General features: G+C 39.6%; 2 protein-coding genes across 8 annotated transcripts; one reads left to right on the top strand and one right to left on the bottom strand.

Annotated features, from left to right (window-relative positions):
- The first annotated feature begins 1,807 nt into the window (after window positions 1-1,807).
- On the top strand, window positions 1,808-20,762 carry KIAA1191 (KIAA1191 ortholog). Of its 4 annotated transcripts, XM_036884692.2 has the most exons (9): window positions 7,822-8,026; window positions 9,058-9,171; window positions 9,420-9,504; window positions 11,752-11,930; window positions 14,551-14,677; window positions 16,767-16,891; window positions 18,810-18,916; window positions 19,109-19,251; window positions 19,360-20,762. In XM_036884692.2, exons 3-9 carry the CDS (start codon window positions 9,477-9,479, stop codon window positions 19,566-19,568), a joined length of 918 nt encoding a protein of 305 aa, XP_036740587.2. In that variant the 5' UTR covers window positions 7,822-8,026; window positions 9,058-9,171; window positions 9,420-9,476; the 3' UTR covers window positions 19,569-20,762. The 4 variants fall into 4 exon arrangements, with proteins under 4 accessions (XP_057347958.1, XP_036740587.2, XP_036740589.2 ...); XM_057491975.1 differs by lacking the exons at window positions 7,822-8,026; window positions 9,420-9,504 and adding an exon at window positions 1,808-1,921; XM_036884694.2 differs by lacking the exon at window positions 9,420-9,504.
- Window positions 20,763-21,152: 390 nt separating this feature from the next.
- Window positions 21,153-103,554, bottom strand: SIMC1 (SUMO interacting motifs containing 1). 4 transcript variants are annotated; one of them, XM_057491949.1, is made up of 12 exons: window positions 103,279-103,554; window positions 96,874-96,948; window positions 86,042-87,451; window positions 76,230-76,462; window positions 75,389-75,458; window positions 66,925-67,079; window positions 62,191-62,343; window positions 60,265-60,393; window positions 34,183-34,339; window positions 33,952-34,036; window positions 23,044-23,078; window positions 21,473-21,664 (listed from the first exon to the last, which is right to left on the bottom strand). In XM_057491949.1, the coding sequence occupies exons 1-12, from the start codon at window positions 103,405-103,407 to the stop codon at window positions 21,644-21,646; spliced, it is 2,652 nt and encodes an 883-aa protein (XP_057347932.1). In that variant the 5' UTR covers window positions 103,408-103,554; the 3' UTR covers window positions 21,473-21,643. The 4 variants fall into 4 exon arrangements, with proteins under 4 accessions (XP_057347929.1, XP_036740582.2, XP_057347937.1 ...); XM_057491946.1 differs by lacking the exon at window positions 23,044-23,078 and having other exon boundaries at window positions 21,153-21,664; XM_036884687.2 differs by lacking the exons at window positions 23,044-23,078; window positions 96,874-96,948 and having other exon boundaries at window positions 21,153-21,664.
- Window positions 103,555-123,292: the final 19,738 nt, after the last annotated feature.

Raw genomic sequence — 123,292 nt, 5'->3', positions numbered from 1 at the left:
ATCCCATGATGGGGCCCCACCCTCATGACTTCATCTAAACTTAATTACTCCCAAAGCTCCCATCTCCAAATATGATATTGTGGGGAGAGCCTCTACATATGAATTTTGGAGGGTATATAACCAGTGAATAACAGCTGATTAATAAAAATACTTCCTCTCCCAAAGCTTAGAACTAAGGAAGTAAGACAAAGTAGATAGTCAAATGGAGAAAAAATTGTCATCTTTGTTGTCAATTGGAGAAAGTGGCTTAGATGTGGAGCCGAAATAGAGTGGCTAATACTTTCCCCTGAAACAGACTGCTTACCAGGTCAGTGACACAACAAATCAAGCAAGGACAGGAGTAGTATTAAGAATAATAACAGCCAGTAGAGACATAGGCACTAAACAGTCAGAAATGGGTATATACTGAAATCAGAACAGAAACTGTCCAGTGGAGCACCTGCTGAACTTACAGGGCCAGGCCCCTCTCCAGGAGACGGACAGCAACCCACCCTCTCTGCAGATGGGCAGAGCCAGGAGGAGAGCCCAGATGCAGCTGGGTTAGCATGCTCACTGCCTTCTCCCAAATTCTCCATTCAAAGGCATCACTGCTCCGGGGAGAGGTGAATGAATCTTGGGGAGAGAGCCTAAGAGTATGAATCCAATCCTGTGTTTCAAACTGTGATTACAGACCATTAGTGAATTGGGAAATCAATTTATTGGGTAGCAACTATGTTTTTTTACTGTAAAAATGAAGATAACAGCATTTCGTGGAACTTACTTTAAATGTGTGTGTGTGTGTGTCCCTGATTGAGGATTCCACTGGTTATATCATGTACTATGCTGTCCAGAGGTAGCCAGCCTGACAACACTGGCTCAACCTTTTGCTTTTCAGTTATTTATACTTGATGCTTTTTAGGAAAATTTCTCAACTTGATTTTCATATTTGCTTACTTGGTCTTTGGCTATATCCACACTCCTATTCACCCCAGCTTTTGGGGTTTTTATTTCATCTGCAACATTTTTCATATCTGGTTCTATAGTTGGTTCTTTATGATTTCTTGTTCCCCCTTCCTATATCCAAAATTCTCCCTTTCCTCTTTTGGAATGTTATTTTAATGTTTATTCTCAGTTCCTGTCCTGCCTTCTTCATTAACTCTGCTATGTCTGGATAAGGTCGTCCTGTAAGTTGTCTTTTCTTGTTGGGTGTGTGTCCTTCGGCATCCCTTATCTGTCCCTGTGAGCTCCTATTTCCTTGGGGCCAGAACTGAGTGCCTGGGGAAGGGAACAAAGCCCAAGTGTAGCTTGTTTTTCTGGTGAGTTGTGAAGAAGACCGGTGTACAGTCTACACCCTCTGGTTTGCACTGTCCTGAGCAGACAACTGCATCCCTGGGGAATTTCCATACATCCTTCTCTGTTCAGGTGAGACTCTTACTAGAAGCTGCCACCCACAGTTGCCATAACCTAGTGCCTTTGGTACAGGGAGGGGAAGAGGAGTGGTGGAAGAGAGGCTGCTAAGGTGAAGGCCAGTTCACTGCCTAGTAGTTTGTTACTGACTCCCCAACCTGGAGGCTCTAAGCCACCTCCACCAAGCCAATGTCTTCTCAGCCTTTGGTAATGGTGTGACCACAGTGATGGCCAAGGTCTGCCCAGGGCAAGGTGGGGAAGAGGAAAGAGTACATCTATTTGAAACTCTAAAGGGGCCTATTCCCATCTTGGAGCTCTGTCCTCTCTTGCGCGGGGCTGTTATCCACACCCAAGGCCAGCCCTCTTCTGGTAGCCATAGGGCTAGTCTCTCAGCTCTGCCAATGTCCCTTTGACTCTCAGGTGTCCCCTGACTTGCGCTGGCTTGTGCTACCTGCCATCTTGTCAGCTTACCTGCACCTCTTACAAGAGAAAACTGAAGCTTGGAGAGAGGAAGTGACTTCTCCAAGATCACAGAGTAAATAAATGATGTAGCCATTGTTTGAACTAGGTTTGTGTGATTTCAAAAATCACTCTTTTAATATCCTGGATATCCCTGTATAGATGCTGGAATCTAGGTCCACTCATTTTATCAGATTTTTCTTCTGAAAAGGAATTTAAACTCAAGAGATTGGGCCTAAAGTCTCATCTGAGTCCTCAGTTGGATATTAGGATATTTCAATTTCACAGAAATAGATAAGCTCTTGAGTTGTTCACCATTTTAATTAATTTACTCTTAATGTTTCTGAATTTTAAAATTATTAAATATTTCAGACATGTTCAGGTACCCATGTATTGACCTCCAAGACTTGATAGTTAACATTTTGCCATATTTTCTTCTTTTTTATTAAAAATAATCTCAAACATAACTAAAATGCTACTCCTACTTCCAGAGGAAACCATTATCCTGAAGTTGATGTGTATTATTTATGTTTTTATGTTTTCATTACGTATGTATTGTTAAAAAACAAAATTCACCCAAGTCAGTTTGAAGATCTAATTGGCTTGTGATTCATGAGTCGGGCAGCATCCCACCTAGCAGGTAGAGAGATGCTCTAAGGAATTGTAAAAAATGGAAGGTTTTTATAGGGGCGGAGGAGTTACTAGCAAAAGAAAAGGGATTGCTTCAGGCAGATCAGTTTCTCTCAGGGGGATGTGGAGGGAGCCTTATAGTACAGATCATCCCATTTTCTGTTAGGGCAGATGGAGAGGCTCCTGTGACAGATTATTTTACTGATGGTGCTGACCAGAAAATTCCTGACTGACTGCATTTCTGGGGAAGGTCGAAACTGTAATTGGGTTTAAGTATTAGGCCCTGGTTTGGTGGCTTGGCCTACCAGAAGTGACACCATGTTGGACCTGTGTGTTTCTTTCTAACAATAACGATTTACATACATGGTAACATAACCATTATTATCTAAAATCTACCATGATGTTTTTGAGATTTACCCAGTGGATATGTGAAGATCTAGTTCATTCATTTCTTCTGTGGTGTAGTATTCCATTGCATGAATATATCATAGTTTACATTTTAATTCTTCTGTTGTTGAAATTGTTGGGCTGACTACATGTTTTTGCTCTTACAAACAGTGATGCAATGAAGGTTCTTCTACGTGTCTCTTGAGCACATTTGTGAGAGCTTTTCTAAGGTATATCCTGAGGAGTAGAATTGATGAGTGCAATTTGTGCATCTTTAACCTGACTCGCTATTGCTGAATTGCTCTCCAAAGTGGTTGCCCTAATTGATAATCCATTCTAGGAAATGCTGAGTCCCTATTTCCCCATATCCTTACCAACATTATCAAACTTGAAATATTTTGCAAGTCTGATGGAAATGAACTTAACATCTCTTTGTTTTCATTTGTATTTTTCCCATTTGGGGTGAGGCTGAGCACTTAAAAAATTATTATATGTATTTTTTATTACCAAATGTTCATCACAGTGGTTCAACAGTCCTCCCTCCCCCTACTCCCCTGCCCCTGCCCACTCCCCTCCCTCTTGGTAACCGCTAGTTACTTCTCAGTGTCTATGAGTTTAATGCTGTTTTGTCCCTTCTGTTTTACTTTGTTTTTATATTCCACAAACAAGTGAAATCATATGATATTTTTCTTTCTCTGCCTGGCTTATTTCACTGAGCATAATATGCTCTGGATCCATCCATGTTGTTGCAAATGCAGGATTTCTTTTTTTATGGCTGAATAATATTCCATTGTATATATGTACCACATCTTTATCCATTCATCTATTGATGGACACTTAGTTTGCTTCCATATCTTGGCTATTCACTTAGTTTGCTTCCATATCTTGGCTATTGCAAGCAGTGTGGCGATAAACATAGGGGTGCATATATCTTTTTGAATCAGGGATTTTGTTTTCTTTGAGTAAATTCCTAGGAGTGGAATTACTGGGTTGAGGCTGAGCACCATTTTGTGTATTTATTTACCATTCAGTTTTCTTCTTCTGTGATTGTCTTTTCATATCCTTTGCCCATTTGTTTAATTAGCAATGTGGGTAAGTATCAGTTTATTGCCTGTCTTCTCTGTTAGAAAGTAGGTGCCATGAGGGCAGGGATTGTATTGGTGCCATACCTCCAGCACCCAGCACAATTCCTGTCCCTTAAACATGCACCAGTCCTTGAAGAGCGGTGGCTGACTGCATCTACTATATGCTGGCACTACTGTTCTTTCTGTCGCCTCCCCGCTTCCTGTGGGAAATGCCCATCATGAGATTCCTAGGGATGCTGACATTAATGTAATCATGCCCTCATGCATACAGATAATTGGTTAGGGTGGGAAAGAGTACTGGTCCAAGCCAGGCTAGGCCTTGTTTGGGGTTTTCAAACTGGGTTTGATAAACAGAGCCAGTCTCCTCTCCATGGAAGGAAAGTTTGAGAGCTTTCAGCAGTCCTGTTCCGTACACACAGAGAGAGTGAAAAGATGAGAAGGAGAAAATTTGAGCCTCTGGTTTCAGGTACTCAAGAGGGATTCTGTGAGTCAAGCTGATGAAGCTGAGTTTCTCTCCTTTCAACTAATGAGTTCTAACTAAACCACCTTCCATTTGGGTTTTTCCCAATTATTTTCTTTTAAGAAATTCAAACCTATAGGAAAAAACTTAGGTATAGTTTAATGAACACTGTAAATCCATCTAGATTCACCAACCCTGAACATTTTGCCTTACCGATTCATCTTTCTTTCTTCATAAGTATATTCAGTTACACACACACACACACACACACACACACACACACACACAAATTCTTTGAGGATTGGTTGCAGACATCATGGCATTTTAGTCTCAGATATCAGAAGGCATCTCCCAAAAGAAGCAGCTCCTACCTAACCACAGTACCAATATAACACAGGAATTTTAATGCAGATGTAGTTTCCTCAGTTGCCCCAATAATACCCTTTATAGCTGATTTGACAGAAATCCAATGATTCAATTAAGTACCATAATGTTGTGTTTAGTTGTTATAATGTTTTGGTACACTTTAAACAGAACAGTTTTAGTCTTTTTTGTGGGGAAGGGGTTCTTTAATGACATTGACATTTTGAAAAAGTCTGGGCCAATCATTTGGGACAGCCCCATAATATGGATTTGTCTGATTGTCTCCTTATAATTAGGTTTGTGTTAAATAATTTTGGCAGGGATGTTACTTGAGGTCATGTTCTAAGGACATCACACCAGGGGTACATAAATATTTGCTTGTTCATGTACTGATGATGCTAATGTGTCACTTGGTTGAGGTGGTGTCCACCAGATTGCTTCATAATGATACCCTTTCTGATTAATAAGTAGTCTACGAGGTGATACTTGGAGACTGCATGAATAGTTTCTTCCCCAACAATTGCCATCTGATGATAATTCTTATTTGGATTGTATTTGGGTTCTTAACATTAAGATCAGTTTGGGGCACTGCTTCTGTAGCCTCATTAGGAGTATAAGACTTTTGTAAAGTTCCTAGAAATGGGTGAATACCCAGGAGGTTTCCTCCTTTCCCCTAATCTCACTTCATGACTGCCTCCAGGAATACTTACTGTCCTCAGCTCCTAGTTGGGAACCATTGTTATGTGCAAAGAACTAGTCTTATAGTCAGCAAGATCCAAACAGGGCATGGCATAGTGGTATTGCAAGACCCAGGCTCAATGGACCCACTGCTTATGAGGTCTATGACCTTTATCATGTCACATAACCTCCCTTAATCTGTTTCTTCAATTGTCAAATGAGGATAATGATTGTGGTAGACATTGTTGGTGGCCTATCCAACAAGTTTTTCTTGCTAACAGAACCCCAGTTTTATTTATTTGGCATGTGCCAAGCCCCTGGGTAGTGTCATAATTTAAAACTAAGCTAATTCGAGCTTCCAGTTCCCCTGGGCCAATGTGGCCCAGGATGTAGGTAGATGACTACCAGCCTTCTAGGAAATATTTTTCTCCCTCCCTGCACAGAGTGCTGTCTTGTGAGGAAGCTATGCTTTGTGAGCTGGGGCAGCTATAGTGCAGACATGAAGTACAAGCCTGCAGTGAAGCCCAACTTGCTGAGAGAGGGCAGAGTGGGGGAAGGAAAGAAACTGGGACCTCGAGGGCATAATATGGAGCCTCCAAAGCACTCCCAGGTCTACTTTCCTCCAAACTCTTTGGTAAGAAAACACTGAATTCCTTAGGCCATGATTAGTTGAGTTTTTCTCTTGCAGCCAAATGCATTCTGTTACAATGATCCTTATGATTGTAGCAGTGTTTGTAAGAGTGAGGCAGGTGTTAGATAGGGAGATAGAGCTCAAGGCCCTGGTAAGGTAAAGTCAGGGTCAAGGCTTCCCAGTAAACAAGAAGCCTCATTGTGGACATCTGGGAAAATTCAGCCTGAGAGAAAAGGGAGTTTTTCTTTTCCTTTGATCCTAGCTCGGCCATAGCAATAGGCTTTAGTAACAACTCCTAGCCACTTGGGTGGTTTATTCCGTTTTTGTGTTTATAGACCCTAGACACTGCAGCTCTGACAGTGTCTTCTCTTGGACACCCTCCTGATAAGCAGGAGCTTTTCTTTCTTCTTTCACTCTTATTAAATTTTGCTGGTTGCTCCATATTCTTGTCTGCTGGCTTCATTCTTCATCTCCTGCAAGACATGATCCTCTGAAAAACAGCTTCTCAGCCTGTGCTCTGTGTAGGCACTCAGGAGATGTCAACTTCCTCCCCTACTTTGACTCTTGATCCTGCCCACTCTACTGAACCCCAAACCGGGGTAAATCGAACAAGCTCCTCTCTGTTCCTGCTTCCAGTTTGTTGAACTACACTCCATGAGACACAACTAGGCAGATTGGCACAACCATTTAGTCATGGTGACCAACCTTAACTGGGTCCTCCACACTTTCTAGTCAGTTCTACTCCTCCACCCTCTGAAGTGGTCATTTCAAATCTTCATGCTCCTCTCTATTCACCACCCCCAGCTCACCTCCTCCTCTCTGATCACAGACAGAAGACAGCCTCATCTCTTACTTCACAGAGGGTAACAAAATTATGGCATATCTTAAAAGTTCCAAATTAACACTTTAAACAAACACACACACATACAAATCACACTGTAATAGTAATTGTGCTATGTGTAAACTAATTATATAATTTATAAAAAGACTAATTCACAGCATATTCAAGCACAGTGGGCTGGGCTGGTAATGCCTTCAAGTTTAAAGCTGCACGAGTAAGACTCTCAGGCCTGCCAGTAGGCCTGGCAAATGTCAGATGCTGAAGTCTAAATGTAAGATGCAACTCCAACCCCTCACAGCACTCCTGAGATGAGCCTTCGTGGCAAGCTTTGACATGGGGTAGAAACGTTGGTGGATTTTTTTTTCAACTTTTACTTCCTAAATTCTGTTGCTTTGTCATATTTGTAAGCCCCTTATGGAAAGACGTCTTCCATCAGAATGTGACATTTGAGCTGGTACCTGTCCACGTTTCATTTTCCTTAGTGTAAAAGGCAAAGATACAAGAAGGGCTACCTTACTGTAGGGCAGGCAGGGGTGGTTTGCTCCCCTTGGTTCTGCGGCTAGTATGAACCCTGACTAGGCCAGCTGTTCTTGCAAGAGGGTCCCTGCTCACTTCACTGCTTATTAGTTAAGTGACTTATCATCTCTCTGAACCGCAACTTCACCTCGTGAAACGGGTTTCAGGGTGCCACTTTACTGTGCCATCTCCCCTCGGCCTGTCACGGACCCAGGCACAGAGTTGCGGTAATGGGTGACTTTTTCCTCCGGGAGCGGGCGGATTCCTCACTCGGAGTTGTGGTCCCCGCAATACTCAGTGGGGCCGAGCTCGAGGGGCCTTCCGGATCGTGGACTACAACTCCCAGAATCCCTGAGCCTCCCAGGCCAAGTCTCGCGAAGGTGACGCGGCCTCGGGAGGATTTACGGGGAGGCTGCAGCCTGTACTTCCCCGTCCGTCCCCGGACCTTCAGTGTCGCTGCGGGCATAACGGGGCTCACGCCATGGCTTGGCTCCCGACTGCGCCACAGTCTCTCGGGAGACGTGGGTCCTCTGAGCCTCGTTAGTGTCGGAGCTCCGGCCGCAGGCAGCTTCGCGGCGGCGGAAGAACAGGTAGCCAGACGCGCTGGACCTCGCCTTCCGTGGAGCTGCATCCTCCGCCCATCCGGAGGGGCGCGCCCCTGCCCTTTCACCGAGGCGCTGGCCCGGGGCCTCTCTTCCCTCTCCCCATACCTAGGCTGAGAGCTCGGCCGGACCGCCCCTGACTTCTGCCCCTTCACCACATGGGGGTCCCCAGGTGGGGCTCCTATTTGTGATGCCCTTGCAGCCAGCCCTGTCTGGGGTCCTTGCCTCTACCTCGTCGGACCGGCCTAACCTGGGACCCCCCGACTCCTGGCCCTCCCCTCTCAGGCTTCCGCCTTGCCCTGCTGTTGGCTTGTGCCAGGTCCCGGCCTTTATCTCAGTCTAAACAGTCTTGCGGGGTGAGACAGGGGGTAGGGTTAGACTTGGGCTTTCAGATCCTAGTGGCATTGTTCTGTGTCTAGTGAAGGAGGTGCTCTTTGGGGGAGGCGGGAAGGGAGGGGAAAGGGAAGGGAAAGTGGAAGGGGATGTATCTGGGTCGGACCGGGAGGATGGCTGAACTCTGGTTTCTGCCGTGCTCTTTAATAAAGAACTAATTTCCACTGAGCACCAGGATAGAGGGGCACTGTAGCAATTTGAAAAGCAAATAACTTGGCTTTCTTGGGGCTTTAACTCCCTTGTAAAATGGAGGGGAAACTACCTGCCTTCCAGGTGGTCCACTTTCCTGTGGACCTTGGGCAAATCCCTTATCTTCTGAATTTTAGTTCCCTTCAAATTGGGGATAAAAGAATGCCTGCTTTGCAGGGTTGCTGTAAGGATGAACACATCGTGTTGTATAAAACCCTTATAAATATTAGTCAGTGTTAGCAACAAAGAATGAGTTTACCCACTATTGAAACCTTGTCCCTTGCTGTGGGTTGAGATCTTTGGACCCTGAACCCTAACTTAGAAATGAATATAATCCCTCTTGCAAAGTTGTGTGGGGAATGCATGAATGTGCAGGGAGGTATTGGCAGCCTCAGAAGGGCTGTACCAATGCTGGTTGGTTTGGTTCTTGTTCTTAGACCCTCTGGAATGGACGGACTCTTTCAGAGCAACTTTGCTAACTGGCAGCAGCTGAACAATGTTCCTCGGTAATACCAGTCTTGTCAGCGTGATCATCACATCATTTCACTCTGGTAAGGTGACCTTTTCACCATGCATAGTGTCTGTCATATCACAGGTGTTGTGAGACCTTAGACTTTATCCTTTTTTACCTCTTTGGTATGTTTGTCACTCATTGGCTCTTTCATGTGTGTTTCAACCTTGTAAACAAACCATAAAGCTCTGTGTTTTATGAGCATAAAACTCTGCCTGTTGGAAGAACAGCATTGGAGCTATTCATTGGTGTTCACTGTAAGAAAATGCCCTTTGTTATCTTTATTAGGTGGCAGGGACTCAGCTCCGAATTCTATATAGAAAACACCTGGATCCCAGTCTTTCAATGGCTTCGAGACCACCAGAAGTGCCTGGTAAACTTAATTCTTTTTGATAAAGTCCTGTTTTGCCCTTAATGTTTAAGCTAGGCAGAAACCACTTTTTTGAACCATATATTAATGTTTGCTTATTGCCACCAGGTGAATATTCAGACTTAATAGATTGGTATCATTTATATATTATCTTATTAACCACCCAGCCAGGGTATGAACCAAAGACCTAACTTGAAAGAGAGCAGTCATTTCACTTATGGGTATGACAAATTTGTCACTTTTCCTACAAGTATCAAGTAAGAATTCAGAACAAGTTGTGTAGCTTGTAGTATGTACCCAAATAATTATAATTATCAAACTTTTTTGAGGGGTAGAAGGTGGGTATAATGGATGTTCTAGGCAAAAAGGCACTAGCCTGATTAAAGGCAAATTGAACTTAGTCATGAAAATTCTCATGGCCACAAGTAACTTCTGGGGTACTGAAGTCACTGGTCTCTCCTAGCACTGTTTAGCGGATCAAATCTGAATCACTAAAATTTTGATTCTAGTAGAGAGAGAATACCTATTTCTCAAGTTGCTGTGAAGATTAAGCATAAAATATTTGAAAATGTGAGTTAAAAGTTAAGTGATGAATATACATCAATCTACTGCCCAGAAAATTTTTGGTTTCACTTTTTAGGAACATATTAGCTAGTACATATTAGCTAACTTTATTATTATGTTCAGGAAGGCTGTTGTGAGGGGTCTTCAAGGTGGTTTTGAAGTTGCTTCCAAATTAAGTAGGTCACTAGGAGTCTCCCCCATGTCTCCCAATGTGGCTCCACCTCTGCTCTCTCACATCATCAACTCATGTTTTAGTTTGTCTTTCATTGTTGTGATTATCAGAAACTCCCTGTAACCAGCGTGCCATAGGGGTGCACTCATTAGGTCTCTGTAGTTGGGGAGCAAGGAGTGTTGGCTGTTGAGTGGGAGCACTTAGATCTGTGTTCCAGCCCCAATCCCACATTTGCCAGTTGGGTGTTGCTTAAGATCTATGCCTCAGTTTCCTGAGCTCGAAAACGGGAAGAACCGTCTGCTTAATGAGGATTAGTAAGATGAAGAATGTAAGTACCGACAAGGAAAGGAACTTGGTAATTATTATTTGCTTGGGTGTTTGTTTAATTGAGATAATTCACATACCATAAACTCCACCCATTTAAAGTGGACAACTTACTCGTTTTTAGTATATTCACAAGGTTGTGTGACTGTCACCACTATTCCAGAAAATTTTCGTCATGCTGAAAAGAAAATCTTGTACCCATTAGCAGTCATTCATCATTACCCTCCTATCCCCCCAGTATCTGGCAACCATTAATCCTCTATTTCTATGGATTTGCTAGTAATAATTAATACTAATGGCAGCTACTTAGTCCTTTCTGTTTAACTGAACAAACGAAGTGTCTTTGCTGGTTTCGGACTTAACTGCCACAATAAGTGTGATTATATAATTTTAAGCAACAGGAAAGTGCCACACCAAAGGCAAGATTTGTCATTATTTCTGCTGTGCAAGGATTAATGAATGAACAAGATGAACTCTGCTTCCTAGTCAGGCAGAGCTGAGAGTGCCCTTGAAGCAGGGTGCCCGTGTCACCGCGGGACCTCCTGCCAGTCAGTCCCAGTGGGCAGGACGGCAGCGTCTGCTGGCAGTGTTTTGGGAGCAGATGTCAACAATTTCTGTAATGGAAATGGCTCTGCTGTTTCAATCATGAAGAACACTTGAAACCGGAGAGGGTGCTGGACAGCCTATTGTTTTCAGTGTTTCTAGCAATAGCACTCTTCTTTTGGGAGCGAAGGAGGGCGGAGGATTTGCAGTTGAGCTCCAGCTGGCTACTTTCTGTACATACCTGGGCTCCTTCACCTCTGGCCTTAGTGTCCTTATCTATAAAACGGGAATAAGAACTTCATATCCTCAGTATTGCATGACTTGAGAGCTTGGACTTGCCGTGGGGGTGGCTTCTGTGGCATAAAGAACACAGGCTTAGAAACCAGATAGGTTTGGATTTTGACTCCAAACTGCACTTTGAAGTTGTATGACCCTGCTCAGATGAATTTCAGTTGAACTTTGATTTCCTAATCCATAAAAATGGATTAGGGCTGCTGAGGGGGTTAAGTGGAGGATGGAAGTGTCACAGCTGTTCTTGCTCTGTCCCAGAATAAGAGTGTTTCAGAGCTTTCCTGCCTACAGAGTAATTTAAAGCTACTAGTATGTTCAGCTTCTGAACGCATCCTGACAGGTGTCTCTGTTCTTAGCTCTTGAGCCTAGTGGGCCTCTAGGCAAGATGTCCCTGCCCATCGGGATGTACCGTCGGGCATTCAGCTATGATGATGCCCTCGAGGACCCTACGCCCATGACTCCTCCTCCATCGGACATGGGCAGCATCCCCTGGAAGCCAGTGATTCCAGAGCGCAAGTATCAGCACCTCGCTAAGGTATCTGATTCTGCTGACTGCTTCTGGCAAGCCCAGCCCCTTTGTTCTCCTTCTTCAGCTCCAGAAGTCTTCAGTGGCTCCCAGTACCCAGAGAATTGGGCAGCCACCAATCCTGGTGTCTTTTCTGTGCCTCAGTGGAGTTGGTGGGCCTTTCTTTCTAATTTTCTCCTGTCTAATATCATACCCGATATCCCCTGCAGCATTAAATCCTTAGTCTGGCTCTGCAAGATCCAGGTCCTGTTGGCTGCTACCCAGCACCTGCCACCATTCCCACCCCCAGTCTAACCACACAAGTTACCTAAGATTTCCTGTACTTAATAGGGTATTTTAGGCCTCTGACTCTGCTTCACACTGCTTGATAGCCTGGAATGCATACAGTCTCCATTCTGTTCTCCCACCTACTCCTCCCAGTCCATCTGCCTGACAGATGTTACCCATTAAGTGTTTTAGCTCAACCATCTCCTCTGTGAGGATTTTCCTTCAACTTCCCAAGATGATCTCCTCTTGCTTTGAGTTCTCCACTGTACCATGGACCCCTGTCATAATTCCTGCATCATTTTACCACTTTCTGTTAGCTTCTTGAGGGCAGGAACCATGTCCAATTTTGTACCGTATCTGCAGTATCTAGCAGGGGACCTGGTATAAGGTATATTTGAAAAAAACGTTCATTGAGCGATTGGGGGAAATTGGCTCTTTCCTGAACACATGCTACGCTTTCCCTCCTGCCTCAGATGCCGCTGCCATCCCGTGTAAGAGCTGCCTTCTTCCTAAGGCCCTACCTCTCCCCTTCCCTCTCCCTCCCTGACACTCACACCCCTTATCACACCTTGACCTGCTCTTGCAGCCCTCTTGTGCAGTTGGGCTTCATATATTCTCACATGCTTGTGTGGACATGGTACTGAAGCCTGTGCTTTCTGACTGCAGCGATCGTGTGCCTCTCACCTCTGACTCTCCAACCGCCAAGAATGCAAGCAGGGTTGTACCGCTGCCTGCATAAACTAGGCCTGCCAAGTTCACATGAGGCCATTTAATCTGTGGCTACAGTTTCACTGAACTTTGAGCTGTGACAGCTCAGGGCCTGACAGGAAGTGCATAGTAAGCATCTACTTAAACAGACTGCCTACAAATCACCTACTGGTCTATGTACACCAGTGACCTTGGGCGTATCATGTCACCCTTGAGCTTTTATTTCATGGAGGTCTTGTGGGAATTAAATAAAAGAGGATTAAAAGGCTGACACACAGTAGGTGTGTAGCTGATATTATGACTTCTGGCTCCCAGCTTAACTTTTACTTGGTAGAGTTCTGTTCGAAATTTCCTTTCTAATGAGTACTGCCCCCGCCCCTACCGCCCCGCTGCCCCCCGCCTCCAACAGCTCCCCCATCAAGCTCTCAGAACAAGGAGCTCCTTTCTACATGTGTGCCCTGCAGCTCTGGGGGAAATGCCCTAAATCCGTTATCTGCTGAAATCTGACCCCATCAGTTGTTGAGGAGAAAGCATTTTGTGTGACCAGTACTGGCAGTATTGGGGACAAGACACGGGCAGCCTGCCTGCGATGCCAAGGCAGTGGACTCAGGGACTAGAGGGGAATGTCAGCATGGCTTCTGACAGTGCTTCCAGGGCTTGCTTCACCAGCAAAGGATGGGCTTCCAGGTGGCTGTTGTGCCCCAGCTGGGACAGTGGACAATTTGGAACAGCTGCTCTCAGAGGAAAGCTCCACTTGAGTCATTACACATATTCTTTCCTTTGTCCTTACAACCATCTTCCAAGTAAGGAAGCGGAAGTTCCAGTTTTCCTCGAGTAAAGTCGCAGCTGAAAAGCATAAATGCTGTTTGTAACAGGGATGCAGCGTGGCAGTACTTCCTGCGCTCCTCTCCTTTCTGTCCCGTTCCTTTGCAGGGGCAGAGAGCAAAGAAGCACAGGTCCCTCCTCCCTGCTGGTGCTGAGCATGGCATCAGGGGCTTAGGTTACAGAAGGTGCCGTGGCATGCTCTCAGCTCTCTTTAACAAATCTCTAACAAGTGGAGATTGTTTGGTTTGTTTTAAAAGACCATTCCTTGACCTTTAGAGCAGTGGTCATCAAGGTGTGGTCCTGGGGACTCAGCTTCAATATCACCTGCGAATTGGTTTGGAACGTAGATGCTCGAGCGGTACTCCAGCCCCATGAGTCTGCTCTGGGGTGGGGCCCCGCAACCTGTTGAACGAGCCCTCCAGGGGATTCTGAGGCTCGGCAAAGTGTGCGAATCACTCAGTGAGTGCAGAGGTTAAGCAGAAGCCAGCACAGTGCCCAGTAACGGTCAGTGCTTAGTAGTAGGTGTTTCTTCTGTATTCTTAGTGGGGCAATAGTATAGGAGATTGGGTGGACGTAGGCTGGGCCGGTTATAGCCCTCAGAGCTTGAATTTAGGCTTTTCCATTTCTGTAAATGCAAGCTATTCACATAATGTCTTTATGTGTTGTCCCTGTGGATAACACATATGCAGTCGGGTAGAGATGACCAGCCCCCCTTCCAATATTTCCTTACTTATCAGATTAAAGACATTTCAGTAACCTCCCCACAGGAGTAAGTTTAGGTGTGTGACTCCCTGCCCTGCTCAAGTGCCTCCTTACCTCTCCTGAACAGGTGGAGGAAGGAGAGGCCAGTGACTCCTCCCCTGCCATGACCCTGTCATCGGCCATTGACAGTTCGGACAAGGCCCCTGTGGTGAAGGCTAAAGCCACCCGTGTCATCATGAATTCTCTGATTACAAGTAAGCACTCTCTGCCCTCAGAATAGAAAGGCGTGGGGAACAATTTAGTCTTCCTCCACCCGAGCTGCGGGGAGTCTGCAGACTGCCCTCGCATGGCTGGTCCTAACCGAGCCTGGCAGGAGGCACCAGTGCTGATGCTCCATTCAGGTGGAAGATTTGCCAGATGTTGAGCCTCTCAGTTGATTTAGGTGCACTCCTGTTGCTTTGTTGGTACAGTTTCATTTTCCCGTATCCATTAGTGTGGCCTTGGGCAAGTTACTTAACTGTGGAAACTGTTCCCCTCTTGTGAATTGGGGCCTCTGGTTGGCAGGTTGAGGGGAGGCTTAGCTGGTGCTGGGCCCAGTAGCTGGGTGCTGCTGCTCTTACTGTCACAAGCCCTGCTGGAGAAGGTGGTGCACTGAGGCATCTTCCTCCTGCCCTGCACTTAAAAAAAAAAAAAAGGAAACAGCTCAAAGTTGTTCCTCTTCTTGGACCTTGAGGCATGTTTGGTGCCTCAGGCATGTTTAGTCTTCAGAATGTGTGCATTCTGGTCCTAATAAGACCGGAAACAAGAGCTTGCATTAAAAAAAAAATCTTGCAACAGATTAACTCTACTTGTTGGTTCTGGAGGGCCCTTCTAGTTGCTGTGGGAGGTTAACAGTTATTAGCTACACAGCTCTGCTTGTCAGCAGTAGCCTCTGTCCAGGGCAGGGCATATAGAGGTTCTCTTGGGCTGGTTCAGTTTTGAACCAGGTGTTCTTTATGACATCATCTTTATGACATCATTATGAAGCCCCTCTTTATCTGCTGCGGGAGGGCATCATTTTGTCTTGGGCAGTTCCTGGAGAATTCACCCATGAACCAAAAGTTCCAAACTCTTACTTGGACTTTATCTTATTCACACATAAAGGTACCATTTGAGTCAGCAACTACTACTTGTATTTTGCAAGCTTGAGAGTGTGTTGTGGCGTATTGGAAAGCTCAGTCATTGTTCTTTTCTTCTAGCGCAGTGTGATTTCTCTATTGAAAACACCATTTGCCAACAGTGCAAACATTGTAACTCCTCAATATACTACTGTCTTCACATACTTATTTGGCTTTGTTACTTCCACATACATGCATGTTTTTATGTAATTGTAGATAGACATACCATTTGATTTTTTCAATTAATAGTGCCATAAGCTTGATGTTGCTATAGTCTTAAAAAAATAGCTGCATTTAAAATATGGTATATGGTAAATCATTAAATCCTTTCCTTCTTAGATTTTCAGAAAATATCTTTATGCATTTAGTGTTTTTTTTTTTTTAATCCCTTTGCTTCTATTTCTGATGGAAATAACATAGTTCCTTAGAAGACAAATGATGATGTCATAAAGAACACCTGGTGTCTGGAGTTTGGGTCTAAGGTGTCACATTCCTGTACATAGGGGTATGTTATGTGATATATGTACAGGTTAAGCAAAAATTAAACTGCCAGTCATTCCACTGATTTGAAATAATGACTGATTATGAGATAATCAGGTCAGACTGCCTTAACACTGAGTCAAGTCTATCTGCTCTGTGAGGCACCGTGATAGGCAGTTCTACACCAGAAAAATGTTGGCTCCGTGGACCTTGACTAATTCAAGGCAAGTTCTCTGTGGTTGGGATTGAGTGGGTACGTTGGTACCAACTAGCCTAAATGTGGCCTGTCTCTCTCTGGTGAAGGTCTGTGTGTGGGTAAAGAGGGTGTTAAGTTTGTCTGAGGAAACTTTATATTTGGAGAACTTGCACTGTTTCTGAGTGTCAGCTGCTTTCTCCATGTTGCATTTCTAAATACAAAGAAAATGTCACAGTGTGCAAATAAGTGGAAGGCAAGGAGTGTTTACCTGGAGGTTATCTGGCTGTCTCTCTAGGAGTAACATGTTCTTTAGCTTGGCGTGAGGGAAGGCTGCCTCCTGGTTAGAGAACTTTGTGTGAGGTCCCGCACCGCTGTCGCCGTGCCTGTCTGGGGAGCTCCTCGGATGGTCACTATTCTCGTCTGGGGAGAATGGCAGATCTCTGTGTTTATCTCCCCCAGTTTGTCACAGGAGAGGGTGAAGGGCATGACCATCATCTCCTGTGTTCCCAGAACAGACGCAGGAGAGCATTCATCGTTTTGAGCAGCAGGCAGGGCTGAGTGATGCTGGCTACACACCCCACAAGGGCCTCACCACTGAGGAGACCAAGTACCTTCGAGTGGCAGAAGCACTCCACGTAAGCTTGTTTCTTAGGAACTTTGGAAAAAAACCCTCATCATTCATAGTTGAGATGCTGCGGTTTAGAAGTTGAGGAGTTAACCAGCTCAGCTAGGTGGGGGCTGTGGAGAGTGGTGGAAAGAGAGTTGGGCAAGCAATTTAGAATTGGTTCAGTGCCACCACTGTCTACTTGAAAGCTCTGGAGCACTTAGTTTCATAGTCTCTGCTTCTCTATCTATAAAGTGGGTCATCTGTCTTGTTTGCTTCTGGTTGGGAGAATCAGATAAGACTTGGCTTACACATGTGATGTGTGTGGGCATGTTATGGGCAACAAAGCCAATAAGGATCACTTTGTGGACTGCATTAGAGTGATCGACTTTGAGGGAGAGAGAATTGGGCAATCTCAATAGAGATAACACTTCAGCTGGAAAGAATATCATGCTCTGTATTGAATTTTTAAAAATTAAAATAAAAGGTTTTATAATGTTTTTTCTCTTTTATTTCTAAAACTGGAGTGAATAAAGAATAATTTTTGCTAAGGTTAATGATGACCAAATAGTTGTATGAAAAAAAAGTTTCAAATGACTTTCAGGGAAGACCACTTGATACCTAATAGTGCTTTATGATTTGTGAAGCACTTGCATTCACTTAATCTTTGTATTAATCCTCAATTAATTTGAGGTAGATATTCTTCATATTTTATAAATGAAGAGACTGAGGTACAAGGTCATATGCCTGACCAGTCATGGTACTTTAACTCAGGTCTCCTGGTGCCCTGTTTCCTGATGGGTGCTTCCCCATATTCTAAAGTTGGCTGGGAATCTGACCTCTCAAGGGGCTCATAAAGAGGATCATGATATGCAGTGTATGAAGGAGGAACGATGTTGCTCTGGTGGCCTGTGGGTAGGGATATAAGACATCGGGGACTGTTTGCATTTTGTAATGAGCATCCCGGATGATTCTTTGTATACTCAGTTTAAAAGCCACTACTGTGGTGGATTGGGGTTGGGCTGGTGTCCAGTTTAAGCTCTCAGACAAGAGAGATGCTTCCAGAAGGGACCTTGTCAGTCTTTGACACTGAAAACTTTTCAGGATAGGTGTCAGTCAGAATTCCAATTGAGCAATTACCCTACATAATGGTAGAATTGACTTTGGCTCATTTTGTCTCTCTTGGCCCCAGGAGTAGAATGTGAGGATGCCTGAAATGCCAGCTTACATAAATTGATAGGTGGAGTGTTTAAGAAAATTCAAAAATGGTCATTTGTTTGGAATGTATCTCCAGTTAAAGATTGACATAGTGGACATGGAGCACAGAGACAGTATGGGAGCCTTGATATAGAGAACTAAGAGGCAGATTTGTCTCTCCTCTTGTAGATGCTAGGCTGTATGCTAGGCTGTATGCTCACAGTGCTGAGGGGCCCAGGGTGACTGGCTGTGGGAGCTCAAAGAGGGAGGCGCAGGCTTCACAGAAGCAGCAATTGGCTGGAGAGGAATAGCATGCCTGAGTCTTGGTTTTGAGAGCCTGGGAGTAGCAGGACTTACACATGGTGGGAGAGCCAGTGAGAGAAGAGTTCAAGGCCCTACTTAAAGGGCAAGAAAGACCTGCGGCTTGAGTTCTGGCTTTTCCACTTACGGCTGGACAAGTGGGTGAAAATTATTTCACTTTTCTTAATGTAAAAGCTCTAGTGTGGTATTTAGTACAGAGATATTTGAGGTACATTGTAGAATATATACATTTTTAAAAAGTTGGAATTCTGTTGTATAGCAAAATTAGGAATCTGTTAAATAATCTAAAATTTTTCCATCTATTAATATTTTACCTTTTGCCTAAAGTTAGACTGTGAACCAAGTCATGTATACCCAAACTTAGCTGTTTGGTAACTATTTTGTATTTGCTCTGATTTTTAAAAAGTTTCTTTTCTTACCCATCTGAACAGAAACTAAAGCTACAAAGTGGAGAGGTAGCCAGAGAAGAGCAGCAGCCGGCCTCAGCCCAATCCACCCCAAGCAGTACACCTCGCTCTTCTCCGAAGCAGAAGTCCAGGTAAGCCTGCCTGTACCCTTGTGAGCAGCAGCAGCATGCTTCAGTGGAAGCCAGTGCTGCCTATAAAATTGGGATTTGAGTCTGTGGTATCAGAGTGAGAAGGGAGAGTTGACAGTTCATGGTCCTTTGGTGTGAGGCACTTCAGAGGGGTAGGGAGAGGGTACATTAGGAAATGTATTCTTTCTCTTCCAGAGGCTGGTTCACTTCTGGTTCTTCCACAGCCTTACCTGGTCCAAATCCTAGCACCATGGATTCTGGAAGTGGGGATAAGGACAAAAACTCAGCAGATAAGTGGAGCCTCTTTGGACCAAGACCCCTCCAGAAGTCTGATTCAGGTAAGGCAGCTCCTTCAAGACAAGAAAGCCATGGGGGAGGCATTTTGTCTTGTGCATTGGGAACTGCCTGCTAATGTCTAAGTCATCTGCTCTCTGGTTTACGTGTAGGGGGTTTTGCCACCCAGACTTACAAAGGAGCCCAGAAGCCTTCTCCAATGGAACTGATGCGTGTCCAAGCCACCCGAATGGCTGAAGATCCAGCAACCTTTAAGCCACCCAAGATGGACATCCCAGCCATAGAAGGGAAGAAACAACCTCCTCGGACCCATAATCTCAAACCTCGTGATCTGAATGTGCTCACACCCACCGGCTTCTAAGAGCTCCTTCCAGTCCAGGGACTCTGGATAGAGGGTGTCTGTGCCCAACTCTCCTTTTGCTGTGGCTCTGACATAGGAAAGAATAAATTTTTTAAAAATTGAGGCAAGAGCTGGAGACATAATTTGTTTTTGAGAACATTAGTGCAAAGCTTGTCCTTATGTGGAAGAAGCCATTTTGTACTGCTTTAATGTAAAGTCAAACGAAATCTCAGCAGTGATGTATGGGGACCTTATCACCACTTTTGTATCACTTACCCTAGACAAGAACTTGGATCACTGCTTACTAGGTGAATAATGTTTGTGTTGTTGCTAAACAGGCTTCTTGATTTCTTGGCCACTGTCAAGCGTGGGCTTGGACGAGTTATGGAATAGGGGTGCACATTGATAAGTTAAGGCAGCTTTGGTTTCGAGTGTGCTCCAGCCTTGTCAGTTAGGAGACCTGAGACTGTTTGAGATCTAGGTACAGTTAAAAGCCAGACTTGGCAGGGATCCCCCTTCCTGACCTGAACCTGAGTCTTCTTGTGTCTCAGTGCACCTGCTGGGTCACTGTCCCGTACAGCTTGTGCTGTAGTGCCTGTCGGGCCAGTGTGTTGGAGGGATGCTTCTCTTTTTTGTGTCACAGAACAAACAGTAGTCTTGCATGTCCTTTGCACTTTAATTCCAGTTTAGTTGAAAACTTTCTGAGGGAGAAAATAGTCTTCTGGTTTGTATATGTAAGTGGATGTTAAACTTTTTTGAAGTAAAGAAGGTGGTGACTACAGTTAGATTATAGTCTTGAGGTTCATGTGAGACTAGTGTCACCCTATTTTGATTTCCTTTTACAGGCCAGGATGTGAAACTGTTTTTTGGGAGTTGGAAGAATTTTAAATTCTAATGAAATCATCTCCCGCTCCCCCAATGATCTTCATACCTTTATAAATACATACCTTACTGTGGAAGGCAACCAGGGAACCTACCTTTTTATTTCTCCTCACTGTGTACATGTTCAGTCATTGTCTGGAACATTGTCTCAAATTCTTGCTGTGTTTTATTTTGGATACTGTCATGTCTACATAAGGAGCTGAGCTGAACTTTCCGTAGAGTCTGTCCATGGAGTCTAAGATGATCAGCATAATTAATTTATTTGTGTCTTGTGTTATGCTTGTATCTCTTACTTAAAACGTTTTGACAATAAAAACACTGCTTTCTCAAGTATGGATAGCTGTTTTTTTTTGGTACTATTAAAGAGTTAATTCCATTCTGTCTACTCACAACTATGGAACCTAAGCATGGTGAGCTTGATATTTTGGAAATCCATTGTCTTTTTATTGTATTCTTTTAACATCAAATTTTTGGTAACAGTCCTTTTCTTAGAGTGGCCACAAGATCAAATTCATAAGCAAATATAACAGTTCTAATATAGGATGTTTATGTTCCACCAGGGAAAAAATTCATGTCTTTCTTTCTCTTTCAAAACAGGTTGTCAGTTCCTTATATGACATAACACTGAAGTCTAGAATTGTTCAGCAGAGAGATCTTTGTTCACATCTTGAATGGAAATGTCAAACACATAGTGCATATTAGTATTACCTGTTTCAAAAAAAGTATAGATAAATAATTTATTAAAAAATATATACACTTATATATTTAAGCCCTATTTGGGAATGGGCTAGGAGAGGATATAAAAAAAAGATATTTACTAATGAATGAGTTAGAAAGTTGTTATAACCTACAGATAAATAAGAGGTTTGGTCCTGTAAGATTTTTAACTACTGTTCCATACTTTCAGAACTTCCGAGTAGTTGGAGATAGAGTTTGGGAGGTATTCTTGGTGTGTCAGTGCTTCAAAGGACCTCAGGGGCTGCTCCAGTTCTTTGGAGAAGGTTCTGCATCAGGGTTCAAGTCTGCAGCATAGAAGAGCAGGAGCTTCAACAAGTGCACTTTGTCTCGGAGTTGTGGGACGAGCGGCTCCCCCAGCATCTGGATCAGGCGGCTGCGAAAGGCCTCGATCTGCTTCTCCACGTCCATCACTGTGATGTCATCTCCTTGCTGGGGCTTGGGCTTAATCCTTTTGATGATTAAGTCTTTGCGATCGATCACTGAACTCCGTAAGTGCTCTGTAAGAGGGAAAAAGTCAGTTGAACTGTTTTGTGTTTTATTCCTTTATGATTTTAAGAAGATTACATGCAATTCTATTAGGGTCTGGGCAAAACCTTGTTGACAGGTTATAGGATACAGGTCATGTGAGTACCAGTGCTAACTTCATTCCCAAAAGGTCCTTTGTTACTGATTTTCTCTGGTCCTCAAGAAATTTTACACATTAAAAAATTTGTATTCCATTTTAGTTTTTACCCTTTTTTGATTTAAACAATGAACATACATTAAACATTGAACGTATCTTTCAAATTAATATAACCACTTGAAAGACATTCATTCATTTTTTAACATCTTCAGGGAGATTTAGTCTAGTTAGGAAAAGTATTGCAAAGAAATCCTGAGCTTTATTTTACACTTTGTTGTGGTTTTGGTTTGTAGTAATTCTGTTTAAAAGAAAGTTTTGGACTTGGTCCGAGATGGTGGCATGGGAGGAACCTGAACTTACCCTCTCCTGTGTACACACTGGATCTATACCTACATACAGAGCAGTTCTTCCTGGAAAAGCTGAGGCTGATGAGCAGTTTCTGCACAAAAGGATATAGAAACCACAGAGAGCAGCGGAGCACTGATGACAGGAACCGCAGTAAGGAGGGGTATCACTGAGGGACATGCTTGCAGGTTCCCACCCCCTGGGGCACCGGAAGAGAACCTACAGTTTAAAGGTGAGCTAGACTGTAAGTGAAGGAAGCCTCTTCACTAACACTAACACATCCACAAACTTGGGGAGGGAACACTCCTGCATTGGAGGTGCTGGTGAGCACCACTGTTAATGTTGCCTCCTACCTTGACAGTGTTGTGGGCAGGGCCCAGGTGTCCCGGCCAGCCTGCTGCCTCAGTGAGCCCGGGGACCCTAGCCCCAGATGTCCCTACAAGATGCTCCCCTGCCCATGCCCGTCTAAGCTCCAGCAGACCCACCAAGGCAGTGCCAGAGTGGTACACAGGGGACACCTCTGTCCTGAGCCCTCTTGGGTTTTAGCTGTCCCGCCAGGGCAGTCCCAGCACAGAGCATCTGGGGGCTACCTGGCCTGTGCCCACTTCAGCTCTAGCCATCCCACCAGGGTAGCTCTGATGCGGAGCACCAGAGACCTCCAGCTTATGCTGGCTATGGTGCCAGGCAGCCAAAGGTGCTAGGCACACACAGTCTCGAGAAGGAATGTTCCTACACAAGACTACTTCAAGACTGGGAGAGGGAGCTGTTCCACCTAATTCCAGACACAGAAAATCAAACAAAATGAGATAGAGAAATATGTTCCAAATGAAAGAGCAAGATAAAACTTTGGAAAAAGAACTAAACAAAATGAAGTTAAGCAATCTACACGATAGATAAAAATAGAAATACCATGTGACTCAGTAATTCCACTTGTGGGTGTTTACCTGAAGAAAACAAACACACTAATTTGAAAAGATACATGCACTCCTATGTTTATTGCAGCATTATTTACAATAGTCAAGATGTGGAAGCAACCCACTGTGCATTGATAGGATGGACAAATGAATAAAGACGTGGTATATATATATACACAATGGAATCTTAGTCATAAAAAAGAATGAAATTTTGCTGTTTGTGACAATGTAGATGGAACTAGAGGATATTATGGTATGTGAAATGAATCAGCCAGAGAAAACCAAATACAATATGATTTCACTTAAATGTGAAATCTGAAAACAAATGAACAAACAAGGCAAATACTCCTAAATACAGAGAACAAACTGGTGATTGTCATAGGGGAGAGATACTGGGGGGGCAAAATAGGTGAAGGGGATCAAGAGGGACAAACTTCCAATTACAAAATAAGTCATGGGGATGAGAGTACAGCATAGGGAATGTAGTCAATAATATTGAAATAACTTTGTATGGTGACAGACGGTAACTACACTTACCATGATGAGCATTTCATAATGCATGCAGTTTTTGGACCACTATGTTGTACACCTGAAACTAATATTTTATGTCAACTATAATTCAATAAAAAAAATTTAAAAAGAAATAAGTCTGTATACATTATATGACAGATCAATCAAATTAATAAACACATTCATGTTTGGAACAAAGGTTCTCACTGTGGAAGAAGAGAGATTCAGTTATGGAATAGAAGGAAAGGAAGAATTCTGTGGGAGTGGAAGTAGAGTTATCAGTATGAACTTGTATTAAAAAATTTTGTAATTTACTAGCTCTGTTGTCGGAAAGGGCCTAGAATCAGACACCCCAGTATCAATCAGCATACTCAGCACTCAGATCTTGTTTTCTAAATACTATTCCCCCAACTAAAGAAACCAGACACTTTTTTTGGAGAGAAGGTGATTCTAGGTCTGTAACAAACAAGGAAATTACAAGGAGAACCTGGAACATCTTTAACAAGAAAGCAAGGGAATACTTAAAAACTCATGTGGAAGAATCTCCAAAACTACTAGAACTAATATCTGAATTCAGCAAAGTTGCAGGATACAAAATTAACACACAGAAATCTGTTTCATTCCTATACACTAACAATGAACTAGCAGAAAGAAAAATCAGGAAAACAATTCCATTCATAATTGCATCAAAAAGAATAAAATACCTACGAATAAACCTAACCAAGGAAGTGAAAGACCTATATTCTGAAAACTACAAGACACTCATGAGAGAAATTAAAGAAGATACCAATAAATGGAAACACATCCCATGCTCATGGATAGGAAGAATTAATATTGTCAAAATGGCCATCCTGCCTAAAGCAACCTACAGATGCAATGCAATCCCTATCAAAATACCAACATCATTCTTCAACTAGAGAAAATCATTCTAAAATTCATATGGAACCACAAAAGACCCCGAATAGCCAAAGCAATCCTGAGAAGGAAGAATAAAGTGGCAGAGGATTATGCTCCCTGATTTCAAGCTCTACTACAAGGCCACAGTAATCAACATAATTTGGTACTGGCACAAGAACAGATCCATGGACCAGTGGAACAGACTAGAGAGCCCAGATATAAACCCAAGCATATATGGTCAATTAAAGGAGCCATGGACATACAATGGGGAAATGACAGCCTCTTCAACAGCTGGTGTTGGCAAAACTGGACAGTACATGCAAGATAATGAAACTGGATTATTGTCTGACCCCATACACAAAAGTAAACTCAAAATGGATCAAAGACCTGAATGTAAGTCATGAAACCATAAAACTCTTAAAAGACATAGGCAAAAATCTCTTGAATATAAACACAAGCAACTTTTTGCTGAATGCATCTCCTCGGGCAAGGGAAACAAAATAAAACATGAACAAATGGGACTACATCATGCTAAAAAGCTTCTGTACAGCAAGGGACACTATCAGCAGAACAAAAAGGCATCCTACAGTAAGGGAGAATATATTTGTAAGTGACATATCTGACAAGGGGTTAACATCCAAAATATATAAAGAACTCATATGCCTCAACACCCAAAAAGCAAATAACCCTATTAAAAAATGGGCAGAGGAGCTGAACAGACAGTTCTCCAAAGAAGAAATTCACATGGCCAACAGGCACATGAAAAGATGCTCCACATCGCTAATTATAAGGGAAATGAAAATTAAAACCACAATGACGTATCACCTCTTGCCAGTTAGGATGGCCAACATAGAAAAGAACAGAAACAACAAATGCTGGCAAGGAAGCAGAGAAAGGGGACCCTCCTACACAGTTGATGGGAATGTAAACTAGGTTCAGCCATTGTGGAAAGCAGTATGGAGGTTCCTCAAAAGACTAAAAATAGAAATATCATTTGACCCAGGAATTCCACGCCTAGGAATTTACCTAAGAATGCAGTTTCCCAGTCTCAAAAAGACATATGCACCCCTATGTTTATCGCAGCACTATTTACAATAGCCAAGAAATGGAAGCAACCTAAATGTCCATCAGTAGATGAAAGGATAAAGAAGATGTGGTACATATACACAATGGAATATTATTCAGCCATAAGAAAACAAATCCTACCATTTGCAACAACATGGATGGAGCTAGAGGGTATTATGCTCAGTGAAATAAGCCAGGCAGAGAGACAAGTGCCAAATGATTTCACTCATCTGTGGAGCATAAGAACAAAGCAAAAACTGAAGGAACAAAACAGCAGCAGACTCACAAAACCCCAGAATGGACTAACAGCTGCCAAAGGGAAAGGGACTGTGGGGTGTGGGTGGGAAGGGAGGGAGTAGGGGATTATGGGGCATTATGGTTATAGCACACATAATGTATTAGGGGGGCACGGGGAAGGCAGTATAGCACAGAGAAGACAAGTAGTGATTCTATAGCATCTTACTACGCTGATGGACAGTGACTATAATGGGGTGTGTTGTGGGGTCTTGATAATGGGAGGAATCTAGTAACCACAATGTTGCTCATGTAATTGTATATTACTGATACCAGAAAAACAAAACAAACCAACAAAAACTGATGTAGACATGTCTAAAGGACAAAAGTCAGTTTCAAGAAGACTCCTGTTGGCCACATTTTGGACGTGATCATAAAAAAATGACAAAAATGGATTAAAACACATTGACTTTCAAAAAGTCTCAAGTTCACAGTATAAAAAAGGAGGGGATGGGAGATGAGATAGGTCCTTTTTTCCAGAAGAAGTCCAGTTAAGAAATGTATAAGAAATGTACAACTAGAAAGTAACCACTTTTCAATCTAACATACTGTCAGTTCAAGTAGGAACCATCAATGGATGCTAAAACCATTGAATGAGAGGCTGAACAGGATATTCACAGTCTCAAAATTTTACTTACTAGCTTAATTACTAATAACAAGGAGAACAATGGAGAAATCTGATAGACACTAGATTAATTAAATGATTAAACTTAACATCATCAATAGTAGGACTAAAGTGACATTATTGCCTCTTGATGTCCTGTACTGGGAAGGAGTGTCCCTCATGTATTCACTCTCCTGTGAACAGGATTTAATATGAAACTAATCACCAGGAAAGGATTAGACAATCCCAATTATGGAAACTTCTACAAAATAACTGGCCTGTACTATTCAAAAATCTCTGTATTATGAAAGACAAGTAAAGGCTGGGAGCTGTGTTTAATTAAAGGAGACCAAAGTGCATAATAACCAAGTATGATGTTTGACTGGAACCTGGCTCAGCACAAAACCAGCTACTTATAAAGGATATTATTGGAACATATTAGAAAATATTCTATTACGTATAAATTTATTGACTGTGATAATGAATAGTTATAATAGGAGATACTATAGGTATGTACAACATCCTTACACTTAGACTGAAGTATTTAAGCATGAAGATTATGAAGGCACAATTTAGGCTCAATAGGTTAGCAAAAAAAAGAAAAAAAAAGTATACATGGATCAATAGATGAACCAAATGTGGTAAAATGTTAACAGCTGGTAAATCAATATCAAGGGTATATGGGTATTCATTGTACTTCTCTTTCAACTTCTCTGTACGTAAAAAAACAGAAAGTATTAGGGAAAGTAAAAAAGTTACAGAGGTATCTTATCCCAAATCCACAGATTAGCCCCCACGGGGTTCTGGAAGCATGCAGAACTGAGGCAAAGGAGTGCAAGATCACGAGGACAAATGGATTGAGAGCGCTGAGGATTTGATGACTCCAGATGTACCAGAGTACACTACAGCATCATTTCCTCAATCTCCTCATTTATAAAATGGGGATAATGACACCTTCATTAACAGGGTTATTAGAAGAACTGAACTACATAGTTTCCAGAAATTTAGGAAACATAGAACAAACTTATTTTTAAGCAATGTTATTAGGTTACATTTTCAAATAATATAAAAACATCTTTTCAGGTAAAGTCCCTCTAAATTTATAGCAATTGGCCTAACTAATCTGAAAAAAAGTACAATAAATACACTAGAGTATCTAAAATGTCTGGACACACAGGAAGCAAAGTTGCCTTGGGATGTCATTGCAAGACGCTTTTAATAATCAACAAAAATTTAAGAGTGAGCACCTCCTGTGTATCTGGAACTGGGCTAGACTCTGGGGATAAGTGGAATTAGAGACTTGGAAACCAGCCCTCAAGAGACTGACTTTCTGGTTGCAGGAAGCTTAACAGCAAATAAGCCAAGAAAAACCATTATAGTTTTGGTGAGAGCCATCAAATAAATAAAGTGGATGCTGTGTTAACAGTGACACTGGGGGAATGAGGGAAGCAGCCCACTCTAGTTGGGAGGGCCTCTTAGCTGGGTCCTGAAGGATGAAAGGTTATCAACTGTGCAAAGGTCTAGGGGAAAAGCAACCCAGGTGGAGAGAACAGCAAATGCCTTGAGGCAGGAAGAACTTGTTTTGAGACTGAGTAAATCTGGGTAGTAAGGGGAAGGCAGTGCTACATCAGACTGGAAGGTAGGCTGGGCCACAGAACAGTGTGGAGTTTGGCCTCTGAGAGCAAAGGGAAGCACATGGAGGGCTTTAAGCAGGTAAATACACTGTTTCACTCTACTACTGGTAGGGAATGTTATGGGGGACACAAGTAGAATTTGATTTTCTTAAACAAGGCATATGCTACTCTGAAGAATACAAAAAGGATTTTGAAAAATGGAAAGATTGATGGAATAGAATGGGACAGGGAACACTTGGAATGGGAGCAAGAAGAATTTGGAGTTTATTAAAATAATACAGGAAATTCACAGAAGCAAATGTTGGCAGCGCCAATCTAAGCACAGTCCAAGGGAGTGGAGAGCTTGGCCAGAAGACTTTAGCCATTCTGGTCCAGTTGACAAGACCTTGGATTTTATGCTTCAGTAAGGATGAGAGTTCTTACATCAGAGGTGGTTGTGATTATTGTGTGAGGTGATTTTCGTAATGAGTTTAGCATAAAGCCTTGCTCAAGATATTTCGATTGGTAGTAGTAGTATTATCAGTTCCTGCTCAATATACTAGGGTTAACTATTAATATTTTATCATCATCACCACCACCACCATCATCAACACTATAGGAATCTCCAACCTAACAGTCACACTGAGCTCTTCATCTTCCTGCAGATCTTTTCCTCCATTATCTCCAGGTCAGTAACGGCAGCACCCTGGACTCAGCCTTTAGACTCAGCCACCCAAGTCTGATCAAAATGATCTTCAAAGTGCTTCTGTTCCAGCCACTGTCTGCCCCATTGTACTACCCACACCTTTGTCACCATTACCCCTTCCCTGACCTCCCTGGTTCTCCACCAAACTATTTGCCACGTATCAGGCAGAGCAACCTTACACAAACCACTTCGATGGCTTCTCTTCATTCTTAGAATCAAGTTGAAATTCCTTAACATGGCCCTTCAGGCCCTATCCCATCTCCTGTTCTAGTCTTGTCTCATGCTGTTCTTCCTTTGCTCACTCCTCTCCAGTCCTACCAGCTTGGTCTGTGTTCCCTGGACTCACTAAGCAACCTCTTCTCTCAAGGGCCTTGGACATGCTGTTTTTTCCTTCTGGAAAATGCTGCCCTGTCAATTTGGCTGGCTAACATCAGTACCTCATATCTCAGCTGAAGTATCACTTCATTAAGGCCTTCCCAGTTCCTTCCAAAAATAGTTTTAAGTCCTCCTATTTTGTGCACTTCTTTCCTTCATAACATTATCCTTATTGTAATTAAATACCACTTGTGTGATTATATGTTTAGTATCAATGTCTTCACTAGACAATAAGCTATATAGACAGGGACTATGTTGGCCTTATTCACTGAAGTTTTCCCAATGAGCCAGGCAGAGAGAAGGCATTCAGTAAATACTGCTTGCCTGGATGAATGCATGAACTGAATCTTGCCTGCATTTGCTTTCCCCCCTCTCAGAAAGGGCTCCTTGTGGGAAGGCTGTGTGTGTGACCCTCCTCGGAATGAACTGGTGTCTCTCCAGGGCATGAAGTAGTGTCTGACTTCTGTGGGCCCCCTGCCTAAGCTGTCTAGCTGAGTAGAATTCAAAGAAAGCATGTATTTTTTGCTCATTTAAATATTACATGTTCAAGTTCCTAGAATTCATAGCTTCAAAATATAAGGTTTTAACTATTCACAACATGGCATAATTTTGTAATTTTGCTGAGGTTCAAACTTGAGTTACATGGACAGGAAACTGGGGTATAAGAGGACTGATTTAGCCAGAGAATGTGAGCTTAACATCTCAGTGGGGCTACTCTGCCCTCTACGGAAACATTTACAAAATGTGGGAGTTCAGCATGTAGTTCTCACCAAGATCAGGGGTCTGTACAAAAGTAATTAACAAAGGGTTAGAAATTCCTTTGAATCTCACCTTCTAACCTAATCCAGTGATTTCATAGGGAAGTAATTCCTTCCAGTGTGTTTTCATTGTGCACAGACTTTGACAACAGATCTAACTTTGAATCCTGACTCTGCATTTACTTTTCTATCAGCCTTTGTTTTCCCATCTGTAAAAGGGGGATGACACCTTCACAAAGTTATTGGATATATAAACCAGCGTATGTGGATTTATCTGTCTGCCTTCCTCTTTTCCTCCATGCTAAGAGGTTCTCCTAAACAAAGGACAAGATTGGGTTCCCTAACCTGTTCCTTTCATCCCCAACCCTTGGAGCTGGACAATTCAGGTTGACTGCAAAATGCCCTCAATAATGTCCTCAGACTAGCTGAAGGGGGCAGAGATGACTAAGGAGCCCTCACAGTAAAATTCCTACTGACAAGGGCAGTGACCGTTCCAGGGTACCATCCAGCTGTGCTCTTTGTAGGATACTGTTCTCAAAATACTGCATTGAAATACTTCTTTCCTTCTTAACTCTTGGTCTCCAAAGAAGGTGGAGTGGATGTAGAAGATATAATAGCCTTGGAACACACCCCATTTATTCTGGGTCAATATACACTGATTTGAGGCCTCCCTCTCCTTTATTTCAAGCATAAGAATATTCTGTAGTAAAAGTGGATCCCATATCCATCTTAAGTCACTATTGATCAGAACCTAGGTGTATCCCTGGGAAGCAAAACAGAATGAACAAGAAGTGTTAAAGGTGGACTTTAAACAAAACCAAGCTGCTTTAATATTAAACTTTCTGTTGGGTCTCCAAAAGAAACCATTACATAACTTCAGTGAGGCTAAGTACACATGGAGTTTGCCTCTGGGGCTCTGTTCCGAGAAGGATATGTACCTTTCTTTGAGGGTACTAAAACATGCACAAGCTACACAAACACAAATACCATTACCTTGACAATGCACTCTCACATTTTAGTTACAAGAGCCTGACACAGAGAAGACCCTGTAGCCTGCTCCTGGCTAGACAAATGGGTAGACTGAGATTCAACTAACGTTGACTGAAGACTTCCTGCTTTCTTCTCATACCCATTAACAGTCAGTTTTGGCAAAGTATATATCACCATCCCCATTCTAAACAAGGAAGAAATTGAGGTCTAGGGTTAGCTAAAGTTAGCTGCCCAACACAGAGTACATGGTGGAGTTAGGATTTAAACCCAGATCTTCTGTCTTAAATTCAGTGCTTTCACCACAACTGCTTCCTCAGTTCCAAGCCATAGAGGGTGTTAAGGCTATCTTACCTTCCCAAGTGCCATTATTGAGCCAACATGAATCTTAACATGAATGTGGCAGGCAAATTTTAAATATACGCCTTTCCACTTTACTGTTTGAGTGTAAGTTGGACATTGTGCCTCTCAATGCCTCAATACCTCAGTATGAACTTCTTAAAACTGAAGACATATAATTTCATAAGCCAGTATGATTACTGAAAAAAATAGGACATTGCACAAGAATAGACCCATAGACCAATGGAACAGACTAGAGAGCCCTGATATAAAACCACCCATATATGGTCAATTAATATATGATAAAGGAGCCATGGACATACAATGGGGAAATGACAGCCTCTTCAACAGCTGGTGTTGGCAAAACTGGACAGCTACATGCAAGAGAATGAAACTGGATTATCGTTTAAACCCATACACAAAAGTAAACTTGAAGTGGATCAAAGACTTGAATGTAAGTCATGAAACCATAAAACTTAGAAGACAACATAGGCAAACATCTCCTGAATATGAGCATGAGTAACTTCTTCCTGAATGCATCTCCTCGAGCAAGGGAAATAAAAGCAAAAATGAATTCATGGGACTACATCAAACCAAAAAGTTTCTGTACAGCAAAGGACACCATCAACAGAACAAAAAGGCATCAGTATGGGAGAATATATTTGTAAATGACATATCCGACAAGGGGTTAACATCCAAAATATATAAAGAACTTACACACCTCAACACCCAAAAAGCAAATAACCCTATTAAAAAATGGGCAGAGGATATGAAGAGACAGTTCTCCAAAGAAGAAATTCAGATGGCCAACAGACACATGAAAAGGGGCTCCACATCACTAATCAACAGGGAAATGCAAATTAAAACCATAATGAGATATCACCTCACACCAGTAAGGATAGCCAGCATCGAAAAGACCAAGAACAACAAATGCTGGTGAGGATGCAGAGAAAGGGGAACCCTCCTACACTGCTGGTGGGAATGTAAGCTAGTTCAACCATTGTGGAAAGCAATATGGAGGTTCCTCAAAAAACTAAAAATAGAAATACCATTTGACCCGGGAATCCCACTCCTTGGAATTTACCCAAAGAATACAACTTCTCAGATTCAAAAAGACATATGCACCCCTATGTTCATCGCAGCACTGTTTACAACAGCCAAGATATGGAAGCAACCTAAGTGCCCATCAGTAGATGAATGGATAAAGAAGATGTGGTACATATACACAATGGAATACTATTCAGCCATAAGAAGGAAACAAATTCTACCATTTGCAACAACATGGATGGAGTTGGAGGACTTTATGCTCAGTGAAATAAGCCAGGTGGAGAAAGACAAATGGCAAATGATTTCCCTCATTTGTGGAGTATAACAATGAAGCAAAACTGAAGGAACAAAATAGGAGCAGACTCAGAGACTCCAAGAATGAACTAGTGGTTATCAAAGGGGAGGGGTGTGGGAGGGTGGGAGGGGAGGGAGGGAGAAGGGGATTGAGGGGTATTATGTTTAGTACACATGGTGTGGGGATCATGCGGAGAACAGTGTAGCACAGAGAAAGCACATAGTGGATTTGTGGCATCTTGTTGCCCTGATGGACAGTGAGTGCATTGGGGTATGGGTGGGGACTTGATAATATGGGTGAATGTAGTAACCACATTGTTTTTTCATGTGAAACCTTTATAAGAGTGCATATCAATCATACCTTAATAAAAAAAAAAAGGAAAAATAGGACATTTAATATTAATAGAATATTAAATCTATTAAATCAATTTAAATTTCACCAATTGTCCCAATAATATACTTTACAGCTTCTTTATTCCTAGTTTGGGATCCCATCCAGGATCATGTTTTCTATCAAGTATTCATATGCTTTAGTTTCTTTTGAATACAGAACAGTTCCTCAGTGTTTCTTTATTAAGACATTGGTACTTTTGAAGAGTATAGGCCAACAATTATTTTGTACAAGGTCCCTCAATCTGGGTTTGTCTGGTGCTTCCTTGTGATTAGATTTGGGCCATGAATTTTTGGCAAGAACACTACCTAAGTGGTGAGGTATCCTTCTCAGGGTATCCATCAAGAGGAACACCAGTTTTCTCCCCTTTAAAGTTACTATCTTTCCTCTTGTAATTAATAATTATATCAGTGTTCCCAAGGGTCTCATTAATCCTTGTATAATAAAATTATTCTCACTTGAAGCAGCTATTCTATCATTATTCGGGCCAATATTTGCCCCAATTGTTAATTAGTCTAACTCTCCTGGATCTTCCTTGATCACTGGCTTTGCCTGTGACTTGAAAAGATCTACTTTCACTGACTTTAGGGTTTCTTACATCATTTGCAAGATGTACACTTTCACCTTGCCACTTATTTTCTCTGTGTTTGCATTATATTGATGGATGTTTACGATGTCCACAGTCAGTGAGCAATGGATCCAACAAAGGCGTTGCAGTGATGGGCTAGTGTGAGATGCCAGGGCTGCTCAGGTCACTACTGGATACTCTGCATGTCACAATGACTTGCTGACCTATACAACCTAATAACTGTGAGCCCATATCAGCTGTAACAGAAATGTGTGAATTCTTTTATTTCATAGCAGTGATTCCAGTTTCATAGCATTAATTCCTTCTTCCTGACTTACAACCAAGGAACAATGTTTTACTTAAGCTAACAAATTACAATACCCTATGTAACTTTATTCATAATCATGTCCACGTGAGACTCCCATACCATCTTATTGTGAACAAGTGTTCCTTACCTCTTAAAACATGTTGGTAACTGGATAACAGAAACTGCAGATGCTCAACTAGTTCATCCCATGTCTGCCAATGGGTTTTATCTGACTGCAGAGATAGTAAAAACAATTGGTAGTAAATGCCTTCCTCAGTTAAAGGCTTTGTACACTTTTCTTTCAAGTCACTTTTATACAGTGCTCGAAGAGTAGGGGAAAGGTGTTCTAGGACTGGAACTGGGGCAGGGAAAAATGTACCTGACACTTGAGCAGCGATGTGGAATTGTTCAGAAAGTAGAGTGCCTGTGCCAGAGACAAGGGCAGGCGAGTGGGTGTCTCGCAGCTGTGGAGGAATATGATTTCCAACACTTTGCAGCGCAGAAGGTGGCTTTCCATGGTAGTAAAGAACATCTCTCTGTATGGAGAACAGAAAGAGGAAGTTAGCCATCACAACTATTATTTCAAGGAAATAAGTTTCCTTGTATCAACGTAGTTTCCTACATCAATGTAGTAAGATGTTACAGAATCATTAACTGTATTCTCCATGCTGTACTACCATCCCTGTGACCAACTTATATTGTGATTGTGAATTATTGTACCCTTTTATCCCCTTTCCCATCCCCCCATCTAAACCACTCCCCCTTAGTAACCACTTGGTAATACACTTCTCTGTATCTTTGAGTCTACTGCTATTTTGTTCTTTCTGTTTCCTTTTTTATTGATATCATTGATATACAATCTTATGAAGGTTTCACATGAGTAACATTGTGGTTACTACACTCACTGATATTACCGAGTCCCACCCACACACCCGGCCTCAGTCACTGCACATCAGCATAGCAAGATGACACAGAGTCACTACTTGTCTTTTCTGTGCTACACTGTCTTCCCCATGACTCTCGCCCACAATGTGTACCAATCATAATGTCCCTCAATGCCATTATCCCTCCCACCCCACCTGCCCTCCTGTACCCCCTCCACTTTAGTAACTGCTAGTCCCTTCTTGGAGTCTGTGTCTGCTGCTGTTTTGTCCTTCAGGTTTTGCTTTGTTCTTATGCTCCACAGATAAGTGAAATCATTTGGTACTTGTCTTTCTTTGCCTGGCTTATTTCACTGAGCTTAATACCCTCTAGCTCAACCCATGTTGTGGCAAATGGTAGGATTTGTTTTCTTCTAATGGCTGAATAATATTCCATTGTGTATATGTACCACATCTTCTTTATCCATTCATCTACTGATGGACACTTAGGTTGCTTCCATTTCTTGGCTATTGTAAATAGTGCTGCGATAAACATAGGGGTGCATATGTCTTTTGAATCAGGGATCTTGTTTTCTCTGGGTAAATTCCTAGAAGTGGAATTCCTGGGTCAAAAGGTATTTCTATTTTGAGTTTTTTGAGGAACCTCCATATTGCTTTCCACAGTGGTTGAACTAGTTTACATTCCCGCCAGCAGTGTAGGAGGATTCCCCTTTCTCCGCATCCTCACCAGCATTTGTTGTTCCTTGTCTTTTGGATATTGGCCATTCTAACTTGTGTGAGGTGGTATCTCATTTTAATTTTCATCTCCCTGATAATTAGCAATGTGGAGCATCTTTTCATATGCCTGTGGGGCATCTGAATTTCTTCTTTGGAATGCTTATATCCTGTGTCCATTTTTTAATAGGGTTATTTGCTTTTTGGGTGTTGAGGCATGTGAGTTCTTTATATTTTTTGGATGTTAACCCCTTGTTGGATATGTCATTTACAAATATATTCTCCCATACTGTAGGATGCCTTTTTGTTCTGCTGATGGTGTCCTTTGCTGTACAGAAGCTTTTTAGCATGATGTAGTCCCATTTGTTAAATTTTACTTTTGTTTCCCTTTCCTAAGGAGATGTGTTCAGAAAAAAGTCACTCATGTTTATGTTCAAGAGATTTTTGCTATGGTGTCTTCTAAGAGTTTTATGGTTTCATGAATTACATTCAGGTCTTTGATCCATTGAGTTTACTTTTGTGTCAGGGGTTAGACAATAATTCAGTTTCATTCCCTTGCATGTAGTGGTCCAGTTTTGCCAACACCAGCTGTTAAAGAGGCTGTCATTTCCCCATTGTATGTCCATGGCTCCTTTATCGTATATTAATTGACCGTATGTTTGGGTTTACATCTGGATTCTCTATTCTGTTCCATTGATCTATGAGTTTGTTCTTGTGTCAGTACCAACTTGTCTTGATTACTGAGGCTTTGTAGTAGAGCTTGAAGTCAGGGAGAGTAATAATCCCAGCTTTCTTCTTCCTTCCCCGAATTGCTTTGGCTATTCAGGGTCTTTTGTGGTTCCATATGAATTTTAGAACTATTTGCTCTAGCTCTAGAATGCTTTTGGTATTTTGATAGGTATTCTGTTGAATTTATAGATTGTTTCAGGCAGGACGGCCATTTTGACAATACTAATTCTTCCTATCCATGAGCATGAGATGTATTTCCATTTACTGGTGCTTCTTTAATTTCTCTCATGAGTGTCTTACAGTTTTCAGGGTATAGGTCTTCCACCTCCTTAGTTAGGTTTATTTCTAGGTATTTTATTCTTTTTGATGCCATTGTGAATGGAATAGTTTTCCTGATTTCTCTTTCTGCTAGTTCATCATTAGTATTTAGGAATGCAACAGATTTCTGTGTATTGATTTTGTATCCTGCTACTTTGCTCAATTCAGTTATTTGTTCTAGTAGTTTTGAGATAGATTCTTTAGGGTTTTTAATGTACAATATCATGTCATCTGCAAACAGTGACAGTTTAACTTCTTCCTTACTAATATGGATGCCTTTTATTTCTTTGTGTTGTCTGATTGCCATGGCTAGGACCTCCAGAACTATGTTGAATAAAAGTGGGGAGAGTGGACATCTTGTCCTGTTCCCGATCTTAAGGGAAAAGCTTTCAGTTTTTTGCTGTTAAAAATGATGTTTGCTATGGGTTTGTCAAATATGGCTTTTATTATGTTGAGGTACTTGTCCTCTATGCCCATTTTGTGAAGAGTTTTTATCATGAATGGATGCTGAATTTTGTCGAATGCTCTTTCAGCATCTGTGGCTATGAACATGTGGTTTTTGTCCTTCTTTTTGTTGATGTGGTGGATGATATTGATGGATTCTCGAATGTTGTACCATCCTTGCATCCCTGGAAAAATTCCTACTTAATCAAGATGGATGATCTTTTGATGTATTTTTGAATTTGGTTTCCTAATATTTTGTTGAGTATTTTTGCATCTATGTTCATCCAGGGATATTGGTCTGTAATTTAATTTTTTTGTGGTGTCTTTGTCTGCTTTTGGTATTAGAGTAATACTGGTCTTGTAGAATGAGTTTGGGAGTATTCCCTCCTCTTCTACTTTTTGGAAAATTTTAAGGAGGATGGGTATAATACCCATTTGATAAAATTCAGCAGTGAAGGCATCTGGTCTAGGGGTTTTGTTCTTAGGTATTTTTTTTTGGTTACCAATTCAATTTCCTTGCTGGTAATTGGTCTATTCAGATTTTCTATTTCTTCCTGGGTCCACCTTGGAACGTTGTATTTTTCTAGAATGTTGTCCATTTCTTCTAGGTTATCCGATTTCTTTTCTTTTTATGGCTGAATAATATTCCATTGTGCATATGTACAATTTCTTTATCCATTCATCTATTGATGGATACTTAAGTTGCTTCCATATCTTGGCTATTGCAAATAGTGCAATGATAAACATAAGTGTGCATATGTCTTTTCAAATCAGGGTGTTTGTTTTCTTTGGGTAAATTCCTAGGAGTGGAATTCCTGGGTCAAATGGTATTTATATTTTTAGTTTTTTGAGGAACTCCATATTGCTTTCCACTATGGTTGCATCAATTTACATTCCCACCAACAATGTAGAAGGGTTCCCATTTCTCCACATCCTTGTCACATTTGTTATTTCATGTCTTTTGGACAATTAATAAACCTTATATTTCAAGCAGTATTTTCTCATCCAATTTTTATTTCAGGGCCTGCATTTGTCTTGGTTTTATAATCCACAGACAGAAAACTCAGAGATATACAAACAAAAGAAGGTAATTTTAATGTATTGGACATAGTAGGAAATGGAGGTACAATCATCTATAGAAATTAATTAAAAAATTTAAAACAAGTTACAGAGGCAGGCCAACTTCCAGATTCAGTGTTAACAGAGTAACTGTATTAGATTTATCCTCCTGTTATAAACAATATAAAACGGGAAAATATATGAAATAACTATTTTCAGACATTAGACAAACTACTACAAATATTGTTATTCTTGAGAGAAGGGAAATAAAGGTGGTGCAACCCACATTTACCATGTATTTCTTGCTGAAGGTACTTTCTAAGTAAGGTAGAAGAAAATATGGCTCCCAAACAGAAAGCGTGGAGCTTGTTGGGCACAGCAAATAGGGAGTGGAGTTCAGGACAGCTGAGGTACCTGGAATTTGTGTCAGAAAAGAGGGAGCTCAAAAAATGTGTTTAAAGCATCCCTTTGCCACAGAAGTTGAGAAAGAACAGCTACTTGGGGCCTGTAAGTTGAGAGGGGATTCTGGAGATCTCCCAGAGCTGAGAGGCACTGGGCTTTGGGGTCTCAGCTAGAGTGAGGAGATTTCTCTGAACATCTTGGGCATCAGTTGAGATCTGGACTAAGCCTCAAGGCTCTAGCCCTTTAGTAAGGCCTGCTTTAGAACCGCCCTTAGAAATCCTAGAAACAAATCTCAATAGGAGAAAACTAATCTGCCTGCCAGAATAAAACTCAATACTTTTTAAAGGAAGACAGCAAACTTCAGACCCTCAACAACGTATCATTCACAACGTCTAGCACACAATACAAAATTATTAGACAATACTACACCTACGTATCATAATCAAATTGCTGAAAATAAAAAATAATGCAGCCACATTAAAAAGACACATAACATATAAGGGAACAACAGTAAGAAATTCTAATGACTTCTCATTACCAAGCCAGAAGAAAATGGGATAGCTTTAAAGTGAAGAAAAACTATTGTTCACTCTAGAATTTACATCAAGTAGAAACACAATTCATAAATTAAGGTGACATAAAAATATTTCCATATAAACAAAAGCTGAGAGAATTCATTACAAGTAAACCTGCATTACAAATAAAAATCTAAGAAGCAAGTTCTTTGGGTGGAAGAGAAATGACACCAAATGGAACTTGGATCCTCAGTTAGAAAGAATATCAGAAATTGTAACTACGTGGGTCCAATGTGTGTTTTTTCACTAACACCACCAAGCAATTAACTCAATTCTGACAATATCTACCCGAACATAGCATCAGATTCCACAGTTAAGGGCTCTGTCCTATAAGACTATCCTTCCACTCTCATTTCAGATGCCAATTGAAAGTCTAGATTGTCACCTGTGCTTTGGATGACTAGCTAGATTTGGAGGTACCCAGGTCCCCCTCCTCTGGCTTGATTAATTTGTTAGAACAGCTCAGAGAACTAAGAAATATTTTACTTACTAGAACATCAGTTTATTATAAAATAATAACTCAGGAACAGCCAAATGGAAAAGACGTTAGGGCAAGAGATGTGGGAGTGGGTCAGGAGCTTCCATGCTTCCTGGGTGTGTCATTCCCCCGTATAGTCATGTGTTCACCTACCCAGAAACTCTCTGAACTGTCATTTTGGGCTTTTAAGGAGGTTTTATTAGATAACCATGACTGATTAAATAATTGGCTGTTGGTGACTGAACTCAACATCCAGCTCGGATCCCTTCCCTGGAGGTGAGGATGGGGCAAGGGTAAGGAGTTGGGTGGTTGGAACAGGATGGGATCCCCAGCAAAGAGTCTCCTTCCTTAGGAAATCTAAGGGTGGTCCAAAAGTCACCCTATTAACATAATAAAGGAATCCTTAATCTCCTTCATCAGGAAATCCAAGGATTTCAGAAGTTGTGTGCCAGTAATGGGGTCAAGACCAAATATATGTTTCCTATTACAAATAACAATATCACAATGGGTAAAAATAAAACTTCCCTCCAACTCATCTCTTAATTAAAGTAACTAAATGTTTAAAGCAAAAATATGACTCATTCTGGAGTTTATACATATATATAAAAATAAAATGTATGACAAAATACAAAGGATGGGAATAGAGTGGGGTAAATGTAAATACACAGTTGTAAGATTCCTACATTATATATTAAGTGTTAAATCAAGGCAAACTAGTAAGTTAAGGATGCATATTGTAATTCTAAGAGCAACCACTAAAAAAAATTTGCTGAAAAGCAATGATAAAATCCAATGCCCATTCATGATAAAAACTGAGAAAATTAGTAATAGAAGAGAACTTCTTCAACTTAAGAACATTGACAAAAAGCCCTCGCAGCTGGCATTGTAATTAATAGTGACCTGATATTTTAATTAATCAGCAATTAATTAATGGACTGAATGCCCTAGATCATGAACAAAGGCAAAGATGTTTGCTTTCACTACTGCTATTTAATATAGAGCTGGAAGTTCTAGCCAGTGCAGTAATGTAAGAAAAGGAAATAAAAGGCATAAAGATTGGAAAGGAAGAAAGAAAACTGTCCCTAACTGCAGATGACATAATGACACAGGTCTATGTAGTCAATCCCAAGGAGTTTTTGGCACAAAAGTATTATCCAAAACAAACTGATAAGTTGGATTTCATTAACACTTAAAACTTTTGCTCTATGAAAGACCTTGTTAAGAGGATGAAAAGACAAACTAATAATGGGAGAAATTACTTGTAAACCACAGACCTGACAAAGGACTAGTATCTAGACTTACAGAGATGATCAGAACTCAATAATAAAAAAGCAAACAGTCCATTTAGAACATGAAAAAAGAAATTTCAGTAAAAAAGTTATCCAGATGGCAATCAAGCACATGAAAAGATGTTCAAATTCATTAACCATTAGAGAATAAAAATGAAAACCACAACGAGATATCACCACACACCTACAAGAATGGCTAAAATAAAAAAATAGTGACAACATCAAATGCTGGCCAGGCTGCAGAGAAACTGGATCATGTATATATTGTTGGTGGGAATGTAAACTAATATAGCCACTCAAGGAGACAGTCTGGCAGTTTCTTAAATAACTAAACGTTTAACTACCATATGGTGCAAAAATTATATTCCTTGGCACTTATTCCAGATAAAATGAAGATTTTTGTTCATATGAAAATTTATACATGAATGTTTGTAGCAGCTTTATTCATAATAGCCCCAGACTGGAAACAAAACAAGTATCTTTCAATGGGTAAATAGTTAAAACAAATTCATGGCCTGCCCATACCATGGAATACTATTTCAGTAATAAAAGGAAATGAACTATTGATGCACACAACGACCTGAATGAATCTCCAGGAAATTATGCTGAGTGGAAAAGCTAACCCCAAAAGGTTACATACTGTATGATTCCATTTACACAACATTCTTGAAATGACAAAATTATAAAAATGGAGAATAGACTAGTAGTTGCCAGGAGTTAAGAAGGGGTAGGGATGGGAGGGAAGTGGGTATGGCTATAAAAGGGCAACACAGATAACCCCTGTGCTGATGGAAATCTGTATCTTGACTTGTATCAATCTCAATATCATGGTTGTGATATGGCACTACAATTTTGCAGTATGTATCATTGGGGGAAACTGGATAAAGTAGTCTCTGTATAATTCTTCCAACTGTATATTAATCTACAATGATGTAAAAATAAAATTTTAATTAAAAAAAGACTAAAAAGCCATAGGAAAGATAGGATAGAAAAATAGAGAATACCTGATTAATTCAAAAGAAGGTAGGAAAGTAAAAATGAACAAAGGACAAAAGGGACAAATATGAAACAAATAGCAAGATGATAAATGTAAAACCAGCAATTAATTGAATATAAATGAAATAAATAACTCCCATTAAAAGGCAGGGATTCTCAGCTAAAAAAGCAAATCCAATCATATGCTGTTTACAATAAACATACCTTTTTTCCTTGTAACTTTTTGTTAAACTCACAGAAGAGTTGCAAGAATAGTATAAAGAATTCCCAAATACCCCTAATACTTTCATTTAGTTTCCCTGAACATTAAATAAACATCTATTACACCTTCTTTATCCTTCTCTTTCAAATTATTTCTCTGAACTATTTGAGACTAAATTGCAGACACAATACCCCTTTGTCCCTAAATACTTCAGCATGTAATTCCTAAAAACAAGAAAATTCTTAGATAACCACGTAATCATCAAAATGAGGAAATTTCCTTAACATAATACTATTGTATATACATATACATACATACATATATATATATATATATACATATATATATATATATATATATATAATTTTTTTTTCTGCAACAGCATTTTTTTATGAGAAAATAGGTATGATTTTCTTTACAGTTCCAGGCTTCTCAGCAATCTGATTACTCCTGTCACATAATATGTTTGCATCTATTATTTTATTTTCTTATTTTCATAGAAGGTTATTTGTGTAGTCCTTGGTCTATTCTGGGTCTCTTTTCCTTTTATGCACCATATCTATATCTATATCTATATTTTTGGTATCATTAATATACAATCACATGAGCAACATTGCGGTTACTAGATTCCCCCCATTATCAAGTCCCCACCACATACCCCATTACAGTCACTGTCCATCAGCGTAGTAAGATGCTATAGAGTCACTACTTGTCTTCTCTGTACTATACTGCCTTCCTTCCCCATGCCCTCCCCCTACATTATGTGTACTAATCGTAATGGCCCTTATTCCCCTTATCCCTCCCTTCCCACCCATCCTCCCCAGTCCCTTTCCCTTTGGTAACTATTAGTCCATTCTTGAGTTCTGTGGGTCTGCTGCTGTTTTGTTCCTTCAGTTTTTTTTTCTTTGTTCTTCTACTCCACAGATGAGTGCAATTATTTGGTACTTGTCTTCCTCCACCTGGCTTATTTCACTGAGCATAATACCCTCTAGCTCCATCCATGTTGCAAATGATAGAATTTGTTTTCTTCTTATGGCTGAATAATATTCCATTGTGTATATGTACCACATCTTCTTTATCCATTCATCTACTGAAGAACAGACACTTAGATTGCTTCCATTTCTTGGCTATTGTAAATAGTGCTGCGATAAACATAGGGGTGCATATGTCTTTTTGAATCTGGGATCCTGCATTCTTAGGGTAAATTCCTAGGTGTGGAATTACAGGGTCAAATGGTATTTCCATTTTGAGCTTTTTGAGGCACCTCCATACTGCTTTCCACAATGGTTGAACTACTTTACATTCCCACCAGCAGTGTAGGAGGGTTCCTTTTTCTCCACATCCTCACCAACATTTGTTGTTGTTTGTCTTTTGGATGTTAACCATCCTAACTGGTGTGAGGTGCTATCTCACTGTGGTTTTAATTTGGATTAGCTCTGATGATTAGCAATGTGGAGCATCTTTTCATGTGCCTTTTGGCCATCTGAATTTCTTCTTGGAGAAGTGTCTCTTCAGATCCTCTGCCCATTTTTTAATTGGATTATTTGCTTTTAATTTGTTGAGGTGCGTGAGCTCTTTATATATTTTGGATGTCAACCCCTTATCAGATATGTCATTTATGAATATATTCTCCCATATTGTAGGATGCCTTTTTGTTCTACTGATGGTGTCCTTTGCTGTACAGAAGCTTTTTAGTTTGATAACAGTTCCACTTGTTCATTTTTGCTTTTTTCCCTTGCCTGGGGACATATGTCCATGAAGAAGTTGTTCATGTTTATGTTCAAAAGAGTTTTGCCTATGTTTTCTTCTAAGAGTTTTATAGTTTCATGATTTACATTCAGGTCTTTGATCCATTTCGAGTTTACTTTTGTGTATGGAGTTAGACAGTGATCCAGTTTCATTCTCTTACATGTAGCTGTCCAGTTTTGCCAACACCAGTTGTTGAAGAGGCTGTCATTTCCCCATTGTACATCCATGGCTCCTTTATCATATACTAACTGACCATATGTGCTTGGGTTAATATCTGGCCTCTCTATTCTGTTCCACTGGTCTCTATTCTGTTCTTGTGCCAGTACCAAATTGTCTTGATTACTGTGGCTTTGTAGTAGAGCAATACTATTATATTATCCAAAGGCTTTAATCAGATATTTTTCATTGTCCTCATTAATGATGATGTTATGTATAGCAAAAGAAATCCCAGATTACACATTGCATTCAGTTTGTCTGTTTTTCAATGCTCTTTGATCTGGAAGAGCTCCTCAGTTTTGCTTTGCCTTTCACGACATTGACATTTTTGCAAAGTTCAGGTCAGTTGTTTTTTTTTTCATAGAATCTTTCTCATTTGGGATTTGTCTGATATTTTCCCATGATTAGATTGAGGTTATTCACTTTTTTTTTGTCAGGAGTACTGCAAAAATCATGTTTCGTTTTTCTCAGTATATCATATCAAGAGGCACATGATGCCAATTTGTCCATTGGTGGTTTTAACTTTGATTACTTGATTAAGGTAGTATCTCCACTGCAAATTTATTATTTTTCCTTTTATAATTAATGAGTATCTTGTGGGAATATACTTTGAGTTTATGCAAATATCTTGGTATCCCACAGATTTTCACCATTTTAGTGTCCATTCACCCCTGAATTAACTATTATTATGATGATTGCCAAAGGATATTTTTTCTTCCTAATTCATCATTTCTTCTTATATTTATTAGTTGGCTTTAACTATAGGAAGAGGGTCCCTTCTCTTTTTCCTTTGTTCCTAGCAGTAGTAGAATCACAAATTCTTATTTTATTCAATAGTTTATAGTCTTTTACTATCAGTATTTATTTTGATGATCAAATTATCCCAAATTTGATCAGAAGTCCTTTAAGCTGGCTACTGTGTCTTCTGATATGTTCTGAACATTCTTTGAACATTTCCTTATTTTCTGGCAGAAGATATTCCATGCTACCTTGTACTTTTTCCTACCTCAGCTCTGGAATCAGCCATTTCTTCAAGGAACTCTGGTTCCTTTTACTTGAAATTGCTGTTTAGAAACAAAGATCTGAGTACTACTAGGTGTGCTCTTTACTACTAAGGAGCAATTGTTTCTATGCTCTTTTAGTGGGCAGAGATAGGAAAAAGATATATGAACACATACAGACTATAAATGTTTAATATAAACATATATATAAATATGCATATAACACTCTCACACACCTACATCTATTCTGTATATATCTATACATCTATATTTATTAGAAACTGCAAGTTCATACTGATCCCTCCAATTCCAATCCAGTACTATAGGGTTCCTTCTATCCTTTCCCCTTTTCACATGTGTTAACTCTCTTCTCTGACAGTGAGAAACTTGGCTCTCATTGTCCACAATACATTTGCTTAATCCTAGAATATACATTAAAGATAGCTTTTGAATTATTACTCATACTTCTGTGAAAAAGACATTACTAACTAGAGTTCAATATTTACAGTTCATTTTGTCTTTAGCTGGTTAACATTTAGTTCAAAGACTGTGTTTTAAGTTACTTGGACAGATTAGTGGTTGGTAGGGATGGGAGAAGATTGATATATGGTATAAAAGGGTAGCACAAGGGATTTTTGTGGTGATGAAACAGTTCTGTGTATCCTTATTGTGATGGTAATTACCACAATCTAGACATGACAACATTGCATAGGACTACACATAAATGAATGCATAAAATCATTTTTTTTCACTTTTTAAAAATTTTCGTATCATTAATCTACAATTACAGAAAGAACATTATGTTTACTAGGTTTCCCCCTTCACCAAGTCCCCTCCACATACCCCTTCACAGTCACTGTCCATCTGCGTAGTAAGATGCTGTAAAATCACTACTTGTCTTCTCTGTGTTGCGCAGCCCTCCCCGTGCCCCCCCACACTATACATGCTAATCATAGTGCCCCTTCCTTTTCCCCGCCCTTATCCCTCCCTTCCCAACCATTGTCCCCAGTCCCTTTCCCTTTGGTAACTATTAGTCCATTCTTGGGTTCTGTGATTCTGCTGCTGTTTTGTTCCTTCAGTTTTCCTTTGTTCTTATACTCCACATATGAGTGAAATCATTTGGTACTTGTCTTTCTCCACCTGGCTTATTTCAGTGAGCATAATAGCCTCTAGCTCCATCCATGTTGTTGCAAATGGTAGGATCTGTTTTTTTCTTATAGCTGAGTAATATTCCATTGTGTATATGTACCACATCTTCTTTATCAATTCATCTACTGATGAACATTTAGGTTGCTTCCATATCTTGGCTATTGTAAACAGCGCAGCGATAAACATAGGGGTGCATCTGTCTTTTTCAAACTGGAGTGCTGCATTCTTAGGGTAAATTCCTAGAAGTGGAATTCCTGGGTCAAATGGTATTTCTATTTTGAGCATTCTGAGGAACCTCCATACTGCTTTCCACAATGGTTGAACTAGTTTAAATTCCCCCCAGCAGTGTAGGAGGGTTCCCCTTTCTGCACAACCTCGCCAACATTTGTTGTTGTTTGCCTTTTCGATGATGGCAATCCTTACTGGTGTGAGGTGATATCTCATTGTGGTTTTAATTTGCATTTCTCTGATGACTAGTGATGTGGAGCATCTTTTCATGTGCCTGTTGGCCATCAGGAATTCTTCTTTAGAGAACTGTCTATTCAGCTCCTCTGCCCATTTTTTAACTGGATTATTTGCTTTTTGTTTGTTGAGGCGTGTGAGCTCTTTATATATTTTGGATGTCAATCCTTTATCGGATCTGTCATTTATGAATATGTTCTCCCATACTGTAGGATACCTTTTTGTTCTATTGATGGTATCCTTTGCTGTACAGAAGCTTTTTAGCTTGATATAGTCCCACTCGTTCATTTTTGCTTTTGTTTCCCTTGCCCAGGGAGATATGTTCATGAAGAAGTCACTCATGTTTATGTCCATGAGATTTTTGCCTATGTTTTTTTCTAAGAGTTTTATGGTTTCATGACTTACACTCAGGTCTTTGATCCATTTGGAGTTTACTTTTTGTGTATAGAGTTAGACAGTGATCCAGTTTCATTCTCTTACATGTAGCTGTCCAGTTTCGCCAGCACCATCTGTTGAAGAAACTGTCATTTCCCCATTGTATGTCCATGGCTCCTTTACCAAATATTAATTGGCCATATATGTTTGGGTTAATGTCTGGAGTCTCTATTCTGTTCCACTGGTCTGTGGCTCTGTTCTTGTGCCAGTAGCAAACTGTCTTGATTACTGTGGCTTTGTAGTAGAGCTTGAAGTTGGGGAGCGAGATCCCCCCCCACTTTATTCTTCCTTTTCAGGATTGCATTGGGTATTCGGGGTCTTTGACGGTTCCATATGAATTTTTGAACTATTTGTTCCAGTTCATTGAAGAATGCTGTTGGGAATTTGATAGAGATTGCATCGAATCCGTATATTGCTTTGGGCAGGATGGCCATTGTGACGATATTAATTCTTCCTAGCCAGGAACATGGGATGAGTTTCCATTTGTTAATGACCTCTTTAATTTCTCTTAAGAGTGTCTTATAGTTTTCAGGGTATAGGTCTTTCACTTCCTTGGTTAGGTTTATTCCTAGGTATTTTATTCTTTTTGATGCAATTGTGAATGGAATTGTTTTCCTGATTTCTCTTTCTATTAGTTCATTGTTAGTGTATAGGAAAGCCACAGATTTCTGTGTGTTCATTTTGTATCCTGCAACTTTGCTGAATTCCAGAATTAGTTCTAGTAGTTTTGTAGTGGAGTCTTTAGGGTTTTTTATGTACAATATCATGTCATCTGCAAATAGTGACAGTTTGACTTCTTATTTACCAATCTGGATTCCTTGTATTTCATTGTTTTGTCTGATTGCCATGGCTAGCACCTCCAGTACCACCTTGAATAACAGTGGGGAGAGTGGGCATCCCTGTCTTGTTCCCGATCTCAGAGGAAAAGCTTTCAGCCTCTTGCTGTTCAGTATGATGTTAGCTGTGGGTTTATCATATATGGCCTTTATTATGTTGAGGTACTTGCCCTCTATGCCCATTTTGTAGAGAGTTTTTATCATGAATGGATGTTGAATTTTGTCAAATGCTTTTTCAGCATCTATGGAGATGATCATGTGGTTTTTGTCCTTCTTTTTGTTGATGTGGTGGATGATGTTGATGGATTCTTGAATGTTGTACCATCCTTGCATCCCTGGGATGAATCCCACTTGGTCATGGTGTATGATCCTCTTGATGTATTTTTGAATTTGGTTTGCTAATATTTTGTTGAGTATTTTTGCATTTACGTTCATCAGGGATATTGGTCTGTAGTTTTCTTTTTTTGTGGTGTCTTTGCCTGGTTTTGGTATTAGGATGATGTTGGCTTCATAGAATGAGTTTGGGAGTACTCCCTCCTCTTCTATTTTTTGGAAAACTTTAAGGAGAATGGGTATTATGTCTTCTCTGTATGTCTGATAAAATTCCAAGGTAAATCCATCTGGCCTAGGGTTTTTTTTCTTGGGTAGTTTTTTGATTACCACTTCAATTTCTTTGCTGGTAATTGGTTTGTTTAGATTTTGTGTTTCTTCTTTGGTCAGTCTTGGAAGGTTGTATTTTTCTAGGTAGTTGTCCATTTCTTCTAGGTTTTCCAGCTTCTTAGCATATAGGTTTTCATAGTAGTCTCTAATAATTCTTCGTATTTCGGTCGGGTCCGTCGTGATGTTTCCTTACTCGTTTCTGATTCTGTTGATGTGTGTTGATTCTCTTTTTCTCTTAATAAGTCTGGCTAGAGGCTTATCTATTTTGTTTATTTTATCAAAGAACCAGCACTTGGTTTTATTGATTTTTCTATTGTTTTATTCTTCTCAATTTTATTTATTTCTTCTCTCATCTTTATTATGTCCCTCCTTCTGCTGACTTTAGTCATTTGTTCTTCTTTTTCCAATTTTGATAATTGTGATGTTAGACTATTCATTTGGGTTTGTTCTTCCTTCTTTAAGTATGCCTGGATTGCTACATACTTTCCTCTTAAGACTGCTTTCGCTGCGTCCCACAGAAGTTGGGGCTTTGTGTTGTTGTTGTCATTTGTTTCCATATATTGCTGGATCTCCATTTTAATTTGGTCATTGATCCACTGATTATTTAGGAGCATGTTGTTAAGCTTCCATGTGTTTGTGAGCCTTTTTGCTTTCTTTGTACAATTTATTTCTAGTTTTATACCTTTGTGGTCTGAAAAGTTGGTTGGTAGGATTTCAATCTTTCGGAATTTACTGAGGTTCTTTTTGTGGCCTAGAGTGTGGTCTATTCTGGAGAATGTTCCATGTGCACTTGAGAAGAATGTGTATCCTGTTGCTTTTGGATATAGAGTTCTATAGATGTCTATTAGTTCCATCTGTTCTAGTGTGTTGTTCAGTGCCTCTGTGTCCTTACTTATTTTCTGTCTGGTGGATCTCTCCTTTGGGGTGAGTGGTGTGTTAAAGTCTCCCAAAATGAATGCATTGCATTCTATTTCCTCCTTTAATTCTGTTAGTATTTGTTTCACATATATTGGTGCTCCTGTATTGGGTGCATATATGTTTATAATGGTTATATCCTCTTGTTGGACTGAGCCCTTTATCATTATGTAATGTCCTTCTTTATCTCTTGTTACTTTCTTTATTTTGAAGTCTATTTTGTCTGATACTAGTATTGCAACACCTGCTTTTTTCTCTCTGTTGTTTGCATGAAATATCTTTCTCCAACCCTTGACTTTTAATCTGTGCATGTCTTTGGGTTTGAGGTGGGTCTCTTGTAAGCAGCATATAGATGGGTCTTGCTTTTTTATCCATTCTGTTATCAGTGTCTTTTGATTGGTGCATTCAGTCCATTTACATTTAGGGTAATTATTGAAAGATATGTACTTATTGCCATTGCAGGCTTTAGATTTGTGGTTACCAAAGGTTCAAGGTTAGATTGTTTACTACCTTACTGTCTGAACTCACTCGCTTATTGAGCTGTTATAAACACAGTCTGATGATTATTTCTTTCCCTTCTTTTTCCTTTTCCTCCATTCTTCATATGTTGGGTGTTTTGTTCTGTGCTCTTTTTAGGAGTGCTCCCATCTAGAGCAGTCCCTCTAAGATAACCTGTAGAGGTGGTTTGTGGGAGGCAAATTTCCTCAACTTTTGCTTGTCTGGGAATTGTTTAATCCCTCCTTCATATTTAAATGATAATCATGCTGGATACAGTATTCTTGGTTCAAGGCCCTTCTGTTTCATTGCATTAAATATATCATGCCATTCTCTTCTGGCCTGTAAGGTTTCTGTTGACAAGTGTGATGATAGCCTGATGGGTTTTCCTTTGTAGGTGACCTTTTTACTCTCTCTGGCTTCCTTTAATACTCTGTCCCTGTCCTTGATCTCTGCCATTTTAATTATTATGTGTCTTGGTGTTGACCTCTTTGGATCCCGTCTCTCGGGAGTTCTGTGTGCCTCCGTAGGCTGAGCACCTATTTCCTCCCCCAGTTTGGGGAAGTTCTCAGCAATTATTTCTTCAAAGACACTTTCTATCCCTTTTTCTCTCTCTTCTTCTTCTGGTACCCCTATAATGCGGATATTGTTCCTTTTGGGTTGGTCACACAGTTCTCTTAATATTGTTTCATTCCTGGAGATCCTTTTATCTCTCTCTATGTCAGCTTCTATGCATTCCTGTTCTCTGGTTTCAATTCCATCAATGGCCTCTTGCATCTTATCCATTCTGCTTATAAATCCTTCCAGAATTTGTTTTACTTCTGTAATCTCCCTCCAGACATCTGTGATCTCCCTCCGGAATCTGTGATCTCCCTCCGGACTTCATCCTTTAGCTCTTGCATATTTCTCTGCAGCTCTGTCAGCATGTTTATGTTTTTTATTTTGAATTCTTTTTCAGGGAGACTGGTTAGGTCTGCCTCTGCAGATCCTTTCTCAGGTGTAACTATCTTGGACTGGACCAGATTTTTTTGCCTTTTCATGGTGATTGCAGTGGCTGTAGGCAGGTTGCGGGTGTGACAGCTGGGAGAAGAAAGTCCTTTCCTGTTTGTTGGATGCCTTGCCCTTCTCCGCTGCCTGTGACAGCTACCTGCACTCCTGGAGCAGCAACTGGGTTAGTCTCCTAAGCTGCTGTGGGTGGGGTGTCTGTCAGAGCAGCGCGGAGCCCTGCGGGGAGTGGCCGGCATGCCAGGTGCGCTCCTCCATGCTAGCATCGACCCTGCCAGGCAGCTGTGTGGCAGCAGCGGCCTTTGGGTCTGGCCTGGGTGGCTGTGCGTTGGGCTGGGATTCTGGTCGGCTCCTGGGAGTGCACCTGCTTCCTCTGGCTCAGCTGCCAGTGCGCGCGGGGCTTTTCCGCGCAGGCTTCTACTGGGCTCTGGCTTCACTGCCGCCAGTGCACGCGAGCTGTGCCCGGGCTGTTCGGTTGCGCCGCTGCGGGCTAGCCCTGCGGCGCACGTATCTGCTCTCGGTTCCTTCTAGCGCTTCCGCCCCTGGCGCATGCTCCCACTCTCCTGCTACTGGGCCCGTGTGTCGGGGTCTGCACCAGTTGGAGGAACAACTGGCAGGCTGCGTAGTCCTGTGAGGGGCTTCAGAGCTGCACTACCTCCGTTTAGGGCGCCTAAGTTTCCCCAGTATTCCCAGCTGCCAGGACAACTTCGTCCACTATGGGGTCCCTGTCTCTTTAAAACTTGCAGAAAGCACTTGCTTTTCTTTTGTCTCAGGGGCCCTGGTTGTGGGGACCTGCCCACAGGTTTTGCTTTTCCATTTCTCTAATACCCAGCACCCTGTGCAACTTGTGTCTGCATTCCGGGTGCGGATTTCTAGAGCTGGTTGTTTAGCAGTCCTGGGCTTTCAGTCTCTCCCCATTCCGACTCCTTTCTTCCCGCCGGGTTTTGGGGTGGGGGAGTGTTCGGGTCCCACCTGGCCGTGGCTTGTATCTTACCCCCTTCGTGTGATGCTGAGTTCTCGCAGATGTAGATGTATCCTGGCTGTTGTACTGCATCCACTGGTGTCTCTTTTAGGAATAGTTGTATTTATTGTATTTTCATAAATATATATGTTTTGGGGAGGAGATTTCCTCTGAACTACTCATGCCGCCATCTTCCCGTGATCCCCCCATAAAATCATTTTTATGGGTGAAATCTGCTATGTTCTGTGGATTGTACCAATGTCAGTTCCCTGCTTGTGATACTATAGTTATGCAAGATGTAATCACTGGGGAAAAAACAGGGTGTAGGGTTCATAGGACCTCTTTGTATTAGTTTTTGCAGCTTCCTATGAATCTATAATTATTAAAAAAAAAAGGTGAAAAAAAAAGTTACTTGAGCTTGTCCTTCCCTGTCACCCACTTCCGTTATTAATTTAAAGCAAGCTTTCTTCAATGCACTGCTATAAGCTGCAGCCTATGGTACTGAGCTGCTCTTCCTAAACAAAGACCCAGAAGGCTTTTCTATATGTATGTACTTTAACTCCTAGAAATAAGTATACTGTGAATAGGCCTTGTGACCAGCTTCAGAGGAAGATGTAGAACAAGTTGCTTTCATTGCATCAATGGAAGTGTGAGAGTTTGGTATTCACTTAAAGTGTTTTTATTTGCAGACAATATGATTGTGTATGTGGAAAATCCTAAGGAAAGCACAACAAAATTCCTTTGAGAGTAAGTGAATTTGGCAAGGTTGCATGATTTCTATATACTATCAATGAGCAATCAGAAAATATAGGTCACATGGGTTATACATAAGCCAAAACTCATGGAATGATACAAATATAAATTAGTTTATATAATCTAATTGTATGTAAACTATACTAAACTTTAAAGAATTTTTTAAAATGTGGTAAAGGCCATATAAAGTATCTTCTACTATAATTTGGGTGATTGCCAATTTGCCCCTTATGAGAGTTTTTAAATAGACCAAGGTATTATTTAAATTATTTTTGTCTATGTTAAGTCTAAATTTGTTTACAGTTATCCATTCCTTAGATTTCCCATCTCTCACCAGCATCCAGGTTTAAATGAATGAATGGTATGGGAGTTGGACCCAAATGAGATACTCCTGACAAAGTGATAGAGAAAGCCTGTTATTCATATGTGCTTCCTTATCTGACCACTGTAACATACTGCCTCCTTTGAACACTGAATTTGGGATGAAGAAGTCTTAGGTTTAAATTTGGATTCTGAATTTGATAAGCTGTGTAACCTTGGGCTAGTTATTTCATTACTTTGAATATTTTTCTCATTCATTAAGTGGGAATAACATTATAAAGTTTCATGAAAATGACAATGACCTAATAAATTGTAGGGACCTAATAAATATTTGTCTTAGTTTTAGCAGGGGTATGTTAATTAAATCTTTATTACAACATTATTTGATATGACATTTTCTTCTAATAGAGGAATCAGAACTGTCCAAAAATAGTCTTAGATGCCAATTGGGAGCTTAGGGGATGGGGATGAAAAGCAGACATGGAGCTAACGGGGATAATTTCCCCACGGATCACCACTGTACAATGGTTCTTTCACAGTTATTTCCTGTACCACAACTGTTCATAAATCCATATTCATTCATTAATTTTTCTTCCTCTGGATTCTAAAATTACTGGTTCAAAGAAGGAATCATTGGTTATAGGCAAAAACTCTAATTTCTTTAACTCCTCCTAGAAGGATATTTACTAATTAATGCTTAGAGATACTGAATTCCTTATTCTTACTATCTGTAGAATGCTACAAAGTCCAGACCCTACTCATTCTATGTCACTCCTCCATCCTCTAATATTGGACAGGCCTTCAGTGAACATTTATACCAGGCACTATACTATGGTGGAGGGTCAGGGAAGAAGGGTCAGCTGAACCTTGAGGGTTAAGTAAAGTTGCTAGGCAAATACATAAAGTAAGCAAATTTAGACTCCATTTAAATCATCCTGCCTCTTCCCAAGAAATTATGCCTTAGTTGCAAATAGTTAGCTGAGAAGCTTTTTCTTTCTGAAAGTTAGAGAGACAGAACTATTCCTCTATCTTTGTTTTTCCCAATTTAACTACAGTTTGGAGTTTTCTTTTGAAATTCTGTTCCCAGAAGAAAAACAAAAACAAAACTAAGACTCAGAGGGGCTCAAGATGGCAGTGTGAGTAGAAATCTCCTCCCAAAACCATATATATATATTTTAAAATACAACAAATACAATTATTCCTAAAAGACAGACCAGAAGATACAGTACAACAGCCAGGCTACATCTACATCTGCAAGAACTCAGCATCTCACAAAGGGGGTAAAATACAAAGCCATGACCCAGTGAGACCCGAACACTCCCTCCACCCCAGATCACCAGCAGGAGGAAAAGAGTCAGAGTGGGGAGGGAGTGGAAGCACAGGGCTGCTAAATAACCAGCCCTAGTAATCTGCACCGGGAGCAAAGACACACATTGCATAGTGTACTGGATATTAGAGAAACGGAAGGGTAGGGTCCGAGATGGAGACTGTGAGCAGGTCCCACAGCTGGCTCCCGGGGAACAAAAGAAAAGCGGGGGCTTTTTAAAACTCCTAAAGGGACAAGGGATCAACAGCTGAACAAAATTGTCCCAGCACAGAGAGCCCAGCAGGCTAGGAATCTTGAGGAACTTCAGGTCCCCTAGCCCCCTGGTGGGGTAAAGCAGCCCTGAAGCCCCTCACAGTGATAAGCAGCCTGCCATTTGTTCCCCCTGGCTGGCGCTGCAAGTGGACCAGCTGGAGAGTGGCCCCGCCCACAGCAACCACACAGAGTCTCCTCCCAGTGTGCAGCTAACCAGGACACACAGTGGAAGCTGGAGCAAGGTCCAGAAGGCACGAAGGGGCACCGTCCTCACAGGAGAACGCACCCACTGTGGCTGCAACCCCCTGCAGTGCTCTAGGCTAGCCTGAGGGTGGCCCTGCCCACTGCAGCTCAGCAGATTATCCCAGAGGCTGCTCCTGGTGTGCTGGAAGATGGCACAGGCAGCAAAGAAGGGCAAGGTGACCAACAAGCAGGAAGGACTTTGTTCTCCTAGCTGACACATGTGCCACCTGCCTGTGACCACGTCTATCACCATGAAAAGGCAGAAGAATCTGGTCCAGGCAAAAATCACTCAGACAACCCCAGAGAGGGCCTGGTAAGATAGATATAACCAATCTTCCTGAAAAAGAATTAAAAATAAAAGTCATAACCATGCTGATGGATGTGCAGAGAAATATGCAAGAGCTAAGGGATGAAGTCTGGAGGGGAATAACAGAAATGAAACAATTGATAGAAGGTCTTAAGAGCAGACTGGATGAGGTGCAAGAGACTGTTAATGGAATAGAAGTCAGAGAACAGGAATACAGAGTAGCTGAGGCAGAGAGAGATAAAAGGATCTCTAGGAATGAAAGAATATTAAGAGAACTGTGTGACCAATCTAAACGGAACAATATTCACATTATAGGGGTATGGGAAGAAGAAGAAGAGAGAAAAAGGGATAGAAAATGTCTTTGAATAAATAATTGCTGAAAACCTCCCCAAGCGGGGCAAGGAAATAGTCTCTCAGACCATGGAAGCCCACAGATCTCCCAACACAAGAGACCCAAGGAGGACAACACCAATTATATATTTAATATAATAATTAAAATGGCAAAGATCAAAGACAAGGACAGAGTATTAAAGGCAGCCAGAGAGAGAAAAAAGATTACCTACAAAGGAAAACCCATCAGGCTATCATCAGACTTCTCAACAGAAACCTTACAGGCCAGAAGAGAATGGCATGATATATTTAATGCAATGGAACAGAAGGGCCTTGAACCAAGAATACTATATCCAGCACAATTATCATTTAAATATGAAGGAGTGATTAAACAATTTCCAGACAAGCAAAAGTTAAGTGAATTTGCATCCACCAACCATCTCTACAGGGTATTTTAAAGGGACTTCTCTAGATGGAAGCACTCCTAAGGCTAAAGAGATGTCATCAGAGAAAACAAAATCACAGCAAAGAAAGCAGACCAATCAAATACTAACTAAAGGCAAAAAATAAAATCAACAATCCACAAAAACAGTCAAAGGAAACACAGAAGAGTACAGAATAAAACACCTAACACATAAAGAATGGAGGAGGAAAAATAAGAAGGGAGAGAAATAAAGAATCATCAGACTGTGTTTATGATAGCTTAATAAGAGAGTTAAGTTAGATGGTTAGATAGTAAAGAAGCTACCCTTGAACCTTTGGTAACCATGAATGCAAAGCCTATAATGGCAATAAGTACATATCTATAGATAATCACCCTAAATGTAAATGAATTGAATGTACCAATCAAAAGACACAGAGTAACAGAATGGATACAAAAGCAAGACCTTTATGCTGCTTACAAGAGACTCACCTCAAACCCAAAGAAATACACAGACTACAAGTGAAGGGATGGAAAAAGATATTTCATGCAAACAATAGGGAGAAAAAAGCAGGTGTTGCAGTACTTGTATCAGACAAAATAGACTTCGAAACAGAGAAAGTCACAAGAGTCAAAGAAGGACATTACATAATGATAAAGGGGTTAGTCCAACAAGAGGATATAACCATTATAAATATATATGCACCCAACACAGGAGCACTGACATATGTGAAACAAATATTAACAGAATTAAAGGAGGAAATAGAATGCAATGCATTCATTTTAGGAGACTTCAACACACCACTCACTCCAAAGGACAGATCCAACAGACAGAAAATAAGTAAGGACACAGAGGCACTGAACAACACACTAGAACAGATGGACCTAACAGGCATCTACAGAACTCTACACCCAAAAGGAGCAGGATACACATTTTTCTCAGTACATATGGAATATTTTCCAGAATAGACCACATACTAGGCCACAAAAAGAGCCTCAGTAAATTAAAAAAGATTGAATTTCTGCCAACCAACTTCTCAGACCACAAAGTATAAAACTAGAAATAAATTGTACAAAGAAAACAAAAAGGCTCAAAAATACATGGAAGCCTAACAACATGCTCCTAAATAATCAATGGATCAATGACCAAATTAAAACGGAGATCAAACAATATACAGAGACAAATGACAACAAAAGCACAAAGCTCCAACTTCTGTGGGATGCAGAGAAGGCAGTTCTAAGAGGAAAGTAAATAGCAATCCAGGCATATTTAAACAAGGAAGAACAATCCCAAATAAATAGTCTAAAGTCACAATTATTGAAATTGGAAAAAGAAGACCAAATGAGCCCAAAGTCAGCAGAAGGAGGGACATAATAAAGATCAGAGAAGAAATAAATAAAATTGAGAAGAAAAAACAATAGAAAAAAAATGAATGAAACCAAGAGTTGGTTCTTTGAGAAAATAAACAAAATAGATAAACCCTTAGCCAGATTTATTAAGAGAAAAAGAGAATCTACACACATAAACAGAATCAAAAATGAGAAAGGAAAAACAAGACGGACCGCACAGAAATACAAAGAATTATTAGAGAATACTATGAAAATCTATCTGCTAACAAGCTAGAAAACCTAGAAGAAATGGACAACTTCCTAGAAAAATACAACCTTCCAAGACTGACCAAGGAAGAAACACAAAATCCAAACAGACCGATTACCAGCAATGAAATTGAATCGTTAATCAAAAAAATAACAAAGAACAAAACCCCCGGGGCCAGATGGATTTACCGCAGAATTTTATCAGACATATAGAGAAGACATATACCCATTCTCCTTAAAGTTTTCCACAAAAATAAAAGAGGAGGGAATACTTCCAATCTCATTCTATGAGGCCAACATCACTCTAATACCAAAACCAGGCAAAGACACCACAATAAAAGAAAAGTACAGACCAATATCCCTGATGAACACAGATGCAAAAATACTCAACAAAATATTAGCAAACCAAATTCAAATACATATCAAGAGGATCATACACCATGACCAAGTGGGATTCATTCCAGGGATGCAAGGATAGTACAACATTCAAAAATCCATCAACATCATCCACCACATCAACAAAAAGAAGGACAAAAACCACACAATCATCTCCATAGATGCTGAAAAAGCATTCGACAAAATTCAACATCCATTCATGATAAAAACTTAACAAAATGGGTATAGAGGGCAAGTAAGCACCTCAACATAATAAAGGCCATATATGACAAACCCACAGCCAACATCATACTTAACAGTGAGAAGCTGAAAGCTTTTCACCTAAGATCAGGAACAAGACAAGAATGCCCACTCTCCCCACTGCTATTCAACATAGTACTGGAGTTCCTAGCCATGGCAATCAGACAAAACAAAGAAATACAAGGCATACAGATTGGTAAAGAAGAAGTCCAACTGTCACTATTTGCAGATCACATGATATTGTACATAAAACACCTTAAAGACTCCACTCCAAAACTATTAGAACGAATATCGGAATTCAGCAAAGTTGCAGGATACAAAATTAATACAAAGAAATCTGTTGCTTTCCTGTACACTAACGATGAGCTAACAGAAAGAGAAATGAGGAAAACAATTCCATTCACAATTGTATCAAAAAGAATAAAATACCTAGGAATAAACCTAACCAAGGAAGTGAAAGACCTATACCCTGAAAACTATAAGACACTCCTAAAAGAAATTGAAGAGGACACTAACAAATGGAAATTCATCCCATGCTTTTGGCTAGGAAGAATTAATATTGTCAAAATGGCCATCCTGCCTAAAGCAATCTACAGATTCAATGCAATCCCTATCAAAATACCAACAGCATTCTTCAACAAACTGGAACAAATAGTTCTAAAATTCATATAGAACCACAAAAGACCCTGAATAGCCAAAGCAATTCTGAGAAGAAAGAATAAAGTGGGAGGGATCTTGCTTCCCAACTTCAAACTCTACTACAAAGAAACAGTAATCAAGACAATTTGGTACTGCCACATGAACAGAGCCACAGACCAGTGGAACAGAATAGAGAATCCAGATATTAACCCAAACATATACGGTCAATTAATATATGATAAAGGAGCCATGGATATATAATGGGGAAATGACAGCCTCTTCAACAGCTGGTGTTGGCAAAAGTGGACAGCTACATGCAAGAGAATGAAACTGGATTATTGTCTAACCCCATACACTAAAGTAAACTCAAAATGGATCAAAGACCTGAATGTAAGTCATGAAACCATAAAACTCTTAGAAAAAAACATAGCCAAAAATATCTTGGACATACACATGAGGAACTTCTTCATGAACATTTCTCCCCAGGCAAGGGAAACAAAAGCAAAAATGAACAAGTGGGACTATATCAAACTAAAAGGCTTCTGTACAACAAAGGACACCATCAATAGAACAAAAAGACATCCTACAGTATGGGAGAATATATTCATAAACGACAGATCCAATAAAGGGTTGACATACAAAATATATAAGGAGCTCACGTACCTCAACAAACAAAAAGCAAATAATCCAATTAAAAAATGGGCAGAGGATCTGAACAGACACTTCTCCAAAGAAGAAATTCAGATGGCCAACAGGCACATGAAAAGATCGCTAATCATCAGAGAAATGCAAATTAAAAGCACAGTGAGATATCACCTCACACCAGTTAGGATGGCCAACATCCAAAAATCAAACAACAAATGTTGGCAAGCATGCAGAGAAAGGGGAACCTTCCTACACTGCTGGTGGCAATGTAAATTAGTTCACCATTGTGGAAAGCAGTATGGAGGTTCCTCAAAAAACTCAAAACAGAAATACCATTTGACCCATGAATTCCACTTCTAGGAATTTACCCAAAGAATGCAGCACTCCAGTTTGAAAAAGACAGATGCACCCCTATGTTTATCGCAGCACTATTTACAATAGCCGAGAAATGGAAGCAACGTAAGTGTCCATCAGTAGATGAATGGATAAAGAAGATGTGGTACATATATACAATGTTATTCAGCCATAGGAAGAAAACAAATCCTATCATTTGCAACAACATGGATGGAGCTAGAGGGTATTATGCTCAGTGAAATAAGCCAAGTGGAAAAAGACAAGTATCAAATGATTTCACTTATCTGTGGAGTATAAGATCAAAGAAAAAATCTGAAGGAACAAAGCAGCAGCAGACTCACAGAACCCAAGAATGGACTAACAGTTACCAAAGGGAAAGGGACTGGGGAGAATGGGTGGGAAGGGATGGACAAGTGGGACAAAATGACATTACTATTAGCAGACATAAAGTAGGGGGGGCCCAGAGAGGGCTGTACAACACAGAGAAGACAAGTAGTGATTCTATAGCATCTTACTATGCTGATGGACAGTGACTGTAATGGGGTATGTGGTGGGGACTTGATGATGGGGGGAGTCTAGTAACCATAATGTTGCTCATGTAATTGCAGATTAATGATACCAAAATAAAAAACAAAAACAAAAAAACAAACAAAAACTAATACTCACCTTTGACTCCTCTCAGGAATGTCCAGCACAAACCCAAACATCATCTCAGCAATTTTATTGGAGCTGCAGGTGGGGGTCCTGTCCACCTCCACGGCTATGGACAGCATCCTCTGCAGTTGGCACACAACCCTGAGTCCAGAACATAGAGCACATATGAGTGGAATGGTTGGCGGAAAGCCACCTGGATGGCTGAGTGAAGGTCCCTCCCAGTGTACTGAAGGAGCTTGTGAGCACACACTTGGTCAGGGAGAACTGCTCAAGCTGTCAGCATGCTTCTATTTAGCACTTTCACCTACTTGAATCCCTTTGCCAGATCAAACTATCTGGACCTTTCAGAAAAAAGATGAGGTAAAGCTGTGGTTGAGCTGTAAAGCAAGCTGCTTTGAAGCTTAAAAATAGGAACATCTAATTTTAAGGATCTAAAGAAATTTAAGGATAACTTCTCTATTTTACAGATGAATAGTTCTAGAATGAGTAATAATTATTTGACTTTCTTTGACATAGAGAAAATACGTATTTACTACATAGTTTTCTCCTGTTACTAGTTCCTTTACAATTATAGTTACTAAGTTAAATCTCAGAACTTCAACTGGTGGAATGTGACCCTCTTTCCCACAGGCCCAGCTGTGGGAGATAAGCAGGCTCATGTAACAGAAGAAATCTGGGCAACCCTTCAGAAAAGTGAGCCTGGCTTAAAGTCAGGCTTTTCTAACATGAATTATTATTTGTGATGGAAGAAAGGGCTCTATTTGTGGAAAATCTGCAGCAAGTCATATTAATAGATGAACCAGGGGCTCTGGCATCAGATTCTGGCTCTGAATGATGAGTTGTTCAACTTTTGACAAATTACTAAATTGCTCAAAGTCCAATTCTTATCTCTGAAAAGAGGGAATAAAACCACTTCTTTCATAAAGTTGTGAATGCTATGTAAGATATCTGGCAGATAGGCATTCAGTGGTAACTGTTGTTAAGATCATGATAAATTGTTTATTAGTAGGCTCTATTTTTATTTCTACTAATATTTACTTACCCTAAATTACTATTATTATATGAGATTAGCTTCCACTGAAGGACCAGTGTCTGCCTCTCTTTTGGGTCTATATACTAGGGTTTTGTTCCAATCTGCTAAGCAAATGCTTCATTGTTCCAAAATATTTTTCCTTTAGATACAAGATTGTCTCCTAAATTAGTTAGAATTCACAGGCCTTATATGCTAATCAAGTTGGTACAACTATATTACAATATAGCATTGTGAGTTTAGGCACAAATCCTGTATTTGAAATTTCGAGTGTGACTGGCTTTATCATCAATTTGGTTGACAAACAATAGTCAGTTACTTGTGCAAGGGAAGCTCCAGCTCTAAAATCTCGGTGTCTCTCAAAAAATGCCAAGACCATTCTCAGTTCCATAAAAGAAATGCCAGGAAACTCTTTCCGGTGTGTTCTGAGATAATGGGACTTGCCCTGGTCTAACCCATTGCTGTTATAACCTGTTGGAATCTTCAGGTTGAACTGCTATTCTCCCAGGACTGGAGGGAGAGGTGTAGGTCCTTGAGGATTAGAGGCCGCTGGAACACCCACTACCCATGTCTCCTCTTCTTGAACAGCTGAAGAGCTGAGTAGCAATCCTGTATTGTCTCTTGGAATCCAGGAAAGGGAGGACAGTATGTCCTAGCTTTATCTTGTTTCAGCTTTGTGAATTTGTATTTACTTAGTGAAGTCCTATTCATCTGGGGGAAAGTCTGCTTTTATTTTACCTTTGGCATTAGAAATTTAGCCTTTAGTCACACTATGACAGTCTTTAGTAAGAATCAGTCTACGTTATAAAAGCTTGTTAATTGTGGGGAAACTGCTTTTAGGGAACGGTGCTCTTCTCTAAAACAGTATATCCCAACAGTCTCAGGAAAGAACTTCTGCCTGCCCTTACAGCTGATTGGTGTTCTTTGTCAGGTTAGGCTGGGGAGAAGGGAGGTTACTGCTGGTCTTCAAGATTCCTGTTCTTGAAGAGGTCTGACTCCCATTTGGGGACTGTGTTAATCCATCTTCAGTTACTACTCTGACCAACCACTTTATAACATCCCTGCAATGGAAAAAAGATAAAGAAAAAGTTTAAACTTCTGTCTTACTGTGAGGTGCTGAAAACTGCAGCCTAACTTAACCTGGGCTCCTAGACCGCTACGTTTCCCTAAGGCAACAAAGAGGGCACTTAGGCTATTTTCAATATTTAAACATGTCTAAAGGAAACCCCACATGTAATTGTAGTAAGGTTACAAAAGCTAACTGAAATATCAACATTTTTTCTGAGTTACTATTATTGAAAGTTACCACTGAAGTCAAAGAGTATCTGTGGCTTCCTGGCCAGGAACATTCCTTGTGTAGGTGGAAAGTTGGACTGGATGACCACAGAAGTCCTTTTTGGCTTTCTATTATTAGGTGTCATCTATTAATGCTAATGACCAAGGTTTAGAGCAGTAGAGTCATACTTTATAGAGGGTGTAGGCTCTAAAAGTTAGTAAGGTAAAAACATCTCATCTAGGCAAAATTACTTTAATGAGCATTTAGGTAACCCAGGTAAAAATGGTGGACTGAATACACACATCTAATTTTGTTGTCTCCTAAAATCCCACTCATACTAGGGTAAATACTTTTCAAAAAATTCCATAGGGAAGGGAGAAAAGGAGAAGGGACAATAACAGTTAAATTTTGGAAGCTGTAAGGTAAATTAAGTATATTCACAAAATAGAATACTACAGAGTGGTGAGAATGAATAAGCTACAGTGATATGTAACAATATGGGTACAATTCAGTACTCTACCATATTAAATGAAAAAAGCCCAATGGATTACATCCAGCATGATATCCTTTTATATACAGCTACAAAGAACTGCAATAAAAATAAGCAGTAAAACTACATAAAAAGGAAAGGAAATGATGAACATTCAGGGTGTTGATTACTTTGGGCGCAGGAAGGTACAAAAGCAGGTGGTGGGAGATGGATGTGTGGTAAGATGTAGGTAATTGTCAAGGTCCCAGGCTTTGATTTGGGGGGTGGGTTAAGAAATGCTCTTTATAAAATCAAAGAGAATCAATTAAGTAAAGAAGGCAAGTGTGTCATGTTTTAAGGATAATGTTTAATGTAAGTCTTTCACTTTCGCAAAGGACTAGAATTTAACTGACTTTGCAGACTATGAAAGCTGAATCCTAAACCAGAAGTAGACAAGTGCAATCCTATTTAATCCTATATACTAAAAAAGGAAAAAAAAAGGAATCTTCAATAAGCCCGCAAACAGCAGTAGAAGTCTTCTCTGAAGTGAGGTGAAAAGGGAAAAGTTAAAATAAGTAGGATGGCCTGTAAGCTATTTAAGAAAATTTTGGAGCCTTAGATCTTCTCCAACCCTGCAGACTACCAGTGAATTCTGTGGAGATGTGGGGGTCGGTGGACTGGGACACTGAGCATAGGTGGGAGGCAAAGGCATCCAAGCAACACCAGGGCCCTGAGTAAACATGTGCATGCTGAGTGCAAAGGCCCTGGCCATCTTTCCACACCCGTCTTCCAGAGACCTGGCATCCCAGCCTTTATCCTTCAGGTAGGAAACAGGAAGTCTTCTCTGGAAAACCCGTCCAGAGGAAAGACCTGAAGACACTGACACTGCCAAGTCAGTTCCACCCTCCAGGAAGCTCAGAAATGGCAAGTCCTCCCATGCACTCAGAGCTTCCCTCAGCTTTTGAGTTTGTCACCTTTAAAGGTGGATAGACTACCAAAGTTTTCTGGACATCTATGGAAATATTCTAAGATGAGAGATAAAGACCAAAATAGCCCAAACTAATCCTTCCCTCCCTCCAAAAAAGCAATCTGGAGAGAACAGACATTATGCAGAGAATAAGCAAAACAAAAGCTATCAGTGGTATTGTCAAAGATATGAGAAGATGCTGATGGATGGTGACTGTAATGGGGTATGTGGTGGGGACTTGATAATAGGGGGAATCTAGTAACCATAATGTTGTTCATGTAATTGTACATTAATGATAGCAAAAAAAAAAAAAGATATGAGAAGATATGGATCCATGAAAGAAGAAAACAAGAACAGAACACTATTTATTAATTTTAAAAAGGACCATTTAGAGAAAAAGTAAACAAAAGGGATCTTGGAAATTAAAAACTAACAGAAATAAAAACTCTATTTTCTAGGAATGAAGAATGTGTTTCTAGGCTGAAATGGCCCACTAGACGCCCAGCACAATGGATGAATCTTAGACCTACAGCAAGCATACTTGGGAAAAAGATTCTATAAACTCCCAGAGGAAAAAACTAGGGCATATACAAAGAATCAATAATCAAAGTAGTAGTGTATGACTTCTTATCAGCAATTCTGGAAGCTAGAAGAAAATGGATGATTTCCTTCAATGTTCTGTAGAAAAGTTGTTTCTAACCTAAATATCTACACTCAGTTATCAGTCAATGTGTGGGGAGATAATGATGTTTACAGACATACAAGATCTAAAAAATTTTACTTCTCATATTCTTCTCTAAGATGGTATTCCTTTAAAATGAGGGAGTAAACCAAGAAAGAGAAGACACAGAACAAACAAACAAACAAACAAGAGATCCAACACTGGAAACAGATGAAAGGAATTCTCACATTTATAATGAAGAGTAGTAAAGAGGACAATCAGTCCAGGTTGAAGAAGGCCGAAAAGTTCCACCAGATCTTCAGGAAGAAGAAATTGATAAGACCACCCAGTGTTTATAAACATTTTGAGAGGAGATGTAGACCAAAGAGCAGAGAATTTGGGGTTGACTTCCAATATGCACAGAGTACAAGGAAACTAAAAACAAGGCAATTATTAAAGGAAAACAAAGGTATGAGTTAAAGGAAAAGTAATCATAGCTTAGTACTTGGCTCAACTCTGACCAGCCTACATCGTCATAGTAATTGAAACACTGATTACTAATATAAACAAAATTATGATATATACTGGTCTGGGGGCTGGGAAATATGTGTGTGTGCCATGGAGAAGGGAGGGAGGAAAAAGAGCCAACTCCTCATCTTTCATGTGGGAAGCTAATGAAATATATAATAGCTAATAATGGGAAACCAAGAGTTAGGAACACAAGCATGCTCCTTAGCCATGCAAAGGTAAATAGCCAAAGAGTCACTTAGATAACAAAATCCAAAGTTGTTATCCCTGTGGGAAAGGAAAATGCAAGGAAGGGGATCTGGGGACTAGTGTATTTCTTAAATGTTGTAGAAATTGCTTTTGCATGCAGTTAAAGAAGAAAAGAAAATCCCTTAAGAAGGGGTCATATGACTGAATTACCATCTCCCTTTTTTAAAAAGTTATCTTTGAGGTATAATTTACATACAATAAATTTCATACAAGTTTTTATTCGACGAGTTTTGATATATACATAGATATATATATGAATCTGTGTAACCATACCTTTAATCTAATATCCATTGCTTACTGAGTCAAAAACAGCTTGTTTTCCTTCCCTTGAACTGATGATTTTTTTTTCCATTGATAATGCACAAAATGGCCTTGCAATTTGAGGCTACAAGAACCTATTTTTAAACCCAAGAATCACAGTCCATATAGTGAGAGACTCACACCATGCAATGTGGAAATGCAAGTGAGTGACTTGACATTGGATTGAGTGGGTTCATGCCTCCCATCTCCCACTCAGTCCAATGCCTATGTCCTTAAAGCAGAATGGTCAAAGAGCTGCTTTCATTATCTAAATTGTTATTTTCTATTTAAAATTCAACTGTGCTATCTTGTGCTCTTGGTAGATTCTCCACTTAGTAATTTTCTGCCCCTAAAATCGTTAACATTTACACTTTACATAGAATATCACATTTAGGGAAATGGTATAGGCATGCAAACCATGGAGGAAAAAGCTGACTGATGCTCAAAACATAACGAAACTTTTTTATTAAAGGACTTATGATAATCAATATCCCATATTGGCCAGTAAAAGCTATTCTTAACAAAGATGCAAGAACACATGGGAATGTAAATAGGAGTGGAAGAATTTCAGTGATGCTCTGAAAAAAGGGATGTTGGTATAATAGTCTGGTAAGAACTATTTCCAAAAAACCAACGTTTGTAGTTCTAGGAGGAAAATTCTCACTTGAGATCCCCACTGAAGAAATCACATTCCCCCCCCTGGGTAAGGATACGGTAGTTCCTGCTATGAAGCTTCCAGCTCTGGCCCTGAGTCTACCAAAAAAGAGCACATGCCTACCATACTGTGATGCCTTATTTTCAGCCACATGACCTATTACTTTTTGGAAATTAATAGTGACAAGTGGATTTATTTTGAGTTAATTAGGGGGATGGAAGTAAATCTAGGCTTATAAAAGCTATGAAAAGTTTTACACAAGTTAAAGGTTTCCCTCTGGATCTCACAAGGTTGTCTGGACAATTCTGAAATAGACCGAAGAAGTCTGATGGTCTTGTGAGAAAAACCACTCAAGCTATGGTCCTGGCACACAGTTGGTGCGGAGAGTTTCTTTAAGGATTGTCTATAGTTTGAAAAACTGTCCCTGTTATACTACCTAGTGACCATAAAATTCATCTACCTGGTATTCTCCAGCCTTGAGTGGTTGCCCATCTAGGCCCCCACAGCCTGTCATCCCGGGTTCAGATTGCCAGTTACCTGACGTTGTGGGGCTGCTTGTCACAGGACAGCACAGTGCTCGCAATGGATTGCTGCAGGTGCTGTCGTTGCTTCCTCAGGATCTGCTGGAAGTCGTCTTCCAGAGTCTGTACTACGTAACGAAGAAAAAAGGTTCGTCCAGGCAGATTTTGTCCCTGTGGGAGAAAAAACGAGAAGTATTTCTTCTCAATCTCCTGGATGACAGTGAGCATTGGGCTTCCACAAGTACTAAGTCCAAGGGACGGCCATGAGTCAACAAGTGTGTCTGTTGCTGAAAGACAGACTCCTGGGAGAGAGAAAGAAGTCCAGGTCCTTACAAAAGAGGGCAAAATGAGGAAATCTAAGAGCCTGGAGGCTCAGGATTATAGACTTTTTGATTTTAACAGACAGCCTGGCAATTTAGCCTCCTCACTGAACCTGAATATCAGTCTCAGGATAAACTCAAAACTTTGGATATCACAATAGAAAAACAGCAACCGGTTCTTAAATGACTCTGCTGAGCTTCTCGATCAAGCAACCATGATGTCCACATCACTGCTGAACTTCTAGGAACATGAGCTGATGTATATTCTTATTGTTTAAGCAAGTCTCCGTTGGGTCTTCTGTTACTGGTGAAATGATCCTAACTGCAAAGTCCAGCTGATGCAGGTAAAGAACATGGGCTTTAGTAGCACACAGACCTTATTTATTCTTGTCTGTTTTAAAACCAGCTCCATCCTTTATTTAAATAATTTACCCCTTCTAAGTCTCAGGGTCCTTATGATTTATGTGGTCACAATTCTAACCTTACCAAAGCCAGTGTACGTGCCTGTCACATAGCAGGCAGGCATGCACCTTATGTTGGTTTCCCTTTATTCCAGGACCAGGAGATCAAACTTTGGAATGTCAAAGAATGAGGAAGCATCAAATTTGTGGCAACTTGTCAAATACCAGGGTAGGCATATTCTCTGGGAACATCAACTCATGGATCATGGCATGGTTTAGTCATCACAAATAAGAATGATCATTCTAAGCATGTACCATTTTTTCTTTTTGGGGAGGAGGTGGGATGGGATATTTTTGTCTTCCAAATGCATATAACTTTTCTCTAATTTTATTAATTGATACAAATGATTTTTTAAAATCAAGTACTTGCGCTACATTTATGATGAAAGACAGTCTTCCACTGACAACACTCTGCACCTCCACTTATCCCCTCCCGTACCTTAGAAGGACTAAGAAAGTTTAACTTTTTCTTCTAAGGGTTATTGTAAGCATTTAAAAAAAAATGCTTTTATCAGTATTTCTGGATTTGCCAACTTTAGACATTATCTATTGGTTTCTGCTATGCTAGGTAAGGGTTTAACTCACTTATGCCACTTCCCCACCTCTCTTCTTCCTAAATAAGTTTATCTCTATATTTTATCATCTATAGATAGTATCTCTGGACTCCCCATTTTGTAAGATAAGGATAACAGCCCTACTATTCTCAGAGCTCTTATCCCTTTTTATCTTCCAACCTTTATCTTCTATACTTTTCCATTTTCCATCGTCAAGACTAATAAAATTGTCTTCTTTGTTTTGTATATAAATTGATTCTAAACATATAACTAAAGAGCATTTATGAGGAGTATGTTAAAATTATTTACCACATTAGAAATCCATATAGTATACTAAGAAAATCATTCTTTTCTTGTAAAGCTTTTTGATGTTCTTCAAGTTTGTTTTATTACCCTCCCTACCTTGTTTATCATTATCACTTTCTTTTGACTCCTCAGGAATGGTGCTGAATCTTGAAAACACTCTTCTTTCCCAAAAGTTTTTTGTATTTAAAAAACTTTATTGACCAACCATAAAATTCACCTATTTTAAATGTACATTCAATGATTTGTTGTAAGTTTATCAAATTTGGCAATCATCACCATCACCAATATTTTAGAACTTCATTGCTGAAATAAGATCCTTCATATCTATTTACAGTTAATTCCCATTCCCACTCCCAGCCCCAGGCAAACACTCATCTACTTTCTGCCTCTATTGATGTGCTTTTCTGGGTATTTCATATATATGGAATTATACAATATGTGATCTCATATGTATGGTTTCCTTTTATTTAGCTTAATGTCTTTTGAGGTTTTTCATGTCATAGCATGTATCAACAGCTTGTTCCTTTTTATGACTGAATAGTATTCCGGTGTATGGACATAGCACATCTTATTTACCCATTCAACAGGTGATGGACATTTGGGTTGTTTCCACTTTTTGGTTACTATAATGCTGCTATGAACATTCATATGCAAGTCTTTGGTAGACACATGTTTTCATTTCCCTTGGTTAGGCCTCTGGAAGTAGAATTCAGCTGGGTCATATAATAAGTTTATGATTTTTTTTTAAAGAAACTGCCAAACTATTTTCCAAATTGATTGTGCCTGTTACATTCCCACCAAAAATGTATGACTTCCTGTATCTCCACTTTCTTGCCAGCATTTGTTACTGTTCACTTAAAAAAAAAATTTTTAATTGTGGTAAAAAAAAACAACCCATAAAATTTACCATCTTAGCAATTTTTGAGTGTACATTTGGTAGCTTTAAGTATATTCACATAGTTGTGAAGGAGATCTGAACTTTCCCATCTTCTAAAACTGAAACTCTGTACACACTGAACAATAACTCCCCATTTCCTCCTCCTTCCAGCCCTTGGTAACCAACATTTTATTTGCTGTTTCTATGAATCTGATTACTGTAGATTTCTTATGTAAGTCAAACAATGCATTGTCTTTGTGAACTGCTTATTTCACTTAGTATAATGTCTTATGTTACCATCTATGCTGTAGCATGTGAGAGGATTTCTTTCCTATTTAAAGTAGAATTAATATGTGTGTGTGTGTACATTTTATACACACACACACACACACTTTCATTTGCTGATGGACATTTGAATTGTTTCCACCTCTTGGCTATTGTGAATAATGCTGCTATGAACTGGGTGTGCAGATATCTCTTCAAGGCCCTGATACAAATTCTTTTGCACATATGCCCACAGTGGGATTGGTAGATGATATGGAAACTCTATTTTTAATTTTTTGAGGAGCGACCATATAGTTTTCCATAGAGATTGCAACATTTTACAATCCTACTCACAGTGGACAAGGGTTCTAATTTTTCCACTACCTATTTTGTTTAATAACAATTTTTTTATAGTAGCCATCCTGATGATATCTAATCCTGGCTTTGCTTTGCACTTCTCTAATGACTAGTGATGTTGAGCATCGTTTCATCTGCTTGTTGGCCATTTTTATATCATCTCTGGAGAAATGTCTATTCAAGTCCACTGTCCTTTCTAAAACCAGTTTGTTTTTGTTGTGATGGGTTGTAGTTCTTTATATATCCTGGATATTAGTCACTTATCAGATACATGATTTGAAAATATGTTCTCTCATTCCTCAGATTGCCTTTTCACTTGTGATTGTGTACTTTGATTCACAGAAAATCTTACTTTGATATAGTTCCATTTATCTATTTTTGCTTTTTGCCTGTGCCTTTGGTGTCATATCAGAAAAATCAATACCAAATCCAATGTCATGAAGCTTTTCCCCTATGTTTTCTCCTAGGAACTTTATAGTTTTAGGTCTTATGCATAGATCTGTGACCCATTTTGAACTAATTTTTATATATGGTGTTAGGCAAGTGACTAAATTCATCCTTTTGCATGTGGATATCCAGTTTTCCCAATACCATTTGCTGAAGAGACTATCCTTTCCCCATTGAATGGTCGAACAACACTTGACCATATTCACAAAGTTTTACTTCTGGATTCCTATTCTATTAGAAATATGGAATAGAATAGGAATCTAAATGTCTTTATAAAAGCACCACACTGTTTTGATTACTATTGCTTTGTAATATGTTTCAAAATCAGTATGTATGACCACTCCAATTTGTCTTTCTTTTTCAGGACTGTTTTGGCTATCCAGAATCCTTTGAGATTCCATACTAATTTTAGGATGTATTTTTCTTTTCTGAAAAAAATGCTGTTGGAATTTTGATAGGGATTGTGCTGAATTTTTAGACTGCTTTGGGTAGTACAACATCCTGATATTAATTATGCCAATCCATGAACATGAGATGTCTTTCTAGTTATATCTTTAATTTTTTCAGCAATGTTTTATAGTTATCAGTGTATGAGTTTTACACCTTTTTGGTGAGACTTACTCCTAATTTTATTCTTTTTGATGCTATTAATAATGGAATTGTTTTCTTAATTTCCTTTTCAGGTTGTTCATTGCTAGTATTCAGAAATACAACCAATTTTTGTGTGTTGTCTTTTTGTATCATGCAACTTTGCTGAATTTGTTTGTTCTAACAGTTTTTCTGCGTAGAATCTTAACGGTTTTCTAAATAAATATCATGTCATCTGCAAAGAGATACTTTTGTTTCTTCCTTTCCAAATTGAATGCCTTTTATTTCCATTCATTGCCTAATTTTTTTGGCTAGAACCTCCAGCACTATGCTGAATAGAAGAGATGAAAGCATACATACTTGTTCCTGATCTTAGAGGAAAAGCTTTCAGTACTTTACCACTGAGTATGATGTTCACTGTGAGTGTTTCACACAGGGCTTTTAGGAGGTAGTTTCCTTCTACTCTTCAACTGTTGAGGGTTTTCATCATGAAAGTATGTTGAATCTTGTCAAATGCATTTTCTGTATCAATTGAGATGATTATGTGGCTTTTTTCATTCATTCTGCTAATCTGTTGTATCCTATTTTTTTATTTTTTGTATGTCGAACCATCCTTGTATTCTTGAATAAACCTTATTTGCTTATGGTGTATAATCCATGTGATATGTTGAATTTGGTTTGCTGTATTTTGCTGAGGATTTTTACAACAATGATCTATGGTTTTCCTGTAGTGTCTTTGTCTGGCTTTGATATCAGGCTGATACTAGCTCATAGAATGAAGGTACATACTTTGTACGATATCTATCATTCAAAATCTGTTGTGACTTAATTTGTGGCCTAACATATGGTCTATCCTGGCATATGCCCCATGCTAACTGAAAAGAATGTGTATACTGTTGTTGTTGGGTAGGACGTTCTGTATATAACTGTTAGATCTCATTGGTTTATTGTATTGTTTCAGTTCTCTCTTTCCACTTATCTTCTGACTGGTCATTCTATCCATTTTTAAGAGTGAGTACTGAAGTCTCCAACTATTGATACAGAGCTTTCTATTTCTTCCTTCAATTCTGTCAGTTTTTGCTTCATAGTTTGGTGGCCTGTCATTAGGTTATGTAAATGTTATATCTTCTAGAGATACTGGACTTTTTATTGATATATAATGTCCTCCTTAGCTTTTAGTTCCCTTATTTCCTACATTACTGTCTTTTGTCTTTAGTTCATTTTTTATAGCAAAATGTTTAAGTTCCTTTCCCCTTTTCTTTTGTGTATATTCTATAGCTACAGTCTTTGTGGTTACCATGGGGATTATATTTAATATTCTGAAGTTGTAATATTCTAATCTGAATTTATACCAGTTTACTTTCAATAACATACAAAACCCCTGCTCCCTTACAGCTCTGTCCCCATCCCTTTTGGATGTTGATGTTGTAAAACTACATCTACATATATTGTGTGCCCCCAAACAAACTAAGAATTCTTTTAAAAGCATTAATCTTTTAAATTATGTAAAGAAACAAAAATGTTGATTTACAAAGGTAAAACAATACCAGGTCTTGGACTAAGAATTTTAAAAAATATAGTTATTAATGTTATATAGAAAACCAAATGTTACAAACTGCTGTTAGGATAACAGTAACTTTTATAATTGCCATGTATTTACCTTTACTGATATCTTTCTTTCTTCATATAGCTTTAAGTTACTGTGTAGTGTTTCATTTTACTCTGCAGGACTCCTTTCAGCATTTCTTGCTGGACAGGGCTAGTGGTAATGCACTCCCTCAGCTTTTGTTTATCTGGGAATGTCATTATTTCTCCCTAATTTTTGAAGTACAGTTTTTCTGGACATACGAATGTTGGTTGAATTTTATTCTTCAGTGCTTTGAATACATTGGCCTCCAGAGTTTCTGGTAAATCTGCTGATAATCTTATGGAAGATTTTGTATGTGGTATGTCATTTCTCTCCTTCATATTTGAAGGACAGTTTTGCCAAATACAGTATTCTTGGTTGACAATTTTCTTCTTTTCAGAATATATCATTCCATTGCCTTCTGACTTGCAAGGTTTTGCTGAGAACCTGCTAATAATCTTATACAAACTCTCTTGTATGTGGTGAGTCACTTTTTTCATCATGTCCTATATGACAATTTAATGATGCCCTATAGTTCCTCAGGCTCTTTAATTTTCTTAGTTCTCTTTTCTTTTTGCTCCTCTGCCTCAATGATTTCAAATGAGCTTTCTTCAAGTTCATTGATTTTTTCTTCTACTTCAAGTCTGCTGTTGAACGCTTAAGATTTTTTTCAATTCAGTTATAGTATTTTTCAGCTCCAGAATTGTTTCCTTCCTATAGTTTTTTTTGTTTAATATTCTCATTTTGTTCCTGCATCATTTTCCTGCTTCATTTAGTTGTCTATCTTTCAGATAGTTCTATTTTAGCTCCTTGAGCACTTTTAGGGCAGTTTTTAAAACTCCTTGTCAGGAAGTTGAGAGCTCTGTATTTCTTTATGGCCAGTTTCTAGAGCTTTATTTTGTTCCTTTGACTGGGCCACATTTTCCTGTTTCCTTGTATGCCTAGTGTTTACCTGAGATGTAAACATTTGAAAAAATGACCACCTTTCCTAGTCTTTATCCAATGAGTTTGTGCAGGGCAAGACCTTCATCAATCAGCCTGGCTAGAGATCTGGGACCTCTCAGACCTTTTTTGGGGATGTGTTTTCTCTGGGCTTGTGTGTGTGCTTTTATCTGTTTTAATTCCCTAAGTAGCTTGCTCCATTTTTCTCAGGAGCCTTCAGTCTCTTGCTTTCCGGGTACCTGCTTGTGGAACTGTATACCCTCTGCAATTCTAACACGCTGCAGTGTTTACCTTTCTTTTCAGTAGCTTCCAAACTAGGCCACTGTCCCCATCAGTGCTGAGTCAGGCAAAACAGAAACAGTCCTTTGGGCATCCCCCTAATAAGCCAGAACACTGGACTCAAAGTCCAATCTTTTGTTTCCATCCTGCGGATGAAGCTGGAATATGGGAGGTTTCTGCCCAGTTGCACCATGCTATGCCAGGCAGGGGGAGGGGCACAAGCACACAAAATACCAAAGACTTTCCTACTCCTTTCAACAGAGTTCCCTCCTGCTTATGCATTGGTCCAGGTACTGCAGCATCTCAACTGGTCTCCAGAGTTTTCACAAAAGTATTTTGGTTCACATGTATCTCCATGGGGGAATGAGGGCCTGGAGTTTTCTTGTCTAACGTCTTGGTGATGTTTCCTAGTTCATTCTTTCTTAAAATTCGGTTACTTTTTCTCTAATCTGAACTGCTTGCTCTCCAGTCTATTATTTGCTATAATCTTAGGATTTCTCTATTAATCTCCTGAATTACATATCATGTTTCCTGGATATTGTGCCTCCCTCTCTTTTGATTATTCCCCCATTCTTTTGATGCATTCCTTTCAGGTAACCTCCTAGGAAATGGGATATGGGTATATTTTTCCAAGTTCTTGCATGTCTGGAAATATCTTTATTCTACCCTTACATCTGACTAATAGTTTGTCTAATAAAGAGTTCTAAGGTGAAAAATAGTTTGTTTCATTCAAGTGCTTTTGGATAGGCAGACAGAACTGGCAATTAAGTTTAGGGATTCCTAAAGGTCAGAATGCAGAAAACTTTTTCTGGAACATCAACTCTAAACTAGCTGCCTTTGTTTATGACAGATGGTTCACTCAATTTTTTTAGACAATGAATTCTCTGACTTTTTGCCTAAAGGCCAGCTAACCTGGCAACTGAACCTTCTGTTTTCAAGAATGGAAAGGTTGTCAGTTTCATCCACAAATTTTCAACAAATTTAGAGCCCATCTCTGACTTCAACCCTCTTATATATTGTGTTTCTGAGTCTAAAACCTTTCTATTCTAAAGAGAAGATTTCCTCCCTTTTTGGCTGCAGTCCCTTCCACATGGATCCTAGCTTGTGGCTTCCTCTGCCTGGCATCATCAGTTATCACTCTTATATTTTCTTTGGATCTTCTAATATTGGTTCAAATATCTTGTCATTGCCCTTATTTTCACTGCCATGGATTTATAACTTTCTCCATCTAATTACTATTATTTTTAATGGGATCTCAAGAAGGAGAGGGAAAAAATGAATGTATTCTAACTTGAATTGGAAGACAGCACATACGTTTTCAGTAAGAATTTTTTTGTGGGGGTGGGAGTATAAGGAGGGAATAAGGGCAAAGACTTTGCTACCAGATTTGCTGTCACTTTTGTTTCTAGTTAAAACTTCCTCTATAAAAAGATAACACTCTCATAATTGTTACATTACCTCTTCCTCCATGACATAAGCGAGCAGCTTCCAGTCCCACTCTACTGTCTTGGCGTTAGCTGGATGTAGCCTGAAAGTCAAGTGACATCAGTTAGAATTCTGGAGAGTTTAGTGGAAAAAGGGTGGGATCTGAAAAATGATAGAAGCAAGAAGTCTCTTCTTTCCTCAGTGCTCTTGCCCACCCTTTGATATGGTACATCATCTGAGGGTAATGGACCTCATTTTTTTGCTAACCCTTATCCTCTTTTGGGAGGCATTAGCATCCCAGTTCTACCCTGCAGGAATCAACTCTTACTACTCATAGCCTAGCCTGCTGGGTTTACCAGCCAGGACCCTGGGATGAAGCCTCTGATGCATGTTGAGCCACTCATGGTATTTTACCCCTTAGTTCACAGTGATTGGCTCAAAGATGTGCTCATGTTTTATGTTATGCCCATTGAAGCCTGCAACACTCAATTTCAGAACTCTTGTGTGATTATAAAGGAAGTAAATCCTCACTCCCACTGACAGTGTCATAAAAGCTGGGAGCTGAGAAGGCTAGCACATGGAGCCTGAAAACAGAAGTAAAGCAGAGTTGAAAAATGGATCCTGGTAACCATTTTTGAACTGAATTAAATCACATCTCATCCCTAAATTTCTAGTCACATGAATCATTAAATTCTTTTTTACTGGCTGTTAAAGCCAGTTTGGATTGGGTTTCCTGTCACTTGTAGTGTCACTTAGTAACACTAATATACTAAGCCATCCTCTCTAATGGTTAGCTGAATCAAGCTTAGGCAAGAGAAAGCTGTGCCCTGCATTGAGGTTCCCGAGAAGATTCACCAACATCTATAGTTCATACTGTTGAATTTTCATGAGAAGCATGTAGGCCTCCTTTAGGACATCCACGGTCTCAGAGCCACTGAGCAGGATTTTCTGGATGATGTGAGCCACAATCTCTTTGGGTGGGTAATGCTGGGGTGACACAAAGTCCATCAGAAACTGCACAGTCCCCAGGGGAAAGTTTTCTTCAATGGTGTTTGCTACCATTCTTAGTCTTCGATGAGGGATGGGTTCTAATTTTTGACCCTTGCACTGTAGACACAAAAAGAAATAAATTAGGATGGGTTTCTACACTTGTAAAAACAAGAGGTTCTGGAATAGGTTGAAGACAGCAAAGTTTTCATGCATTTAAAATACTCATAATTTTAAAAAAAGAGACTGGAAGGCCTTATCTGAAAAAAATTGTTAATGACAAGGAAAAATGCTTATATTAAAAAATAAGAATTCAACATTCTACATATAATATGATTTCATCTGTGTTAAAATATAGCACAGAAAGGAAAGTACAAGTCGAGAGCTAGCCTACAGTTGATTTGGAGTGAAGATGCTAAGATATTAGGGTTAGTTCTTCTACTATATCAGATACTGAAATAAAGAGATAAAGAAAGACGTTTTAAAAGTTTTACTGTTAGGAGAAGAATCCCATTTTGTTGATTTGTTGTCAACACCAAACATGAAGCTACTTTCCCCCCAACAAAAAAAGTACATGTATAAATACCAGAAAAGAATATGTGAAAAGTGGTTTTATCTGGGTAGTGGAATTATGGATGATTTCTCCTCTATATGTTCTTTGCATATGTATTTTTGTTAAAAATCCAAATTATCAAAAATTTAAAAATGCCTATGTATAAAAAGTCAACTGGGAAGAAAATACACCAAATTATCAACAGTAACAAATGCTAACTGATAGCACCATCAATAATTATTTTTTATATTTTAAAATATATTAAGCAAACTTATTTTTTAAAATTTGATGGTATTAATTTTAAAACACCAACCAAAGATTTGACAACTTATATACAATGGTAAGACAGGGATAACTGGAATTGCCCTTCAGAAAGTCTGGAGGAGAGGAGTCTAGTTAGCTTTCCTTATGTCTCAAATCAGCTGAGGAGAACCCCTGATCTCACTGATAAGACACAAATACTGTAAATGGTATGTAATGAGAATTAAGAGCAAAAAAAGGTAAGAAAAGAACAAAAATCTTCCTTTGGTGACTATTTTACATGTGATGCACTTTATAATATTGAATCTGTATTATTCATTTCTTGTTTACAAATGAGAACATCTATAAACAGATAAAAGTTTATAAATTGTTTTGATACCTGTATCCTTAAGTGGAACACTTACAGAGTTACTTTGATAGGCCCTGAAGGTGGCTTTGTGCTTTATATGTTTACCTTAAGTCAAACAACTATGATATGGGCATTCTGACTTATTTTAGAGCTAAACAAAAAGACATTCAGAGGAGTTATGGTCAATGGCTGGTAAGTGGCAGCTTGGAGACTACCTAACAAGTGCTGGGGGAAAATGACCTGGTGGAGTTCTTATTAAAAGCTCAAAAGAAATCATAGGAAACAGAAAAGATTTACAGATGTTATTCTAGATGGCTAAGTTCTTTAACACAAGAAATAAAGATGAAGAAAAATCACCTTTTTCCAGCCTAACTGCCACCTTATAATCCGAGCTGTATGTACACAGGAAGGGGACGCAGTCTCCCCATTTGCATCTACTGATGGTTTTTGTAGTTGTGCAGCACTACAAAGCACTACAACCTTGACTATGGAAATATAACTCTCTCAGTCCCCCAAGTACTCTTGCTAATGGACTGATATATCACCAACCTGAAGTAAACCCAAGATAAAAACAGAATGAGCTAGTATCTGGGGAGAGTATTCAGAAAGAGAAGATATAAAAACAATTAAAGCAAGAGAAAAAAATTCACTCTAAAAGGCCAAATCAATGTGAATGCCTGAAATATGCTGAGCTGGATCACTGATTGCTCTAAGGAGGAGAATGTACCTTTTGAATTTTTGAACTACTTCAAGCCAGTCTTCTTAATGCTGGGAATGTGGTTATGGATAATGAAAAAATAGTTTCATATTATGGAACTTAGCCATAATTTTTTTCCTTAAACATCTGCTTTAGTTCTCATAGCTCAATGAAGATCAATGGGAAATAGTATTCCCATTAAAATCTTAAAATTGAATTTCCTCCTACACAGTCAGGGAGTAATAAATTTGAAGGCACTGGACTGTTAAGATTATTATTTCTGTGATATGAGAGTGGTAATAAGAGTATAAGGAAGGGGGAGCCAAGATGGCGGCATGAGTAGAGCAGGAGAAATCTCCTCCCAAAACCATATATTTTTTTGAAAATTCAACAAATATTATTATCCCTAAAAGAGAGACCAGAAGATACAGGACAACAGCCAGACTACATCCACACCTGCAAGAACCCAGCGCCTTGCAAAGGGGGTAAGATACAAGCCTTGGACCGGTGGGATCCGAGCGCCCCTCACCCCACCTCCCGGCGGGAGGAAAGGAGTCGGAGCAGGGAGGGAGAGGGAGCCCACGACTGCTAAACATGCAGCCCTAGCCATCCGCACAGGAGTGCAGACACACAGTGTGTGGGGTGCTGGATACTAGGGAAACGGGTCAGTAAAACCTGCAAGCTGGTCCCCGCAGCGGGCCCCTAGGACAAAGAAAAGCAAGTGCTTTTTGAAAGACTTAAAGGGAGAGGGACCCCACAGCTGGAAGAAACATCCCAGGACACTTAGCCAAGCAGCTGGGAATCCCGGGGAACTCCAGGAGCCCTAACCCCCTGGGCGGCAGTGCAGCTCGGAGGCCCCTTACGGGAGATAAACAGCCTTCTGCTTGTTTCCCCTCCGATGCCACTCCACCATAGTGGAGCAGTAGCCTGAGGCCAGACAGGCCTACAGCAGCAGGGCAGCTTCTTTCACAGTGGCTGGGCAAGAATTAGAAACCCCATCTGCGTGCAGCTGCCCAGCACAAGCTGCTAGGGGTCGCTGTTCTCCCAGGAGAGGAAGGCCACAAACCAGCAAGAAGGGACATTCTCCCAGCCGACACATGCACCAGCTTCCCTCAACTACCTCTATCGCCATGAAAAGGCAGAAGAATTTGATACAGACCAGACTAACCCAGACATCCTCCCCTGAGAAGGAATCTGGAGAGATAGACCTAACCAATCTTCCTGAAAAAGAATTCAAAATAAAGGTCATAACCATGCTGACAGAGCTGCAGAGAAATATGCAAGAGCTAAGGGATGACGTCTGGAAGGAGATGACAGAAATGAAACAATCTCTGGAAGGATTTATAAGCAGAATGGATAAGATGCAAGAGGCCATTGATGGAATAGAAACCAGAGAACAGGAACGCATAGAAGCTGACGCAGAGAGAGATAAAAAGATCTCCAGGAATGAAACAATATTAAGAGAACTGTGTGACCAATCCAAAAGGAACAATATCCGCATTATAGGGCTACCAGAAGAAGAAGAGAGAGAAAAAGGGATAGAAAGTGTCTTTGAAGAAATAATTGCTGAGAACTTCTCCAAACTGGGGGAGGAAATAGCCGCTCAGACTACGGAGGCACACAGAACACCTGAGAGAAGGGACCCAACGAGGACAACACCAAGACACATAATAATTAAAATGGCAAAGATCAAGGACAAGGATAGAGTATTAAAGGCAGCCAGAGACAGAAAAAAGGTCACCTACAAAGGAAAACCCATCAGGCTATCATCAGACTTCTCAACAGAAACCTTACAGGCCAGAAGAGAATGGCATGTTATATTTAATGCAATGAAACAGAAGGGCCATGAACGAAGAATACTGTATCCAGCACGATTATCATTTAAATATGAAGGAGGGACTAAACAATTCCCAGACAAGCAAAAGTTGAGGAAATTTGCCTCCCACAAACCATCTCTACAGGGTATTTTAGAGAGACTGCTCTAGATGGGAGCACTCCTAAGGCTAAACAGAAGTCAGCAGAGAAAATAAAATCACAGCAAAGAAAGCAGACCAACCAAATACTAACTAAAGGCAAAAAATAAATTCAACTACCCACAAAAGTAGTTACAGAAAACACAAAAGAGCACAGGAAAAAAAAAACACACAACATATAAAGAATGGAGGAGGAGGAATAAGAAGGAAGAGAAATAAAGAATCACCAGACAGTGAAGCCTGCAATGGCAATAAGTACATATCTTTCAATAATTACCCTAAATGTAAATGGACTGAATGCACCAATCAAAAGACACAGAGTAATAGAATGGATAAAAAAGCAAGACCCATCTATATGCTGCTTACAAGAGACCCACCTCAAACCCAAAGACATGCACAGACTAAAAGTCAACGGATGGAAAAAGATATTCCATGCAAACAACAGGGAGAAAAAAGCAGGTGTTGCAGTACTAGTATCAGACAAAATAGACTTCAAAACAAAGAAAGTAACAAGAGATAAAGAAGGACACTACATAATGATAAAGGGCTCAGTACAACAAGAAGATATAACCATTATAAATTTATATGCACCCAATACAAGAGCACCAGCATATGTGAAACAGATACTAACAGAACTAAAGGAGGAAATAGAATGCAATGCATTCATTTTAGGAGACTTCAACACACCACTCACTCCAAAGGACAGATCCACCAGACAGAAAATAAGGACACAGAGGCACTGAACAACACACTACAAAAGATGGACCTAAAAGACATCTATAGAACTCTACATCCAAAAGCAACAGTATACACATTCTTCTCAAGTGCACATGGAACATTCTCCAGAATAGACCACATTCTAGGCCACAAAAAGAACCTCAGTAAATTCCAAAAGATTGAAATCCTACCAACCAACTTTTCAGACCACAAAGGTATAAAACTAGAAATAAATTGTACAAAGAAAGCAAAAAGGCTCACAAACACATGGAGGCTTAACAACATGCTCCTAAATAATCAATGGATCAATGACCAAATTAAAATGGAGATCCAGCAATATATGGAAACAAATGACAACAACAACACAAAGCCCCAACTTCTGTGGGACACAGCGAAAGCAGGAAAGTATATAGCAATCCAGGCATATTTAAAGAAGGAAGAACAAACCCAAATGAATAGTCTAACATCACAATTATCAAAATTGGAAAAAGAAGAACAAATGAGGCCTAAAGTCAGCAGAAGGAGGGACATAATAAAGATGAGAGAAGAAATAAATAAAATTGAGAAGAATAAAACAATAGAAAAAAATCAATAAAACCAAGTGCTGGTTCTTTGATAAAATAAACAAAATAGATAAGCCTCTAGCCAGACTTATTAAGAGAAAAAGAGAATCAACACACATCAACAGAATCAGAAACGAGTAAGGAAACATCACGACGGACCCGACTGAAATATGAAGAATTATTAGAGACTACTATGAAAACCTATATGCTAAGAAGCTGGAAAACCTAGAAGAAATGGACAACTTCCTAGAAAAATACAACCTTCCAAGACTGACCAAGGAAGAAACACAAAATCTAAACAAACCAATTACCAGCAAAGAAATTGAACTGGTAATCAAAAAACTACCCAAGAAAAAAAACCCTAGGCCAGATGGATTTACCTTGGAATTTTATCAGACATACAGAGAAGACATAACACCCATTCTCCTTAAAGTTTTCCAAAAAATAGAAGAGGAGGGAGTATTCCCAAACTCATTCTATGAAGCCAACATCATCCTAATACCAAAACCAGGCAAAGACACCACAAAAAAAGAAAACTACAGACCAATATCCCTGATGAACGTAAATGCAAAAATACTCAACAAAATATTAGCAAACCTAATTCAAAAATACATCAAAAGGATCATACACCATGACCAAGTGGGATTCATCCCAGGAATGCAAGGATAGTACAACATCCAAAAATCTATCAATATCATCCACCACATAAACAAAAAGGACAAAAACCACATGATCATCTCCACAGATGCTGAAAAAGCATTCAACAAAATTCAACATCCATTCATAATAAAAACTCTCAACAAAACGGGTATTGCTTTGGCTATTCGGGGTCTTTGGTGTTTCCATATGAATTTTTGAACTATTTGTTCTAGTTTGTTGAAGAATGTTGTTGGTAATATGATAGGGATTGCATGAAATCTGTATATTGCAATCAACATACGTACCTCAACATAATAAAGGCCATATATGATAAACCCACAGCCAACATCATACTGAACAGTGAAAAGCTGAAGGCTTTTCCTCTGAGATCTGTAACAAGACTGGGTTGCCCACTCTCCCCACTGTTATTCAACATAGCACCGGAGGTCCTAGCCACGGCAATTAGACGAAACAAAGAAATACAAGGAATCAAAATTGGTAAAGAAGAAGTTAAACTGTCACTATTTGCAGATGACATGATATTGTACATAAAAAACCCTAAAGACTCCACTACAAAACTACTAGAACTGATATCAGAATACAGCAAAATTGCAGGACACAAAATTAACACACAGAAATCTGTGCCTTTCCTATACACTAACAATGAACTAATAGAAAGAGAAATCGGGAAAACAATTCCATTCACAATTGCATCAAAAAGAATAAAATACTTAGGAATAAACCTTACCAAGGAAGTGAAAGACCTATACCCTGAAAACTATAAGACACTCTTAAGAGAAATTAAAAAGGACACTAACAAATGGAAACTCATCCCATGCTCTTGGCTAGGAAGAATTAATATCGTCAAAATGGCCATCCTGCCCAAAGCAATATACAGATTTGATGCAATCCCTATCAAATTACCAGCAACATTCTTCAACGAACTAGAACAAATAGTTCAAAAATTCATATAGAAACACCAAAGACCCCGAATAGCCAAAGCAATCCTGAGAAGGAAGAATAAAGTTGGGGGGGGAAGTCTTGCTCCCCAACGTCAAGCTCTATTACAAAGCCACAGTAATCAAGACAATTTGGTACTGGCACAAGAACAGAGCCACAGACCACTGGAACAGAATAGAGACCCTAGATATTAACCCAAACATATATAGTCAATTAATAAATGATAAAGGAGCCATGGACATACAATGGGGAAATGACAGTCTCTTCAACAGATGGTGCTGGCAAAACTGGACAGCTACATGTAAGAGAATAAAACTGGATCACTGTCTAACCCCATACACAAAAGTAAATTCGAAATGGATCAAAAACCTGAATGTAAGTCATGAAACCATAAAACTCTTAGAAAAAAAACATAGGCAAAAATCTCTTGGACATAAACATGAGCGACTCAACTTCTTCATGAACATATCTCCCCAGGCAAGGGAAACCAAAACAAAAATGAACATATCTCCCCAGGCAAGGGATAAAAAAACAAGTGGGACTATATCAAGCTGAAAAGCTTCTGTACAGGAAAGGACACTATCAATAGAACAAAAAATTACCCTACATTATGGGAGAATATATTCATAAATGCCAGATCCGATAAAGGGTTGACATCCAAAATACATAAAGAGCTCACACACCTCAACAAACAAAAAGTGAACAATCCAATTAAAAAATGGGCAGAGGAGCTGAACAGACAGTTCTCCAAAGAAGAAATTCAGATGGCCAACAGACACATGAAAAGATGCTCCACATTGCTTGTCATCAGAGAAATGCAAATTAAAACCACAATGAGATATCACCTCACACCAGTAAGGATCGCCACCATCCAAAAGACAAACAACAACACATGTTGGCAAGGTTGTGGAGAAAGACGAACCCTCCTACACTGCTGGTGGGAATGTAAATTAGTTCAGGCATTGTGGAGAGTAGTATGGAGGTTCCTCAAGAAGCTCAAAATAGACATACCATTTGACCCAGGAATTCCACTTCTAGGAATTTACCCTAAGAATGCAGCAGCCCAGTTTGAAAAAGACAGATGCACCCCTGTATTTATTACAGTACTATTTACAATAGCCAAGAAATGGAAGCAACCTAAATGTCCATCAGTGAATGAATGGATAAAGAAGATGTGGTACATATACACAATGGAATATTATTCAGCCATAAGAAGAAAACAAATCCTACCATTTGCAACAACATGGATGGAACTAGAGGGTATTATGCTCAGTGAAATAAGCCAGGCGGAGAAAGACAAGTATCAGATGATTTCACTCATATGTGGAGTATAAGAAAGAAAAACTGAAGAAACAAACCAGCAGCAGAATCATAGAACCCAAGAACGGACTAACAGTTACCAAAGTAAAAGGGACTGGGGAGGATGGGTGGGAAGGGAGGGATAAGGGTGGGGAAAAAGAAAGGGGGGATTACAATTAGCATGTATAATTAGCAATGTAGGGGGGCATGGGGAGGGCTGTGCAACACAGTGAAGACAAGGAGTGATTCTACAGCATCTTAGTACGCTGATGGAAAAAAAAAAAGAGTGTAAGGAAGGGAAAGGAATGGGAATTGAAGAAAAGTATTTGATCAAGGCCTGTGATTAGCCAGACACTCCTATAGGTACTTTAGATATATTATCTTATTTAATGATACTAGGAGATATTTTCTTATCTCTTTTTTACAGATAGAAAAGCCTTAGAAAGGTAACGTAACAGACCCCAAATAGCCAAAGCAATCTTGAAAAAGAAGAACAAAGCTGGCAGTGTCACGCTCTCTGATTTCAAACTACATTACAAAGCTATAGTAATCGAAAGAGTAATGGCACACAAATAGACATACAGATCAATGGAACAGAATAGAGAGCCTAGAAATAAACCCATGCTTATGTGGTCAATTAATCTATGGCAAAGGAGGCCAAGGATATACAATGGGGAAAAGAGACTGTATTTTCCTCAATACTTGTGGAGAAACTGGACAGATATGTGCAAAAAATAAAACTGGACTACTGTCTTACATCATACACAAAAACAAACTCAAAATGGATTAAAGACTAAATGTAAGACCTAAAACCATAAAAACTCCTAAAAGAAAACATGGGCAGTATACTCTTGAACATTGGCATTAGCAATTTTTTCTTGTACATGACTCCTACAGCAAGAGAAACAAAAGCAAAAATAACCTAGTCAGACTACATCAACCTAAAAACCCAGTGCATAAGAGTAAGTCTTGAGGTGAGCTTAATGAGTGTTGAGGATGCAATTTCATTAACAAAATGAAAAGGCAATCTGCTAAATGGGAGAATATGTTTGCCAGTGATAGGGTTAATGTTCAAAGTATATAAAGAACTCATAATACTCAACACACACAAAAAATAATCCAATAAAAAAAAATGGGTAGAGGAACTAGATGGACATTTTTCCAAAGACATACAGCTAGCCAACAGACAAAAGAAAAGATGCTCAACATCACTAATCATCAGGGAAATGCAAATCAAAGCCACCATAAGATAGCACCTCACACCAGTCAGAATGCCAAGTATCAAAATGACAAGAAACAACAAATGGTGGCAAGGATGTGGAGAAAAGGGAACCCTTATGCATGGTTGGTGAGAATACAAAATAATGCAGCCATGCTTATCATGGTGAGCAGTTAGTAACATTATATGATTGTTGAATCACATACAATATTGTATGTCAACTGTACTTCAATAAAATTTTTTAATTAAAAAGAAAAGAAAGGTAAAGTGACTTCCGCAAAAAGCGTGGAGCTGAAATTTGAATCCAGGTCTGGCTCTACACTGGATGGTCCCATAAGAGGGGGAAAGATAAAAATGTCAAATTTATACTGGGTCTGTCTTCTCATGCATGAACTTGTTATAGCATACTAACCTTATGCTAGGCCTATACCAAGGACACCTAATCCCTAGGGAAGATATGTTAGCTCACCTCTCTTGTTTCTTTGTCTGGTATTAGTGTCTGGAAGAAAAGGTGATGCACTGGAGGTCGTAAGAAATACTTCAGTCTATGCAGACATGGTCTGTTGTACAACCCACCTTGTGGTGGTTGTGCTTGTACCTGGGCAGGCCCTGGGTTGGCAGGCTCTGGCAGTGATATCTCTTTTCTGGCTGGAGTTTCTGTGACAGAGAGCCAAGGAACTCTCTCTAAGGAAGTTTCAGACTGTGGAGACTGTGGGCTGGGAGGGGACATTGGAGAAGATGGAGCTGAGAAATCCATAGGAGTGTCACAGTTCTTTACATCATTTTGGGGAGAGTCAGGCCTGTCATGTGGTAACTGAGGCAAGTCTCCAGGTGACTGTGGTGAGTCTCTTGGCAAGTGTGGTATGTCTCCAAGTGAACATAGCACATCTCCTGGTAAGTGGGAAGCTTCTCCAGATGAATGTGGCACACTTCCTGGTGACTGTGGAGCGTCTCCTGGCGACTGTGGCCTGCCTCCTAGTGACTGTGGCAGGTCTGCTGGTGACTGTGGCACGTCTTCCAGTGACCGTGGCATGTCTTGCAGGTATGCTACATCTTGTGGATATGCTATGTTTTGAGATGGACCTAGGATATCTTGAGGTGGGCAGAGTAAGTCTTGAGGTGAACTTAATGAGTATTGAGGATGCCATGATGAGTCTTGAGGTGAGTTTGGCATATTCTGCTGGGGGCATGGCACATTCTGAGAATATGGCACATCTTGAGAAGGGCATGGCACTTCTTGAGGCAAGTGAGACAAAGCTTGTAGTTGGCACTGCATGGTTTGTGACGGGCATGACAAGGCTCGTGGCGGGCATGAGGAGGCTCGTGGTGGACATGGTGAGGCTTGCAGTGGGCATGGCAAGGCTTGCAGTAGGCATGGCAGGGCTTGTGGTGGGCAAGGTACATCTTGCTGTGTGCATGGCAAGGGTGCCCTCTGATTGCTGCTGCTACCATTATTGCTTGTTAGGGAGGAGTGAACGTCTGAAGACAGCTGTAGGCTTGCCAAGAAACCAAGGTCACCTTTGAATGTGGTTGAGCTGCAATTTGGCTCTGCTGGATGAACAGAATCTCCACTGATGGACACAGGGAGTTGGGGACCCTCAAACATGTTTTCTTCCAAAAGGTCCAAATCCACAGGATCGCTGTTAATGATTCTCTGTGCTGCAGGCCGAGAGCTTCTGTTCATCACCTCTTTGCTGGAGAGGCTGGCACATGTCTGAGGACTGGTTGGCTCCTTCTGGGAAGGAGCAACAGATTCTAGAGTCAAGTCAAGAGTGGCAATAGGGCTATTTTCGTCCTCAGTTCTTGTCAGGTCAATCACACAGAGTCCATTGCGATCCTTTGTCCTTGGTCTGGCTTCTCTAGTTAAGTCAATGAAGTCCTGTTGAAGGATTGTGAGAGAATAAGAGGTCAAGCAGGAAGTCTCAGCTTTATGTAAGAAGAGCTTACATCTTAGCTTTTAAGGATAAGCATATTTTACCTTTTCACTTCACTGGCAATTTATACATTCTGCATAACATAAACATTAGTTTATTTCCTTTCGTTAAAATTGTGCTACTGTCAAAGCTGTCAATTTCCACACCTTCTTAAATTATCCAAATGCCATATTCAATAATTGAGGGCTTAATGGAAATATTTTTTTATCCAAGGTGGTTAGGGCAGTAGTAAGAAAGATCTCAACCTTAAGTCATAAAGTAAAAAGCAACCTTTGTTTGGAAAAGCAAATACACAGGATAACCTACAAAAGAAGCTAAAGAAGGAAAGCTAATGTAAGAGAATCTACTCTGTGCTGAGAATATATTGAGTGCTTTCACATATCGTTAACTTTCACAATGACCTATCACATACACATTATCATCTCCACATTACAGATGGGGAAACTGGAATTCCGACAGGTTAGGTTATTTACCTGAGGATTATACAGCTAGGTAGCAGAAAAAGACATTCAAATCCAGATCTATTTCCTTTTTTTCCTGTTAGAACCTAGGAATGTGCAATTTTATTCAAGATATAATTAGCCTATAGGCAGATTTGAAGGACAACAGTACAATAAGGGCTATAAAACCAACAGTGTAATTCAGAGCCCTAAATAGATGAATTACTGAAAAACCTGTTAGCTTCATTCCCATTCCTTGGCAAAATGATAAGGCAGTTCACAAGCTTGATGATGCTAAGCAGGGGTACTACAAACAATCTCTGTGCCATGAACCTGGGACAGTATTGCTCTACCCTCCAGTTATCCCTCACCTGGCTGGGTACCATTGCCCCTGCTATGTTAGGTACCAAGTCCTGGGTTAGGAATGCTAGTGCTGCTACCACAGCTACTGTACTAATTCTTTTAATAGATGTGATGGCTACCACTGTCAACAGCACCAAAGCAGGGCACAGGATTCAGAGTGGGTCAAGTGAGAAGTTGGCATGCACCTCATCCTAGAATAGGGATTGCCTGGAAATTTAATGCCTCATTCTTAAGCAGAAGCCATACTGTAACACCGCCTTCGGTGGCTCTCTGCTAGCTGAACTCCACGTAAACACAGAGGGTCTGAACTTAACTCCTCTTCCATTGCTAACTTCTAAAATGCAATGTTACCACATCTCTCCCATTTAAACCCACTATATGAGCTACAAAGGCCAAATGCCTTAATAAGACTCATAAGGTCCTTCATTATAAGACCTGCATTTAGCCTTTCTCTGATTACTTTTTCTTCATATGATCAAATTGTACAGAACTACTACAGATTCCCAAACGTGCCATGCTTTTTCAAGTGTCTTTATGTTTCCTTATGTTCTTTCTTTTGCTTGGAATGACTATTATGCCTTTGGTTGTTTGGAGGCGTCTTGTTTTCCAAGACTCAACACAGGTATCACTGTGTGTGAAATCCTTTCAGATCATTTCTTGTCCCAGATTAATAATTTTCTCCCTCATATCCCCAACTGCATCAGTACAAACCTCCTTCTTTACCCAAAGAATTTAATGTTTTTAATAATATTGACAATGGAAATACATTGTCATTTTCCAATTATTTATTGCTAGTACACAGAAATACTATTGATTTATGTATATTATGCTTGTATCTTCTGACCTTGTTAAATTCACTTACTAGCTCAAGTAACTTTTTGTAGATTCTTTAGGGTTTTCCATATACAGTCATGTTGCAAATAGAGAGTTTTACTTTTTCCTTTCCAATCTGAATGCCTTCTTTTTCTTTTTCTTGCCTATTGCAATGGCTAAGGCATCCAGTATAATCTTCAATGGAAGTATTGAAAGCAACTGTCTCAGACTTTTATCACTAAATATAATGTTATCTGTGGAGTTTTCCTAGATGCCCATATCAGGTTGAGGAAGTTCCTTTCTACCCCTAGAGTTCTGAGAGTTTTAATTAGGAATGGTTGTTAAATTTCGTCAAATGCTTTTTCTATACCTGTTGAACTGTCCTATTTTTTCCTCTGTATTATTACTATCAAAGTTTATATTCATTGATTTTCTAATGTTAAATTACTCCTGGGAAAACTCCACTTAGTTATGATGCATTATTCTTTTTCTATATTGTTGGGTTTAATATGTCAATATTTTATGAAGAATTTTTGCATATTCATGAGGGATATCAGTTCGTAGTTTTGTGCTCTTGTAATTTCTTTTTATACTGGTTTTGCTAACAGAATAAAACTAGTCTCATAAAATGGGGAACTATTCCTTCCTCCTCTATTTAGGTTGTGTTGGATTAGTACTGTATCTTTCGTGAATGACAGAAATCACAGTGAAACTATCTGGGCCTGAAATTTGCTTTGTAGGAAAGTTTTTAATTATTAATTCAATTTCTTTAATAGCTATAGAGCTATTAGTATTTTCTATTTCTTCTTGTATTAGTTTTGTGACTTGAGGAATTTGTCCATTTCATCTAAATTGTGAAATTTATTAGCAAAAAAATGTTCACAAGTCCTTTATTATCTTTTTAATTCTATATTTGGAATTTTATCCCAATTCCCTTCTTTTATTCCCAATATTGGTAACTGTATCTTCTGCATTTTTGTTCCTGATCAGTCTATCTGGAAGTGATAGAAAAAAAAAAGAGTTTATCAATTTTTTTGATACTTTGAAAGAACCAGGTTTTTCTATTTCATTTATTTGTTATTATTATTTTCTTCCTTCTACTTTCTGTAGATTTAAGTTGTCCTTATTTTCTAGTGTCCTAATGTGGACTCTTGGATAATTGATTTTTCAATCTCTTTCTCTTCTAACATTAGGATTCTAACATAAAGCTAAAATGTTCACTGTAAATACTGCTTCAGTTTCATCCCACAATTTTTAATATACAGTCATTTTACTACCATGTAGTTCAAATTTACTTTCATTATGGTCAGAAAACAAACCTTTTGAAATACATTGAGACTTATTTTATGTGCTAACACATGGCCTATTTGTTGAATGTTCCTTATGTACTTGAAAAAAATGTGTATGCTGCACTTATACTTTTATAAATGCCAACTAGGTTATGGCTTTTGATAGTGACTTTCAGATCTTTGATTTCTTCACTTTTTGGGAGATCCAATTGTGCTATCAATTACTGAGAAAGTATATTAAAGTGCCCAACTATGACTGTGACTTTGACTATTTCTCCCTTCAGGTTGAGTTAGTTTTTGCTTCATATACTTGGAAACTCTGTTTATTAGGTGCATATATGCTTTTTAGTCTCCAGCAATCCTTGTATTGATGTCTATTTTTTCCCCTGGATATTAACATAGCCACTCTGAGGTTCTCATGCATACTGTTTGCATGGTATATTTCTATTCTTTTATTCTCCATGTATTTGTGTCCTTGAATTTAAAGTGCATCTCATATATATAGCATATAGTTGTTTTTTATTTTTATTTTTATTTTTGGTCCAGTTTGACATTCTCTGCCTTTTGACTGGTTTTTGGTCCATTTACACGTCAGTGTTCACATCTTTGCTTTGAAATCTACAGTCATGTCATTTGTTTTCTATTTGTCCTATTTGGTCATTATTCCTCTATTCCTCCTTTCCCACCTCCCTTTGAATTAATCACAAATATTTTTTGGCATTCCATTTTAATTTCTCTGTTGGCTTTCTAGCTCTATCTCTTTTTATTATACTTTAAGTGGTTGTTCTTAGCATCACAGTATGTAAATTCAACTTAAGAGAAAATATTAAAAACATAAGATAAAAATATAGGAACCTTATAAAATATTCCATTTATCCTGTGCCCTGTCCTTATTTTTGTTGTCATATATTTATGTTATGAATTCACCAGTGAAGCATACGATTTTTACTTTTGTTATTTTTTCTTTAAGGAATCTAATAGAAGGAAAATTGTTATTTTCCCTTTACATATATAACTACAATTTCTAGTTCTCTTCATTTCTTTGTGTAGATCTAGGTTTCCATTTGGTGTCATTTCCCTTCAGCTAAATTTCTTATAGTGCAGGTCTGCTAGTGACAAATTCTGTTTCTGCTTATCTGAAAATGTTTTTAATTGTCCTTATTTTTGAAGGACAATTTTGCCAAATATAGAATTCTTGGGTAAAGGTTTCCTTCTTCTACCATTTGACTATGTCGGTCCAAAGTCTTTTGGTCTCCACAGTTTCTGTTAAGAAGTCAGCTGTTAATTGAATTGTTATTTCCTGTATGTAACATTATCACTTTTTTCTGGACCATCAAGGAGTGGTTTTCTCTGTGTTCATCTTGAATCTATTGTGCTTCTAGGATCTGTAAGGTTTTTTCCCACAGCTTTGAGAAAATTTCAGTCATTATTTTTTCAATTTTTTTCCTACAACTTACTCCTACCTTTCAAGACTTTACATATATTTTGAATTGCTTGTTATTTCCCTACAGATCCCTGAGGTTTTCAATTTTATTCCATATTTTCCTCCACTCTATTCTTAAAATTGGGTGATTTCTATTGTCCTATTTTGAACTTCAGTTTTTTCCTCCCAATATGCTTTCTTTTCCAATCTGCTGCTTAGTTCAAGTTATTTTAAAATTTCAATTACTGTATTTTTTAACTCCTCAGTGTTTTTTGTTTTGGCTTAAAATAACAGAACTTTACTGTCTCACAGTTCTGAAAGCTAGAAGCCCCAAATCAAGGTGTCAGCAGGACCATGCTCTCTCTGATGGCTGTTGGGGAGAACCCTTCCTTGCCTCTTCTAGTTTCTGGTGTTCACCAGCAATCCTTAGCATTCCTGGGCTTGTAGATGCATCACTCCAAATCTTCTCTCTGTGTGCCTTCACACTGTTTTCCCTCTGTGTGTCAGTTTCTGTATCCAAATTTCCCTGTTTTATGAACTGTATTTTTGTTTTTTAGTTTCCATTTCTCTATTGAGATTTTCTATCTATTCACTCATTGAAGCCATATTTTCTTCAGTTGGACGTATTTATAATAAGCACCTACAAATTGTTTTTGTTAAATCCAACACTCACACTCACTGAGTTTCTATTGACTGTCCTTTTCCTTATGTATGTCACACTTTTGTTTCTTTGCATTTCTAGTAATTTTTGCTTTAAAACTGAGTATTGTAGGTAATACACATAATGATTTGATTGTGTTCTTCTAAAAACTATCTTTCATTGTTGTTCTACTAGATAATCTGCTTGAACTCAGACTGCAAGCTTTATCTCATTTGCACATGCAGGTGCTGATATCTTTATTCTTATGGTTTCTAGCTGTTTTAACCTGACCCCTTGATAGTGGGGTGTGGGGTGGTTCTCCCCTGCACCTGCCTAATTTGGTGTCGGCTACAGATTTGGACAGAGATTATAATATAATCTCTGTGATTATTCTTTCCATGATTTTCTCCTGGGGATTCCTACCTAATTTCTTCCTGCTTTTTCATCCTGTCCTCTGTCCCCTCACATTTCAAATCCATAAAATTTCAGCTTTCTGCCACCCAAGTGGAAGATGGACTGTAGAATGCAGTCAGTTAAAAGAGCAGAAAAGTTACACATACTGCCCCATGCAGCTATCTTTCAAGAGTAAATCTCTCTAGCATCTGCCTGATTTTTCACCGGGCCCTCAGGAGCTTTCAGCAGGTAAGGGAGTTTCAAGATTGGAGTACAGTTCAACGGCACTGCTCAGCCTTGGCGAGTTCACGGCTCTCCTCTTCTATTGTTCCATAGAACTTTGCACATAACCGATGCCACTTTAGTGCATATCACAGAGCATGTGATTATCTTCTCCCCTGTTAGACAATAACTTATTTTTGTATCTGTATCCTTGGTGCCCATATAGCATCTTGGACTCAACAAACTATAAATAATTTAATTTAATAACATGTTGATTCTTCCTTTCATCTCACTGTTCTCTCGTAGTTCTCCTAACTCCTCATTGATTTGCATTTCAATCACATATTACTCTAATTAATCTTTCACAGATATAACAAATTATCTTTCTAATTTTAATAATAATGTGTTAGAGGGAAGAGAAATACAGATAACTAAGGCTCTCCAATATTTGCATCTGCAGAATGAAACTTGGCAATAAGCCCATCAGGCCCTTGTCCTCCCCATTAACCTTATTTTCAGATCTAGATATCTCACAAATCTATAATGTGAATATTATTTACATTTTATATCTAAAAAACCTAAAGCTCAGAAAGCAGAATTATTTTCTTCTGGGTTTCTGGACTTGTTTAAATCAGAAGTCTCAGATATATCTATACCTGCAAGTTGCTGGCCCAAGGCTTATTTCCTGATTTTGGTTCTGGTAATGGGATTTGCTCTTCACTACTCTAGATTCAGCTCATGGTTATTGGTTTCATTTCTCCTTAGAGAATTCTGTTAATTCCTCCCAGTCCAGCAAACAGGAAAAATTAGTTTCATCATGATCCAGTTGGTTTTTTTTGCTAGGAAAGAACCCTTTCAACTGCTGAAGGCAGAAGCTTCTGGTTCAGGCTTCTTTATGATATCCCAGTATTAGTTGTTTATCTTTCCCACTAGGACCTAGTGTCTTAGTGTGGATGATAAATAATATCATTCTATTATTGACCAATATCACTGGTAAATATGAATGCAAATACCCTCTATAAGATATTAACAAATGAATCCCTGTATTAAAAATATAAAGAGTTCCAGTTGTGATCAGAAGGGCTAACTATATACTCTGATCAACCAACTAATAAAAGCTAGGATTGATGTAAATGTAAAAACATGAGAGAAGATATAACAAGGGAAAACCAACCAATAGAAAGCCAGTGTAGCTATAAATCAGACAAAACAGATTTCAATGAAAATAGCATTAGAGATAAAGAAGGCCACTGCATAATAAAATATTTCTTTCATCAAGATGTAACAATTTAAAAACTGTATGTTTGGTAATATAGTCTTCAAAAGCAAAAACAGATAAAAGTATAAAGAGAAAAAGGAATATCCACAGTTATTATGAGAAATTTCTACACATCTTCTGTGGTTGATAGATTATGCAAACAAAAAAATTCTTAAGGATACAAAAGACATTAGCAAGCTTCATCTAAAGGACTCACACAGAATAGTTATTTACAATTACGTAAAATATTTACAAATGTTAACTACATACTAGGAGTCAAAGTACATCTTAGTAAATGTCAAAAGACTGATATCACTCAGACCAAAATACTATTAGGTTAGAAATCAATTGAAAAAAATAAGTAGGAAAATACTCCATGCAACTGCACAGCAAATTAAGAAGTATGACCAAATAATTTAAGAGCAAAGAAGAAATCACAGAAATTAGAAAAATTTTAGAACTGAACAACAAAAATACTAGGTATTACAACATGTGACATGAAGCAAAAGCACTATTTAGAAGAAAATTTAGAGATTTAGACAATTAGAGAAGAAGAATGGAAAAAAATTAATGTGCTAAGCATACATCTTTAGATAATAGAAAAAGAACAGAATAGGCCCAAAGAAAGCAGAGGGAGGAAATAAAATAAATCTAACAATTCAGAAATGAATGAAGTAGAGAACAAATACAGCAAAGTAGAGCAGCAATGTCAAAGTTTTTTCTTTTACAGTCATTATAATTGGCAAACACCTGATAAGAAAATTAAGAAAATGAAAAGAAGGCACAATAACCCATATTAAGAATGAAAAAGGAACAGAGTTATAGATGTTTTTGAGATTAAAAAACATGAGAAGATATTATGAATAACTTTATGTCAAAATGCTTGAGAAATAGATAAATTCTTAGAAAAATTAATCTTAGCAAAACTGACTCAAGAAACATAGGTATATGGGAGATAATATAGGATTTGCTCTATTTTTTCATGTTTGAAATTTTCCATAACGAAAAGATATTTTTAACTTGAAGCCTCAGAATGTGAATGTCTGGCATTTTAGCTTCTTTAGAAGGAAAAAGGTTGTATCGCCAAAGTGGAAATTTTGCAAACACAGTTCTAGGTTCAGATACTAGGATCCCACAAAGAATGACTCTATGTCCACACATTGGTATGTACTAAAACTATAATTACATACTACTCTTTAAATCCAAAATTCACTGGAAGGAACTTGTCCTACAAACATATCCTTATGATCACACAAGAGAGTTCATCACATCATAGTCTGTGATAGCAAAATAATTAAAATCAATAAGGAGCTGATTAAATAAATTATGTTATATTTTATATTAGATTAACATGCAGCTGAGAAACAAATATTCAGTATGTGCTGGGAACCATATTATGTACTGGTAATACCATTGTAAGCAAAACGGACAATAGTCTGAATGAGGTACTAATATTTTTTAAAATGCCTAAGTATATTAAGTGGTTAAAAAATTAGTATGACTCCATTGGGCAAAAAATTAGACATTTATGTATGTTTGTATATACACACAGAGAAAACTTTTGGAACAATACAGAAAAACTGTTATCTTTGGAGAGTGGGAATGGACAGAGATGAGTTCTTTCTGATGCCTGGATTTTTTACTTCTATTTAAAAATTTAAAATATACTTTGTATAATTTAAAATGGGAATATTTTATTTTTCAAATGATAGGATTGCATGCCTTAAAAAACAAAAAACCTAGAGAACCCATTGAAAGGTATAAGGTTTCCTTCTGGAGTGAAGAAAATGTTCTAAAATTAGGTAATGGTGATGGTTAAACAACTCAGGGAAGTTTATGGGTAAATTTATGTATGGTTTGGATACATCTTAATAAAGCTGTTAATGGGGATGGGGATGTGATTTGAAGGCTTATATGGGAGCTGACATTGCTTTCAGATCCAAATTAGTTTGACAACTGGTGTTTTAAATTCAAAATGTACATGAATTTTGCCTTCTATTCTATGACATATGCATATTTTTAGTTCCAAAAACATAGAAAATTAGCCTGGGATAGGTGCCACATTTATCCCTTGGGTCTCCCACCACAGAGATTTTGATGTAACTGTAACATAGAAAGGATTCCTCAGAAAACCAATTGTAGTAATTCTGTTTCTCCTTGAAAGTTACTGAGTACCTACTATGTTCAAGGCATTAAGCTAGTTGCTGCAGATATATGTGTCCAGCAGTGAACTTAAAATATTTGGGGGAAGGGGTTGAGAAAGAGAGTGTGATTTAAAAAAATATTTTTAATATGCGTGATAGGGTTTTAAAAATTAGTTTTTGGATTAAAAAATTCCCAGTGGATCTTTAATAATTTTTTATGTGGTGCATTTAAAAATGGAATTCTATTTTACAACTTGCTTTTTTCTACTTATCCACTTATTTCTAGCATCCTCAGAGGATGTTCCCTTGGAAACCTGGTGAGAGAGTTGCAAGTTCATCCCAGGATGGAAATCTACATATAGAAAAATATGTAAAAGCTTACCATTTGATAAAGGTAATATTTCAAACCACTCGGTAAAAAGGATAGATAATTCAATAAATGATGTTGGAACAATACCTGGAGAGAAAAATATCAGATACCATTTTATTCCTTTTTTGAAACTAATTCCAGGTGGATTAATGAATTAGAAAATATTTATATGATCTTAGGCATGAGGAAAGCCTTTCTAAGCATAACAAGAACAACAAATTATAACAGAAAAGTTACAGAATTGACTACATAAAATTTAAAACTTCTGTAAAGAAAACCAAAAAGTATAACATGTATGACACAGGGGCTGTTTTAGTCTCCTAGTACACACTGACCCAAACTGGCTGACTTAAAACAGAAATTTATCCTCCAGCTTAGAAGTCCAAAATCAAGGTGTCTGCAGGTCTGTGTTCTCTGGAAGGCTCTGGGAGGGGGGAGGCTCTTAGGTGCCTTTCACTCAGCTTCTGTGCGGCCAGCAATCCTCCGTGTTCCTTGATTTGCAGCTGTATAACTCCCGTCTTTGCTTGCATCATCACATGGTGTTCTTCTACCTCCATGTCTTTTCATATGGACACCAGTCATACTGGATTAGGGACCAACCCTACTCTGTATGGCTTCATCTTCACTGATTAAATTTGCAACGACCCTATTTCCAAATAAGATCTGTAGTGGGAGTTAGGAGTTCAACCTATCTTTTTTTGAGGGCCCAATTCAATCCATAGAAAGTCTTTAATATGCAAGTAAAATTTACAAACTAGCAAAAAAACCCCACAACACTGCAACAGAACAAGAATAAGACAATACACAAAGATATATATATACACACACACTCTCTCCATATACACACACATATAGCTCCAATATTTCTTATCTCCATCAACCATGTGCAAGATGTCCAGCTCTGCTACATGCTGAGCATACTCTGTTCTCTTAACCTGATTAGCTGCTCTTTCTCCCTTGCCTTCACTTGGGCTAGGCACCGTGTTGTGCTCTAGGACTAGGTCCTGGATGCTCTTCCTCTTGTAGCTAGATAATCTTATCTGGATGATACCATCTAGATGGATGACTTTACTATAGCCTGTGTGCTAATGACACAAAATTTGAGTCCCTAGTCAGGACTTTTCCCCTGGCCTCCAACCTCAGTACAAACATCATACCTGGCATCTCCAGTTGGCTAACCCACAGACATCTTAAATTTAACACCTTCAAAAGAGACCTCTTGAATTTTTCCTCCAATCCTGTTCCTCCTCACATTTTCTTCATTTCAGTGAATGACACCAATATGCATCCAGTTACTTAGGTCAAAACCAGGGCATCATTTCTTGATTCCTTCCTTTCCCTCATTATCCACAGTCAAGTATCAAGACTTATTTGTTGATTTTACTTCCTAAATATCTACCACATCTCTCCAGTCTCCCAGCCCACACCATGACTGTAGTTTAACCTACGATTCTCTCTGGTCTGGTCTATGATAGCAAAGTCATAGCCTGATCTCTGACTCCACTTTTGTTCCTTGATGGGAGGGTGACTATACTTCTGTTCTGTTTGGGGCAGTTCCAGTTTTCTCCTGCTGCTTGACACCCTGTCCAGTTAGCACTTCCTTTCATTTGCAGAAGGACCCTCATTTGGATGATAAATTATATGTCACCTTCTTTACAATCTTTTCTTCTCAAAGTAGTTAAAGTCACCTTTTAAAATTGTAGATCAGATCATGCATTTCCATGCTTAAAACCCTTCAAAGACTTAAAAATTTTTTTTTAAATTTTGGTATCATTACTCTACAATTACATGAGGAACATTATGTTTACTAGACTCCCCCCATCACCAAGTTTCCCCCACATTCCCCATTGCAGTCATTGTCCATCAGCGTAGTAAGATGTTGTAGAATCACTGCTGGTCTTCTCTGTGTTGTACAGCCTTCCCCATGCTCCCCTCCCACATTATACATGCTAAACATAATGTCCCCTTTCTTCCCCTCCCTTTATCCCTCCCTTCCCACCCATCCTCCCCAGTCCTTTTCCCTTTGGTAACTGTTAGTCCATTCTTGGGTTCTGTTAGTCTGCTGCTGTTTAGCTCCTTCAGTTTTTCCTTTGTTCTTATACTCCACAGATGAGTAAAATCATTTGGTACTTGTCTTTCTCCGCCTGGCTTATTTCACTGAGCATAATACCCTCTAGCTCCATCCATGTTGTTGCAAATGGTAGGATTTGTTTTCTTTTTATGGCTGAATAATATTCCATTGTGTATATGTACGACCTCTTCTTTATCCATTCATTTACTGATGGACACTTAGGTTGCTTTCATTTCTTGGCTACTGTGAATAGTGCTGCGATAAACATAGGGGTGCATTTGTCTTTTTCAAACTGGGCTGCTGCATTCTTAGGGTAAATTCCTAGAAGTGGAATTCCTGGGTCAAATGGTATTTCTATTTTGAGTTTTTTGAGGAACCTCCATATTGCTTTCTACAGTGGTTGAACTAGTTTACATTCCCACCTTCAAAGATTTTTCTACTACATAAGAATAAAATCTAAATTTCTTACTGTGGTCTAGAAGGTCCTATGTAGACTACCCCACATACTTCTCTCTTCCAACTCTGTCCTTCACTCTTTACATTCCAGCTCCACTGGCCTTTGGATTCCTCCAATTAGCCATGCCTATTCCCACTTCCATGCCTTTGTTTTTGCTGTACCTTTAACAGCTAACTTATTTCCCTAGATCTCATAACAAATCTATTCTGTCATTTTGCTCAGATCAAATATTAACTCTTCAGAGAGGCCTTCTCTGAAAACCCAATCTAATGTTCCCGACGTCACCCAGGTTACTCTCTATTATATTGTCCACCAATTTGTTAGTTTGTTTATTCCTTATATTTCCCCACTCGCTGGAAGGTAGGTCTATTGTTACCTTGCTAACCTCTGGTCCTCAGGGTTAGAGCATGTGCTGAATAAGTATATACTGAAAGAATGAATCACAACCAAAGAAAGAAATTAAACCATGACAGCTCACAGAATCTGCAAATCAGCAAAGATTGAAAGAACAAAAATTCCTTATTTTTCTTTCTAACATTCTGTATTACCATCTGACATTTAGTGATTATTTACCATTTGTCTCCCCCAGAGTAAAACGAAATCTCCACACAGGCAGGGACTTTGTTTTGTTCACTTGCTTATACTCTTAGAATCTACTACAATAATGCCTGGCATACAGTAAGTGCTCAGTAAATATTTAATGAATAAACTGACAATACCTAAGAGTGATTAGGTAATGTAGAAAGAGAGTATAATTGATGCACGATTTCCTTAGGAAATCTGGCGATATATATTAAAAACTCTCAGACTGGGGCATACCTTTGACACAGCAATCTAAATTCTAAGAGGAACTTAGACAAACAAATGAACAAGGGTAGAAAGATTATTTATGAGGGAATTTCTCCTTGGGTTGCTTGTAACAGAGAACATTTAGAAACACCAGCATGATATCCATTAATAGGAGATCATAAATATAATTATCAATCAATCAATTATTTAAATATACATTAAAATATTGGTGAAAACATGCATTTATTGGTGATAAAGAGATAAAAAGTATGTGAAGAGAAAAAGGCAAGCTAAAAAATGCAAGACAAGATGTATAGCAAGACTTCATTTTTGTAAAAACATGTATGAGGGAGACACTTGGGTATGTATGAGTGCATACTGGCATTTACAGATAAAAGTTTAGAAAGACATGCTTCAAAATGTTAACATTGATTATCTTTGGGATGGTGAGATTAAGGGCAATTTTAATTTCCTTCTACATACATTTCTAAATGTTTTGTAATTAGGTCAACCAAAATTATCTGAAAATGTTCTGCTTTTCAAAGAGGGAAAAAAAGCAATAAATACTATTAAAAACACAGACACACCTCATCAACTCAATGAAGACTAAAGCCCAAGTTAAGAACTAGTTCAGAAGTGTCAACTACAGTATTGGAGATGGCCTTCTGATTCCTGAATTCAAGCAAAAAATTCTTTCCCCTCAGTCAGTACTTCTAAAAAAGAAAAAAATTATAAAACTTCTTTATTTCATTGCTTGCCAAGTTTGACAAGGTCAGGCCTGGCTGAGAAACAACACAAAGTGTAGCAAAAGCTATCATTTATACTGGGCATTTTCCTTGCACTACCTCATTAAAAGTCTTCTAATGGTCCTGCCCAGATGGTTCTTAATGTTCTCAAGTGCAAAAGTATGAGAGAAGTGACAGAACTTGGCAAAGGTAATGCAGCTGCTGTGTGTGTGTGTGTGTTTTGGGAGTTGGTGGTGAGGTGTTCTGATTTGAATACAGGTCTAGGGCCCTTAGGAAAAGCCAGACAAAGGCTTCAATCTTGCAAGTCTCTTAATGCCTCTGATCTTTTATGTGGTTATCCTCCCACCATTATCTAACTGTAAGAAAGATAAAAGGAGAACAAGCCTGGAGTTTCTAAGATGGAGTAAATCTGGAGAAGCAAGAATTACATTGGGTAGGGTACTACTCTCTGGAACTTGCCCTTCATTTCTCTTCAATTCAAAATGCTCAAGATCAAAATACTTGGTTGGGTGGTCATAGCGGAGGGAGTTGTTTGAGAGTGCACCCATGTATGTGTGTGAAGGGTCACAACAGACTGTGATAAAGATGACACCTGCGCACTTGAAGAAGGAAGTTGGACCAGGATGAGGGCAGACAGACAGCACTTGGGAGAATAGGCAGTGGGTAGAAAGGACAAAGTTAAAGGGATTGAGAGAAGGGGCAACAGAAAACAGGAGGAACAGGAGGAAAGGCAGTTGTGAGTTACTCTGCTGTATTTTTCTCTTCCACCTTTTTTCTCTATATACTCTTTCCCTTCATTGTTTTGGTCACAATTAGGCCTCCAGTGATCCTTCCCATGTGGGTGATTACCAAATATCTCCAGTCCTGACTTTTTTCCAGAGTAGAACTCCACTGAGGTCCACACTGAATGCAGCATCTGCTCTACCCCAAGCCTGCTCCTACTCTTGTACTTGCTCTCACTTAACAAATGTTCATCTGAACCCCAATCTGTCCTCTCTTCCTTCAACCATTCTTTCATCTAATAAAAATTTATTATGGATTGTGTCCCATACTGCCCCAGCACTTAGGTACTTCGACTTACCGAGTTGTTCTACCTTGAAAATCTCATCTTAATTTTTTACTGACATTTAGTGAGAATCTCTCTTGCTTGAACCACAGCAGCATAGCACTCTATGTTAATTGGTTTTGCATGTAATTCATTCTGTGGTGATCATCTAGCACTTAGCCTAATACTGGGGACACAGAAGGGGCTTACAGTGGAGGTTTAGGGGCCATACACCGGTTGGTGGGAAGCTGGGAAGGGGTTGGAGGGGCAGGAGCTAGGAGATTTGTCTTGGAGGAATATTTGCATATGAAAAAGTATTTCCTTTAATTGTACACAGATCTATACACATAACATCATTGTGATAATTCTTTTATTTTGTGGTGTCGCTTTGGGAGGCTGGAAAGTGTGCTGAAAGACTGATGTTCAGGCCTTCTGATAAAGAGCATGCCCATCCACCTCCCACCCCTTGAGTACTCAATAGTCACTTGTTGAATATATCACCTTCTATGAGAAGGACCATGAATACTGTGTTGTCCATTGTATCCCCAAACCCTAGAACCTCTGGTCCGTGGTAGGGATTCAATAATGATTGTGGAGAATTCTAGAAAGGCAGGGGCCATAGCTGTTTTATTCACCATCTCAGGAAGAAGGATAAGGACTAAAGAGACTGAAGGAAAAAGAAATAGTGCAAGATGTTTATCTCCCTATTTCTTTGAGTTTGGTAAATGTTTGCTAAGCTAAATAAATCACCTTCTGTATGACTCCAAAATCGGGCTCCTGCTCGGCTGCCAGGCCCTGGAGCGCGGCCACCATCTGGCCCAGGCCCGGGGCTCCTGTTACGTCCCTGCACACATCTGTACTCACCACAAGCCAAACAATTACCCCTCCGCGTCCCTGTCTGGAGGTCCGGGCCTCCCCCACGACCCCGTCTCCCGGACCTCCAACCCCCACCGTCCTCAAGGCTCCTGAGAAGCCCACCGCCAGGCCTGCGGCCGCCGCCTGCTGTAAGCTCTGGCACCCCCGCACCAGGACCTCGTCCATGTGCTCGGCCGCCGCTCTCCAACCCCAACCCGCTCCGGCTTGAGCGCGGAGCCCGGGAGGCCGGGCTGCCCCGGCCTGGGTCCGCCGCGCCCCTCTGGCGGGAGCAGCCGGGAAGGCTGCAAGGCGGGAAGCGGCTGCAGCTGTGAGGCAACGGGGCCGGGGGCCGCAGAGGTGGCGGGCCGGGCCGGGGGTCGCGAAGAAGGGCGACGCGAGCCCAGGTGGCGTCCGGCCGCCGCGGGGCTCGGCGAGCAGAGGCTCGCTCACTCACCACGGTCCGGCGGGGAAGGGCGCCGGCGGTCCGGGACAGGGCCCGGCGGAGCCTCCGCGCCCGGCCCGAGCGGGTCCCCGCGGAGCTCTCAGAGCCGCTGTCGTCCGAGATCACGATGAAGTCCTCCATGGCTGCGGGCCGCGGCCGAACCAGACCGCGGACGGTCAGCGACGCAGGCGACCGCGGCGGCGACTTCGGTTGTTCCTGCTGAGGCGGCGGAGGCGACACCCGCGGCCATCACCCCGCAGGCCCCGCCCCTTCCCTCCCGAGCCCCGCCCCCGGCCGGGCCGGGCCTGCCCCGCCCCCTCCCGAGCCTCGTCCCCGGCGGCCGGCGGCCGGCGACCTGTGCTTGTCGGTGCGCTCCGTCCTCCGTTCCCGAAGAGGAGAAAAAGAGAAAATCGAGTCGCAGCTGGCTTGACCCAATGCTGGGTGCGGGCATGCGAGACGCTGAGGCTGCGAGGGCGTCCCCAGCTGCTTCCAACGGACTCAACAGTCAAGTGAGGTGTGAACAGGCCTCTGACTGAGCTGGGCTCGACCTGACAGGAGAGGCCTGCCGTGAGGGTGGGGGACCTGGCCTCCCACTGAAGGGGTAGAGGGGACCCCGACTGAGGGTGGGTGACCGGACCGAGTGGTAGGAGAGATTAGGGGAAGAGCAGGCCCCATTTCTTGGTGCACGTGTCTAAGTGTAGATACATTCCTCGCAGTGGAATTACTGGGTTAAAGGCTATGTTTTTGTTGCTGTTTTGCTAAATGATGCCAAATTACTCTTCTAAATTGTACCAATTTGCAGCTTCACCAACAATCTATGTTACTCAGGAATTTAAACTGAGATTTTGTTCAGTTGGTAACAGGATCAGAAACTGAACAATACCCAGAGTGAAGAGGTAGCAGACACCATGAATAATTAGATATTATGAATGAGCAAAGTTATAAAGATGAAAAATACCCAGTAGGGGGAGAAGTGGTAGGCAGCTGGCTGATTGTAAGGCAGGAACATTAAAATCATGATAGGATCTGTGTTATGATAAATGTGAGGTACTGACAAAATCCTGTTGCTCAGGCTCCGGCAACTTGGCGCAATGTATTAACAGATCCAAAGCAAAAATGTGTTTATTGGAAGGGGATTGGTTCATAAAGGAATAGTTATCGGGTGCTATCTAAACAATGCCTAATGCAGTGATTCTAAAACTTAAGTGAGCATGAGAATTACTCAGAAGCCTGGGCCTAGTCCAGAGTTTCTTGTTCAGTAGGCATGGGGGGCGGTCCCCAGGATTTGCACTCCTAACAAGTTCCCACGTGATCCTGATGCTGCTACTCTGGGGGGCCACACACTGAAAACCGCTAGTCTAGATTTCAGATGTTCTGGCTGAATGGCTGAAATTATCCTTGTTGTGAAGGGATTTATTGAGTTCTCTTCACCAAATACCATTAAAAATTTAATTTTTAAGAATTCCCCGCTTCAAAACTGAAGGAACAAGATGGCAGCAGACTCACAGAATCCAAGAATGAACTAGTGGTTACCAAAGGGGAGGGATGGGGGAGGGCGGGTTGGGAGGGAGGAAGAAGGGGACTGAGGGGTATTATGTTTAGTATACATGGTGTGGGGGATCACCGGGAGAACAGTGTATCACAGAGAGGGCACATGGTGGATCTCTGGCAACTTGCTGCACTGATGGACAGTGACTGCATTAGGGTATGGGTGGGGACTTGATAATATGGGTAAATGTAGTAACCAAATTGTTTTTTCATGTGAAATCTTCATAAGAGTGTGTATCAATCACACCTTAATAAAAAAAAAAAAAGAATTCCCCGCTTCTTAAAACTCTGCCAACTCCAGGCTTCTCTGACTCTGAACTGCTCTTACCACTTCTTTTCTGGCTCCTTCACAGATTCCCCTTCTACCCACTCCTTAAATGTTGATGTGCCTCAGAGTTCCGACATAGGCCACCTTCACACACTTCTCCCTGTACAATCTCAATTATTCCCATGGTTTTAATGATAATTTTTACGCTGATGACTTCCATAGGCTTATCTCCAGCCCAGTCCTGTCATCAGAGCTCCAGATGTATGTATTCAAATGTCTATTGAATCTCACTAGTACCTCAAGTTGAATGTCTAAAAATGAAATATGCCCCTGTCTTGCCTGAGGGTTTCAGCCCTGGGCAAGTTCATGTAGATTTAGTGAGACTGAGAAATGACAATGGAACTTCTTGGGGTAAAAGGGTTTATACCTGGCTTTATTCTCATGGCAGTAGGTCAAGCACTAGAATCATGTCTTGATAAGCAGTCCATGGTCTGTAATCTACCTCCATCTCTGCCTCTGTCCAGAGAAGAGCTTTATATATAGTAACTCAGTTAATAATAGCTCATTGTTTACAGGTGTGGAAGCAGTAGCCTAGCAGTAGGCCAATTACATCATCAAATAGTTTAGGTCAGCTGAGGATCCTGGCCATAGAAACTTCCATTTCCCCCAACCCCCCCAAAAAAACCCCAAACTGCTTCTCCTTCTGTTGTTTCCTATATCAGTGAGTGGTGGCACCACCAGCAAGCAATTGCTCAAGTGAGAAATCTGAGCACTGTGCTTGATTTCTACTTTTTTTCCATCAACAAGTCTATTTTACTTCTTAAATATTTGATGCGCCCATTCACTTCTTTTGGCCTTAACTGTTATGATTCTAGGAAAGTTAAGATCACCTCTGGCCCAGTCTACTCTAGTAGCCTCCTATCCAGTCTTACCAAATCTATTCTTTTCCTCTTTCATTCTTTGAAATCAAGCTCTCTTCAGTGGCTCCCTTAGAACACTGTCTTACTCTTCTCAGGCTGCCATAACAAAATACCATAGACCAGTGGTTTAAACAACAGAAATTTATTTGCTCACAGTTCTGGAGGCCGGAAGTCCAAGATCAAGGTGCTGGCCAATTTGGTTCCTGGTGAAGACTCTTTCCTAGAGTTGCAGATTTCTGCCTATATCCTCACATGGCCTTTCTCCAGTGGGCACATGTAGGGAGAGAGAGGAAAAGAGAGAGAGAGACTTCTTCCTCTGCTTATAAAGCCACTAATCCCATTATGAGGGCCCCATCCTCATGTCCTAATTTAACCTTAATTACCTCCTAAAGGCCCTATCTCCAAATACCATCACATTGGGGGTTATAGCTTCAATATATGCATTTTGGGGGAACATAAACATAACACACTATAAACTTCTAAATATAGAGACAATATATATATTTTTGTAGGTGTGGATAAAATGAAGGTTCCTATAGCCAGGATTCTCACCTGGCCCTAGGTGGCTAGCTCACTGCACACATGTGGGCAATACGTTGTTATTGACTCTTTTTAAAGAGCTCTGCGCAGTGCTCTAGGCCACATGGTGGCATGGGTGCAAGGCTGCAGGAGAGCAGAGACAAGACTGGAGGTGGCAGCACTGAGGACAGAGACTGAGGCAGCTGTGTGGGTAGAGAGGCCCAGAGGCAGAGACTGGCTTGCTGCATGAAGACTCACTCTGAGTGGACAGGATTCTAGTGATTGACCTGTCACCATGGGAATAAGGTTGTGTGTAACCCTTTCACCCAAGAATGTTCCATTGTCATTCTTTGGTCTCATTGAATCCATAGTGAACTTGCCCAGGGTTGAAACCCATTGGCAAGACAGTAGGTTATGTAAATAAATGTCATATTTATATAAAGTAAGCATATGATATATTTATATATAGTAAATATATGATTTCACTAAGCAAATTTTACCTTAAAAAAATAGAAAAAATTAAAGTCCATGATATGCATATTGTATTGTTAAGAGGTGAAGTGTATACATATGTCTGCAAGTTATTTTGAAATACAGCAAAAATAAGATGAATAAAAGTATAGATTGAGAAATGGATAAAGCATATAAAACAAAGTGTTACCATTGTCAAATCTGCAGGTAGTTATACGGTGTTCACTTTAAACTTTTGTGTTTATTTGAAAGTTGTTATACTAAGTTGAGAAAAAATTTAAATTATGATTTTACTATGATTTTTTAAATTAAAGTATCATTCATATAGAATCTTATGAAGGTTCCACATGAACAACATTGTGGTTATTAAATTCACCCACATTATGAAGTCCCCCACACACATCCCATTGCAGTCACAGTCCATCAGCATAGTAAGATGCTATAGAGCCACTACTTGTCTTCTCTGTGCTATACTGCCTTCCCTGTGACCGTCCTAAATTATGTGTGCTAATCATAATGCCCCATAATCCACTTCTTCCTCCATGTCCACCCTCCCCTACTCTTTCCCTTTGGTAACCACTAGTCCATTCTTGGAGTCTTTGAGTCTGCCACTGTTTTGTTCCTTGAGTTTTGTTTTGTGGTTATACTCCACAAATGAGTGAAATCATTTGGTACTTGTCTTTTTCCACCTGGCTTATTTCACTGAGCATAATACCCTCTAGCTCCATCCATGTTGTTGCAAATGGTAGGATTTGTTTTCTTCTTATTGCCGAATAATACTCCATTGTGTATATGTACTGCATCTTCTTTATCCATTCATCTACTTATGGACACTTAGGTTGCTTCCATTTCTTGGCTATTGTAAATAGTGCTGCGATAAACAGGGGTGTATATGTCTTTTTGAAACTGGGCTCCTGCATTCTTAGGGTAAATTCCTAGGAGTGGAATTCCTGGGTCAAATGGTATTTCTATTTTTAGTTTTTTGAGGAACCTCAATATTGCTTTCCCCAATGGTTGAACTAATTTACATTCCCAACAGCAGTGTAGGAGGTTTCCCCTTTCTCTGCATCCTCACCAACATTTGTTGTTCCTAGTCTTTTCAATGTTGGCCATTCTAACTGGTGTGAGGTGATATTTTTTTTTTTGAGGTGATAACTTGGTTTTGTTTTGATGGTTCGTTTTGGAAATGGAAAGGGAAAAGTAGATATTTACATAATACTCAGTACCATTCTCACAAAAATTTAAATCTCTTGACAGTTTCAGATTTACAGTTTCAGTTTTCAAAAAATTTGTTTGCTGATCTATAAACAACCATGCTTAAAAGCAATAAGACATTCAAGCTGTCTTCAAATATTTTAAGACTGTTCATGTGATATGTGGAAGAACAATAGAATTTGTTCCGAGTTGCCCTCAGAGCTGCAGTGAGGAGAAAACGGAAAAACCAGAGAAAGAATTCTACTACAATGTAAGAATTTTTCCCTGTTCCCTTTGTAATAATACAGATTATTGTATATGTAATATATATTTCTCTATAATAGTACCATATAATATTTCCCTTTGTAATAATACATATTACAAAGTATTAATGTTCATTATAAAAGATTCATTAAGAACAAAAATATAAATAAGTAAATAATCTCTATGATTCCACAACCCAGAAGCAACAACTATTAATATTTTTCAAATAATTTATTTTTATGCCTCAGTAAAAAACAGTTGAAATGATCCTATATTTGCGATTTTATGTCTTCATTTTTACCTCATATCTTGAGCATCTTCCCATGTCAAGTACTGGATAGACAGTGCCTGGAGATGGCCGGAAGTTGGCCAACCATTTGTTGAAAAGGTCATTGGGTAGACTGAAGTGCTACAATCAGGAATATTAAGGCTACTGAATCTCCAAACTCTCTAATCCTGTGCTTCTATGGCTCTAAAGGTCCCAGGCCCACAATTCATTTAATTCTATACTTTTGTGGGTGCTTGAAATCAAATATTTGATGGCAGACTGCTCAGTGCCACATGCAAGGAGTTATATTTCCCAAGGGAATTTCATTCCATACTATTAGGCTCTGAGAACCCTCATTTGTATTTCCTACCCTCAGTACTTATGAACTAATAATAGATCTGATTTCAGTACAAGAGAAAGGTGTGCTTGTCTTGGTACAGCACACAAAGGAACCTACAGAACAGCAGCCATGAAATGACATCCCCAAGACACTGCCTGCTGGGGGCTGTTTAATGATATTATATTATAAAAGGAAAGACGTGCGTTTCTGTGCGGTGGGAAATATGGTTTCACATGTGACTCCAAGAAGGAAGTAAGTCTCTCTGCCTGGAGATCCTTCGACACTTCTCCCACCTCAGAGTTGACCCCCTTCGCGAGGCGCTGGGTTCTCGCAGGTGTGAATGTGGTCTGGATGTTGTCCTGTGTCTTCTGGTCTCTCTTTTAGGACGAGTTGTCTTTGTTGTATTTTCAAAAATATATGTGGTTTTGGGAGAGATTTCCGTTGCTCTACTCACGCCGCCATCTTGGCTCCTCACTCGGTGATATCTTATTGTGGTTTTAATTTGCATTTCCCTGATAATTAGCAATGTGGAGCATCTTTTCATGTGCCTGTTGGCCATGTGAATTTCTTCTTTGGAGAACTGTCTGTTCAGCTCCTCTGCCCATTTTTTAACTGGCTTATTTGCTTTTTGTTTGTTGACGTGCATGAGCTCTTTATATAATTTGGATGTCAACCTCTTATCAGATATGTCATTTATGAATATATTCTCCCATGCTGTAGGATGTCTTTTTGTTCTACTGATAGTGTCCTTTGCTGTACAGAAGCTTTTTAGCTTGATGTAGTCCCATTTGTTTATTTTTCCTTTTGTTTCCCTTACCCGAGGAGATGCATAAGGAAAAAGTTGCTCATGTTTATATTCAAGAGATTTTTGCCTGTGTTTTCTTCTAAGAGTTTTATGGTTTCATAACTTACATTCAGGTCTTTGATCCATTTTGATTTTACTTTTGTGTATGGGGTTAGACAATAATGCAGTTTCATTCTCTTGCATGTAGCTGTCCAGTTTTGCCAACACCAGCTGTTGAGGAGGCTGTCATTTCCCCATTGTATGTCCATGGCTCCTTTACCATATATTAATTGACCATATATGTTTGGGTTTATATCTGGGCTCTCTAGTCTGTTCCATTGGTCTATGGGTTTGTTCTTGTGCCAGTACCAAATTGTCTTGATTACCGTGGCTTTGTAGTAGAGCTTGAAGTCGGGGAGCATAATCCCCCCTGCTTTATTCTTCCTTCTGAGAATTGCTTTGGCTATATGAGGTCTTTTGTGGTTCCATATGAATTTTAGAACTATTTGCTCTAGTTTGTTGAAGAATGCTTTTGGTATTTTGATAGGGATTGCATTGAATCTGTGGATTGCTTTAGGCAGGATGGCCATTTTGACAGTATTAATTCTTCCTATCCATGAGCATGGGATGTGTTTCCATTTATTGGTATCTTCTTTAATTTCACTCATGAGTGCCTTGTTTTCAGAGTATAGGTCTTTCACTTCTTTGGTTAGGTTTATTCCTAGGTATTTTATTCTTTTTGATGCAATTGTGAATGGAATTGCTTTTCCTGATTTCTCTTTCTGCTAGTTCATCGTTAGTGTGTAGGAAATCAACATATTTCTGTGTATTAATTTTGTATCCTGCAACTTTTCAGAATTCAGATATTAGATCTAGTAGTTTTGGAGTGGATTCTTTAGAGTTTTTTATTTACTATATCATGTCATCTGCAAACAGGGACAGTTTGACTTCTTTCTTGCCAGTCTGGATACCTTTTATTTCTTTGTGTTATCTGATTGCCATGGCTAGGACCTCCAGAACTGTGTTAAATGAAAGTGGGGAGAGTGGGCATCCTTGTCTTGTTCCCGATCTTAAAGGAAAAGCTTTCAGCTTCTCGCTGTTAAGTATGATGTTGGCTGTGGGTTTGTCATATATGGCCTTTATTATGTTGAGGCTCTTGCCCTCTATACCCATTTTGTTGAGAGTTTTTATCATGAATCGATGTTGAATTTTTTTTTTTAGATAATTATTTTTTATTGAAGGGTAGTTGATGCACAGTATTACATTACATTAGTTTCAGGTGTACAACATAGTGATAAAACATTTATATACATAATTCTAGGTTCCAGCTATCACCCTACCAAGCTGTTACAATATCTTGACTATATTCCTTATGCTATACATTATATCCTGGTTACTTATTTATTTTACCATTGGAAGTCTGTCCTTTTTTTTTTTTTTTTTGTATGGGCATCTCTCATATGTATTGATCAAATGGTTGTTAACAACAATAAAATTCTGTATAGGGTAGTCAATGCTCAATGCACAATCATTAATCCACCCCAAGCCTAATTTTCGTCAGTCTCCAATCTTCTGAGGCATAACAAACAAGTTCTTACATGGAGAACAAATTCTTACATAATGAATAAGTTACATAGTGAACAGTACAAGGGCAGTCATCACAGAAACTTTCGGTTTTGCTCATGCTTTATGAACTATAAACAGTCAGTTCAAATATGAATACTCATTTGGTTTTTATACTTGATTTATATATGGATACCACATTTCTCTCTTTATTATTATTACTTTTAATAAAATGCTGAAGTGGTAGGTAGATACAAGATAAAGGTAGAAAACATAGTTTAGTGTTGTAAGAGAGCAAATGTAGATGATCAGGTGTGTGCCTGTAGACTATGTGTTAATCCAAGCTAGACAAGGGCAATAAAACATCCACATATGCAGAAGATTTCTCTCAGAACGGGGGGGTGAGGTTCTAAGCCTCACCTCTGTTGATCCCCAATTTCTCACCTGATGACCCCCCTGCGACTGTGCCTGTCTTAGGTTGTTCCTCCCTTGAGGAATCTTACCCGTCTCTGGCTAACCAGTCATCTTCCAGGGCCATACAGGGAAATGTAAAGTTGGTAAGTGAGAGAGAAGCCTTATTGTTTGAAATGGTTAGCTTTTAATTTCTTTGCATATTTATGCCCTGTAGCTTCTATGCCCAGCATTTGTCTTGAGGTATCTTTACCACTTGGAAGAATTGTGATACTCGGTAAATTTGATATGAGGCACGAATTCTATTTAAGGGTTGTAATTAGGAAGGAAGAAGAAAAGCTATAGAAGTAGCAGGCGGAAGAAAACATGGGAAGATTGATTATTTCTTTGACATATCTTCTTGTAGAGTAACTTCAGCATGTATAGGTTTTAAGCTACTACTTAAATTGCGCACACACATTACCATAATAGGAGTATAGTTACATAACCAAAGCATATCTGTAATTACCAGCCATCTCCAGTGAAACCAAGACAACCAGTTAGGCACCTTAGGCATTTGTGAAAACTTATCTATGATATGGTGGATATTGTCCAACTGAACTTGAACAGTCTGAGAGAAATCAGACAAATTAAAACAACCCATTCCTGGGGAATGTTCACATCCCTTATGTTCTTTTAACAGTAAATAGTCTGTAGTTGTAAGATTTTGGAGTGCTACAATTTGCACTTCTCCTAATTCTTGGTTGAGTTCCAACAGTATAGATCCAGTCAAATTTGTTGTTTTACTGTATGCACAGGCCAGCTTAAATATCTCCTTCATTCCCATGGCAAGTCCAGGAGCTGGTGGGATGAGTGCATCTACAGCTGTAGCAGTGCGTGGATCTTTGTTGGGGTTTTTTGATGATCATCTTCTGGCATGAGTCTTCCAGAGAGTGCTGATGTTGGAAGTTCTTTTTCATATTGTATCTTAGTTCATTTTCAGGGTAGCCCAATTAGGCTTTGATCTTCTGTATAAACACAAACAGACCCTTTGCCTACACTTTTATATGCCCTTTATACCCTTGTGTAGAACTCATTGGAGGTTACCACACAGGAACTGCCCTTTTTTTGTTTTGTTTTGTTTTTGGTATCACTAATCTACACTTACATGACGAATATTATGTTTACTAGGCTCTCCCCTATACCAGGTCGCCCCTATAAACCCCTTTACAGTCACTGTCCATCAGCATAGCAAAATGTTGTAGAATCACTACTTGCCTTCTCTGTGTTGTACAGCCCTCACTTTTCTCCTACCCCCCCATGCATGCTAATCTTAATACCCCCCTACTTCTCCCCCCCCTTATCCCTCCCTACCCACCCATCCTCCCCATTCCCTTTCCCTTTGGTACCTGTTAGTCCATTCTTGAGTTCTGTGATTCTGCTGCTGTTGTGTTCCTTCAGTTTTTCCTTTGTTCTTATATTCCACAGATAAGTGAAATCCTTTGGTATTTCTCTTTCTCTGCTTGGCTTGTTTCACTGAGCATAATACCCTCCAGCTCCATCCATGTTGCTGCAAATGGTTGGATTTGCCCTTTTCTTATGGCTGAGTAGTATTCCATTGTGTATATGTACCACATCTTCTTTATCCATTCATCTATCGATGGACATTTAGGTTGCTTCCAATTCTTGGCTATTGTAAATAGTGCTGCGATAAACATAGGGGTGCATTGATCTTTTTCATACTTGATTGCTGCATTCTTAGGGTAAATTCCTAGGAGTGCAATTCCTGGGTCAAATGGTAAGTCTGTTTTGAGCATTTTGATGTACCTCCATACTGCTTTCCACAATGGTTGAACTAACTTACATTCCACCAGCAGTGTAGGAGGGTTCCCCTTTCTCCACAGCCTCGGCAACATTTGTTGTTGTTTGTCTTTTGGATGGCAGCCATCCTTACTGGTGTGAGGTGATACCTCATTGTAGTTTTAATTTGCATTTCTCTGATAATTAGTGATGTGGAGCATCTTTTCATGTGTCTATTGGCCATCTGTATTTCTTTTTTGGAGAACTGTCTGTTCAGTTCCTCTGCCCATTTTTTAATTGGGTTATTTGTTTTTTGTTTGTTGAGGCGTGTGAGCTCTTTATTTATTCTGGATGTCAAGCCTTTATCGGATGTGTCATTTTCAAATATATTCTCCCATACTGTAGGGATCCTTTTTGTTCTATTGATGGTGTCTTTTGCTGTACAGAAGCTTTTCAGCTTAATATAGTCCCACTTACTCATTTTTGCTGTTGTTTTCCTTGCCTGGGGAGATATGTTCAAGAAGAGGTCACTCATGTTTATGTCTAAGAGGTTTAATGGTTTCATGACTTACATTCAGGTCTTTGATCCATTTTGAGTTTACTTTTGTATATGGGGTTAGACAATGGTCCAGTTTCATTCTCCTACATGTAGCTGTCCAGTTTTGCCAGCACCATCTGTTGAAGAGACTGTCATTTCGCCATTGTATGTCCATGGCTCCTTTATCAAATATTAATTGACCTTACATGTCTGGGTTAATGTCTGGATTCTCTAGTCTGTTCCATTGGTCTGTGGCTCTGCTCTTGTTCCAGTACCAAATTGTCTTGATTACTATGGCTTTATAGTAGAGCTTGAAGTTGGGGAGTGAGATCCCCCCTACTTTATTCTTCTTTCTCAGGATTGCTTTGGCTATTCGGGGTCTTTGGTGTTTCCATATGAATTTTTGAATTATTTGTTCCAGTTCATTGAAGAATGTTGCTGGTAGTTTCATAGGGATTGCATCAAATCTGTATATTGCTTTGGGCAGGATGGCCATTTTGACGATATTAATTCTTCCTAGCCATGAGCATGGGATGAGTTTCCATCTGTTAGTGTCCCCTTTAATTTCTCTTAAGAGTGACTTGTAGTTTTCAGAGTATAAGTCTTTCACTTCTTTGGTTAGGTTTATTCCTAGGTATTTTATTTTTTTTGATGCAGTTGTGAATGGAGTTGTTTTCCTGATTTCTCTTCCTGTTGGTTCATTGTCAGTATATAGGAAAGCCACAGATTTCTGTGTGTTGATTTTGTATCCTGCAACTTTGCTGTATTCCGATATCAGTTCTAGTAGTTTTGGGGTGGAGTCTTTAGGGTTTTTTATGTACAGTATCATATCATCTGCAAATAGTGACAGTTTAACTTCTTCTTTAACAATCTGGATTCCTTGTATTTCTTTGTTTTGTCTGATTGCCGTAAATCCATCTGGTCCGGGGGTTTTGTTCTTGGTAGTTTTTTGATTACCACTTCAATTTTGTTGCTTTGTTCAATTTGTTCAATTGATTTGCTAGGACCTCCAGTACTATGTTAAATAACAGTGGAGAGAGTGGGCATCCCTGTCTAGTTCCTGATCTCAGAGGAAATGCTTTCAGCTTCTCGCTGTTCAATAATGTTGGCTGTGGGTTTATCATAGATGGCCTTTATTATGTTGAGGTACTTGCCCTGTATTCCCATTTTGCTGAGAGTTTTTATCATGAATGGATGTTGAACTTTGTCAAATGCTTTTTCAGCATCTATGGAGATGATCATGTGGTTTTTGTCTTTCTTTTTGTTGATGTGGTGGATGATGTTGATGGACTTTCGAATGTTGTACCATCCTTGCATCCCTGGGATGAATCCCACTTGGTCATGGTGTATGATCCTTTTGATGTATTTTTGAATTCAGTTTGCTAATATTTTGTTGAGTATTTTTGCATCTACGTTCATCAGGGATATTGGTCTGTAGTTTTCTTTTTTGGTGGGGTCTTTGCCTGGTTTTGGTATTAGGGTGATGTTAGCTTCAGAGAATGAGTTTGGGAGTATCCCCTCCTCCTCTATTTTTTGGAAAACTTTAAGGAGAATGGGTATTATGTCTTCCCTGTTTGTCTGATAAAATTCCGAGGTAAATCCATCTGGCCCAGGGGTTTTGTTCTTTGGTAGTTTTTTGATTACCACTTCAATTTTGTTGCTGGTAATTGGTCTGTTTAGATTTTCTGTTTCTTTCTGGGTCAGTCTTGGAAGGTTGTATTTTTCTAGGAAGTTGTCCATTTCTCCTAGGTTTCCCAGCTTGTTAGCATATAGGTTTTCATAGTATTCTCTAATAATTCTTTGTATTTCTTTGGGGTCCGTCGTGATTTTTCCTTTCTCATTTCTGATACTGTTGATTTGTGTTGACTCTCTTTTCTTCTTAATAAGTCTGGCTAGAGGCTTATCTATTTTGTTTATTTTCTCGAAGAACCAGCTCTTGGTTTCATTGATTTTTGCTATTGTTTTATTCTTCTCAATTTTATTTATTTCTTCTCTGATCTTTATTATGTCCCTCCTTCTGCTGACCTTAGGCCTCATCTGTTCTTCTTTTTCCAATTTCGATAATTGTGACATTAGACCATTCATTTGGGATTGCTCTTCCTTTTTTAAATATGCTTGGATTGCTATATACTTTCCTCTTAAGACTGCTTTTGCTGTGTCCCACAGAAGTTGGGGCTTAGTGTTGTTGTTGTCATTTGTTTCCATATATTGCTGGATCTCCATTTTGATTTGGTCATTGATCCATTGATTATTTAGGAGCGTGTTGTTAAGCCTCCATGTGTTTGTGAGCCTCTTTGCTTTCTTTGTACAGTTTATTTCTAGTTTTATGCCTTTGTGGTCTGAAAAGTTGGTTGGTAGGATTTCAATCTTTTGGAATTTTCTGAGGCTCTTTTTTTGGCCTAGTATGTGGTCTATTCTGGAGAATGTTCCATGTGCACTTGAGAAGAATGTATATCCTGTTGCTTTTGGATGTAGAGTTCTATAAATGTCTATTATGTCCATCTGTTCTACTGTGTTGTTCAGTGCTTCCGTGTCCTTACTTATTTTCTGCCTGGTGGATCTATCCTTTGGGGTGAGTGGTGTGTTGAAGTCTCGTAGAATGAATGCATTGCAGTCTATATCTCCCTTTAGTTCTGTTAGTATTTGTTTCACATATGCTGGTGCTCCTGTGTTGGGTGCATATATATTTAGAATGGTTATATCCTCTTGTTTGACTGAGCCCTTTATCATTATGTAGTGTCCTTCTTTATCTCGTTACTTTCTTTGTTTTGAAGTCTATTTTGTCTGATATCAGTACTGCAACCCCTACTTTCTTCTCACTATTGTTTGCTTGAATTATGTTTTTCCATCCCTTGACTTTTAGTCTGTACATGTCTTTGGGTTTGAGGTGAGTTTCTTGTAAGCAGCATATAGATGGGTCTTGCTTTTTTATCCATTCTGTTACTCTGTGTCTTTTGATTGGTGCATTCAACCCATTAACATTTAGGGTGACTATTGAAAGATATGTACTTATTGTCATTGCAGGCTTTAAATTCGTGGTTACCAAAGGTTCAAGGTTAGCCTCTTTAGTATCTTACTGCCTAACTTAGCTCACTTATTGAGCTGTTATATACACTGTCTGGAGATGCTTTTCTTCTCTCCCTTCTTATTCCTCCTCCTTGATTCTTCATATGTTGGGTGTTTTTTGCTGTGCTCTTTCTAGGAGTGCTCCCATCTAGAGCAGTCCCTGTAAGATGTTCTGTAGAGGTGGTTTGTGGGAAGCAAATTCCCTCAGCTTTTGTTTGTCTGGGAATTGTTTAATCCCACCGTCATATTTGAATGATAGTCGTGCTGGATACAGTATCCTTGGTTCAAGGCCCTTCTGTTTCATTGTATTAAATATATCATGCCATTCTCTTCTGGCCTGTAGGGTTTCTGTTGAGAAATCTGATGTTAGCCTGATGGGTTTCCCTTTATAGGTGACCTTTTTCTCTCTAGCTGCCTTTAAAACTCTTTCCTTGTCCTTGATCTTTGCCATTTTAATTATTATGTGTCTTGGTGTTGTCCTCCTTGGATCCTTTCTGTTGGGGGTTCTGCGTATTTCCGTGGTCTGTTTGATTATTTCCTCCCCCAGTTTGGGGAAGTTTTCAGCAATTATTTGTTCTAAGATACTTTCCATCTCTTTTCCTCTCTCTTCTTCTTCTGGGACCCGTATAATACGGATATTGTTCCTTTTGGATTGGTCACACAGTTCTCTTAATATTGTTTCATTCCTCGAGATCCTTTTGTCTCTCTCTCTGTCAGCTTCTATGCGTTCCTGTTCTCTGATTTCAATTCCATCAATGGCCTCTTGCATTCTATCCATTCTGCTTATAAACCCTTCCAGAGTTTGTTTCATTTCTGTAATCTCCTTTCTGGCATCTGTGATCTCCCTCCGGACTTCATCCCATTTCTCTTGCGTATTTCTCTGCATCTCTGTCAGCATGTTTATGATTCTTATTTTGAATTCTTTGTCAGGAAGACTGGTTAGGTCTGTCTCCTTCTCTGGTGTTGTCTCTGTGATCTTTGTCTGCCTGTAGCTTTGCCTTTTCATGGTGATAGGAATAGTTTGCAGAGCTGGGACAAGTGACGGCTGGAAGAACTTCCTTTCTTGTTGGTTTGTGGCCCTCCTCTCCTGGGAGAACAGCGACCTCTAGTGGCTTGTGCTGCGCAGCTGTGCGCAGACAGGGTTTCTGCTTCCTGCCTGGCTGCTATGGAGTTTATCTCTGCTGTTGCTGTGGGTGTGGCCTGGCTCAGGCAGCTACTCCAAAGTGGTGGAGTCGCGTTGGAGGGGGAGTGGCCTGGAGGCTATTTATCTCCGTAAGGGGCCTCCCTGCTCCCTGCAGCCCAGGGGTTAGGGTGCCCAGAGATCCCCGGATTCCCTACCTCTGGATTAAGTGTCCCGCCCTGCCCCTTTAAGACTTTCAAAAAGCACCCGCCAAAACAAAACAACGACCACCAAAAAAAAAAAGAAAAATATTTTTAAATTAAAAAGAAAAGGTGGTCGCTCGTTTTTCTTTATTCTCCAGTGCCAGCCTCAGGCCTCTGCTCACCGGTCTTGCTGCCCTGTTTCCCTAGTATTGGGGTCCCTGTCCCTTTAAGACTTCCAAAAAACACTCACCAAAACAAAGCAGCAAAAAAAAAAAAAATTGGTCGCAAGCTTTTCTTATGTCCTCCGGCGCCCGGCCTCCGGTGCCCGCTCACTGTTCTTGCTGCCCTGTTTTCCTAGTATCCAGGGCCCCCTGGGCACATACTGTGTCTGGGCCCGGATGGCTGGGGCTGGGTGTTCGGCAGCCCTTGCTCCGTCTCCCTCCCGCTCTGCCTATTCTTCTCCCGCCGCGAGTTGGGGGGATGGGCGCTGGGCTCCCGCCGGGCCGGGGCTTGTATCTTATCCTTTTCGCGAGGCGCTGGGTTCTCTCAGGTGCGGATGTGGTCTGGATATTGTCCTTTGTCCTCTGGTCTTTATTCTAGGAAGGGTCGTCTTTGTTATATTTTCATAGATATATGTGGTTTTGGGAGGAGATTTCCGCTGCTCTACTCACGCCGCCATCTTCCCTGTCTCCGATGTTGAATTTTGTCAAATGCTTTTTCTGCATCTATGGAGATGATCATGTGGTTTTTGTCATTCTTTTTGTTGATGTGGTGAATTATGTTGATGGATTTTCTAATATTGTACCATCCTTGCATCCCTGGAATAAATCCTACTTGATCATGGTGGATGATCTTTTTGGAGTGTTTTATGAATTCGGTTTGCTAATATTTTGTTGAGTATTTTTGCATTTATGTTCATCAGGGATATTGGTCTGTAATTTTCTTTTTTTGTGGTGTGCTTGCCTGGTTTTGGTATTAGAGTGATGCTGGCCTCATAGGATGAGTTTGGAAGTATTCCCTCTTACTTCTACTTATTGGAAAACTTTAAGGAGAACAGATATTAAATCTTCAGTAAATGTTTGACAAAATTCAGCAGTGGGGCCATCTGATATAGGAGTTTTGTTCTTAGGTATTTTTTTTATTACCAATTCAGTTCTGTTGCTGGTAATTGGTCTGTTCAGATTTTCTGTTTCTTTCTGGATCAGCCTTGGAAAATTGTGTTTTTCTAGAAAGTGATCCATTTCTTCTAGGTTATCTGGTTTGTTAGCATATAATTTTTCATAGTATTCTCTAATAATTCTTTTTATTTCTGTGGTGTCCATAGTGATTTTTCCTTTTTCATTTATGATTCTGTTTATGTGTGAAGACTCTTTTTTTCTTGATAAGTCTCACAAGGGGTTTATCTGTTTTGTTTATTTTCTCGAAGAACCAGCTCTTGCTTTCATTGATTCTTTCTATTGCTTTATTCTTCTCAATTTTATTTATTTCTGCTCTAATCTTTATTATGTCCTTCGTTCTACTGACTTTGGGCCTCATTTGTTCTTCTTTTTCTAGGTTCATTAATTGTGAGTTTAGACTTCATATGGAGTTGTTCTTCTTTCCTGAGGTAGGCCTGTATTGCAATATACTTTCCTCTTAACATGGCCTTTGCTGCATCCCGCAGATTTTTGCAGTGTGGAGTTATTGTTCTCAGTTGTCTCCATATATTGCTTGATCTCTGTTTTTATTTGGTCATTGATTCATTAGTTATTAAGGAGCATGTTGTTAAGCCTCCATGTGTTTGTGGGGTTTTTCATATTCTTTGTGTATTTTATTTCTAGTTTCATAACTTTGTGGTCTGAGAACTTGATTGGTACAATTTCATTCTTTTTCAATTTACTGAGGCTCTTTTTTTGGCCTAGTATATGATCTATTCTTGAAAATGATCCATGTGCACTTGAGAAGAATGTGTATCCTGCTGCTTTGGGGTGTAGAGTTCTGTAGATGTCTGTTAGGTCCATATGTTCTAATGTGTTGTTCAGTGCCTCTGTCTCCTTACATATTTTCTGTCTGGTTGATGTCCTTTGGAGTGAGTAGTCTGTTGAAGTCTCCTAAAATGAATGCATTGCATTCTCTTTCCCCTTTCAATTCTGTTAGTATTTGTTTCACATATGTAGGTGATCCTATGTTGGGTGCATAGATATTTATAATGGTTATATCCTCTTGTTGGACTGACCCCTTTATCATTATGTAATGTCCTTCTTTGTCTCTTGTGACTTTCTTTGTTTTGAAGTCTATTTGTCTGAGAGAAGTACTGCAACTCCTGCTTTTTCTCACTATTAGTTGCATGAAATATCTTTTTCCATCCCTTCACTTTCAGTCTGTGTATGTCTGTGGGATTGAATTGAGTCTATCGTAGGCAGCATATAGACAGATCTTGTTTTTTATCCATTCAGTGACTCTATGTTTTTTGATTGGTGCTTTCAGAACATTCACATTTAGGGTGATTATCGATAGGTATGTACTTATTACCATTGCAGGCTATAAATTTGTGATTACCAGAAGTTGAAGAATAACTTCCGTTCTCTCTCAGAGTCTAACTTAACTCACTTAGTATGCTATTACCAACACAATCTAAAGGTTGTTTCTTTTGTCTCCTTCTTTTTCTTCCTCCTCCCTTCTTTATATTTTAGATATCATATTCTGTACCCTTGACTGCCTTTGGGGGTAGTTGATTTAATTTTGCATTTGCTTAGTAATTAATTAGTCTACTTTCTTCATTGTGGTTTTATTTCCTCTGGTGACTGCTATTTAGCCTCAGGAACACTTCCATCTATAGTAATCCCTCCAAAATACACTGTTTGTGGGAGGTAAATTCTCTCAGCTTTTGCTTATCTGTAAAGTGTTTAAACTCTCCAAATTTAAGTGATAATCGCAAAAAGACTAAGAACAACAAATGATGGTCAGGATGTGGAGAAAGGGGAACCCTCCTACACTGCTGATGGGAATATAAGCTAGTTCAAGCATTGTGGAAAGCATTATGGAGGTTCCTCAAAAAACTCAAAATAGAAATACCATTTGACCCGGGAATCCCACTCCTTGGAATTTACCCAAAGATTACAACTTCTCAGATTCAAAAAGACATATGCACCCTTATGTTCATCGCAGCACTGTTTACAACAGCCAAGATATGGAAGCAACCTAAGTGCCCATCAGTAGAAGAACAGATAAAGAAGAAGTGGTACATATACACAATGGAATACTATTCAGCCATAAGAAAGAAACAAATTCTACCATTTGCAACAACATGGATGGAGCTGGAGGACATTATGCTCAGTGAAATAAGCCAGGTGGAGAAAGACAAATGCCAAATGATTTCCCTCATTTGTGGAGTATAACAATGCACCAAAACTGAAGGAATAAAATGACAGCAGACTCAGAGACTCCATGAAGAACTAGTGGTTACCAAAGGGGAGGGGTGAGGGAGGGCGGGTGGGGAGGGAGGGAGAAGGGGACTGACAGGTATTATTTTTAGTACACATGGTGTGGGGGATCACGGGGAGAACAGTGTAGCACAGAGAAGGCACACAGTGGATCTGTGGCATCTTAGTATACTGATGGACAGTGACTGCATTGGGGTATGGGTGGGGACTTGATAATATGGGTATATGTAGTAACCACATTGTTTTTTCATGTGAAACTTTCATAAGAGTGTATACCAATCGTACCTTAATTACAAAAAAAAAAGAAAGAAAAAAATTTAAGTGATAATCTTATGGAGTAGGATATTTTTGGTTTGAGGCCCTTCTGCTTCATCACATTAAATATATCATGCCACTCCCTTCTGGCCTGTAAAGTTTCTGCTGAAAAGTCTGGTGATAGCCTGATGGGTTTTCCTTTGTATGTGATCTTTTTTCTCTGTCTGGATGCTTTTAATAGTCTGTCCTTATCCTTCATCTTTGCTATTTTAATTACTATATGTCTTGGTGTTGTCTTCCTTGGGTCCCCTCTGTTGGGAGATCTGTGCACCTCCATGGCCAGAGAGGCTATCTCCTTCCCCAGTTTGGGGAAGTTTTTCAGCAATCCCCTCTTCAAAGACACTTTCTATCCCTTTTTTTCTCTCTTCTTCTTCTGGTACCCCTATAATATGAGTATTGTTCCATTTGGATTAGTCACACAGTTCTCTCAATATTCTTTCATTCCTAAAGATCATTTTTTCTCTCTGTGCCTCAGCTTCCTTGTATTCCTCTTCTGTAATTTCTATTTCATTTGTCTTCTCCTGCACCATATCTAATATGTTTTTAAAACCCTCCATTTTATTCCATAATGATTGGATCTCCATCCTAAATTTGTTCCTGAGTTCTTGAATATTTTGCTGTACCTCCATGAGCATGTTTTTTATTTTTATTTTGAAATCTCTTTCAGAAGATTGGTGAGCAGTTTCACTTGACACTTTTTCTGGTGGTTGTGGGATTTTTCTTTGGACTAGGTTCCTTTGATGCCTCATATTTGTATGTGGCACCCTGTAGTGCCAAGAAGCTCTACTCTCTGCAGCTGCTTAGCCCTTGGAGCGATGTCGTGGGTCACAGGGGAGTGGTGCTCATACCCTGTTCCATGAGGTTTGTTCTTTTCTGCTGGTGTATGAAGTATGGCACAGCCTTCTTTCCTTTTGCTCTTTCAGGATTAATTGTATTAATTATATTTTCACATTATATGTGGTTTTGGGAGGGGGCTTCTATCTCACCTCTCATGCTGCCATCTTTAATCCCTCTTTCTCAGTCTTTAAATGTC

This window comes from Manis pentadactyla, chromosome 2, assembly GCF_030020395.1.
Source record: "Manis pentadactyla isolate mManPen7 chromosome 2, mManPen7.hap1, whole genome shotgun sequence".
Taxonomy (NCBI): Eukaryota; Metazoa; Chordata; class Mammalia; order Pholidota; family Manidae; genus Manis; species Manis pentadactyla.
Note: the sequence above shows the minus strand (reverse complement) of the source record. Positions and strands in the feature narration are given on the sequence as shown.

Coding starts and splice junctions, on each gene's coding strand:
- KIAA1191 (XM_057491975.1), top strand. CDS start 9,117: ATGTTCCTCGGTAATACCAGTCTTGTCAGCGTGATCATCACATCATTT. Junction 11,931..14,550: donor AGTATCAGCACCTCGCTAAG/GTATCTGATTCT, acceptor TCTCCTGAACAG/GTGGAGGAAGGAGAGGCCAG. Junction 16,892..18,809: donor GAGTGGCAGAAGCACTCCAC/GTAAGCTTGTTT, acceptor CCATCTGAACAG/AAACTAAAGCTACAAAGTGG.
- SIMC1 (XM_057491946.1), bottom strand. CDS start 103,407: ATGGAGGACTTCATCGTGATCTCGGACGACAGCGGCTCTGAGAGCTCC. Junction 75,459..76,229: donor CTTCTCATGAAAATTCAACA/GTATGAACTATA, acceptor CTTGACTTTCAG/GCTACATCCAGCTAACGCCA. Junction 62,344..66,924: donor AAGCAGCCCCACAACGTCAG/GTAACTGGCAAT, acceptor TTTCCATTGCAG/GGATGTTATAAAGTGGTTGG.